This window comes from Anguilla rostrata, chromosome 16, assembly GCF_018555375.3.
Source record: "Anguilla rostrata isolate EN2019 chromosome 16, ASM1855537v3, whole genome shotgun sequence".
Taxonomy (NCBI): Eukaryota; Metazoa; Chordata; class Actinopteri; order Anguilliformes; family Anguillidae; genus Anguilla; species Anguilla rostrata.
The window spans coordinates 26,326,459-26,456,325 of record NC_057948.1 but is presented as its reverse complement, the minus strand read 5'-3'; the positions used below and the strand labels follow the sequence as shown (position 1 = coordinate 26,456,325).

Here is a 129,867-nt window from a genome sequence, read left to right as displayed (position 1 = left end):
TCTCCCCGATTTATGTCACGCACACAGAAAGAAGAGTTATCACAATGTGGTGGAGTCGTGATAAAACAGTCAAACACCATCGCGTGCATGCACCTGTTAGCGTTCGGGTTAAAGATTGGCCAAGTTGCGTGAGAACGCTTTCGCCACGGCAGCACTTCCTCCAGCCCTCCCTCCGGTAAGGGATGCTGGAGGGAATTATCTGTCAGCCTTACAGGGGTGAAAGGATAACTGAGTTCACTGTTTCGTTTCTCTTTGTAGGTTGAAAAATACTGCAATTCAAACATTATGTGATACAAAACTAATGAAGAATGTCACAGTGATTACGAAGCGACATTTAACATGACTTGCTTTTTAAGCTACATTCGCCTACTTCTTTCACTCTGTATCAATGGATAATATGTGAGTGTAACTTATAAAAGACGCAATGGGTGTCTAGTAGGCAAAACGCAGGCGTTATATAATCCTTGTTTTTACATGATTCGGTACACGAAAAGGTTCGTCGACTCACAATAGACGAAGGAACCTGAACATTACAGTCATGCTCGTTCAAAAAATTTCGTGCGCAGCCTCGCACATAGCAAGGTCATTTTTATTCCGCGCCAGCACGAACTCGGATTGCACAGCGACTGTACGGGATACCTTCGGCTATGTCATGTCCCATTAGCGAATATTTTAGCTCTCGCTTTATCGCAAGTCTATCGTGTCCCACAGAGCTGTCTCTGGTCCTAGTGTTCGCGTGAGAAAGCCGAGTTCATGCAACCCAGAGGGGGTGGGATCGGTCTTCGAGACAATCCTAAATCTGCTTGGTCAGTCACGCGAAAAAAGCAGCGGCCCCTGGAACGAGACGAGGTCCTAGGTTCGCCGAGCAAAGCCAACGTGATGTGGGGATGTTTTCTGGACACAGTGGAGTAAATATTTGTGTCCTAAATCTACTGTAAATACACATTTTGGGGCTTTGGAGTCAGGTGACCCGTTATCACAATTCATGGGCAAACTAGTAGTTGTATGCATAATGCCATTTTTTTAAATTAAAATTTGAAAAATATTTTTGCATATGACAATGAAAACCAAAAAAAAAAAAAAAAAAAAAAACCCTTCTCACTGCTTATGGTACTTTATTGGCATGCTATAATGAAGTCCACCTGAATTAATATTTTACTTTAAGAAAAACTTCAGAAAGACTCTTGAATGTGGCACATCCAAATCTTGCAAGTGAAAACTGAAGAAAGCTGAAGCTTTCAATCGAAAACAGCTTATACTCAGCAACAGATTCATGCTCAATCAACTCTGCTGGAGTACCTTTTACTCTGAAAAAGTACATTTGATCATTACTGGAGCCTGTTAGAATTAAATTAACACTGTCCATTTTACTGTGTATGCTCCAGTGTTGCAGGTGCACCCACACCCACCCACCCACACACACACACACACACACACAAACAACACGTACACGTGTGTGCTCGTGTGCACTTACACACACACGCACACACACACATGCACACACACACACACACACACACATGCACACACACACACACACACGCACACACACGGACACACACATGCACACACACGCACACAATACATGCTACTTTTAAAAAAGTTTAGCCCTTAGCGCTGATCTCCAAAGGAATCTCTTGTGTCGAATGTGCAAGATGAATGGGAGTCAAACGACTGTGAAGCAGATGAAGCCTCAGCACGCAATAGGCCAGCACCTGTCACACTCACCTTCTCAACCAGGTGTGTGTTTGTGTGGGTGTGTGTCGGGGGGGTCAGCTTCGCCCACACATGAAGAGTAAGTTGTAGAGACTTCACCATCACTCATGTCTTTTCTTCATAGACATACCTGTGGCTGGGTGAAATGGGTTAAGAAATGTGATGTTTGATCTTTTGGAGAAAAAAAACCCCATCTGCACGCGATCAGAAACAGAATACAAGAGAATGGCTTGAGGGTGCACACCCCCAAATTTATGTCTGTACTGCATGCCATTATATCAGTTAGAACCTCATAAAGACGACACTTCAGGTGCACCTATTTCACAGGACAGTTTGATAGGTGGGAAAGAATATCTGAGAAGCCGGAAATGCCACCAACGTGCACCCAAACCATTATGATTATTATGCTTATTCTTATTACTACTTGGAGCAGCAGAAGTATTTACAGAAGGATTATCATCATGCAGCTTGGTGTCCTTATTTACAAAGTTTTTGCAGTCCTATATCTTACATATTCAATAACCTCCCTCTAAACATTGAACCATCTACATTAGAGCAAATTAAGTGAAGTGCTTTGCTCAAGGGCACGGCGGGAATGTTTCACCTGGAATTCTAACTCCAGGAGTCCAGTCTTCTGTCCTGCAATACTAGAGGACATGAAGAAGGGCCTATGAAACTAAAAAGGAGTGGGAGAGATACTCTCTGCGTACCCTTTGGCAGAATTCTGAGGGAAAGAGGATGCAGTGGAAGCTTTGATTAGAAGTCAGCATTAAGGCTGCCGTCCGCATTCCAGCACACTGCCGTGCGCTCTGATCATGGCTGATCTTAATGGGATTATGTGGAGTTCCACGTCAGGACACATAGCCTGTGACCCCCACTGCTAACCTCACATGCACTGGCATTCCCTGCTGGGGTCCACCTCAGGCTGACTCCACACAGACGCCAGCCCTGTGAAAAGAACCTTTTAGAGCTCCCTCACACATGCAAGCAATGACTTTTTTTCCCCATTTAGTGCTCTTAGATAAATATAAAATCAGATCCTTTTTTTTTTTTTTTACAAAAAATATAAAAGAAGGAAAAAAGAAAAATGCATTTTTATCAATCATGTGAGAATCAAGGGAAGATAAACAGGGAAAGAGAAATGCAATACATCAACTTTTATTTAATTTCACTATAGAGATGAAGAATGAGAGAGAGAGGGTGAGAGCAAGAGCAAGAGAGAGAGGGAGAGAGATTAAACACACAAACTAACCTTTCAAAACAGTAACAACAAATGGCAATAACAAGCAAATGGCATGCCCACTAGTTCTTACAAAGAGTCTTGGAGGTGGAAGAACAGATATTCATGAACTGATAGACAGGTGAACTGTGCAAGTAAATAAACTAACAGTAACATATCTTTGCCACTTTGACTGGTTGCGTGCAGACAGCTATCACAGCGATCCATCTTCATGTCACCTCTTGTTTCTGAATGCTTTCGATTTGTCAACTGAAACAGTGTGGAAAGAAATCACAGGAAAGCACTTATAGTGATATTCTTGGACAAGTAGAACAGGCCTGACAAAACAAACAAATCTGTATATATGTAAATATATAAATAAAAAACGATTGCAGCTAGTCCTGAGGCCGGACCCACGTACTGACAAAAAGCACCATGGGTTAATCATTTGTGCCACAGACCCGGCATTGCGTGCAGACTATGTTTACTCGGGCTGTGCCAAGGGTCGCGAGGCTGTATGCAGGAAGAGCAGTGGGGGGCATCGGCCAGCCTTGCAGGGTCACCCCTTTATCATGACAATCGTTAGCTGTTTCTTTGGAAGCACGCTAGGCTACTGTTGTGTAAATGCGGAAGTTGGCAGCTATGGGCTTTACTGATAGCAGACTGTCCATGGTAAAAATGTGCTCATGGTATGAATTTGTTAATCTATGAAAAACGTCCAAAATACTGAAAAAGATTTGTGGAGAATTCTAAATTTTTTTCACGTGATATCAATGCAGAAAATTAATTTGAGGGTATTTGAACAGCCAATTAATTGTCCAAGTACTTTTTGTGCCATAAAATGGGGAGAACTATGTACAAAAAGTTGCAATTGCTACACAGTTCACCCAGTATGGATGTAAATACCCACAAATTAAAGCTGACAGTCTGCACTTTAACTTCATATTCATTGGCTAATTTCAAATGTGTTGGAGTACAGAGCCAAAACAACACAAATATGGACTGCACTGTATATGTAATATGTCTTTGTTGGTGTTCATTAATTTCTATCACTATTTTTGTTAGTGCATATAAGTGCTTTAAGTAGTAAATGGGTTTGAGTATACAGTGTCAACCCTACCTACAGTATGCTAAATTTCACAATGAATTTGCACACCCATTTGCAATTTAACCCTTTAAGGTGTAAGATCACAAATACACTGTATGACCAAAAAGTATCTGGACCCCCCTTGGTCTGGGATTGTTTTCATGGTTTGGGCTAGGCCTTTTAGTTCCCGAGAAGGCAAATCTTAATGCTACACCATACAATCACATTCTAGACAATTCTGTGCTTCCCCAACAGTTTGGGGGAAGGCCCTTTCCTGTTTCAGCATGACAATGACCCCAGGCACACAACAAAGTCTATAGCCTCAAGAACGGTGTGGAAGACTGGCCTGCACAGAGCCCCAACCAACCCCATCCAACACCTATGGGATCAAGTGGAAAGCCAACTGTGAGCCAGGCCTAAATGCCAAATCAGTGCTCGACCTCAGTAATGCTCTTCTGGCTGAATGGAAAAAAATCTCTGCAGCAAGGCCCCAACATCTAGTATAAGGCCCTCCCAGAAGAGTGGAGGTTGTTATAGCAGCAAAGGATGGACCAACTCCATATTAATGCCCATAATTTTGCGTGAGATGTTGGATGTCAGGCGTCCACATACTTTTGACAATGTAATGTATGTGATTAGAATGTTCTTAACTTAACATTCTAATGTAACAAAAAATACTTGTAATTGAAATCAATGCAGTTCTAGAACACAGACTTCTGAAAAACATTCCAAAAAACCTACTCTTCAGAGTTAAAGCACATGTTATAGGTTTATGCATCAATGAATATTATTGGTTTTGACAGTGGTGACTTCGTATTGTCTCCTTGTTGCCTGAGCCTTTATGTACATGTATTTGTAAGCCTCTTTGGAAAAGAGTGTCTGCTAAATGCCTCAGCACAATCTAAATGCACTTCTAGTTGTGTAGCATTTCTTATTGCTTCAGATTTACTGGAAACCTCTGGATAAATATAGTCTATTCTTTGTTCTCAGTGCAATAAAGTTTTTTTGACCAGATTTGAGCACAACACAACAGAGGTTTTACCTCTGAAGTGTAGTCTATTCTTTGAATTGCTTAGGCCTCAATCTGATTTTATGGAATTGCACATTTTATTTTAATAACTAGCAACATTCTCTAATTAGACAAAATAAAATAAAATATTACATATCGAGACAATTAACAGAAAACTAGGATTATTTGCTAATGACTTATTTTTATAATTTACACATTTATTAATAAAACAATAATTTTTGACTGAATATGGTATATTATTTACATGCCTCCACTGATAGTGCCCTTTCTGTGTATGTGTAACTCAAGTGGCATAAAAGAGAAGTTTCATAATGTAATTGGTGATTATACAGAGAAAAAATATGTTGTCATACTATGTTTCATAATATTGTCATAATATGTTTAAAATATAATATAAAGATGAGTCATAGGTTATATGAGCCCAAAATATTTTAAACCATTTGTTATGACATTTGATTTCACATTAAACTCATTTTGTTATTTGATGTCAGTGCCTTCAAGGTATGATAATTTCTTCATGTCCAAAGAAGGAAAATAATGCCATTATCGTTTATGCCAGGGGTGTCAAACTACAGTCCTGGAGGGTTGCAGTGTCTGCTGGTTTTCGGTGTGTTTCAGCATGAGAGATTAAGTCATTGATTGACTAAGTTCCTACAACACCCCTGGTTTATGCAAAATGAAGCAATCTGTTGTTGACATTGTCTGTCCATTGTGTTTGTTTAAGGTAGTTAATAATGGCAATCATTTTGTCCAAAACCCAAATTGGCCAAGACATACAAGACATTCAAGACAGATTGTTAAGTGCAATTCACAGTATTTTAAAAAGCCAGGTAGTAGTTAACATTTGTGGTCATGTGACACACAGCCCCACTTCTGGCCTGTATGGCTCTATGTCATCTATTACTGAATATTCTGTATCTCTGACTGCATAGATCTCATGTGTGAGGCACAACTGAAGAGCAATCTCATGTTAACATGCACAGCTCCAAAAATCTCTCACATTTCTATGAAAGTGACTAAGCTGACTTTTCTGCAGCATCAGTTCTGAAGTGGTTATTTAAGCAGAGATTAGGTGGCCCTGTAATACCTTTAAATGGTAAAGTGTTGTGGAAGCCCCCCTCCAAATATGGCTTGTTTGCACCGGTTCTCCCCCATTCATCAATCTGACTGTCTCATACAATCTTAAGATCTACATGGGGTCATTGCTGCTCAGTAGTGAAAGCCTAATAGCCCAGTGCTCAGTAGATTATGCAACTTTTTTTGTTAGGTGTATAACACCAGAAACATGTCTGCAATGTTTTTTTTGGTTTTTGAGACTTGTTCTCATTTGGGCCTCAAAATGTATTTGGTGTTAAAGTCTGGAGACCTTTTTCCTCATTACTCATTACCTCTGGTTGCTGTTCTTAGCTGCACTGTTTAGTTGCTTTATGCATCTAAACTACCAGGTTCTCACAACCAACAAAATAATATAATGATCATACTAGGAATACAAAATATAAGGAACTTGTGTTTGTAGGTGTTTGTAGTGAGGGTAAATTTACTTTATGAACAAATTTATTCTGATCGATCAGACTCATAATCTTTTCCCTCTCAACTAAAACAAAAAAACGCATACATTACAGCCAGCTATGAACAAGAGAAGTTCCAAGTTTCAAAGAAGGTGCAAGTGTTGAACTGACAAAAGGGAAACATGAAACCGCCCACCCTCACCCACAGCTTCACCTCAGACTGTTCATTGTGCCGTTGCGTGACAGTGAGATCAAAACATCAGTAGCAAAATAAAGCATCCTTACACGCATAAAGAGAATGAAAATAACTTATGTGAACTTGGGAAATGTGTGAATTTGAGGGAGTGTGTGTGTGTGTGTGTGTGTGCGTGTGAGGAGGAGGAAGAGGAGGAGGAAGACTTGTGGCTCGTTCTAACTCATCTTTAAATGCCTCTGAATAAACCAGAGCATGAGAAAAATCAGATGAATAATATGGATGGCAGCCTTGTGTTAAGGTTAGCTTAATGCCTCTCCTGCCTGGAGTTGCTCTCCTACAACTTCTGTCCAAAGTGCATGAGCACTTGTCTAGTGGTTCAAGGAACATGCCACTGAAGTTATCCATAGCTCATGGCCTTTTCAGATCTGCACATAATTGAGCAATTGAATTCCAGAATAATGGTCAAGACAGAATTCATCCATTATACCATGTCAGGGTCATGGGGATGCCTATCCCAGCATGCATTGGGCTATATATATCCATATAGCAGGAATATATCCATCTGCAGGTTTTTTGACGGTAAAATTGCCCATAGGAAATCCACACAGACACAGAGATAACTCCACACGCAAACACCTTGACTGGGATTCGAACCTGGGACCGTCTTGCTGCGAGGCACCAGTGCTACCCACTGCACCACTGTCCCTGGAAAAATTCTTCTGTAGGATTCCAGACCCTGATCTGGACTTTAAACCATAGCACATACAGGCCAGTGATGGTGGCCTACTACGACAGAAATTGACATGCATTGGTATTTCCCTTTTTTGGGTCACCGTGTCTATGTATGAACTGCTTTAAAGCCATCCACTTGTGACAGAATAATCTGACAGATGAACAGTCACATATCTGATGAAATAAGACTGCACTGTATGGGTGCATACATATGCACATGCACATATGCATATTTGCACACACAAAAAAAATCCAAATTACACACACTAATTTTGCTTCATTCAACATACAAGGATTGAAGTAATGCAAGTAAATTTAAATTAAAAATCAAGGAATCTTACTGGAGCTGCAAAACATTTATATGCTGGAAAGCATTTCATTGTCCCTGGTAATAGAATTACTTGTATTTTTTAACACACTTTTTTTCCAATATTTATACATGGTACATTTGTAAGACCTTGCCATACTGTTCAATGTTACAGGGAAACTGAATTAAAATATTTCGGAAGCATCTGAGGTTTATGCAAGTAGACCAAAATGGTGGTGTCCCAAATGCAATCTCAGTTTAGTACTCAGTTATCAGTCCTATTAACTCCTGGTTAATAATTAGAGGACTGAAGGAGACAAAGGCACACTGTTGTAATTGTAACACTTAGGAAGAAAGAACAGAGACAAATGTGTTTGGTCTGAATTACTCTGATTCATTATTGCCGTTTTATGGTTGTACTAGACAGACTGTTGCGCTGTGATAAGACAGGTAACAATCACCGCTAGCTGTGAAGCCTGTATCGCACTGCCCCAGATTGGAGACTTGTTTGGTATTTGGCAGCAGCTGAGGGCTGCAGGTGCCAAGCCACAGCTAGCAGAGCACTGCACAAACTGATAAACAGCACGCTCACGTACCCTCGTGTCTATATGTGTGTTTGTGTATGTGTGTGCGTGCAAATGTGCATTTTTGTATGCATACATGTGTGCTGTGTTTGTATCTGTAGGCATGCATGTAACCTTGTATACACGTGTGTGAATATGATGACTACATGCATGCCTGCGTGTACAGTGGCACTGATATTGTTTCTAGGTACTCTTAAATGAACTGCCTTCCCCCCCGAGGCAGCTCCCCCCCCCCCCATTCTCTTCAGTCATGGCTCAGGGGCAAGAGAAATATTAAACAGGAAAAATAACTCTCTCCTCCCATATCCACACTCAGCTTTTACAATTATGATAGATTTTCACACCACCATGCACTTGTTTTTCTTTCTAATTAATAAGCCAGATTATGTTTTAACTTTTGAATCTTAATTTGATGAAGGCTGCAATGCACCGATGCATAACATTCTCCTGATTCAGAATAAAAGGGTTGAGCAGAGATGCTTTCGGTTTCAGCAAGAAGCTCCTCAGAGCTTCATGTTTCTGAATGCTAGAGGCAGAGGTGTGTGCATTCTCAATCAACACCATTGAAGCTAGCTGTTCCTTGGTCCCGCACACCACAACACTCGGTAAAACACTTTACTCAGAAACCAACCCAGGAGACAAATCGACCAGCCAGCCTGCCCTTTGGCTCATCTGCCAGGTGCAAAACGAAGGAGTTTCAGCCAGTTGTCAACCGACAATTAACAGCAGCTGTCACTGAAGCTCTTACAGCACTGCTCAGTCACAGGACTCAGTGGGGGCTTTTGCTTTGTGGCCTCTCATTCATAAAAACAGTCTACCGGCACCTTGCCTTGAGGACTCTCGATGGGTATAGAAGCCCCCCACCAAGTGCTTTCAGCCTCCCAGCGAGTGATTCAAGTTATATAAACTTGAGTTTAAATCAAACCATGATGAATGAATAGGCTTCAACAGAAACTACTTGACAGTGCACTGCGACCCTTTGCGATAATCAAATGTGTGGTATAGGTTCCATGTACAAATTGGCTACTCTAAATGGGGTCAGCCTATAGCTACAGATACAGCACCATGCATGTAAATGCCTATAGAGAGATGAAGCACGAAGAAAACCTCCAGACGATACATGAGCTCCTCTGTGTGTCAGTTAGTAAAGATGTTGTGGCTAAAACATACGTAACTATAACTACAGGTCTGCAACAAGAGATGCAATTTTCATTGCAATTCTCTTCAGGGAACCGAATGAGTAAATGGTTAGGTATGCCACACGGTGTGCAGATTCTTTCGGCATGAATAATGTTTAAAGACAGTATAAAATAATGAAGGACACCATGACATGCAATGCTCAAAAAAAAAATGCTTTGCTGAAACCAAACCTAAGAGATTAAGAAAGGGACGCAGGCAGTGAAGAAAAGAATGACAGACATCGAGCATGAAGACTGAAATGTATGCTACCAATTCATAGCCAGGACTCTGCCCAGTTTCTGTCTTTTATGTGGCACTGAATCAACAGGTTTTAAAGAGCCAAAGCACCTGCGTGAACATGTTTCCACATTATATTGTGGTTGTATGGTGCAGCTTGAATACACATGTTCTCCATGTCTACAAATGTTTCATAGTGAAATAATTAGTTCAGGTAATCAAAGAAAGCATATTCCCCAAAAATATCCAGTGGTCTGGAGCAATGCTGCCACACAAACATGCACCTGCTTGCAGTCATCCTTTTTCATTAACAGACTCGCAACTAAATGCAAGTCATGATTTTTTAAAAATGCATGAAATTTATATATATGTGTGTGTGTGTGTGTGTGTGTGTGCGTGTGTTTACGTCTAGTCTTGTATAATGCAATAAATAATAAAAATGCACTTTTGGGGCTAAGAGCCCTTGGTCATGCTGTGAGGCCAAGGAGAGGAAACATGACACATAAATTAATTACTGTAATTATCATTTAGAAAACAGGAAATATATGGACGAATCTCTCTTAACTTATGGTATTCACTACACTTCACATTGCATGCATGTGTAATGCATTACTCAGATTTTGGAAATGATTTATATTGACTTAATGGCATTCAAGAGGCAAAACAACAAATGTAGTGGGAGATTTATTTTTGTGAATGCCACTATTTGTCTATCGCTTTGAAGGTTCAGCCATTGAGTCCTGCAATAGGTCAAGCTGAGGACAGTGTCAGACTTCAAGTGGTCTTTGAATATGAGTGCTACACGTGTGAATGCATCCTACCTACAAAGAGATGCCACTGCCGCATTCTCTCCAAGATACTGTTTTGGTTACCTGAGCCCAACACTTCCCCCCCATCCTGTCTGCCTGCAACACAGGAAGTGGCTGTCGTGACTGCGAGTCTAAGATTCTCACGCACTGTGCTGCCTGTCAGTCATAGCCTGTTGGGGGGGGGGGGGGGGGGGCGGGGAGCGTGCTGAAGATAGGGGTAGTACCATGTGTGGGACATGTTGTTGTGTGCATGTGTAGGTTTCTGTAACTCCAGCATATACTGTATGTGTACCACAGAAGAAAGCGACTTTCGGGAAAATGTGATGGCGTACTCCTCTGTTCTCTTGTGACCCGAGGCTACTTCTCTCAAGAAAGCACTTGTGCTACGATTAATGGTTCATTTTCTGGAAAATTATCAGTCCTTCTGTTGAAGTCTTGGAAAGTGCACGGTCCTTATTGCATATAAATCTGCAATGACAAACAATTTAGCGTACAGTATATGATTGCCTGCCTTTTAAATGACCACTCAGTCTATTAGATTCACTATTATTTTTACTGAGATGCCAGAAACAAGATTAATAATTTGAAAGCATACAAATATCTGAGAGACCCCAAGGCTAGGCCAATTGTCATCTCACTTGAATGCAGCATTGATGGTCCTATTATATAGAATGATGTCTCTGTGTAGCTGGCAGATCACAGTTTTCAAGTCTCCCATTTAACTAAATCCTCGGTGTCCATGTGATGCTGCTAACTAAGCCATGTGTACACAATGAAGAATGTCACTTATATTCACTGTGAAAGCCAGATCAAAAGAATGTGGACTACTGTTGCTGTATTTAATTACATCCTGTGTATTCCGTCACAGGCTTTTATGATCGCACAGGGTATCATTATTGTTACAACTATGTCTTTTCTTGACAGTGTGGTTTCTCATGATGTGTCTCATCTTTATGGCCCAGCACACCTCTCGTGCTACCTCCCAGCCTATACACCCATTCATCAAAATCAATGCCAGTGATTTTCAACATTTGTCATGAGCTGAACGGTAATATCACATCTCTTACGTTATGTAACCACAAAAGGTTTTTGGTTGAGGTGTCCCTGCTTTCCTTCCACAAATACTAGATGCAAAGGAGACATTGGCAAGAGCAATTGCAGAATTTCTCTCTTGAAATAATGAGCAATCAGTCTCAAAGGTGTTTGCATTGATTTCTCATTCAAATTAGTCTCACATTATCTCAAGCCGCAGCTCTCCAGCAATATAACAATTATTGAATCCATTTTATTTTGGGATATAGATTCAAATACTGTGCCAGAATGGATCACTTGCTGAATTTTATCTGCTGACCGGTGAGCAGCAAGGGGGTGCCAAATGACCAGCTCCACTGCAATACACTGGAATTGCTTATCAAAGAGAAACAGATAGACAGAAGTGGACAGAAACGAAGTGAGACTTATTTAATGTACAACCTGGGTCAAAGTACAGGGTGTCATTAATCAGTCACAGAAATCAACCAATGACCACATCTCCAATGACCCTCCTCCTCAGATGAGGTATTCTTGAGGAAAATCTGACGTTCCTACAGAAAATTGCTCTGGGCTGACGGTTTGTTGGCCATAGTTGTGTTCCTAAGGCTCTCGGTGAAAGTTGGCATGTTCACCCTATTGCTAGAATGCACAGCTGACCGAATGTGACGCAGACCACCGTTCCTGGTTGCATTAGAACAGCGTGTGCAGACCTAACCTGTCCCAAACTGCTGCTCTTTATATTTGCCATGTCAAGTTGTAATACTTGTTTGATTTGTGGTTTCAGGTCATGTAACACGCCCATCCTGTGGCTTGGCTCAAGCATACATACTCTGAGGCTGTTTTGCTGTTTTATGTAACAGTTAATGTGACTAGCTGTCGTTCATGATGAGGATATGGCAGAAATGTTTGCATGCTGTTGACAACACCTGTTGCTACTTGTTTGTGCATTGAGAAATGTCATACATGAAAAAAATTGTTATGAATCAGTTCATCAGGCTCATTAAAAAAAGAACTACCTGTATTAATATTTACACTGACTAGATTTTGTTATTTGCAAACTTGAGATATGCATTGAAACCGCCTTATGAAATACATTGATACTCTATAAACCAGAAAATAATGGGCTAGGAACTATTTAATGGGGCTGCACATATGGAAATGGTGTCCACATGTGCCAGTTGCTGAATATGTACATGCAGCACTGCTTAAATTAATTTGATCTGCTCATTGCAGATTGCATTATCAGAAGTGTAGCAATAGGAAAAAATATTATACCCTAAAACACACTAAGCCAATGTGTATAGGTTATTACTAGGTGAACCATTTCTTCACTACCAGCAATGGTAGGCAATTGGAACTGACAGTACTCATTGTACACAATACAAATTTAGTCATAAGTTGATTATGGATTTGCTGAAGGTTTTTGTTGGAATTTGGCATGCACACACTGAAAGTGTACAACACACAAATATTTATCATGACATACAGCAAAGCTGAAAGAAGTAACTTGGCAGGAAGGATTAGCTTTAGTTTGACTGAGTGCTTCACTGCAGAAAAGCACCCACATGACCCTGAAAACATCGTCTTGAGATGAGGCCATATATCCCAATCCTAGATTTCTAGATTTCTAGTTTCTAGATTTATTCTTATCTAACAGCTGTATGCATCACATAATATGTCTCATGATGACTAATATATGACTAATATACTAATATTGATGACTAATATTGCCATACCGCTGTTGACTAAGGCACAAGACATTGATTTAAAAAAATGTTAATAAATGATCTGAAGCAAAGAATAAGTGCAGAAGTAATTTTTTTATCAATGGCAGCAGAAGAGAATGAAACACCGAGTTGTGAGAATGGCACCTCCCACAAAGCGAGATGGAAATGTCATAGAAATGAAAAGCTCAGGGATTGGTCCTCACGCACGCCAGGCAGCCGCGCGCCCGGAGGCCATACTCTTTCCCCTAAGAATGAGCGCGACTACTCCCCGGACCTGTCGGACCGGTTGGCTGTTTGCTCCTCTGCGCTCTGCATGCGAGCAGCTTGTAAATGACAGAGGAAACCAGGGTGTAGAGACAAAATGCCTGGAGCTAAGGGAGTTTACACAGAGCCTGAGCTTTTATCCACCTGTCGGATATTTTTTATCCTTTTTCAAACACAGTGGTAATAACAATAAAGCACAGCTATTCCAGTGAGAAATATCTGAATCATTTTGGCTGATTACCTTCTAATACACATGACAAATAAGATGGAAGACCAAGAAAATCAGCCTGTCTTGCACCATATGGTATACATTATTATATGTTTATTTTAGTGCAAATAAAATAAAAAAAAGACTAAGATATCTATATATTAATGTAACAGCCAGAGTGCAGATTCATTAGTCTATAGCACTCTTTCGATGAATTTCAATCCAGGAAAAATATTCAAATATTAAGTAAAAATATTCACTTTGTTGAGTAAAAATAGACGGAATTTGTGTCCAACTCTCAAATGCCCATGGGTCTGGGTTTCTTTCTTGAATGATGAAGCTCAATGTGCTTCTGCCCCAAGCAGACTGCCAGTCTATTGCAGGGCCTTCACCCCAAACAATCACTCAATGCTGAGGACCAAACAGAGAGGAAAGGTGGAAGACTTGAAATGTTTGGTATATTTGGCAGCTCGGAGTTCTGGCCTGGGGCCAGGTGAGCTAGCGTGTCAAGGTGTCCCAGCTTCAGACCACGCCCGCACCTGTCAAGTGCTCTCTGGCATGCATGTTGGTTCGTGCAGGAACTCAGGTGTGAGAGTGTATCCGTGTGAGCATCTGGGTGTCTGTGCAGTGTTTTGTATGCGTGCGTGTGTACGTGTGTGTGTGTGTGTGTGTGTGTGTGTGAGAGAGAGAGAGAGATAGAAAGAGAAAAAGTGTGAGAGAGAGGGGGAGGGAGGGAGAGAAAGAGAGAAAAATTGTTCATCTCTTTTGTTTCATTTAGCTCCCTCAATTTACTTGCATATCCTGTTGTTGATTGACACCCATGATTGATCTGATTCTGGCAGTGGTTGTGCAGTCCATGTCATATGCACATATTTGCAGTGTTAAGCCATCACAGAAGGTCCCATCGCATAAGTTCTCATCCATACCTGTGCGCACAATGCACATATGTTACATAAACAAAAGCGGAAGGAAGCGTGGGGAATTTATTGTTAATTATTTCTTTTTTTCTCGTGCTCTGCACATAATTGGCTTCAAATTGCTCACAGAGGGAAGGGATAAAGTCAGTAGAAAGAGCACTGCTCATTCATTTTCCTGAGCTGGCGGCAGGAGTATATGAACATGCTTGTACATAGTTTACAAACTGGACATTCTAAATTCAGGTGGGACTGGGGAGATGCCAAATAAAAAAATTAAAATGTTGTCAGGCGCACAGTATGCTTGCCCGAAGGAGACATACTAAATTCCCCCAAATCTTGTGCCTGTAAATATTTAAATGTCCTTTTCTTTCTCTCACTTCCTCTGTCTTTCCTGCAAGTGGTCAAGGTCAAGCTCAAGTGCCCACTAGTAGTTCACCACAAAGGTGGAAGGCACACTCTTTTCACAGCTATAGCCATGTCCTGTTATCACTCACTCACACAATCAGCGGAAAGCGCTCATGCACACTCATGCAGTTACACAGCTTCTCCTGCAGACTGAAAGAAATGCAAGCTGAACTTACAGCTGCATGGAGATTTATTTTAGGGTATTTCAGGAGTTTGATACGGACGTACACAGATATATCTGCAGTTGTGCACCCTTCAATAATTCTCACACCCCAATCAGGTAAGGATTAGAGATGCACTGCACTATACTCAGTTCAGTGCCAGGCAAGCTGAGGGGATTTTCTCTTTTGGGTGTGTACCTGGAGTTCTAATGTAAGGTTGTGAAGGCGACTCTTGTTCAAAACAGAACAATAAACAATAATTTGACAATAAAAAACAGCCAGCTCATAGATTATAGTTAATACTACCCTACTTATCTTCTAGGGACACAGGCTGGCACGACTGATGTTGGCTTAACTTCATAAGGTCTATGGACATATCAAAGCCCATATACCACCCTAGGACCAAGCCCACAGGGAATTGGCTGGGAACAACCAGGTTAATGTGAAGAATTGCAACTGCTCTGTCGCTGGCAACATCAAAAGCCTCCAGAATTGTGTCGTCCAAGGAATGCGATCAGATAACTGCCCTCCAGTTTCTGTCTGGCTTTGAATAAGCAGGAAGGAAAAAGACAAGGTCAGCGTAAGGTCACAGACACGCGTGTTGTCGGAATGTTGGGTGAAATATTGTGGCGCCGTGGCGGAGGAAACCTCGCAGAAGGCCGGCTATTTTCGGCTGGCCCCCATGCATCACAACACGGCCTACTGCAGAGGTGTACGTGCAGGTAGTTTCAGTCCTGAGTAGATCCACTGCTCTGACTGATAACGATGTGCACGCATGCACAACTGCACGCATGCACACACATACACACACGTGTTCTTAAGGAATTCACTCTTCATGACAGGAATGCGCCACAAAATGATTCTCAGTTTCTCCGTAAAAGTGAGGTGGAGTACGCCTTAGTGGGCTACCCATGCAGCGTCAGTGATGATGAACAGCTAACATCTGAGCTGCTTTAAAACGCATTCCTGGCTGTGTTCAAATCAAAGCCTGAGTAGTCAGGGGCAGGAATGACAGTTTTACTAAGCATTTTCCTGCAGTGCTGGCGTTTAAACGATATAATGACATTTTCCACGGAGAAAGATAAAAATACAGTACGAAAGGCAAACTAACATTGCCCACACTGACTCTCAGTATGGGAGCTCCCTAGGGATGGGAGCTTAGCCCATTGCTCTACTGTCTGTTTACCCATGACCGCATTGTCGAGGATAGCAATAACTCCATTATCAAGTTTGACGATACCACAGAAATAGGTCTGATCCACACCATACCATACCATTGTAAGACATCTGTCCATAAGGTGTTATGAGATCAACCTTACCATTAATGTCCAAAAAAAAAAAAAAAAAAAAAAAATATCCAGAGTAAGCCACACCCAAATCAACACCAATAGGGTTGCCATGGGAACAGTCAGCACCATCAAATTCCTAGGCACGCATATCAGTCCCTCAACACAAGTACAGCCATGAACAAAGCATCCTGAAGACTGCACTCTTTCTGCACCCGCTGAAGAAATTTGGTATGAACACACAGGTCCTCACCAACTTGTTTACCTGCACATTGCAGAGCATTTTAGCTAGCAGCATAACAGCCAGGCACTGTATAGCAACAGCACTGCACATGACAGAAAAGTACTACAAAGAGAAGTGAGGACTGCTCAGGCCACCACTGGCAGCTAATCCCCCCCCCCCCCCATCCAGGAGTTTTACAACAAGCACTGCCTAAAGAAAGCCCATGACATCATGAAAGACCCTAGCCACCCTGGCCACTCCATGTTCTCCCTTCTACTATCGGCCACACGCTATGGCAGCATTTCCACATTCACAAATATATTTACCCACAATCCACATGACTCCATCCCCACTTCACCTGCTCCCCTCAACCCTAGCCCCATGGGGTGAAATATCAGTGGACTTGCACTTTTCACTTCATGCTTTGTGTTTTAGATGGATGTGAGTAATCATTTACTTGTCTCAATACTCTCAATATAGGTATAGTTGAATTGAATTAAGTAATTTAAGAATTTAAAATATGGCTTAAAAATAAGACATTTTCCAGTGGAGAAATTCACAAACTGCTAGACATATCCCATGAATTATTTGATATCCTCATGTAATGGGAGCTTTTATTCAATATAATAAGCTGTTCAGCATACAAAGGTTGCTCCCTTGAGCAACAATAACTGGCAATGACAGTAAAGTCATGATGTACATGATTTAAACCTCTGGAAACATGTCATTTTCTTTATCCATCAGTTTTGAACAATGTGCACTAGTATAAATGTACGGAATGTCAGTATATTCACAAAGGTGTACGATATAAGAAATGTGACAGCCATTGTAAAAAAACAAAAAGTTCAGCTGCAAGTAAAATCTAAAGTTAGTATACACCTATTCTTCTCTGTTCTCTGTACCACCTCTTTTCTTCGAAAAATATTTTTAGAGGTCACATTCCCCATTACATAAAGAAAAGAGAAATATCTCATCTGAGAGATAAGCCTTGTTATTCTTGGCTTTAGTCGTAGATCTTCATGATGAACTCTCATGATCCGGTGCACTGCCATCCACTGGACAAATAATGAAGTGGCACTTGACTGCAACCTGAGAGATAAACTAATCCCTTTTTTAAAGCTGGCACCATTCTTGAATTATAGTTTGGGCGTGTCCTGATTACTTGCTATCAAACAACATCTCAACCATGAGCCCTGGCTGCACGTAAGGGGGTGGAGATGTCCAGTGACAGTCCTGTCAAATGCACACCTTCACCTGTAGAAGTGGATACATTTCAGAAGACAGCTGAGCAGTGGGGATGCTTTTCGAATATAAAAAAACAAAAACAGTAACATCTAATACAGATGTAACTATGTATTGATACTCGACTCACATTTCAATATGTAACACAACACCAGGGTTATGATATGACATATGTCGGGATATGCTGCTTATCACGATTCTGCTACCAGCAGTAGAACCCGAACATGATGAATAACTCTATAGAACCCTATGTTTTACTTAAAAATAAATATGATGATATACAGTACAGTAATACCACTTATTCCATATTGATATTGTAAAAAGTACTCAGTTGCTTCACAGCCAATACTATAATGTGAGTTATTAATATCTTGAAAACTTGCAATATTCAGCACCTACGTTAACCCCAATTACACAGATTTTCTCCTGATCACGTAAAATGGTTGCCTCCAGAAATCTCCAAAACATTCACACACCTGCTGTTTATGCCTTAGCTGCAAAGACTGAACTTGAAGGAATGGAGCAAAGCAGTTGTTTTGTGGCGAATACAAGAGAAGAAATAAAAATCAACACTCGTGCAATGAGCAAGAGCTTCTCAGGGCCAAGAAATTGTGCTCTCAACACCTGCCATTTCCAAAACAAGGCTTTACGTGTACAATAGCGCCCACTGCTGGACATAAAGGAAAACCCCATAGGCAAGAACTTTGAATGAGAAAGAGGGCACATGAGATTTGCTCATTTGCCACCTACTTCCATCAATTTCTCACATTGTTCTCTCTCTCTCTCTCTCTCTCTCAAACACACACACGCACAGACACAGACACAGACACACACAGACACACACACACACACACACACACGCACACACACGCACACACAGCGGTACAGTTCACAGTCCAGCACGTTAACATTGTTCAAATTAATGCCCAGAGCATACAGGTAAACAGGTATATTTCCTCCAGTTATCTAGGATCCAGAGAGAACAGCCATGTGAAATAATGAACAGGTTTACTAGCACAATTCACACACCATCCTACCACACAATGGTCAGCTAGTAACCCAATGCTCTCTAATCCCTTGGTAGTTTCATGGTGCAGCTCCGTACAGCACGATCAAATGAGGGTAATACAAGCCCTGTGAAGCTGGAGTGTCAGGACCACAGGTGAATGAGCCACTAAATGAATGACAGGTCAGGGAGACACACAGTGGTAATTTAAAAAAAAATATTTGCCTTTACAATTCATGTTTTCCCAAACAAAGTAATAAAAAAAATAGTCCCTTGGAATAAATACAGAAATATATTGCATATACAGTGTGTATATCTGAGAATTGGAAAGTACCTCTTAAATGGAATTGTCCTTCTTGTCTCAATAATCATTAAATCAGAGTGGTCACATTGGTTCACTGTGAAGGGAGCCACACCAGTATTGACCCAAAAGCCAATGCTGGTGCTGCCCAGAAAGACCAACATCATCTGGCCATTCTTTGTGCACATGCTCAGATATATTCCACAAGACAACATTGTAGCAATCCATTTGTTTTGGAATTGAGTGGAATCCAATTGTTCTCTAAACAGCTTTTGTTATCTGAGGACACAGAGAAATGTCTACATTTTCAATGCCAACCACACATCGTACAGAGGTCAAGCATTTTAAACCTTTTGAGCATCACAGGGTTTGGACGGTTTCTTTTTCTTCTTTGGCAGTTTATTTCCTATAAATGGCGCTATACCTGACACTCCCAAAGTCAGGTTTTGTGTGATACCTCCACTAGTCCCCTGATCCCCATTCACTACGACCTGTCTCTCTGCTAGACAGGAATGGGTCCTCCAGGGACACTTCATGCCTACTCCTGAACACCTGCTCCTGCAGTTCCATGATGTCATTGCGAATGTCAGCCAACATCAGCAGGAGGAAGTCGAATGAGCCGGGAGGTCCCTGGAGGCAAGAGGGACACAGTATTGGATGACTGCAGGAAGAACAACAGCTCTTACTTGGTTTATAGTAATAGCATTAGTGAATCAGGACTCACCGCTGGGCCTCTGGGACCAGGAGGGCCCCTGTCCCCCTGCAGTGTACACACAGGAAACAACACACACAGATTTTTTTTACAAAGTCCTTCCACATGAAAGGCTTCTCATAGATATGGATACAAGGCATACTGGGGAAACCCTCCAAATGTTCACATCAGCTGGAGTCAGTCCACATGGCAGGGGCTTCTGTCTGGCCATCTTGAAGCACTGGCTAAAGCAAGCCTCTCTCTCTCTCTCTCTCTCACACACACACACACACACACTGAAGTAACACACACATAGCATTAACAGATAAAGATAAAACTACCTTCTTCCCATCTCTCCCTGGTGCACCAGCAGGGCCCTGTGGAAACATAAACTAACCAATCAGGGCTGCAGGGAAAGGTGCTGCCGCTGCCATTGAATTTCAGTGAACAGAGTGATCGCTGGTCGCTGATCAATAAAGCACACACAATAACCTCACCACCGGGCCTCTGCGTCCTCTCTTAACATGCTCCAGATCTGACTCTGGCCCCATGGGGCCCATGTCCCCTCGTGGCCCCTGAGGGCCAGGTGGGCCCATGGCTCCAGATTCCCCTTTCTCTCCAGGTAGTCCCTGCAGTCCTATGCCATGGACCCAATTGAAATGGACAACGTGAAGGTTTGGTCAACATGAAGTGCCTGTGTGACCTGACAACTTTGTGTTCATCATCCCAAAACACACCTGGGGGTCCAGGGGGTCCAGGGGAACCAGGGGCGCCAGGCAGGGTGGAGGTGTTTGGCCCTTTATCCCCCCACCTATGTGATGGTTTGTGACTGCGGTTAGGCAGGTCTGGGGTGAGTATCTAAACATCATACAGAAACATGAACACTCAGTTGCGCCCTGTCTATGAAAAAAAAAAAACTATCCAGCAATTCTTCTAATGCAAGGCTAATGGTCTTGCACACTCAACTGTTTTTTGCCATCTCATCTGGTCTGGTTACAGTTTTGCAGTGAATGTGAGGTGTCTATACACAGTATTTTTACTGTGCCTATTTAGAATAGTCAGCTTTCTCAGAGCTGACCCCTATTTGCACAAAAATCAACCATACTTGTGTGGTAAATTCTGCTGTCAGTGTTTATACATGTAAAGGCACCGTAGACACACCTGGGAACTGGGCGGAGCACCAGTCAGCCTCAATTTGAGCTGCAGTAGGCTGTTCCTCATGCTTATGAAGTCCTGACAGGTAAAGGGGCAGGACCCAGCACTAACCAGAGAGTGCAAAGTCCCACTTGTGGCACTCACTGAGGGGGACAGGGAGAAAGAGAAATAGAGAGAGAAAGAAAGCGAGACAGAGAGAAAGCAAATAATTAATTGTATGATGCACAAAGAAAGGATGCTCCTGTCTGCTTGTGCAGGGAGGAATATCAGCGGCGATAGACTCACGATTGTGGCGGGGGACGCAGGAGTGCTTGTCTGCGTCCAGGCTGTAGCCACTGTGGCAGTGACACAGGAAGCTGCCCGGTGTGTTCTCACAGGCCTGCTCACACACGGTGCCATTAGACTCCTCACACTCATCCACGTCTGAGAAAACAGGGCGTAAATCAAAGACCGTTTTCCATAGGCTTTCTGTATAACCCTGTGACCTCTTTGCTTTGGAGTTGTCACGCTAAAATGTAAGAGCTAAGTAATTACTAACTGAGTTTCAAAATGATGTGATCGGCATGAAATGAAAATGGAATTCATAACCCCTGGGCAGTGGTAAAAAAAAAATACAGTAAAAGTACAGCAGCAAAAAGAGCAGGATGTACTACCTAGGGTATTTGGCAGCTTGTTTGAAATCCTGGGACCTGTAGGAAAGAGAGTAGACAGAAAATGCTGTCTGGCAGAGAGACCAAATTGGACAGAGCTGATTAGGGAAATGGCCAGATGGAGAAAGAGAGAGAGGCAGAGACAGACAGTGTTGACTTAGTGAGAGATGAGACAGGCAGCACTGGCCAGATAACAGGGTTCAGATATCTCTCACTGTTGGAGAGGAGGGCGGACTGACCGAGGCAGTATGGGTGCTGGTTTCCGCGGTGGCGCTTCCGATCGAAGCGGAACCCAGGGTAACAGGTGCAAACGACCCGTCCAAAGTGGTCCGTGCACTGCTGTTCACAGGGTGAGCCTGCACACACGTCCACGCCTACACCACAGAGAGACAGAACAGGGTGATGTCACACCAAGACCCACGTATGCTGATACAGCAACATGGTGCAGAGTTGGCCTCCTTACACCTGCGCATTCACTGAGACAAAGCAACCAGCATTTCCATTCAGTTTATGTTTTCAGCATAGATTATTCAAAATGCTTTGGCTGTGTTACAGCATGCAAAAAAATATTATGTGAAACATTTAGTATAAGACATGCTAACAAATGCAAATCTGGAAGTATGTTATTGTCTTCTTGTGATCAGTCAAATTCCTTGGAATCAGTAATACAAACTGTTCTGGAGATTTCTGTTACTGAATAGAAATGACGATTGAACACACACTGATCCTTTATCAACAATCAGAATACCAGAGCTCTCTCCATTATCAATGGTGCTCAAACAGGTACATTTTTCTCTACTGGTATAGATAGGGAGTCTATGTTTTTACCTACTTTCTGGGATGCAGTGGCCCATCACAAACCGGTACCCCTCACAGCATCTCCTCCTGAAATGGGAAAACATTTATCTCACTCACACTAATAAATCCAAATGTACGTTGTGTAAAAATAAATAAATAAATAAATAAATAGGCAATGTTCCTCTCACTTGAAATGCTTTCCCATCTTTCCTACAATGTAACTTCCTCCTAATGTCTGTGATGCATTATAATTCCAAATCTCCTGTCATCTGTTTTCTAGAATCTGTGGTTTCCAAGGGCTAGTGTCATTCCAGAACAGTGCATCAGCTGAGACTCATTGCCACATCAACAGTTTGTAAACTGCCACAAACAGAGAAATCCGCCATTACTTTAGACTTTGTTTTTGTTGTCTCCAACAACAAAGGCTCATACTTTCAAATCATACAAGTTACTGGAATTAAGGATGAAACTGTGGAGGCAAAACATTAGGTACATGGGTACAGTGCAGAAATAACACTTTACAGAAACTAAAACATTGTCAAGGATTCAACCAAGATATCAACACCATTTTATTGTTAAATTCACTCAAACCCATAAGTCACTCTCGAGATAAATAGATTAATAAATGCACCAAATTAAATACAAAAAATTTGGCATCATCTCAGTCACTTAAGATAAAAATGCCTCCTTCCTACATATACAGTGCACTTGATATTGTTTTGATGAGGTCTGGAGTTCAAACAGAAACCGCACCCCTGTCTATCTGCCGAACGGTTGGGATGTCCTCATTAGTGTTCCCAGAACAGAGCCAGGACTGCACGCTGGTGGGAACCCCATTTGGTGAACAGATCCAGGACTCCCCACATTTCTACCTGCAGGTCTGGACCTGACAAATGTGGGGTCTAAACTGAGACTCAGCTCAATGCACAGATACTGTACCAGTTCAAAATTTCCCACGCTGCCAAGAACGTGTGTGTGCATGAGGCCCAGGATACAAGGCAAGTACCTGAGTAGAGCCTGTTAACAACCGTTTGGATCATTAGTGAAGGCGAACTCTGACACACCAAGGCTTGTAAAACCACCCCGGCTCAGGAAAAATAGTCCCTGTGAACAATCCTCTCTACTTTCCCATTTTTTAATTTTTTCTTTCTCCGTCACACCCTCCCTGTGTCATATTCCTCGCTGTTTGTTTTTACTGCTGGCGAAGGGTAGCAGGCATGATTTATTTGTTAGTTTGCCCCAGCTGATTCCACACACTGACCCTGGGAGTCACTCAGATGCTGCCTCCGGAGAGCCACCGCTGGAACAGCCAGGCCGTGCTCTCCGGCTCCACACGTTTTTTTCTGTGGTCCAGCCAGCATCCCACTGTTGCACACTGTGGCAAACTGCTGGGGGAACGCTGGGTCCACATGGAGCCTGACTGATTGCTGATTGCTTCCAAGAACAGCGCAGCACGGTCTCGGGAACAATAGCGGTACGCCAGCCCACACTGCAGAACCTACTCCTCAACTGTAGTTTTTCCATATTTGTTTATAACCATGTAATTTGTTTGCGTGCTAATGAGTTGGAGTGCACTACAAAGAAATAAAGTCCATTATCGCTGAACCACAGGGCTTGGAAAGTGAACAGAGCAGGGAAATGTAGTTTATGGTTTCCATAAAGAGACCTTATGTCGTGACTTGATAAGTGGCCTTTGAGCAACCAAGGGAACGGAGTGTTCCCTCTGTGTCATTGCTTGAGGAACATGAAAAACAAACCAAAATGGTCTTTTATTTATTTATTTATTTATTCAATCTTGCCATCCAATGTGGGGTTGTGCATGTACAATTCCCACCCTAATTTTGAATGTCAAATTATTTGCAACCATAGCTGCATTCATGCTTGAACTCCACTGCTGATTCGGGAGAGCGAAGACATCCGCGGTTCCTCTCCAAAACACGTTGCTCCCAGCCAGCTTCTATTCACATGGCAGCCCGTAGCTAGGCTTGCATAGCATGGAGTTGGAGGAAGACCTTTCATATGTGGCTTTGGTATGCAGTTCCCAGGCACCTGACTGGCCAGCAGGTATCGCTAGAGAACAATGAAACATGGATCCCTATCCAACTGAGGAAAAAATATAAACTCTGGGCGATGTAATCGCCAATTACGTGCCACATTATGGAGCTAATAGCTACAGGTGGCACTAGCATGGTCCAGATTTGATCCGAGATCATGGGACCTGTTCATGCAACACAGCACGGTGCCTTAACCAAATGAGCCTCGCAGAGAGACACAGCCCTCACACCACCCTAAAAAACAAAAGACTAGCTGTACAACGTATGTCAACAGGCTGATTAATAAAGGAATAAAGGCGAAAATGGAATTAAAACGAATTTCAGGGGATGTTCCCCATTGTGTCTCTACCTCATAAAGGTTTTGCTCTTACCAGTGATTCCCCCTGAAATAAGGAAATGGTTGGGATGAAAAGCCTGGAATAATGTGGGGCTGTAATCTTTTCTTGCTGGACGTGGTTGCCTGTGTTAAGGGTGAGCATGTGGCCTGCAGTGTTTATTTACTCTGTCAGCACACTTCCAGATCCACGTTTCCCCGGGGACACATCAAAGTGGCGGACGCCACAATTCCAACAGAGCACACTTTCACTGAGAGCCGAGGAGCTCCGGGACTGCTGGGCAGCTGAAAAACAGTGGTGTGAGTCGTCTTTCTCTCTCTCTCTCCCTTATCTCTCCTCTTTCACTCTTTCATTCTCTGCCACGGCCAGTGCCATCTTAACTCTATCCTTTCCACTGACAGGCAAAAACACCAGCGACTGCAGCTGCTCCCACCTCAGTGCAGCCGGAACACACTCAGACAGGAGGAGAGACTCAGGCATCCCGTGGACACCATGACTCACCCTGGCCACACAGTGATGTTTCACCCGGGAATCCACACTGATGACTTGATATGTTAATAATGAAACTAGGCAAATAACAGTTTTACAGGATTTTAGATTTCAGTACCTCTACATAAGCCCTCTTTTGGCTGAAATAAGAAGGAAGGAACAGCAACATACCAGTAAGCCACCAACACTCCACAAATTGTATTCATGTAATGCACTATATATTTTATATCACCTTGCAGCATCCTGTATCTGTCCAGTGAAGTGTGGTGGAGCTATTTGTACAGTAAGATGGGATGAAGGGATGAAGAACATTTGCAAATGGCGTCCTTTATATGATGGGGTTGTAATGAGATGTGATAGTAAATAAAATACATGTCATAGTAACAATTAATAGTGAGGTCATTGGAGGTATCGAGTTACATCAGCCCTAGATTTTTTTCCCCACATTTTATTTTATTTTTTTTACACAACGCAGACACTTACTGTCCACTTTGAATCTTTAACATTGATAACAAAAGACCCTGTTTAAAAGGGCTACCTCTGCAGAGGAGTTCACGTGTTAAATGCTGTCAATAAATAAAAATAAGAAGCGAATTCAGGACTGATATTGCCCAATACTTCCTGCTTACCCACAGCACTTTTACAGCGCTCTGTCATTTCCCTGCAGGCCTTCAGAGGGGAGTGCACTGCCTGCCAGAGTTGTGCTTTATTCCGTGTGGATGTGCTGTAACATTACCTCTCCCAAAATTCTCCCCCTTCATTCCCCCTTCAGTCTTCTTTTTGTCTAGGACGCAGGTCTCTTGTTTACAGCCATAGTGTTTGTTAGTGATTGTCAACATGGGTATGGTTGGTGGATGGGGTGGGGGAAAGCCAGGCCAAAGTAAGAAAAAAAATTAAAACAAAACAAGAAGCTAAAGAATAGGACCGGATAAGCTGAGAACAGGGATATGGCTCCTTAGCATAGAGCTAAAAGCTGGGAAACTACACTGGCATTTCAATCTTGTGCAGCTGCAGGGCCTCCGGTAGACAGAGAGTTCCTGAGAGTGAAATACTGGCTCCACAGCACCGCATACTGTACTTCGTTCACAGACAATGGGTGAAACGTAATAGGAAATTAGGAATGTCATTCACCTAAAATCCAGATGCCCTGGCTTCCATTGAGGGGGCTCTGAAATAGTGTAGAATGAAAAAAAAAACACTCCACCCCTCCTGATCATAGAGGCAGAAAGGGATATACAATATTTCTAGAGCAGAGATCCCAGACTCAAATCCAAGAGGGTCACTGTCTGCCCGGTTTTTTATATATTTACTAAAGAGCACGATTTAAGTCATCGATTGGGTAATGAGCCTGTATGCCTTGTTTCTGAGGCCTAAGCTGGCAGCTGATAAAAAGGAAATTAAAAAAAGCCCGTAAGAAACTGTACCCACCAGGACAAGACTTAGAGATCCCTGCTCTAAAGTGAAGGTGCCTTCTGGGACATGCTTGAGTCTGAACTTGGAAGCAAATAAAAGAAAACATTTATTTAACTGCTTTTGTACAAAAAGGTATGAAGGTTTCCGGATCTTTTTCAGTCTGACCACATGCTCAGGCCTGTGCGTTCTGACATTCAGGGGTGGAGAGACAACTGTGACCCAAAATATATAAATATCTGCCTCACTCCAGGGACTCTGGCACGGCACCACAACAATGATTTTGATAGTCACTCAAGTGGAAACAGACTAGTCTCATTCTCTTTCATTCTTTGTGTAAAAAAACATGCTTAGGGCCAAGGCTTCCCTGAAAGATAGAAGACTGTGTGAGATTTAAAGGAGACTTGGAAATATAAGTACAGATTGTTTGAGGCCTGTGCTTTTTTTTTTTTTTTTACAGACATTTAAACATGTAAACAGAGTTATGGACTATAAAGAAACACCTAGCAAGCCCCGATCAAGCAAAATGTTTCTTCATTTTTGGTCAGTATTGCCTTACCAGTGATGGCAAAACAAATCGACAGAACAAATCCACACTATATTAACAAAAGAATGGTCTTGGAGAGGTAGAGCTGAAAGACCAGACAATGATTAATCGTTCAACTTTCATTGCTTACAAGTCTTTATACCAAGCATTCTTTCATCACTTGCATTCTACCACATCACTGCAGATCCCACTATTAGCTTGCAATCCAAGAAGCTCTCTGAGTCTCTGCAAAACCCCATAATCTAAACAGAGTAGAGTGCGTTTAATCTCATTTCCTAACCATCTCGTCTGGTTAAATGTGAGATCGTCAAATGATCGTCAGGGTGTTTATCAGTGCTGTATCCGTGTGTTTGAATGCTGATGCCGTGCTCAAACACATAGCTGAGAGTGCGCACCATAGGAGGCCCCAGGGCCAGTAAATAAACCCATCCCCACATCATCCCACTCTCCTCTGCAGGTCAGGAGAGGCTGCCCTGCGGTTAGGAGACAATACACACAGTCAAAGAGCAAAGAAGTGGAGACAAAACAGCCATGTGTTTGGGTTGGCACTGCTCACACTAGTTTCAAATCATTTTCCTTTTTTTTCAAGTGAAAGCCACTACTGAGGAGAGGAAAAAAACTGCACAGTTTAGTATTTATTTGCTGGAAGAAAAATCTGTGTGGATTTCCAGCTCACTAGTAAGTCACTGCATGATCTATGCTGGAATGGAACAGAGAATGGTCTGCTTGCAGTCCAAACTATGTTAACCAAACTGGTAGCCTCATATTTAAGCTAATCATTAGTGACACTAATTTATACCCATCATTATTACTTTAAGTCATGTTAACCAGCCTGGGGCAATATATACCCCTTCCAGAGTGATACATCAGGAGGGGCCAAGCCCCCTGATGCCATGGCTCATCTGAACCCAATAATTACACAGACCACAACACTGATTTCAGTGCAAACTGCAAACCATAACTGCAAACAGATCACATATTACAATTTTACCCTGAGCATGTAGCATGAGCTAGCCAGTGCAAGCACTAATATTATCACATCAGTGGCACATAGTGTGATGAAGAGGGGGATTGTGGGACTGCCAACAAGCACGTTGAAAGCAATTGGAGGTGAGAGCCTCTTACCTGAGACAGGAGGCATTCTGTCCCCCTGGCTTAGTGCAGGGGTATTCAACTGTCACAATCTTGTCCTCTGGACAAACCTCCCTTTACAACAGATCAAGAAAAAAAGATGTAAATAAGAGCAGCACTACAGTATGATATGGCTTGAGTGAATGAAGACAATGTGACACTCACGCACATTTTTTGAACAGATTGTCATCAAATAATACACGTAAACAGTAATATAAGGCCTCTGCATATTGGTGCATTTACCCTCATTTGTACTACAATGCATTCCATCCCTTTCTGCAAAAAGTCTCCCTACATACTGAAATGTGTAAGATGTGTTGTCCAGTAAGCAATTTACAGGACTGTAAGGCCCATAGCATGACTACATCAGACAACCTATAAGGGTTGTAAAAGAAAAACTATGTTACATTGAAGTACACGTAAAGTTGTGTGATAGACATTACCAATTGTCACAAGACTGGTTTGGAACCAGGCTGCCGGTTGGTCTGGCTACATCAGTCTTTTTTGTGGCATTTTACAAGCTGTGCTGCCAAATGGTGCAAGTAGGAAAAGATTACCCTAAATGATTGCAGCCCCAATACTATGAGCTTATGTGGAAGAATGATGACCATCTATGAGAATGATCATTCAACAATCTAACGCAGGGAGAATTTTTCAGATGTTTCCTCGTGGCTATTTCGGGTAAGCTGTCTTCTGCCCATCTGCTATGAAGCACTGAGAGAGCGCTCGATTAAAGACAGTTAAAACCTGATACGCGCACAAAGAAAACAAACCTACAGCAAGCCAACAATATAAGACAAAAGAAAAACAAATTTGACATAATAAGACAAAGATCTTATTGAGCTGTGCCAAAAACATTGTTTACTTTGCGGCACTGTAAGTCTTAAAAATCGTGGCCCCATCATGAGGTAGAAAAACATACCGTGACTCACTGATTTCACAATACACTTGGTGTAACAGGCCAGATTCCATTGAGTAAGCCGAGAGAAACTCAATACAAATTAGACAATATGTGGCAGACAGGCACTCAATTCATGTTTCGAAAAATGATACAGGACTTTCAATGGATAATTGAGGCCGGGATTAGATAATACATACTAGTACATGCTAGCACTGTACCTGGACAGAACGTATACCGAGAAAACCAAGCCATTGCTAAAAGAGGTGATAGTAGTTGTAAAAACTTGAGTCTTGGAGTTTTTTGTAAGAGCTTTGATTTAGATGTAGGTAATTGTTCTTTTCTCCTCATCCTTGGTTTGTCAGTGCAAGCATAGTCTGTCACTTCTCTTGTTTGTCTTCAATATTTCTGACACCCATCACCCCTTCTTTGAATATGGCCATGTACACAGCAAAACCACTTTAACACAAAAGCACTGCAAACTGTAACTCTTATGCTTTCACCATGCAGGATTTCTGACGACAGGACCAGATGGTATTTGGAACTATTCTGGCAGGACAGACTTCCCATGATTATACTCAGTCTGCACATACCAGTCTCTTTGGTTTCAATATTATGTGAGATAATACGTCAGAACCACCGTATAATTGAAAAATGCAAAAATTTCACTAGCTCCCAACTTATCAATATGTATCTTAGGTTATTGTGGTAACGTGTTCCCACATTCTTCGGTCCCAAAGGCGGGGTCTTTTTAACACCACGAACGAACACCGGCTAATTTCCCTTCGAAATATTTACTGACCGGCTTAATAAAATGTATTTTACTCGCAAAAAGCAACGTTAAAAAACATACGCGAATGAATGAATAAATGGATCCATGAACTTACCCAGTAAGGTCCATTTTAGAGCGAAATTTAGAAGTTTCGGCGAAATCCCGCAGAAAAATAAAACAGACAACCGAATATGGGATTACTGTTGTACAAAATAGCCGCTCCATATCCTGCTACTATCCCGAAGGACGCTTAAGTTCAAGGGAGCGAGACGCTGTAATGCTTTCACAGGATAAATTGTAACTATTTTCAACTAATAGTCGTTCCTGTAAGCTATGACTAAACATATACTTTTAAACATATTTTTAATTCATTATAATATCAATTTCAAACACACGAAAGTAAAACATTTTATTGTTATTATAGGCAATTAAATGCAACGTTCTAAAGACCGCAGTCGTATGTACGAGCATGTCTTCCGTCTCAACTGAGTTATAACGCATCGTATCATTTGGGCGACCTAGACTACGAGTCATCTCCGCCTAGATTTGAGTTCCTTTTCCTAAGGACTGATTTTAGGGAGAGGAAAATATCACTGTGTCCGCCAAAAGTATTTCTTCACCGTCCTCTCGTGGAACAAATCTGCAGTTACAACCTCAACCCCTTCTCTATCCTATCCCCATCTTTGGTTTTCCGAATATGACCAAATTTAAAGGCTCATAATTCAAGAATGTGAAATAAATTAATCCCAATATTTTGTCATTAAACAGTGTGATACACCATATTACACTTGTATAAAAGATGCACGCATGGACCATCAAGTTTACATTTTTTTCCATGCAGAAATTCAAATGGCTAATTGTATATCAAGTGAAACTGTTGTTAGAGTTGTAATTCTTGGTCAATTTTAGGAATATAATATGCAATCCAATGCAGTATCATACCCTATATCGTCCTAATAATTAATTTGATACCTCAGTCAGTGGTGTAGAAAATAAATAACATGTGAAATTGCATTTGTTTGGAGGCCCATTCCTTGATAAGTGATTACATAATATTTGTCATTATAGCAGTTTCATAAGTCTAACTGGTCTCAGTAGCAGCTATTCCATAGAGAGACCAAAATGGTCCCATTGCTGAGTGCATGGGCACCAATAGGTGAGGGAAGTTTAGGCCAGGGTGGTCTGTGAAGCATATTCTGATAATTGTTTGTGGAATGCGCTATATAAATACATTTTGATTAGATTTTTTTAAATTTGAAGTTGCGTCCACCAATCACTTAAAATTTAACAACGAGCCACATATGTGTTGATGTGACCGTGCAGAATAGCATAATGTGGACACACTTTTGCTCCACATGCTATGTTTACATGTGGTATATTCAAGCAGGGGAAATGTTCTCGAGTGACAGGGGGACTTTTCAAAGGTTGGCCCGAGCAACTCAATGGCAATCCCTCGTTAACCAGGAAGGTCTTTGCGTGGGCAGGACAATGGAATTTTTTTTTCTATTTTGACAGCACAGTTAGAGGCTTCAGTTGCACTTGGAAACCGGTCAATAATAAGTGCATGTCTTACGGTTTTCATGCAATGCAGAAAACAGGTTGTGAAATCATGCACTAAAATTTTAAGCTGTTTGGAGCTGTCAAAATGACCCGCTGTGCTGCCAGAGTATGCTTGCCTTAAGCTGACTGGGATTTATTTGCAAGGCAGACTGCACAATGATGCACAGAGTTCCTGTTGTGGCTTATTTCACTTACCAGTCAAATGAAAAAGACAAATGTAAAAACACTGAGCCAACTGTGCGCATGAACATGCACATACAGACAGATGGCAAATTGAAGGAAAAACTTGAATAAATGAGTGGAGAAACATAATGAATGCAGACACTTCCATACAGGTGTACTGCATTATACAATTAAGCAATTTACATCTTATTATGCTCTGTGGCATGTTTGAAAATGCTGAGCAGGCCCAGATGACCTGGATCAAGATGGCAAGAGGAAGAGATCTAAGTAACTTTGAAAGAGGGTTCATTATCGGGGCATAGATGGCAGGAGCTTCAGTCACAAAGACTGCTAAACTGGCTAGTGTTTCAATAGAAACAGTGACTAAAATGATATCTGCATTTAGATCTATTGGAAAAACATCAGTAAATGTTTTTCGGAAATTGTGGTTCATTAGATGATCGTGATGCTTGTGCATTAGTGTGATATGTAAGGTGCTCTTTAGGGGATGAAACAGTGCTGTTCCAGAACTTTGCATAATCACAGAGAAGCAACATAGTTCCATAGATCTTTAAAAGTCTTGTTCCTCTGATTTAATTTTTTTGTGTGTCCTGTCTTTATTGCTGTAATCTGACTATTTGTTTACCATTGCTTGGTAACCGTGGCAGAGTCCTACCTTTTCAGGGCTGTAGAACTGAGGCAAATCATGTGGCTGTTCAAACATAAAGCAAGTCAACAAGGAAGAGAAATAATGCCATGCACTACATCTACAATTACAATTTACAGTTTAGTGATTGGTCAGCTGCTTTTAGAGAAAGCTACTTGCAAACAGCACTAGGCCTAGAGATATGCAAAGTTAGCATAATATAAGTGCCACCACAAAACTTCATACCTCAGGATCTGGGAAATTAAGAGAGAGAAGTTAGTTAGAAGTTGGTTTGCCTCAGGCTGTAAACTGGCCAGCAAGGTGTCGCAGTGATTCAGAGGAGGGATTGTGAGGGTTTACACAAGTGCCTGTTGCAGCCTCTGGGGTGTGTGAGGGGTAGATTCTCCTGCTGTTGTAAATGGAAAACCTGCATGATCAGGCGGTTACCGTGACGTGTCCTGAGAAGTCCAGCTGGCCATCCGGGGTCACACCAAGGCTCTTAGCCAAGTGAGAGAGACCGTGGAGTCATCACCAGAGGACGAAGCATCAGTCTGTGGGGAACCCAATCCTGGGAGGAACAACCTGCGAAAGACAGAACTCCTCAGGTGGTGGGCAGACATCCAGGCGGTAATGTCAGCCAGCCAGGCGTGCAGATATGTGCCTGAACTTGGGTGCTGGAAGGAGAAAATTAGATAGTTGAGTATCAACATAATAGCAACAATATGATATGCCAAGAGCAGAGGTAAAATCTCATTATGACTAGACAAAATTTACAGACATGAAATTTAGACAAGGGTGTTCCCATTTTGATAGAAGAGCTAAAATGTATTCATCACCTTGAGTCAGAAAATTATAGAAGAAATGTGCTTTTGCTTTGTTTTTTCCACTACAAGAACACGGTTCAGTATACAATAGAGTTAATGAAGGGTACACCTTTCAAATAGACCCTACTTCAGAAAGCACATGGATCTGATTTCTTTCTCTCTGTCCGGCTAATCATCAACATTGCACACATGCTTTATGTGATGTACAAACAGACATTTGCCGCTTTGGACCAGTTTGAACTTAGGTTTCCAACAGAAATAAAAATCACAGGAGAGCTTATTTCTCGTTTTTGTCTGAGTTGCAGAAATTCAGACGAGAGGAGAGCTGTTATTTAATTGCTGATATTTCGTAGTAATATATTCCAGAAGGTACCGAGGCTTTAAAAAAAAGCCCTCTGGGTGAAACTTATTTTCATGCCTGATTTACAAGACATTTAGCTGGCTGTGCAGTTCAGCCTGTGGCTTCCAGCCGGTCCCTGAGGCCTCTGTGAAACATAACGTGATTTATTGAAAATTCTCATTGGAAAGGATATTGAGTGTTATTGGGGTTTTGGGCACTATGCCATGTAATATACTGTAAATTCATGTGGGGGAGGGGTGGTGAAGCCATGCAAAATTGTAACTGAAATGTACCCCTGAAATTAAAGTGAAAGTTGAGCGGGGTGCATTTTTATAAGCACTTATATACCCTGCCCCTCATCCCATCTGACCCTATCAATGACTGTTCTGTGTTAATTCATGCTAATGAATGTTGAAAAACACCAGTCCACTTGCCTACAGCTTAGCAAGAGCTGTATTTTCACACTGCAGATTAAAATAATATAAACCAAATACAACTATTTCTCATTATGATCATTAATAATTGAGTGTCAATTAATCTTTTTATGCGTGTATGTAGTTTTGACCTCACTTGCTGTTCTTTTTCTTCTTGTTGTCTTGTTGTTCTCTATAGCATCTTTGTGACAGTGTATCTAAAAAACCATTGCACACACACACACACACACACACACACACATATATACTGTATGGAAATAACGATATTTAGACCTGGGGCCTATCTGTGCAGGTTAGGGTGAATATGCCCTCCTGTGGTACTCCATCATGTGACCAAGAGATTATCCACCATGGGCTGGACTTTACACACTCGACGCGTCCTGTGTATGCTGGTTGCCATGGACACCTGCTGCCTGGTTGCTCTCTCAACTGCTGCCGCTTGACAATCAGAGCAGCTGTGTGGAGCCTGGAGGGTGCACTGAGGCCTTGTTCCCTTAGGGGAAGGACGAAGGAAGACAGTGAGGTAGGTGCAGGTTTGCCTGTGTTAACACGCTAGTGTTTTGTTTTGTGCCAATCTGTACCTGCAAATATTTACCATTGGTTAAACAATAGTGGCAGTGTATTTTCAGGGTTGTTTATTAAATTCGCTTTCACCTGCACAGTGATTGTGTATTTCCATGTTTGACAAAGGGCATTTCAAATGCTTTCGGTTTAGGCTGTCTGACATTGTTTCTTGACAGACAAAGGCTTTCCATCCCCAAACTGTGTACCGTAATTAGAAAGCTAAAGGTATTAGAGCCATTTTGGTAATTAAAAGATCACAGGTGATGCAATGGTTCTGTTTGTAATTTTAAGTTTACATCAATGAATAATAGATTGAATGAAAGATTCAGTCCCCACCTGTAAGAAAGTATTGATTTATTTTTTGATTAAAAACATTATGTTTCAACTTTCGCCTACATCAGGTAACACTAATAGTTCTTACGGCAGTGTGAAGAAGAATTTAGACTCGATAGGCGTCTCGATTAGATGGTCTGTCTTTAAATATGTTGCTGTGATGCCTGCCACGCCCCATGCACATTCTTTTCCAGGAAACAGCACCAAGCCATTCCACATACAGGACATGTCCCAGCAGCGGGGAAGCGGAGAGGGCAGTCGGACCCCCAGCAGCGATGGCTGGGGGTCAGAATTGGGCTGGGCGTCCCTGGCCCACAGTCACAGACAGCCATTCAGAGCATCCAGTCCCCTCTCTCTGACTCACCTGGACATGTGGGACAAGAAGGCCCCCCTCAGAGCTCAGGTGATGGCAGAAGAGAGCAAGGAAATCAACACCAATGACAGCATGTACTGCAAAACCCCTGCCTGTTAATTTCAGAGTATAGACTGGCCAAATATATGAGAATGTGATTCTGCTCAAATTAATTTGTCACGTGTTCTACAGAGACTCTGTCACAAAGACACGTCACAGGGAAATAGGAAAACAGGTTAATTGGGAAAGGCTAAGCCTGACCCCAATCACTGCAGTCTGTTGTGTGGTGACGGTAGTTTTTTTTTAGTTTTGAGCTCTACAGTCATGGTTTCTGTTCCCTCAGTCCTCAGTATGGAGCAGCAAGGAAGGCATGCCTGGGGGCGGACTCTACTACACACACAAGGCCAGGTCAGTACTGCATGTGCACATGCACACACACACACATGCACACGCACACGCACACGCCGACGCACACGCACGCACACGCGCACACACACACACACACACACACACACACACACACACAGTCAGTACATGAATTACTGCAATAAAGGATTAAATCACCAATGAACACATGAGTATCAAAATATTCATCATACAAACAGTGCAGATCAGTACTGGTAAGTTACTGCAGAACCAGTGCCAATTTAGATTAAGTCATACACAATGGTACCAGTTGCTACCTGGCACAATATCCACTGAATCAGCTCCCAAGATAGGGCCGCTCCCAGTGAATATCTCATCAAGAGAAGGAATAATTAGATGTTGCATTTCTCTCTGGATTTACTCATTTTCCATGTAATCCTGAGTGCTGTGTAATAAAAGAGGCTGCACCTGCATTGTGATGAGATAATACTGACCTTAATCAGCCAGCCTCCTCTTCCCACTGCATTCTGTGGCCCAGTTCCCCTGGCAGTGACACAGAGGTGAGTCTCCGGACGTCTCAAGGTGCGAGACGATGGCAGTCCCTGTCCCGCCTGGCCCCCGAGGGTGCCCCACGGTCCCTGTCCCCCTCCCCGGGGGCGGAGCTTCGGGCAGCTCTGATGGAAAGTGGGGCGAGGAGGGCGGAGCTGATCCAGAGGCTCCGGGAGGCCCAGGAGAGGCTGGACAGCCAGACGGACCTGCTGAAGGCCAGAGACACGCAGCTGCACCACAGCCAGACCAGCACACAGCTGCTGGAGCTGAGGCAGAAGGTAAAGTCTGGGCCTGCTGTCTCTCTGTGCAGCCTGCTTCCTGACTGCGAGAACTGTTCCCCTGCCGTGGCTGAGAACCAGGGGTGTAGCTAGGAATTCTGGGTCCCCTGGATGAATATTACTCTGGGACCCCATTTTTTAAAATAAAACAAATTGAATTTTTTCATCTGTGGGCCCCTAGAATTGTCACCACCTTCCACCCTACTAGCGACAGCCCTGCTGTGCACTCAGGGTAATGTCCTGTTCCCTCTCTGTGATATTGCTCCTCCTCTGACCCCTACAGCAGCTGGCGGATGCCGTGAGCTCTCTCGAACAGGAGAAGGAGACGGCCGAGCTGTGCCGATTTGAGGAGAGTCGACGCCGGGGTGAACTTCAGGACAAGTGAGTGCCAGATCCATCCATTTGCAGCACGCAAGCGAGAAAGCCCTACTGTAGCCACCATAAGCAGCATCGCTCATACAATCCCTCTCACCTCGAGTGTGGGTGAACACGTGTGGCTAAGTGTGCGTGTGTGTGTTTGAGAGTGTGTACCTGGATAACTACTGTGTGTATTACATAGAGACTGATCTGTGCTTGGGATGTCTGTCTCAATGGAGGGTCCTGCAGTTGGAGCTGGACATGCTGAAGATGCGATCTACCCTGGAGAGGAAGGCCTGTGCCCAGCATACTCCTCCGCTGACCCTCACCCCACTCGGTAGCGCCACCTACAGTTCACCACTCAGTAAAACACTGCCCAGCACTCAGGAAGACTTCTCCAAGCAGGTGACAGAATCCCATAAACTCAAAACCAGATGCCATGTTGTATTTCATACATCATTCCCCCTCTGCCAGGTTAAAGATGTAATTTGGGGAGATAAGTGTGTGTGACTCCCCTCTGCAGAGGAGGCGCCAGATGGAGAGAGAGCTGAGGGAGGCCAGAGAGGCCCTGAGAGATGCACAGGAGAGTCTCCAGTCTCTGGATGAGGAGAAAGACCAGGCTCTCCAGGAACTCCACTCAGCCAAAGAGGTCAGAATCTCCATGGCCACCGTTATTTTTCTCTTTAAGTTTCTACACTGTAAGACCCTGACAGTCTCCACAAAACTGACATCATATACCAAATCCCCTATGCATGTCATTTATCTCATTTTAATCCCCCATTTTTTCTTTACTTTACTTCTCCAAGCTTCAGCCAAATGTATTTTCAGGCCCACTCATCAGTGAAAAGCATCCAGTCAGTCATCTGCTTTGAGCATTTCATGTTCACAGCGTCATTGCCCTGCTTGATCAGTGTGCGGATCCCTGGCTCTCCGTGCTGTGTCTCAGAGCCAGCTGGCGGTGCAGACCCAGGTGGAGGAGGCCAAACAAAGGCTCAACAGCGCCATGCGAACCCAGAGCGAGCTGCAGGACCAGCTGAGTGAAGCCCGCAGCCACCTGGGGCAGACAGGCCTGGTGAGGGGGAGGGAGACACAGCAGCCCTATGTTACAGTGTTAGGGTTACACACAGTGGCACCATATGGGGGTAGTAAGGATGATTCCAAGGACCCTGACTGATAGGGCCCCTCAAAAATTGTGCTGCAGTTGTGCAGGGAATGGGTGGCCTCAGTTGGGGTGGTGTGGAGCTCATTGAGATATCTTTTCATGGGGCCCAAAATACCCCGCCACACCCCTGGTTACACAAGCATAGACCTATCTTTTGCCTTTGCTATGAGTGGCAATGTTGGGGTTCCACTCTTGTCTAAGTGATGATACCCCTCTTCCTCACCCTCTTCTCCCAGGAGAGAGATCTGCTGTCCTCCAAAGTGCTGAGGATCGAAGACTGCCTGGAGGACGTGAAGCTCAAGCTGTCCACAGCAATGGCTGATAAAGACCGCCTCATGCAGGTACATTCAGTGCGTCAAAACCGACCATAAGTGGCTGAACAGGGATTTCCAGACACTTGCATTGTTCTGTGCACAGTAAGGTAATATAATATCGCACAAATTTTTCCACAGTCAGATGATATTCCCTGGAGCTCTTGGCATGGCTTTGCGCTACAACAAACTGACTGGATGTCTGAAAATGGGTGTGAGGGACTTGTAACAAAGTGTAAAGCCTGTTTGTCAGCATCTGATAGTATATGTATCAAAATGTTCCTCCACTGTGGAGTCCGCTAAGTCCGATTCACTATTCCACCATTCTTCTAAATTCAAATCCATAGCAATGATACCACTTCAGGTCAGATAGGCACAATATTGGCATTTGGATTTTTGCTTCGAGAGAAAACACATTTACTGTTCATCTGTCCATACATGTCTGTTTGTCTTAATCTATATCTGCATGTCCGCCTGTCTGTCTGTCGGTCTGTGTCTGTCCGTCTGTCTGCGCTCTACAGGAGAAGGTGGAGCTGCACCAGCGTGTTCAGAGCCTGGAGCTGCAGTTGGAGAGGGCCCAGCGTGGCCGAGAGGGCTACACGGACCAGGTGTGTGAGCTGCACGGGGAGCTGGTGGACACCAAGTCCCATGTCAACCGGCTGGAACAGGAGAAAGTCCAGATGAAGGAAGAGCTGGTCACTCTGAAAGAGGTGGGTGAGGGATGAACGAGAGAGGAGGACATGGTTTCTCCAACACTTCTCCATGAAATGTACAATGGGCTCTCAAGCAACTCCATTAGTAAAGGTGCTCACCAAGAGGGCAGAGTATAACAAATATACCACAAGTTTGAGTCCTGGCTGTGCCTTTTGCAAACAAAAACATAAAACAGTTGGCTTTGTGCTGGTAGGACTTTAATTCAGCCAGGGTTTCTTAGGTTACCACATGAATTAGCTCCTGCTGGTGAACTGTTGGGCACTTAACAGGATTTCAGCTGACAGCATTACCCTAATAGGCAAAATGAGAAATTCAACCATTGAAAAAAATGGAGGATGTTGTAAAAATACAAAAGATTAGATGTGTATCACACCTATGTTTCTCATCTGTTATCTTTCCTCAGTTGCATAAGACAGGGTCAACAGAGTTGGGGGAGGCAAGACAGAGGCTTGAGGCAGTGCTGGGGCAATTACACGAGCTGGAGGCTGAGAAGGTGATTCACACCAATCAGATTGTGGCGCTGGAGACAGAACGCTCGCAGCTGATTGGAGAGAAGGAGGAGCTGGTGAGCAGCCAGGAGGAAGTGACAGAGCTGAGAAAGAGCTGCCATAAGCTCAGGTGAGAGTCTAGAGATGGGACAGCCAATGAGAGGTCAGGGCGGAGTTAAACAGACATCACTGGGTACTGTTATTTGATAACTACACTAACCGTAATTTAATTATGATATAAATTTATAAGTACACTTGAATATCACATTTGCATTCAAATTTCCCTATTTGATGCTCTGTTAAATTAGACTACGGTGAAGTCACTGTCATCACATGAATTCGTTGAAGGACGTCTATGAAGCAACAGTTTGATTGTTCGTTAATATGCATCTGTAACTTTTACTCTCAAGTAAATTTTTCTAATGAAGTTCCGAGACATGTTTTCATCACGTCAAGCTTATTTGTTTACATGGAAAATTCAAGTGGCTGCATTCGAAGAAAACAGAAGGCAGTGCCACTTCAGAGTATCTGTGGCAGACACCGGCAGGCCTTTTGATGCTTATTTGGAAAGCACATTATATCGTTCAGTCAGCCACAAAGTTCATTTGCTTGCTGTGTGTGATTGCTTGCTGTATATTGTAGCAGGCGCAGAAAAATTACTGCTTGTTTTATTTCATGGTTATATTGACTTAAAAATTGAAAAGGTTTCTCAAAGGAAATATCTAAAAAAAAGAAAAAAAGAAAAAGAAATAATCACTAATGTGAAAATGGCAGAATTAAAATAACTTGAAAAATACGCCATTAATTTTAGAAAACTACCAATTAGGTTTTATCAGATGACATAATTTACACTGACCTGAGGCTTCTCTGCCCAATGTCAAATAGAGAATCCCAGAATTCCCTGCTGCTGGAGAACCAGGAGCTGCAGAGTAAGTGCCAGGCGCAGGAGGCAGGGATTTTTGGGAAGGAGGCGGAGCTCCGGCAGAAGGAAGCGCAGCTCCAGCAGAGGGAGGAGGATCATGCGCAGACGGAGGCAGACATGGCGCAGGAGGTGGAGGAGCAGCGGAGGGTGGGGTCACACTGGAAGGAGAGGTGGCAGGAGACAGCGGTGGCACTGCGGACCGCCCAAGACGAACTGGAGGATGCCAGGAGGCAGCACTCTGCAGAAATGGTACGGTCTTCTTCCAGAATAGTCTTGAATAAACTGTCAAGATAATTTCTTAATACACTTTGATATACCTCATGCAGTCCCAATTGAGGCAGGAGGCAGCACAACTGGCCCAGGAGCTGGAGAAAGTTCAGAGGGAAGCCCAGAGCAGCCAGTGAGTACATGCAGACATGACCACACATACTGCAAAACACCTTAAAACAGTATCTCCACTCATGCTGTCATAAGCATCGTAGTTGCATCACGCACATTTGAGTCTACCTAAAACCATTAGCTGTGGTCTACGCTAGATCTATATGTTTTGGGATAAATCCGCATGTGGAAGAGCTCATGTACCTTCCGCTGTCTCCAGAGAGCAGATGCAGGCCATGCTGCAGCAGAAAGCAGACATGGAGGCAGAGCTCAATAGAGTCAAGGTAAGGGCACCACTCTCTCTCCACCTCCCATCTGACCCCAGTGACAGGCACTGTAAGGAAACTGAGTAGTCAGTATTTGTTATGCAGGGGAAATGGGATGGAAGTGATCAGCTGTAGAAATTTAGAGCTAGAATGGCAGCAGTAAACATCAATGAATATGTGCATGTGCGTGTGTGTGTATCCATTTGTGTATGTGTATGTGTGTGTGTGTGTGTGTGTACGTGCATGTGCGTGCATGTGTGTGTGCACGTGCGTATGTGTGTGTATGTATGCGTGTGTGTGTTTGTATGTGTCAATGTGTGTGTGTGTGTGCATGTGTATATGTGTGTGCGTATGCAGAAGGAGGGAGGTGCTCTGGTGAAAGTGGAGCTGGATGCCTGCAGGCAGCAGCTGGACCTGGAGAAGAACAGGAGCCAGGCTTTACTGCGTCAGCTGAGCAGCAGCCCTGTATGTCCCCAATATACACAACTAGCATTGTGTAAACAAACAGTCCTGTGTTTAATGAATCTGGGATCAAGATCTGCATTTTACAGAATTAGAGACTGGGAATTAGCATGGCTGCATATGATAGTTCTGGCAAGTTTTAGCCAGCAGCATTTCGTAGGTCAGTGGTTGAATCACTGCCTCTATTTGGAGCCCAAACTGCACAAGGTCATTATTGTCCAGAAATAACAAAGCTTTGGTTTACTAGACCAGCACGTTTTACATGTCTTTTAGACTATAGAATTAGACATTGTTGTATAATACATTTTACAACAATTATTTAGTGTTGGCCATATATCACACATACGATGGCGATGTAATCCAGAGAAGAGTTACAGAAGTAACATACAAAAATCATACTGTCTCCCTCTCGCTTCCTCTCAGCATTGGAAGAGGCTGCCTGGGGTAATAACCCTGTAATAAATCCCTTTCCTGTCCAACGCATGTGCATGGAGGTCAAGCTATTTCATAGCAAAAATATCCAGAAATCAGTGACATTACAAAAGAGATCTATCTGGTTTGTCAAAATGTCAGTGTACAGCATTTATGTAAATCCCATTGGCTTGTGGTAGTAAACAGGAGATTGTGGAATGCTCAGCGCAGATCTGGCATCCACGGTTATTGGCGCAATCCGAACCTCGAGCCACCAGGCCAAGGAACATGTCCTTCCAGGTCTGAAGTCACCGCTCAAGCACTTTCCTCATCCCAGCCCTTGCTTTCTCCTCACAGACGAGCAACAAACAGTGCAGAGATACAGCCCGTTTGATTAACAGACACCTGTGTGTTCTTTGGCCGTACACAGGTGAGGGAGGGAAGACGAGGTAGCCTGCTTCAGGAGTCTCCCAGGTGAGTCTGGGGCCTGTCCTGCTGTGTGGAGCTCTATTTATCATTAAACTTTGGGATTTAGAATGAAACCTTGAGCTCCCTCCACACTTCTACATTCAGTGACACATTTACAAGTAATTTACAAGTTACAATTGCTGCAAAATACATACAAATGCATCTACTTTGGTTTTTCTTCAAGAAATGACAATAATTAAAGGAATTATCAAATTAAAACATTTAAAAAGTTCTCTTTGATAAGTAGGGTGGGGAATCTGATACCAACCCCCACTGTAGGATTTATTTTTACAAGAAAACACATCAATCTCATCCAAGTACTGTATTAGTCACCTAATAGTTAAGAAGGAACATGATATCAGCAGGAAAATGTTTTACACTAAAAAAGGCAGGAGAGATCAACATGGTAATGGCTGAAGGCATTATTTCAGTTTGTGTGTCTCTGACTATTTTTATAGAGAGAAGGAGGTTTCAGACTGGACAGATGGAGGAGTCAAGAACCCAGGTAAATCCGTTCACCTCTCCGTTCAGTGTACAGGCTCACATCCCTGGTGGTGCCAAAGATGACAGAAAGGTGGAATGGCGGTGGGGGTGGGGGTGAGAGGGGAGTCATCTGACTCAACCCCTCTTGTCCAATTCAGAGAAACCTCAGCTTTGCCCTAAAGGAAGGTGAGGAAAGAAGGTTAGAGAGAGTTCAGGGTGAGAATGATGTTTCAGGCAGTGTGACAGAGGGACAGCACTTTGAAATGCTGAATAGCACCTATAAGAGCTGTGTGCCAGCCCTGTAGCTGTTGTGTGTAGAGAGCATACATCAGCTACAGGAGCGAGACAGGATCATTCTGTTCACACCTACATAGCTAAAGTTCAGCCAAATATGATTTATTACACTCACAAATATAGAGACCAGGCACTGAAATGTTTTGAGGATATAATTTGAGTGCTGCATTATTTAAAGTATATGACATCAATTCATACAGGGCAAACAGTTATACCAGTCTGGACCAGAAGAGGGAGTTGAGTTCATTTTTCCTATCATAGAGTGTACCTTGTGCTGTGAACACAGTATTTAGAACTGTAATATAATCAGTGCTGCCTCATGTCCTGACACTGATGTGGACATCATAAACAGCCAGTATTTCAGATATTGCTTAGCCTACTCACCTGTTATGGTTTCCACTGTATTCCAGCAGCTGAAACTCAGGACAGAGGCACAGAGACAGAGTAAGTGGAGTGTGTGTGCGTGTGTGTGTGTGTGTGTGTGTGTGTGTGTGTGTGTGTGTGTGTCCTCTGTGTTTTTACTATGCAAAATGTCTGAGTGTGGAGCCAAAATGGAGCCCCAGGACATGGCTCTGAGGCTGTGGGTGAGAGAGTAATATGCAGATTGTGGTGTGAATTGTGCCCTCTTTGTGGTTTTGGAGAGAGAGAGCCTGTTTGGCTGCAGGTGTTCAGCAAAGGGTCTGGTGTGAGAATATGGGCGAAGAAGGTCAACGGGACCTACTCTGTGTTGTTCTCCAGAAACTTTATTGCAGGTGTTTTTTATCAGTGAAATGTGCACTATAAGACCGAAAGTTGGATTTTAACTGACAACACTCGTTGTAATACAATGGCAAAATATTTGTATAGCCATTAAATAATGTGGCTATTTCCTTTCTGTAACCAAATCTCTTTCCCTGATCTAGTTTTTTTCCAGCTCTAGAGCATGTTCAGTCTCTTCAGATGAGCTCAAGCCAACAGGACATTGTCCAGGCCCTCAGTGCAGTGAGTGCCAGTTTACAGACCTGAAAGACCAGAATTACTAAAAATATCCTGGATCATTTATTACTGTCAGCTGTAACACAATATGTCCAGTACAACACATTGGTCTGGTTCACAAACCTCTGTTTGAATTTGTGTCATGGAGCTCCAGTGCCAGTTTCTCTGGTGTGTGTGTGTGTGTGTGTGTGTGTGTGTGTGTCCATCCCAGACCTCTCTGCAGGAAGTGGATGGGGAGCTGGGGCAGATGAGGGCGGAGCTACAGAAAGTGTGGGACATGTTGCGAGAGCGGGACACTGAGCTGGAGGAGCATCAGCAGGAGCTGCAGTCTGCACGCGGGCAGGTGAGGTGGAGGTCTAAACACTGCTGAAGCCTCAGGTCTCCGCACTGACACTCACGGTCTCCTCCTTTGTGATTGACAGGTATCACAGCAAAGCAGCGAGGTACAGAGGCTAGAGCAGCAACTGACAGAGAAGGAAGAAGAGCTGGAAAAGAAGTAAGGAAGAGTCACTCATTTACAGCAGAACTGTGCATCGCGATGCCAATACACCACTCCTACAGAGACGTGAAGATATCACTCCAAATTAGCAATCGTTCTGCTGTAATGATTCTGCTGCGGTGTAGCAGGGTCTTAAGCATACCCTCATTAATACGGCATGTACCCCTGTGGCGCAGGGAGCAAGCTCTGAGGCGTATGGAGAGGCTGCGAGAAGCAGAGCGTACCGAAACACAAATTACAGTCTCCTCACTGGAGATGAAGGTAAGCTCCATCACACCACGTCGCCATTACTGAGCATCTGGGGGGAAAGAGCCAGGCTGGAGCATGGGGGAATTACTGTAGATCTTCTGCATCAGCCATCCCCTTTCTGAGGGCTGGCGTTAATGAACTGGAAGCGTTAGCCCTGGGACTGACCTTTGCCCTCTTGCAGCTGGCAGAGCTGACGGATCTGGGAGTCACAGAGAATGAGAGGAAAGGAAGTCCAGAGCGTACCAGATCCTCTGGCCCGGCAAATTCACATCCAGACTCCCTGCAAGCGGAGCTGGAGGGTAAGTCCCTGTATGTAAAGGGTAGTAGGCTATTAGCTAAATGATATACCCTTCATAATGGATGCAGCTACAACCGCTACTGTGCTGTTAATACCTGACTCGTTTGAACTACTTGAAACAACCTGTTACTCAGGGAAAGCCACAATAATTGGTCCAAATCTGAGGGTATTAAATTGTTGATCTGTCTAACAAAATAATGTTCTTTGCATTAACGAATACAAATAATTTTGAGTTCCCTGTTCAAACTGCATTGACATCAAAATGCTTCCTACGTTTTTAATGCTCTTTAAAATAAACATTTTTAAAGAGCATTAAAAATGTAGAAATGGAGGAGGCATCAGCTGTGTGGCCACAGTCCAAAACTGAAAGGGCATGGCTGATGGGACACTGTTTGTACCATACTCACAGACATGAGGATGAGAAATGCTCAGTTGCAGCAGGAGAGAGACAGGGTTGTGCAGACTCTGCAGCAGCTGCAACAGGTAACCATGGGATTTTAGTGTCATCATATCCACACCAGCACACACTAGTACAGCAAGAGTAGAGAAACCTCCATTAGGCCACCCATCACTGCTGCTGCTGTTCAATCCCTCTTCCAGCGTAAAACAGAGAGAGTCCTTCCTGAGAGCAAGAAGGAGATTCGTCCAGAAAACCTGGACCATGACAAACAGAGGAGGCTGGTCACTGAGCAGGTACTGAACAACCTTTACAGAAATGGAATATGCTGAGCAGCTGTTGAAATAAAATACATTATCGAGATATTGAAGTGATACAATGCTTCAAAATACAATGGCGTGCAATATAAATTATCACCACAGTCAACAAGGCACTGCATGAGAGAGCATGCACTTACACAGTGATTGCTATTGAATCAACCAGTCAATAAGACACTGGATCAATGGGCAAATGAGTCACAGTATTTCAAGGATATTCTGACCTACAGCTCAACAGTAGAATGCATACGTGGTCAAGTGAGAGTCCACCTGGCTTTACCCTTTGCTTTATCCTGTGCATGTAGTCATGGCAATCGGCCCCTGTACTGTACTTTCAGCTGAAGAGCCTGTTCAAGGAGAGAGAGCAGCTCGGACGGGCTTATGAAAAATCAGCAGCGGCGCAAAGGGGGTCACATTCATTGCAGGACTGGACTGGAAAATCAAAGATCATAAAGGTGAGACACACTACACTTGTGCAACTACAGCTAACAGTTGTGCTTTTCTGTGCTGCCAATCAAATGAGGTCACAATAGAGCTGAGTCACTGGAACTGACGGAGATCTGAAGAGCTCTTTGATCTGAAACAGACTATTCATCCTCATGCTGTAGAATGCTATGGACACACTAGCCAATCAGAAGAGGAGAGAGCATGAGCTCCAGCAGGGCAGAAACAGTCTGCCTGGGGTAACAGAGAGGGTTGTGTCTGATGGGCAGCAGGGGGTGCCAGATATTCCAGAGCTTCAAGGAATGCAGGAGCAAGTGGCAAGGCTTACAGAGGAACTACACAGCAAGACTGATAAGGTGAGTGCACAAAATTATTAACTATATAAATCAGATCATTTCATTACAACAGATGGCTCAATCTGTAGCTTCAGATGCAAACGTAATAATAACAAAAATAGTAATATTAATCAAGATGTAGTACTGTACAAACAAACACATCTCTCACAAACCCATCTCTCACACACACATATAACCCTGCAACAAGCCAAATGACTCAAGCAGGTGGGTGGGTGAGGGAGGAGTATCTGTTCACAGACCCCTGATTATATCTGAGGCAGTTGGCTTTATGGTGGAATAAAACAATAAACAAAACATAAATTACATCTGAAATGATCTAAACCAAAACATCTGTTACATTAGTTGCTAAATGGTAGAGACTCCCAACACCAGCTAGCTATGGAATAAAAATAATTTTCAGCAAGATTCTCAGGTGAAAGTGCATATGCTCAATAGTTATCTGAGGGCTCCCTGGTCATTATTAAAATGAAATGCTTGCACTGCTTCACACTGCTGCAGGTTGTTTGAGGCACTTGAGTACACATTGATTACATTACATATAATTGTTTGTCTCCAAATTAACGTTCATTGTTACATTGAGTGGAGGAAAATAAAAACATCACAATCATATCATCACTGTTTAAGCAATTTTTATTTTTTCACTCAAATGTCAACATTAGCAACAGTGCTTATATGAGCCAGAGTGAGCATACCCAGGCATATTACCAATATCAGAAATGATATTGCAACTTATAATAATATGTGGATGAATATACAAATTATTGCCACTATCAGATATTGCAATACATTTTAGAATGGATTTCTCTGAAATATATTTTACCAAAAATGTACTCATTCACAATATATTACAACATATGCAATTTCCTGAAGGATCAGTAAACTTCAAATCAGGGCCAAAAACTAAGTGTGTGAAAACCCACAAATACTCTCAGACGCAATGAAACAAAACCCTAAAATGATGTTCTTAAAATTCCCAATTCTTACAAGACCTCAAATGTGAAGCTATTTTCTCTTGTCCCAGATGTCAGCAATGAGTGTGGAAATCTGCAATCTGAGAGAGAGAAATGAGAATCTCCTAACAGGTGAAAGCATGAAAGACAAAATCAGTGAAATCAACAAAATAACTGATGACAAACTGATGCCGTAGATAATTCATTACCTGACACTGCAGTGTGCCTGTACGTGTATGTCAAGTCTTGGATACTGGGGCATGTGTCTTCTTTCTGCTAACAATAAACACTGCACTCTCATTGGTCCCCACCTAAAATGGGCTAATCATTGACAAGTAAACCTTTTGAGCAATAGAAAAAGAAACATTTATTTCTTTTGCATCTTTTGGTGGTTTAGGTTCTCTTCCTGTCAAAGCTGTCAACAATCATTTTCAGATTGAGTTTGAAGAATAAAAATATTGAAAACAGCGGTTAATGGCATCCAAGTGGCATCCATGTATATTGTATGGTGGCATATTCTATGTAACAGGAAGTGACATTATGTAACATTCTGTGTACTGCAAAGCCAAGCTGAGATTCCAGCAACAAATACAGGGGCTGAGAGGGACAGAACCATCAGGAGAGAGGAAGGAGCGGGGAGTTCCCCATCGTGTTGACATGCCCATGGAGGGAAAGAGGGAGCCGGAGCCTTTCTCCAACATTGAAGATGGGACATACGTGGCCAAACAGGTGAATGTCGGGGGCTCTGAGGAAGAAGAGGGTGATGAGGAGGAAAAAGAGGTGAGGGTGGCAGTGGCTGGGGAAGCTGGAGGGAGCAGCCGGCAAGACCCCTGGCCATCCTGGGATAGCCTCCCTTCCCCTGCCTGCACCAACACCACATCCACGCCCCTTTTCCGCGCGATCTCCCCCGACACCCTCAACCTCCCGCCCCCCTCAGCGAACTGGTCCCCTGACCTCTCCCCCCGCTTCCCCCACAGCTGGGCAGGGTCCCAGGAATGCCTGCCCTCCCCACGGCCCTACCGCCCACAGTCTGCCAGAGAGACACAATAGAGCCTACTCTTCTCCCAGTTTAGACACGGAATGGAGACTAGAGCCATTAGAGCCAGTGATGTTTAAATCTGCAGCTCTGTGCCAACTGCTGTCATCTCACAGGTGCCTTCTTGAATTAAGTGGACTGCACTGCACTGCACGAGGAGCCTTAATACTGCAGCACCATGGTGCCAAACAGGGTGATCTGCCCTGGGTCCCAGTGCACTATCTGCAATACCTCAAAGGCTGATAAACTCAGGCCATGCAGTTATGTTTTTTGATCTTTAAAAACCTAAATCTCTGTGAAGCTAGCCTATTTAATTTGTACAGATTTCACAAGGCTTTTTCAATGTTTGTGTGTTTACATATTTATTGTCTGTCCGTATCACTAGCCTCCTATACCAGAATACTGGGAAGACATGGTATTACCACCAACTTGAAGAATCATCTCTCATTGAAGGTTACAGTGTTTTATCACTGTTGGTCTTATTGGACCACGCGGACATGACTATTAAGAACAGGAGCCCCAGGGGAACTAAGTAACAGTGACTTCATTTTCTAATTCCCTTTGTATTTTTATATATCAGACAGAGATGTGAACACTGGAACAATACATGTCAGTGATTCATGAACAACCCACAAATTCACTTAAAACATTTCTGATAAAACCTCACTGCAAAAGACCTGTATAAGATGAATAACACGCATCTGCTGGTGATGCTTTTGTTATACATGCAATACCTCTCATATTTAATGGAACACTGGTTGCACTTCCTATGTTTTTTGTTCCAGTTACACACATTGAACAATACAATTATTTTATTGCCTGCAAAATATGTAAATGTTTGTGTGCGACTTCTGATTGTGTAATTTAACAAATGAAAAATTAGGATTTACTTTTACTGTCCATTTAATTCAATGAAACATTGTAACACAAACTCTGACTTTAAATTAACACTCCCAAATTGAATTGATTAATTATTCTATTGTGCTCCAATCTTTGTAATTTTGAGAATATTTTCACTTGAAAACTGTTTAAAACTGTTTCTGAAAATAAAATCTGGGTGTGCTCCAGTAAGTCAGTATGTAGTTTTTGAGTGCCTTAAATCAATCATCTTGTGTGTATGTATCAAAAATAGGAGATACAGATTATTTTTATCCTGGTAATAAATGTGCCAACTATACAAATAAATAAATAAATAAGAAACAAACAAAAAAAAACCGATACTAAATTCCATTCTACCTGAGATGTTACACAAATCACAAATTATGTACAAGTAAATATACAAGTAAATATATCACTTCAGTGAGGTCAAGCCAATCGCACAATTGGAAGTTAACTCACAGCACAGGGTACAAAATGAAAGACAAAGGGGTGACAGTATAATACAATGGTTAGGGAACTCAACATGTAACTCAGAAGTTGCAGGTTCGAACCCCAGGTGAAGCACTGCCACATGTACCACTGAGCATGGAATTTAACATACGCTGCTTCTGTAAACTGGACTGAATGTCAAATGTAATAGCAATTGAGACAATCAGTCGCAGACAGGCTGTCAGACTTCCTGATGTTCCAAAACCTAGGTATAACAGGAAGTTTCGCTAGCGTCCCTGCTAATTCCCTGTGCATTGTCAGAGGTAGGCAGTTCAACTCTACTCAGAACTCATCTATACAAACCCTGCTGGCCAAAGCTTTATGAGGTCAACTTTATATGCAGCAAAGCCAGATCCTCTGGTATTCTCCCCACCCCCTTGGTCTAGGGTTCCAATGTTGGAATAAGGGAAATTATGTGAAAATGGGAGTGGAGAGCCTGGTGGATAAAGCCGTCAGTCTCTGATGCCGCATTTCTTCTATGGTGATTTAGGCAGGATAGCATGCCAGCGTGCCGTCTCCACCTGCTCCCTGCTACACATGTCCCACCAGTGAGCCTGCCCTGCCTCGGGCGCCACACTGCCAATCAGAACACGGCCCAGCTCGCTGCTCTTTACAAATACCCGCCCCTATGAGAGAGAGAGAGAGAAGAGAGAGAGATTGCTCTCCTGCTTTATCATTTCTAATTGAACACCAATCAGGGGTCTGAAAAGAAAAAACCAGCCTGCAGAAACATGGTTTGATCTTACATTGTCTTATATTGAAAGCAACAAATAATTGAACATTCAGATGAGTCCAATTTAGCAGCTTACCTGCATAACTATAAATTCCAGGACAAGGGGCAGCTGAGTGACATCGCCAGGTGGCAGGTCAAATAGGAAGGGGGTGTTCCACACCGCGTCGTACCTGCCTGTCCCTTTGGTCTCTTTCGAGCCAATCACCCTGCCCTCGTGAAGAAGGTTGATTACCACATAGTGATCTGTGGGGGACAAGCCATCAGTGAGTGCAGCTCTGAGCATCACCACACCTCTTTCTCTGGTGTTAATTAACCCCAAGGGAACAGCTGCTGAGCCTGTTACCAAAGTGTACACCACGTGCATGAACCACACCAGTCATAAACCCTCCTCATTGAGTGGCCTCACTCTATAGCGGAACGAAGCCTCGGAATTCAAGTCTGTGTCGCACGTGCGTGTCGTGTGTTCACAGCGGCCTGAGAGCCAGCTCATGAGATGACATCATGCAGGAGTCAGAAGATCATCTTGGGGATTTTGAATAGTGAGAGAAGGATTAAAAATACAAGGTTATTATAATCAGCATGATCCTCTGCAGCTCTCTGGTCCTGTCAGACAATAGATTAATCCCCACTCTGACATCATGGTGCACTTTACCCATCGAGCTGAGCACTGATAACCTTCTAGGATTTACAAAACATCCTGAGCATGTGGCATTCCATTTATAAACCATCACTCAGTATGTAGAATACTCTCACTTTTCTACCTTTTAGTCCAGAAATTTTAGGAAAATATGATTTGTCAGCATTCTCAACATTAAAATCTTAACTTCCATGTGCACATTTTGCCTATATTACCCATGAAGGCTTTGAGTAAAGAACGTATTTATATGAATAACTCCTCTTAGGTCTTTTTGAGATTTTGCTTGGGAAATGCTAAAGACTGCTCCTGAAAAGAAAAAAATATTTGCGTAATGGTTTCATGGTTTTTAAGATATTAAAATAAGGAGGATATGGTGCCGTACCTTGCGCCCCCGTCATTTGGGTCAGCATGGCCAAATTTTCTGCCTTCTGAACCATGACCTTAATGCGATGGGCAATGGCCTGGTACTGCAGCAGGATATAGAGCTGACCAATAGGCTCCTGAGAGCCGGCCAATAGCCTTGGACCTGGTGGGTCTGGGGAACTCAAACTCTGAGACACAACAAGAAATAAACACTCGATTGCACAGTAAACAGGGCAACTCTGTTTTCCTACTGCACCACATAGTATTTACTTTATTTCTATTCATTTAACCCCTTACATGACCAACCAAGCAAATCTTTATTCCGAAGACCTAGTTAAAAATAGTAATCTCTGGGAAAGGCACCATCTATCAATCATACGCAAGAAACTTAATGATATAGCCCAATGAAGTACAGCACTGCAGAAGGAGCCACATCCATGTAGGTAGGCTCTAGCTTGGTGGGTGAATGCATGCCATGCATGCCTATCTACATAAGCCTGCTGAACATGGAGACTGAAAACAAGGACTAGCAGGTGCACCCTTCATATGAAAGTCCACAATAGCGAGGACATCTCAAGTCACCATTGTGTATCCCTCACCATGTGTAAGGAGCACTGCTGCTGAAGTGTGTGCAGTCCTCTGATGCAGTCACTTGTGAGCCAGTGACTGTTTTACATTCAACAGATCACACAGTACTCTGAGGGACCTGCCAAAATTTGCTCTGATTGGGGGCAATCTCTCTGTGAAAACAACAGGTAGCCTGGGAAGCCTCACCTACTTAGTTTTACAGCATTGTTTCTTACCTTTTTAACCCTGGATGTTGATGGGCTTAGCTCCTTACTGCAGGGGATGGTGTGGTTGGGCTCCCAGTCCAGTTCTGAACACAGAAGCTCTAGCTCCCCCAGTGGCTCCTCCTTTAGGCCAGACAAATCTTGGGCAAAGATGGACATTTTCAGCGTGCATCTCTGGAGCTCCTCGATCGATCCCACTTGCAAAGTGAAGCTCTGGCTCTGAAACTCATGGCTTAGGCTACATCGCTGGATCAATAACTTCTTAGGAGTGGGGCAGAGTGGGGGCAGGCTGGCATGCACAGAAACCCCTCCCAGGCTGACCGGAGGAACTCTCGATATGCCAAGGATGTTGACCATCAGAGAGCCCCGAGCCAGAGAGAAGAGCAGAGAGAAGTGCAGCTGAGAGGCTGGTTCGCGACTGCTGCAACCAGAGCCGTAATGGCGGAAGTAGAGCTCCTCTGACAGAGCCTGGGGCTGGAACACAGAATCTGAGGAGAGAGTGCTGAGGGTGGGGCTGGTCAGCCCGCTGTGCTCACTGTGCAGAAGGCTGTCGCCCGTCACAGTGCAGCGGCGCTCCAGCACCCGCCGGGTAATGGAGAGCAGGCCCAGCCTGGGCAGGGAGGACAGGGAGGACCGGCCACAGGCCGTGCGTGACGAGAGCGAGGCCACAGACGAGCCAAGTCGGCGCAGGGGGAAGAAGGACTTGGGGTGCTCGTTCCGCTCCGAGGTGGCACGCCGGCGCGGGATGAACGGCAGGTCGACAGAGTCGCCGTCAGACGGGGTGGAGCAGCTCAGCGAGGAGGGCTGCTCCAGGGTGTCCCCGTCCAGTTCCTCATACCGCTGCTCGACCGGTGTGGTGTCACCAGAGGGGGAGGAGCTTAGGGGTTGATCACAAGGCGTGGGAAGAGGAGCAATCGCAGCCTCCTTGTCTTGGGACAGAGGGGACCTCCTCCAGCACCCGCATAGAACGCAGCCCAGAATCAGGCTCAAACAGAAGAGAGCCAGACCCACTCCAAGCAGGAGCTGTAAGTGAACTGTGCAGGGAGACAAGCAGGGGGCACATTCAGAAAGCACTGACAAGCAGGAAATACACCACCGTGAAATAATTCAGAATGTCAGCATTCAGAGAGATGCTGCCCTCTATCCACTAACAAATACTAATAATCCGTTTTTGGTGGTATTTTAGTGCAACAAAATTATAAATGGAAACAGTTTTCTTCACCTTATCTTCTTGAAATCTTGTGATGCTCAGTCAATAAACTGAGATTAGTTATTGTTAGAGTGATGAGCTATATATTTAAAAGTTGTAATACAATTGATGTTTAATTGATGTTAACAGAAATACATGGTTAAAATACCTTTAAATGTGCAGGTAGCATAAACTCACAACCAACAATAGGACAAAGAACAAAGGTCAGCAAATATCTCATCTATATCAGTTTTGAATCAACAGCTCAGTCACATAAGAATAGTTGAGGTTATTAAAGGATGTTAGTTATGAATATGGGAGGATAGTTTTTAATAATATTTGAGGGCATTCAAATGGAAAGAGAATGGACACATGGAATGCTGTAAGAGGAAGTAAAATAGGCGTAGAGCACCACACTGTACCTTCCTGGTGTTTGGTGAACAGGACCTGCACCAGCAGCCAGATGAAAAGCAGGACGATGATGCCCTCGATCATCCCCTTGCAGCAGAACTGGAGTACCGACCGCCAGAGCGGCTGCTCGGGGCACTCCTCCTCCTGATAGGGCATGGGGTCAACTGGGAGAAAAAAAAACTCTACAGAGCTTCTGCCACAGGGGCAGGGATGTGACCCTACTGTTGCACGATCACCTCTGTTCACCCCAGCTCATTCACACACCGCTGCCCTGCCCCTTCCTCTGATGCAGATTAGCATCCTGTGCCAGCCGCCGCATTCCTCCTCTTCCTCAGTTCGCTGGCTCTCCAGCCCAGGCTGCAGTCTTCAGCCAGTCTCTGCTCTAAGAACCACTCGTCCACTGCTTTCCCTTTTATGTTTTTCTCCTCTTTTTTTGATCGTTCACACACGCTCTTTCCTCAGCACACTTCTTCTGTTTTTCTTTCTAAAGATCCTTTTTGGAAGCAATAATAATTTTCATTTGTAGCGTCCTCAGTGACAGATATGCTGTTGTTAGGCAGATATGTTCAATGATAGTCTGAGGCTATAGGTAGGACATCGTTGCTTGAAAAAAAAATCCTATCTACAGCATTAATATATTCATTTCCCCTACTGCATACACATCATAATCAAACTGAAAAAAAAGAAAAGCTGGCTTTAGACTGTCTCCAATGACCCTGCACTGCGCCAGAGATAGTCGCTAAAAACGCTGTTCTTATGGTGTAGATACAGTTGTGTGGGAATCTAGAAATCCAATCTCTCTCTCTCTCTCTCTCTCTCTCTCTCACACACACACACACACACACACAAGCCTACCCCTTCCTTCAATCCTCCATCCCCTCCTTTCAGTAACCTGCAATCTGTCACTTCCATTAGTATGTCTATGGCCCGGACTCTGACAGATCACCAAGCTCAGTACTTCTAGCTTGCATGCAGCGGACGTGATTTCACAGTGAGTTTACAGGCTGTCAGCTGATCCAAAAGCTGCTGCTCTGTGTGCTTCATTACCCTGCTGGCTTTTAGGGACATAGGAACTGTATGGGCCCTAAGATCAACTTTATTAAAATTAGTGTCACAATGAGTGCTGTTGCATTTTCATAGTATGGCCTTGCCATCCAGCAGAAATTTAAATGAATTGAAATTATACTGAGATGCATTAAAAGCTCAGCACTCAACAGAATGATTACCTGGAAACATGTCCTGCTTATGGTGTTATCCAGGAAGGTACAGCCTGCATTAAATGTCATCAAAAACATTAAGATTGATGTATGAAACCCAGGTTTCTGAGATTCATAGCAGGTCACTTAAAAATGTTTAAAAAAACATTTGTCGAAACCCCACCTACCAGTTAAGGCAAGAGGGCAAGAATGATTTCCTGTTCTTAAGACCAGATGGTAGCCCTCCATTACACAGCCAAAAGTAAACATTAATCAAAAAAGCAAACCGTGATCCAATAATATCCAGGTTATAACATCTTCCATAGTAATACAAGGGTAATGCGACCAATGAATTGCCTCTAAGCCACAAACAGCCACATTGTCACCTAACATGAAAAAAAACACGATTGAATCATTTGATTTGATGAGGTCACACGCACTACTAAGGCTCAGAACCATCTCTGAGCCTGACAGACGCAGCAAATGACGTCGCTGGAGATAATCATTCTGATATAGTTCTGCGAACCGTGAGTTGCTCCTGGAGAGAATGTTGCTATCTATCTGGATCTTATACGCGGTCTTTTCCACTTTGAACATCGCAAATGCTTCGGAGTATCACCACAACCCACGAATAATTCTGACGCCGAAAGGTAAAGTAACAATGAGCTTACAAGAAAGTTCACACTGCCGCTACATCCACGACAAATTAATTGCCTGAAGCATTTCTAGTAATTTAGCCTACTATTATTGCTTTTAATAGCATGCAATTTCATAAACGTTTAAATTCATTTTAATGTAAATTAATGTTTCTTCAACTAATAATTGCCATGACTGTATAGAAATATCGGCAGTGATCTGCTGAAAAATATATTACATACGTGGTCGCGCACACTTTCTATCGCAGCGTACTTTTTGGCATAGATTAGGCTACTCTAATTGACCGTATCTACACATATAGGCTGTATATTTAGTATTTTCCTCCCGAAACCCGAATAAAATATCTCTCAAAAACATGTCTGAATTAAGGTATTAATTTATTGTATTAATGACGTTGGATCTTTTTCATTTCATTTCACTTTTTAATTCATAAAAAAACTTTATACTGTCCCAACTGGCATTTATCACGAAATAAATAATGTTTCAAGATTCAAGTAACTTCTGTGCGATTCGATAAAATGGACGAATGTGGGAGATCAGCAGATGTGGGACACTTAAGCTTTGCATTACTCTGCCATGTAAGAATCAACAGGCGATCAAAAAAAAAAAAAAACATTCTTGAATTCAACAATTGTTTTTATCGGACTGCCGTCTTTACAGTGGGCGTGGTCAGCCGTCAAACGAAGCCTGATCATTGCAAGTGAACTGAAAGTGGACCGGCATGTGAAATGACACTAAGGAATGATAAGGTTACTAGGTTAATAAAAACGAGTGAAAAACGTCCTCTTTTGATCTGCAATATAGCGGTTAAAACACTAGTCAAAATAGTTTTTTTTAGTCATATTGTCTTTAGTTTTTATGATGGGGGGGGGGGGGGGGCAGGTTTTTCAGGTGAAGTGGGACAACGCTTTAATCAGTCCTGGTGTAATAAACCTACAATTTACCACAGGTTTATACACTTACGTGCTAGTTTAAACCATACTGATAATTATTTGGTGTCTGTCAGTACTGTCCATCTTACTGTTTTTTAGTAACAAGTACATTTTTTTACACAAAAAGTATGATAAAATCATAAATCTTATTGATATTTCTTTTGCTAATTTCAGGAAAACTGTGCCACCCAGTGATAGAACACAGTTGCGTTCAGTTGCTTTATGTGATTTTAGTTCAGGATAAATTGTCTGCAATTCAAGTACATCTTTTCAAACTCTTTTATTCAAATGCAATCTAAATGCAGTGTAGTTTAGAAACTTAACATTACATACACTACTTTTGTGCTTGAAGCTTTATTTTTAGTTTACACAGAAAATAATTTTAAATGTATCATATGGTGATGAGAACATCATAATAAATACATTGAGGTTACATAAAATTACATGCAACAGAGTTTGTGTGTGTGTGTGAGAGATAGAGAGAGAGCAACACATTTTCAGTGAAAAAGAACTTATATAAAATGGAAAGACATCACTAATGTTATAAATCCCATAGGAATTCTATATACATGGTTTTGAAGTATGTGCATGCCTGTATATTTTCCTGGCTATACAATGAATGAGTAATATATTTCATATTTCTTTTTGCACTTTAACAGTAAGAGTCTGGACTCTGTGTACCAAAAATGATAAAGATCTGACACTCCTAACTTATGTTTCTAGGGATTATTTCATGAATAATCAAAAAAACTTGAAATCATTTTGACTAAATACTAAAAATAGTATGTTAAGAAAAGCAAGAAATACTGTCTTATACATTGGCCGATTTGAATATAACAGATTTGAGATCAGCTCACCTAGCTTGAAAAGTATACCAAAGGAATTTCAAAACTTCCACTATAGGACATTAATGGGTTAAGCTTTGAAATGACTGTCCCACTTCACTGGAATACTCCGACTGAGTGAAAGAGGGTGCTATGCTATGTTTAAGGGTGTTCATCTTCTATACAAAAACGCATTAAAAAAAAAATTTCACACATAGATGTTAATAAGACTTAAAACAATTCCTAGAAACATCACTGGTGCAAGTAAAAAAAGTTTTTGATAGTCTCCCACTGAATATACCAAAAAGTGTCCCACATTTGCTGAATTCACCCTACTTATTCGAAATAGCCGACTGGCTGTCACTCATTTGCAATCTGTTATATTACCTGAAAATGTCAGTACCTTCTGTATCTCAGCATACATTTGAGGTGTTAATAAATATAAAATTTGGAGATTAAATGATGACCTGTATTTATTTAGGTTGTTTTATTGCGCTATACATTCTCGTTCTCTAAATTCTAACAAGGTCTATTTTTCCCCCAGTTAAATATATTTTACCCTATTACCTTTTTTTTTTTAACCTTTATCTACTGCTAACACATTCGTCAAAAGCTTTACAAGCCAAAGAACCACTTCTAAAACTTTATCAATTGTGTACTGTACTATTACTTCATTATAATGCTGTTGGCAACATGACTTGAATTATATGTTAAAATCAGATCGTTAATATCCAAGACAATGAAACGACTGAAAATTCCCCACATTTGTAACTTGGAATCTCAACAAAACTTACACTGAGTAACTTCAAAGCATTTGCACTAGCAACTGATTGAGCAATTTAAAACGCCTCTTCAGTATTTCAAACACAGTGCCCATTGTTCATGAAAAATGGCTCATTTTGTTCACATATTTTCTCATGAACAGCCACCTAACCCCAATGAAATTCTTCACGAGAAAAACTTCCACTGTAGTGTAATTACGGAAATCCTTTTTTACGTAAGTTTTATGATGCAAGCCTGCAGTGTTCCAGTGTTCTGTTTTAGGGAGCAGGTGCAAATACGTTTTGCTCCACGTGCTTTCAGATATGACATTCAGGAGGCACAGCCGCAATGGGACACATGACCGCACCGAGATCGTTCAGGGACCACACAATGACAGCATTTATGTTGGAGGCCACGGAACGCTGTCCTACATTGATTTCCAGAACCCCAGCCAGTCAAAAGAGGTAGGCTTAATGTATAGGGTTTGTTCCCACTTTGTTCCTCCTGGACAAATTTTAGCTAGCGGGGAGAGCTCTTCAGAACGTGTCTGCTTCTTGGTGTTGGTCTGCTTGGTGTTGGAAGACACATAAAATACTTCAAATTACACTCATGTTTAGACTCAGGTTGCATGGGTTAATTGGAATACCATATTGTACATGCACAGTTGGATCTGTTGATTATACCATTGTGTATAACAAAAGAGGTAAAAAGATAATCTCTCATTTCCTTTTTTGTTGCTTGGCTAGGTCACCTTGTTTGAAAATGAATGTAAGGACCAAAATTCAACTGTGAGTATTTAAAACAAAATAATTATTGAGCTACATTTGCACCTAAACTGGTAGGGGATTCAAAATTTTTTTGAATAAATGGTGGATTATATTGAAACAATTTGCTACTATGGTAACTAAATCGTAATTACATTTTTAGGACAGCTGTGAACATGACATCACCATCCTGCATACATTCAAAGGAAGAACAGACATTTTTGTTTGTGGAACAAATGGCATCCTCCCAGTGTGCTGTTATATGGTATGGCAGATCATATTCCTACCATGTTCCTTTTTATTTATTCATTAGGAATACCAGGGTTCTGCTGCCTTGTAATATAATGTCCAGGACTAGCCATCCTAAAGCACAGAAAGTTTTGTTTTTCCAGAAACAATCTGAATTTGGCACCTGCTCATCATTTCCAGCTGAAGGAATAGCTCCATTCTCTGTGAAAGAGAAAGCACCATCCCTCTACATTGGTAAATACCTTACTAAAAATTGCGTCAACATACACTGTGGTTAATTGAAATGAACTGTCAACATCCTACTGGGGGAGTTTGGGACAAAGTGGTAAATTCTGTATGAGGGGAGGTAGGGCAACGTTATTTTGCGCTGTGGTAATTTCTACATCTTCCTCAGAGGAGGAGCTTTTCACCACTGCCAACCTTGACGCCCGAGGCGATGGGGTGGGCATCCGTAGGCACTTTGGGACAAACGGCAAACTCTCAGCACCTGCCAGTAAAACAGGTCAGCAGATTTTTTTTTTTCTTTTCTTATAGTCATTTAAAGATTGGATCTGTTGTTAAAGTAATAACCCTAAACACAGAGATAACTGCTCAAGTATTTGTCTTGCATTAGCAACTGTTCTGACCAGGCTGCTTTTGTTTGAAAGCTCACCCCTGTACTAATTTATCCTATAAATAATATTCAAAAACACGAGATGAACAGCTGTAAATGTCTTTTGCCGATTTGGGCCCTGCAGAGCAGAGATTTGTGGCCATGGCAATAAGTGGGCCCAGGGCTGATCCACTACAGGACAGAATCTACGCCTTTTTGGCACAGAGGAATCGGGATAAGCACCCAGACGCTGACCGTTGGGTTTCCCAGGTTGTCCAGGTGTGCAAGGTAATAACTGCACCCCTTCTTTTGAAGAAAACAGCAAAAATATTTAACTAACTCCAGTACACATCCCAAATATCAGATTTATGAGTTAACCAGAAAATCTCTACAGGGAGGTCAGCATATGTCTGTGCAACGTGTAATGGAATTGATGTTCTGATCAAGGGTTTGGGAGTGTTTCTTGAGGGGAGGGGTGTGAACATCATTTAATAGAAGGTCCTTTCATGTGGTAGAACCCCTCCGTAGGTTACTTTAAGCGTAGAAGTGAGAAGGAACGAGACCATAACCATGACATTAAACTGATGTACCTCTCTGCTCCAGGTAGATCGCGGTGGAACCAAAAATATTCTGGAGGGGCTCTGGACCTCGCTCCTGAGTGCCCGGCTTTACTGTGGAATTCACTTCAGCAAGATTCTGGATGTGGATGTCCTGCATGCAGCCAACTGGAGAGACAGCAAGGTGTATGCACTCTTCACCAATGTATGGTACGACATCACTGCAAGTCTCGTTCCTCGTGCTGTTGCGGTTGCATCCGTAGACCACTTGGGAAAATAAAATTACACATTGAATATAATTCAGAATATAATTTCAATTTCTAGCACATTATATCAGTTCAGTGTGATATATGTAGATGTGATAAAATTGTTTTAAAGCAACTTAACATATACCAGCGATATGGTGTTAAATAAGCATTGAACGTAAAATGCATGAATGCAAATTATCTGTTCAGGATCATTGCAGAAAATAGATCACTTGAAATTACTTTAAGGTAAATTCAAATGCAAAAGAAACTAAGAACAAGGTTTGCTAAGGGGTAAAAATTCAATTTACATTTTTACTGGTGACCTTATGGAGACAAATACATTTTGCTCTAAGCCTGAATGTGTAATAAATCTTTCAAAACATCTAATCTCATGCAAAAATGCATATTGGACTTTAATAGCTTTTTGTCAAAGGCCTTACATTGTTTTTTTTTTTACCACTGAAACAAAACAGAACAAAACTCTGAGCTGTTGTTTTCTACAGGGGCATGAGGGCAGTGTGTGTGTACACCTTGGGTACTATTGATGACGTCTTCATGAACTCAAAATTCAAAAACAGTGGAGGGCCTTCACCAAACAGTCGGAATAGAACGGTACGCAAACCTAAGGCTTTAAAACTGAACACCTTTCTCTCACCATTTAGCTATATGCAAGCTTCAGCAGGACAGTCATTGCATAGCCGTTCAGCGTGTTCTGTTCATGTAGGCATGTTAGACTTCATCGCGTTTACGCTTCTCACAGTGCGTTGAAAACAGCCAGAATCTCCCCCGGGAAGTGCTAAGGCAAAGGAAAGACTACCAAGAGCTGAAAGATTGGATCAGACCTGTGAATGACAAGTCCCCCTTCATGGTCAGTCACCGCCACTACAGACACATCAGGGCTGACACTGTGATTGGCAGGGGCGGTGTACAGCACACCGTCTTATTCTTATCTCTGGGTGAGTCCTCACACATTACACATTTTACTAAGCAGTTCAGTTATATCTGTTAGTTAAGTTAATTGACAAGTGCCCCATTATTGTCCTTGCATGACTTATAGAAACTCATTGACATTGAAAATATTTTTTGCAAGTTTATCAAAACTCAAGGGGGTACATACAGTCTATAACCCGTTTTCATTATATTGAATTATTAAAAAGATCCGTAACTAAACTAGTCTTGACTAAATGTTTAATTAATCACTGGAAATTTACTATTCCAACACTTCTTAGTTTGTTTAAAACATAAATGCATAACCTAATACTAGCAGTACTGCAGCCATAAAGTATTAAGATCTTAAGCCAGGTGTGTCCAATCCTACTCAAAAATGTCCGGTCTGAGTGCAGGTTTTTGTTTTAGCCCATTACTATGACCCTGATTTTAACTAATTAAGTAATCATGGACTTCAATCAGGAACTTGACAAGTAGAATCAGGTGTCTTGATTTAGAATCTGGTCTAAAACAAAAATCTGCACCCACACTAGCTAATTTCAGGTAAGATTGGACACTCTTGTCTTGATCCTTGTCATATATTGAGTACAGCATGGAGCAGTGGTCAGGATATAAAAGGCTTGTTACATGGGTTCAGTTTCAATTGTATAATGTGACATTGTAGGTGTATAGGTGGGTCCTAGAACAAATTAGCCTACCAAAATGAAGCAAATGAAGTTTCTGAATGACATTAGCAATATGAAAAGCACTGAGAAAACAGGGTGTTGCCTGTGTAAATGCTATTACTCACGCAGACAGCGGGAAGGTGCACAAGGTGCTGGAGCAGGCAGGTCCAACTTTTGTCATCGCTGAGCTGCAGCCTTTCGGCAACAGAACCCACATCCAAAACATGCTACTGCAGTCATCCACGGTGTGTCCCACAATGCCCTTGGGTAGTGCTGTCATGTCACAGTCTGTGTTATGTCTGCTCTCTGTGTGCCCAGTCCAACCTGTGGAAACTTACCAGAAGCTATGAAGCTATTGTAACAAATTCAACCTAGTTGTCAGGATTACAATTCCATGGTTTTAAATTAGATTTGTGGCTTTCATTATGCTATATGCTTTCTTACATATGAGTTACACAGGCAATGTAGAACAGTTAGACAGGATTGATTTAGGAAAGGGAGAAAAGGTTCTAGTACCACAAATGATATCCGATTGTACTGTAATAAACACACTATTGCAATGGCTGGACTGGCAGTTTTGTCAGCAGGAGAAGAGACAGCCTTAGCAGCATTCGTAGCAGTAGCAGGAGTTGTGATTTCTCATCACTAATGAGTCCGCATCCTCGTGACCATGCAGAAGAAGATGTACGTGAGCTCCAGCACTGAGGTCGTGGAACTGGACCTGCACAGCTGCATGGAATATGGCCAACGGTGCGAGGAGTGTGTCCAGGCCAGAGACCCCTACTGTGGCTGGGATGGGACCAAATGCACTGCAGCCTCCAGGTAAGACTTAGAACACCATATATGGCAGGGGTTCAGGCAATTGGACCTGGACCCCTGGACCTGGAGGGCCAGTGTATATGCAGGTTTTTGTTTCATCCAATTACCATGGCTAAGGTTCACTTGTAGATTAGATCACAGTAAAACACTTCATATTGGGACACAAGAACAGTCTTCAGCTGTCATTCATGCACTTACACAGAAATGTCATCAAGAAATGAAAAAGTAACTAATGCCAGAAGTTGGCATGAAAACCAGAAACGGATATGGCCCTGTTGTCCACCTCTGCCATATAGCGTATATCCTTATGTCTATCCACAGCAGCGTGATTGCGTTTAATTGTAAACACACCTTGCAATTTCAGAAAAGGTCAAAGGTCAAGCACAAGGTGCTTTTTTCCACAACACTGACTGTCAAGAAAACAAAGTGCCTGCTTTGATCCCAGCTTAATAATTTAATTTGTGCTACAGAAACAATGAAATCATTTTTCTTAAAACTGGTGCCACCTTGGTAGTATGCAAAAAAGCAGGAACAAACATGGGAGCAACAGAATGCCGACAGTCTGCTCGGTCAACTCTGGCTTTTAAAACACAAATAAGGCTTATCCTCAGCAAATATTATTGAAACAAAACATGTGACTGCCTCTGTAAACATTAAAACAGGACCGGTCACTTTCATGACTGCAGGCCCCGCTAACTTGCAAACAGAACAGGAATATGGCTAGTCAAACAGTATGCACAGAGCCATGGACAAGAGCCAGTCTCTCGCATATACCCTGCCCACGTTATCCAAGTAGTACAGCTCACACGTCCTACCGCAGCAGTTACGACTATTCTGGAACATCCTGAGCAAAGCCAGAGTGGGTTGTTCATGACCTATTTCTAACACTTATAATTTGTGCCCTTCTTGAAACAGTGACACGGTTCAGGATGTGGAGCATGGAAACTATACGGTGTGCGAAGAAGCAGGTAAGACATTTAAAATGTGAATTTATCTTTTTCTGGAAGGTAGAATATTAGTTTCATTGGTAATGCAGCATGCGGTCCCTTGCTCCTTCTCATTGCACATTACCTCTCCTTCAGATGAAAGTCAGTCTTTCAGGTGCTGGTTATGTTTGTTAAACAACCTGATGCTTTATCTAGCAGGCTCCGGCCCATCTCACAATGCTAATATTAGTATAGTGTACAGCACAGAGAATGCTTATACAAGATAAAACTGTAATTACTATGATATGTTCGCTGCAATTGTATACAAGTGGAACAAAGTGCAAACTCAGTAGGGCAAAAACCACTGCGCTCATGTTAGCAAGACATGTTTTTGCCTCATTTTTACATCTCATTTGCAATCACAATTTTTTAAGGCGGCGTTCTGCATGATTCATGGGAATCATATCCTCTTTCTGTCCTGACAGTAATTCAGTGCCAAGGACTGGAGTTCTATGTAACCAGTTTTACTGCATAAAGATAAGCGAACAGAAGCAAAAACAAAAAACTAAAAAAACAAAACAATGATCATATTTGCAGGTGACAGAGGCTGCTGACCACACCCATAAAGCAAAAGGCACAGGAAATCCACAGTATTACTGCATTTTTATCAAACACTACAGTGTAAAACAATAACAAATTGTCTTAAAACAAAACCAACTAATATCTTGTTGTTCATCTTGTCAATAAGCTTGCAGTTTTTTTTGGTCAGTTCTTTTTTTTCCCCCACAGAATATATCAAAACCAAGGTGCAGGTTTATTTATTTATTTATTCCTAGTGATTTTTTCCTTGTCTTCCTCAGGTAAGACCGACAAATATGTGGCACCTCGCAAAGTTGACTACCTCCCCCCATCGGCCAGGTACGTCCTGCAGTGCCCCACTCTGTCTGGCCATGCCCAATACAGCTGGCACCACCATGGAAAGACGACAGAATGCACCCGGGCAGAGGGGCAATGCCTGCTGCTCATAGAGAACATGTCCCCTGCAATGGAGGGCACCTACAGCTGCGTGTCCTCAGAGAGGGGCTACGAGAGAACGCTGGTAGAGTACGAGCTGCGGATCGAGAGCATAGCCACAACCAGCAATCAGGACCCGGTGCTGCAGCCAGCCACGGTGTGTCCCACAATGCCCTTGGGCAGTGCTGTCCTGTCGCTATTTGTGTTACGTCTGCTCTCTGTGCCCAGCCCAACCTGTGGAAGCTCACCAGAAAGGTATAAAGCTATTGCAACTAATTCAACCTCATAGTCAGGATTACATTTTCATGGTTTTAAACTAGGTTTGGGGCTGTTATGCTGTGTGCTTTTTTTTTTTTTTACACACCTGAGTTACACAAGCAATTCAGAACAGTTAGACGGTATTACTTTAGGGAAGGGAGAAGAGGTGCAATTAATACTATATAACTATCACAGTGAACACTCTAGCACAATGGCTGGACTGGCAATTTTGTTGACTGGACAAGTAGCGGCATTAGTAGCACCTGAGTCCTCATCCTTCCTTTCTTCTGTGCAGTATAATGTGAATTTGATGTCCAGCCGTAAGGAACTGGACCTGCACAGCTGCATGAAATATGGCCAACGGTGTGAGGACTGTGTCCAGGCCAGAGACCTCAACTGCACCTGGGATGGGACCATATGCACTGCAGCCTCCAGGTAAGACTCAGCACACCATATATGGCAGGGGTCTGGGCAAACCCAGGCCTGGAATGCCAGTGTATGCAGGTTTTTGTTTACCAACTACTCTGGCTAAATGAGGTGAATCTGGAACATGGAACGAAGTAAAAAGAGCCATTCCTGGCTTTAATCAGTGCAGGTATCCAGCGAATTCAGTAATCCTGCTTTGTGATGCAGGTCCCTGCTTTGACCCCAGCTTAATACTTAATTTGTGCTTCAGAAACAATTAAATCATTTTTCTTAAACGAAAATACACATGCTGGTTCCACCTTGGTTATAGGGTTTATCCTCAGCAGTACCGCTGAAACAAAACATGTGACTGCCTCTGGAAACATTAAAACAGGTCCTCTCACTTTTATGACTGCAGGCCCGTTAATTTAGTGAACAAAATAGGAATACAGCTAGTCAAACAGTACGCACAGGGCCATAGACAAAAGCCAATCACATATACCCTGCTCACATATTACAAATACTACAGCTCACATTTCCTGCAGCAGCAGGTACAACTATGTTGGAACATGCAGAGTAAAGCCAGTGAATCTTTGATCACCTATTTCTAACTTAGAATTTGTGCACCTCTTGAAACAGTGACACGGTTCAGGATGTGGAGCATGGAAACTATATGGTGTGCGAAGAGGCAGGTAAGACGTTTAAAATGTGAAGTTACCAGACATCTTTTTCTGGAAAGTAGAATATTAGTTTCATTGGTAATGCAGCATGCGGTCCCCTGCTCCTTCTCATTGCACATTACCTCTCCTTCAGATGAAAGTCAGTCTTTCAGGTGCTGGTTATGTTTGTTAACCTGATGCTTTATCTAGCAGGCTCCAGGCCATCTCACAATGCTAATATTAGTATAGTGTACAGCACAGAGAATGCTTATACAAGATAAAACTGTAATCACTATGATATGTTTGCTTCAAATGTATACAAGTGGAATAAAGTATAACCTCATTAGATCAAAAAAGCATTTGCCATCACAATTTCTGAAGGCAGTGTGCTGCATGATTTATGGCAATAATATGCTCTTTCTGTCCTGACAGTAATTCAGTTCCAAGGAATGGAGTTCCATGTAGCCAGTTATACTGCATACAATGAAATACAAACACCAGCAAAAATACATAAATAAAACAGTGATCATATGTGCAGGTGACAGAGGCTGCTGACTGCACCCAAGCAAACGACACAAGAAATTTATAGTATTGTTTCATTTTTACCAAACGCTACAATGCAAAACAATAACACATTATCTTAAACAAAATCAACTGCTATTTTGGTGTTAATTGCACCAACTAAACTTACCTGGTTCTCTGTGGCCAATCTTGGTTCATTTTATATACAGTATCAAAACCAAGATACAGATTTTTTTTTTCCTTGTGTTCCACAGGTAAGACCGAAAGATCTATCAGTTCACGAAAATTTTACAACGTCCCCCCATTGGCCAAGCACGTCCTGCTGTGCCCCACTGTGTCTGGCCATGCCAACTACAGCTGGCACCACCATGGAAGGACGACAGCGTGCCTCCAGGCAGAAGGGCAATGCCTGCTGCTCATAGAGAACATGTCCCCTGCAATGGTAGGCAACTACAGCTGCGTGTCCTCAGAGGGGGGCTATGTGAGAACGCTGGTAGAGTACGAGCTGCTGATGGAGAGCAGGGCCCCAGGACTGGACTCTTCTCTACTGGCCTCAGTCGTCGTCCTGATTTGCCTGATCCTGCTCCACTAGTCAAACCAGCAGCCATTCGAACCGCTGCAGCGCTTGCTCGGGCTGGTAGGCCTAAAAAAACTGCGCTTCTTTTTGGTCCAAGTTGAGCACCGAGCCCCAGTGCAATGATAGGGACACAGTGAAGTAGGAGACATTCAAGGTCCTGATTTACAGTAATCGTTACATATGCCATTGATGTTTTTCATAAAGCAAAATCCTGCCTTACATTAAAAAGTCTTCTAAGTCTTAATGTTTAAACTTGAATACATGAAAAATATATTTTAGTTTTTTTTTTATACTGTATTTTGGGAAATCTAATCTTAGAAATAGGTATATGCATTATATACATGGAGGGTTAGGGTTATATACATTGTAAAACTATATATATATATGTGTGTGTCAACTACATTATTTTTACCCACATCCAATATATTGTGTTTCATTTCTTCCTGAGTTAGCATTGGCCTACTGTGGGCAAGTGGTTCAGGATTCTGAAGTAGACATTTGGAATGGAAAATTCAGACTCCTGAACCTGAACTACTGACTACTGAAAGTAATACAGATAAACGTATTACTGTTCCCACTGTTCTCTATATACTCCGTACGATGCAGCAAAGCCACAATTGTTTAACAGAAGTTCCACAGCCCCAGATCTGACTGTACTGCTGCAGCCCTCCTCTGTAGCATGTTAGAGCTGACAGAATGTGGTGGGATGAATTGTGAGCATGAAGTATGTCAACCTGTATGCTCCCACAAATTACCCCCTGTAGCTCTCCAGAGCTGGGTGAGCCATACGATTTCTCTCTTTTGCTCCTGTGTGAAAATTGTCCGCACTGCAGATTCCACCAATTTTGCATGGTTCAGAACGCAGGGTACAGTAGCTGAATAAGCTCTGCATTATCACAAACACAATCATGCCAGCTCCTACCATTCAAAGAGGCCAGAGGGAGTCTGGTGGGGCTCATTGGATCCTCTCCAAATAACGAATAACCAAAAGACAAAATTTCTCATTCAAATACAGACAAGAGGGTTCTGAAGGCTGGAGGCGACAGATGTCACTGGCAGCTGCCCTCCATGCAATTTACAGCCGAGGCCAAAACACCACACCACAGAAAAGCAAGATATAAAGTAAAACTTTATCATGACATACATGTTTAAAGCCCTGAGAACCACATCCTTATATTAATTATGTGAACAAAACTGAATGTGTCAAAATCACCTTTGGGAAAGTGCTCCACTTTTAAATACACTTTACAATCAGCACAAACCAATTTTACAAGCATTCATATGTTTTGTTTTCATTAAAGATGTAATAATAATAATAATAATACAAAATATGCACATACCCCACAGACTGATTTTATAATGGAGCATTGTACAAATTTCAATCACAAAAAGGCTGATAAATGAGGTATTCAATATCCACTTGCATACACACCTGGAATACACAGATCAGGTTATATTTCAAATAAATGTAAAATCCAAGCCATCCCGAGACAAGGTTCTGCAGAACAAAAATAAAATAAAAAATTTCCTGAGCACTCATCTCACTGGAAATACAGAAGACAAAAAGCAAAGCCACAACGTCAAAACAAAACGCCAAACTGTCTAAAACTAAAGCCTAACATCTAGCATCCACTTTCCCCTTAGAGAGTAAGGGCATGCTACATATGAACTTAGCCACTGTCTTTAAAAAAAAGAACAATTCCCAGTCCATCAGCATTAAGATGATCAGCTGTTCAATATAGCCGCACACCAGAGTTCACAGGCAAACACTAACCAAGGCTCATCTGTGGAAATGTTACACTGTCCCCACTGCAGTCATGACTTGAGACTCTAAATCTTAAGATCATATTATCCAGATACCGCCCATCCCCGTTCTCACACACACTCACAGGCACATACGCACAAATACATAGCATATTAACCTATAATATCCATTTACGGAGTCTCAGCATTGGACTTCTGGCTTTTGCATCTTTGACTCTCTCGCCCTTTCCCATGCACCCACACACACACACACACACACACACACACAGACACACCCACACACACAACCCACCACTGAGAGCAATTTCACACAGAATGATTCAGTCTCTGTTCCAGCTGCAAGTTGGCATCACAGTGATGTTTGATTTTCCCATCACCAAGACCGAACCAAAGAGAAATAATCTCTCACCATGGCTGAAGGTGCTTCAGGGCATAGTGGAACTGTCCAGATCTCCTGTTTCGTGAACAAATTCTACCAATACAGAACACAGCATGCACCCAATCTTTGTTTATGGTCTCAAAGCTTACATCCAGGCCATGCTAGAGGCATCTGTGCCAGCGGGCCTGTATCACAGGCACACAGTCACTCTGAGGAGACACAGAAGGCTAGAAAAGGCCCAAAGACTAGTCAAACCTGGAACCAAGGACATGGTAAAACAACAGTCATTTCTTCAACATCTCCTTTAAAATTAATCTCCAACAGCTGTTGTGTTTACCGCAAAGCATATTTCGCATTGATTCAACTTAAAAACATCCTTAAACAAGACTGGGGATGCTCCAACTAAAAAACAATAAATATTAAAATTTGTCATTTTTAAAATTTGTAGCTCAAATGAGGGACAGTGATGTTGGTTTTCAATTTAAACTTTAAGCAGATCAATGAATGTTCAAAGACTGAGCTTGAAGTATTAAAAAAGACCTTAAATCAGACCTTCAAAAGACTACAGGTAATTACAAGTGAATATATTAAGGCAGCCAGCAACTACCACATTATTTATATATTCCCTATTTCTGTGAAACATATGGTCTTATATTTTCATGCAAGAGCAGTTGTCACTGGCAATGAACACCCGGTGAAAACAGGAAACTGGAAATGCCATAATGGCTGGTGATCCACAAGGTATGTGGTTCACACATTCTTGTTTGAGGTACTATAGTACTGAAAACAGAAAGGTGGTGGCAGGCAAGTGCCACCAAGTAAATCCGAAGATGATGATCTCACATGACAATTTGCATGTGCATATACATGTATCCCCATCATGAACATCGATTCATTTAAATGCACGATGTATTCAAACCTAATCATCCCTGCAGGCAAAGAAACAAACGGAACTGGAGAAACAGCTGTTTTAAAGGGTAGAGCATGAACAGAATTCAGCCAATGAGCTGCTCAGTTTTGGAGCACCACTGGCAGCCTGTCAGCCATAAGGCCCTGAGTGGGTGCCCACTTGAAGGAATTAAGGGGGGGGGGGGGGGTGATGATCTGGCAGTTCAAAAAGACCAGGTCTAAATGTAGACGTAGTTGTCAAAACTTACAAGACAAAGCAGCCGAATCCGCTTTTGCCACACTGACATCAGACAAGACAGAACAATGAATCAACATTCGGGGCAACCAACTTTGTCTTCTGCATCAAACGATTCTTTAATTAAAAAGCACCAGCTTGACCTGAACAGTGACACGCTGTGCCCACACAAGGGTTAAAGTGGATTTAAGGACTGGGACACAGACTAGGCTGATCTTTGGCATTCATAGCTGTGCAGTAATCTGAGGCAAACGTGGCCAAGCGGAGAATAAAGGTTAAATACTGGCCACCTGATTGTACCCGAGCAGGACGCTTAACTTTTAAAAATGTCTCAAGATATGAAACGCACTACGGGAAGGGACGCGCCCTCCCCGTTTACACATGATGTTCATCAGAAACCCGGAAGTGAGTTCTCTTTAAAGTCAAATCCAGTCTGCAGTCCAGAGTTCTGATTCAGCACTCCTCCGCAGACAGTGGGTGGTGACAGAGTTTCAAATGAAGTCAAGTCTCGCCAGATTGATTGCATGAGGTATGTAATGTTGTTCTCCATAAGAGTCTCTGAGGTATTTCTCTGAACAGTCTTGAGTGGTTGTGGATTGTTCCTTTTCTTTTTTTTTTTTTTGGTACAAAGCTTTTTGTGATGAAGTGAGTCCTGTGGAAACACCTCTGTTCTTCCTGAGAAATTTTCCAATATGGAAAGCCAAAAAGTGAGGTCTGAAATTGAAATGGCAGTTTACAACAAAAAAAAAATCTGGTCCGGTGATAATGCCGAGAGAAAGAAAAAGTAAAAACACGCTTTTTTTTCTTATGTATACATAAATATATATAAAAATCAAACTGCAAACATACAGCACAATGCTCTGTGCCGAGGTCTTCAGGAGAGCCCACTGTTATTGTGATTGACAGGTGCTGCAGAAAGGAGCAGAGAGGGGGCTCGAACACCGTCAGACTCGTGGTAGGAAATGAGTGCCCTCTCTCTTTCTGTGCTGCTGGGTTTGCACAGAACTGTGAACTCCTCCTGTAATTCATATTAATGAACACACGTTGATCAAAAAGAAAATATTCCTGGAAGAAAAAGTGAAAGTGGTGCGATACTAAATTAACAGTGAAAGAGAATAAAAAAGCTCTTTCAAAGCATGTCATGGAACTGACCGGTATTATCTGCAGTCCACTGTTATGGTTCTTGAGAAGTTTAGGGAACCATCTTGAATAAGCTGACGGGGCTTTCAATGCATAGAGATCAACCAAAGATTTCCTGTCTTGTGACCAAAGAACAAAATTGTAGCTACAAAAAAAACAGTTAATTCATCTTAAGTATACAACAGCTCATGAGGTATAGATACTTGTTTTACCAAAGCACTGCAGATTACTTTATGTGAGGTAAGTATTACGTACATGGAGAAAATTACACTAAAATTGAAAACCAAAAGACAATAAATGGCGAACAAAACGAAAAATCTTCAAGTTCATTTGACCACCTGTCAGTGTTTTTGGCTGTGTGTGCGCGTGTGCGTGTTTGTGTATGTATGTATGCATGTGTGCGCTTGTCTTTAGTGTTTGAGTGTGGTCTGCTGACTGCATGATAATTTGAATGTTATTTACGCGACACGTGTTCGCATGAATGTTTGCATGTCTGAGTGTGCACCGTGTATGAACAGCCAAGGTCGACAGGAGTGACGAGGTATTTGTTGTGCAACAGTTTGTTTTTTTCCATCAGTCAGGTTGATCTATAGATGTATTCACGGAATCCCTGCTGGGCCTAGGTGTTTGTAGAGAGACCTGGGGAGCGGGTGGTGGGGAGCTCCAGCTAGGGTGAGCCACTGGTGGAGGGCTCAGCAGAGCTGGGGCCCTTAGAAGAGGAGGAGGAGACGCCGGGGCTGTGAGCAGAGGACAAAATCCCAAAGCCTCCACTAGGGCCAGCAGAGGGCGCTGTAGCAGACGCCGCGGCACCAGCAGCTGCAGACTTCTGGGCAAACAACATCCCTGGAGAGACAGTGAACACAGCAGGCATACTGAGAGTCGCTACATATACATGTAAGGGACTTTTACTGTACAAGAATGAGAACATGCAAGAGAAACCCAACATCCAACAGTGCCTTAAGGGGCACTAAATATATAAGAATATACTATGAAATACACAAATGTAAATAAATATTGTGTCAGAGGATAAGTATGCTGTAAAATAAACTATAAAAAGAAGAAGAAAAACATATGGTTTCTTATAAGAATTTTAAATGTGGGGTGGGGTAGGGGGAGTCATTTTTAAAGGTATTCTTTCAGAATGCAAGAGTCATTTCCCAGCATGCACAGCCAGTGTGCCCTGTGTACCTGAGTAAAGCGTGCCGTTGACCTCCACAGACACGCTGATGCTGGTGGATCCGTTGGAGGAGATGCTAAGCGCCAGGTCCTGCTTGTCTTCTGAAATGGAGGGAACACAAAACACAATGAGCACAATAACCAACATGGGGGGGGGGGGGAGCCAAATAATCAAAACTTGCATGAACGGGTCACAATAAAACACAAGAAAAGGTGTGTTAATCTCTGTGCACTGAAAGGCCCCTCATTTTATCCACTCTGACAGACAACTACGGTATAGACATTATGGCTGGTCATTCTGACACACTGGAGGGACAAAAGGTGACAGGTGTTAATTCCCTTTTTGAAAAATGGTTTGTTAAAATATGCTCATTATGCACACACACTGTGATGGAGGACACACATGCACGCAGATTCACTCTCAAACACACGCATTCTGCTCAAAGGGTTTCCTGGGGAAACATACCGCATGACTGCAGGAGATTGAGTAGAGAATGTGACTGGCTCGTGTGCGTGTGCATGTGTGTGTGTGTGTGTGTGGTGAGTGTGTGCGTGTGCGAGAAAGGGACTGACCGCGAGCACTGTTGAGGCGCAGGTTCATGGGGACCTGGGACGCCATGGCCAGCAGGTTGTGCTGGAAGGCCTGCTGCATCAGGCGCTGCTGCTCCTCGGCCAGCCGCGCCATCTTCCTCTCGGGCCCGTCGCCCGTCTCCAGCTTCACCCGCAGCTGCTCCAGGGTGGCGGCCCGCGCCAGCTGCTGCTGCCCCAGAGCCATGGCCATGGGCAGCCGGCTGGACATGAGCGCCGGGGAGCCCTCTTCTGTGGGCAGAGAGGGCAGTGAGGCATATGTGCGTGCGTGCGTGTGTGTGTGCGTGTGCGCACATTCGGATCACATGTCACTCTGAGCAAAAAGCAACACTGTCCTAAAGCCCCCCCACAAAAAATTTCTGACAAGAAGCCAACACCCTTTGAATAAAAGATCCAGGACAAAGAGTAAATGGGTGTTATGCCAAAAGACAAACAGAGCTGCCAAATAAGAGTAATCCTCTTGAACTAAGTGATGGTGCCCCCTAGTGAAATTTACAGGTACAACACAAGTGGAGAGTGGGACAAAAAAGGCAAACATTCAATAACTTTGCCGTACAAACCTACCCATCACGAATGACACATTTTTTTAATTATTAAAAATCAAAATGTGTGTTTCCCCAGGAAAACGTGCTCTCACTTCTCTGTGAAAGCTACAGGACTGCCCTGCTGGCCCTGATCGCTCAATGCGAAACACACCTGGATTAACAGAGGGCGCGTGGCTCTCCAGCGGCCCTCCCCTCAGCGCAAGCCGCTGCAGGGCTAAACGGGAAGATTGCACTTTAATGCCTTTAACAGCCCGACTCGCCATTAATGACCCATAGTTGATGACAACAACACAGGATTTCCTGAACAGATTTCCTGTAGGCTACAGCACAGGAATTTTGTTGTTTTGTAATGCTCTATTGGAACAGAGCGGGAAACAGCTCTCGAACCAGTTTACAACATGTAGAGTCTATTATTTTACAGCATCTATATATTCTTTAAGCTAAATAAGTGCCAGTTTTGAATCTGTGAAATAAAGCATGCGCCTTCGGAAATGGTATCTGCTGTAGTTTCAGAGCTGCACAAGAGAGGGTGCTCTTTCACGGCTAACACATTTGTGCAGACTACATAGTCACATGATACGCTGCAGAAAGCCTGCCATTTGCATGCAAATTTGCCATTAGCCAACACAGCGTTCAGCTCGGGATCAACTGACAATGGGCAAATCACTCCTCCAATTTTACAGAGTGAAATTCAGTTTGGAGGGCTGAGTTGAGTCATGAAATTGAGTAAATAAAAAACAAGGTGCACTGGTCAACTGTCACATGGGCAACCCTAATAAGCTCAAGTGAGCTGAACTTGATCATCTGATCCGATCTTTAAATATAAAGTGTACACTCACCTATAGCTTTTTTGAGGGAGGGGCCTGGTGATGCCTGTATGCCATTGTGAACCGCGGAGACCCCGCCCCCCAGCGAGGACAGGTGCATCTTGGGAGGAGTGAGGATGTGGGGTGCAGTGCTAGGGGAAGGCGAGAAGCGAAACAGGCTGGTGCTGTAGCTGGGGCGACGCCCCTCGCGGCGGTTGCTGTCGATGGCGGCCTGCAGCTCCCCAGGAGAGCTCAGACCTTTCTTTTCACACTCATACGGGTACAAGTACTTCATATACCTGCACAGATCAAACAATATACCACAGGGCCATTACAACACGACTTTACTCAACTGTACCCTGAACTATTAGCTCACACTGAATGACGCATCTCACAGGAAATGTATGGTGGAATGAGTGGCCTCCATACTACAAATCTGAAATAAACAACAACTACAACACACCTGAAATCAATATACCTGATTACAAGCCCATTATAAAATATTTGGTGAACTCTTCCGTTACAAACATCTAGTTACCATTACAGGAGCACAAAAGATGGAAGATGAATGGGTTCACTGCAAAAAGTAAATAACGTTAATTCACTCACACACTACCCCTCAGATTACAGCTCTGAACTCTGACCCCAAAATGACATCAATAAATTAAAATCAATCATTTCCTCAGACGTGTGGCAGAAGCGCGCTGAAAATAGGAAGGAAAAGGAGCACAAAGACAGTAGAAAGTGAAGATGAAGGGGGCGGATGAAGTAGCAGGGACACCGGGCGGATGGGCACTCACTGAGTGCGGAGGGTGAAGGCCGCGCTGGTGATGGAGGTGGGCAGGTTCAGCCCCTTGGTGATCTCCCTCCAGATCTTCTTGTTGATGACCTCCACCAGCCCACCCTTCTCCGTCACCAGCTTGTACAGCATGTACAGGTCCAGCACCTGCTTGGCCATGATGGGGATCCTGTTGACTGGGGTTCCTGGAGAGGACACAGCCAATAATGAGATAGTATGAAAGATTATTCCCCCTACATTTCCAAGAGGGAAGGATCAGTGGTGCTCATCACGCTGGAGGAAGCAGGAACCACAAAAATACAGATGCACTGCAACCTCTGTCAAACTAAAACCAGAATAAAGTCAATCAAAGCCAAACTGAGATGTTAGAATAGCAGAAATCACTTTCATGTGGTAGGACAAACAGATATAGAGCCCTTGCAGTCACTACAGAACAGATGAAATATTGTACATCATTTTTAAACATGTTAAAACTCATGTAGATGGAATATGGAACAATGTTATGATATAGGCCTGGAACTCTTTCTAATATATCATGAACACAATCTGCCATTTTTAAACTCTAGACTTACACAAAACGTTGATTGCACACTGGTTGGATTTTTGTGGAGTAGCTTGATGTTGATTAAAAAAATATATAAAAAATATAAAAACTGCAGTTCCAAAGAGAGGAGAGGACTCCAAACGAGCACAGAAGCCAACCCCAGACCACCACCATCTTGGTTTTGATGCAGTTGCATTAATCTTGTCAACGGATTATCGGAAGCTAAGTGTGTAGGTGGTTGTGGGGAGGGGGGAGGAGGTGAGGGAGGGTCGTCAGCATGAAATTTCTGTGCACAGATCCTCAATTCCACATGGCATTGGGATTGTGCAGGGATGCTAATCCATTGAGGGGGGGGTGTAGATAGGCCTATATAATGAAGCTCATTTGAGGGATTGGCCACAGTAAATCCGCACCATTCTGCTGCTGTATGGGTTGGGGGGGGGGGGGGGGTAAGTCCAGCCAATCCCCTCAGCCTCCAAAGGGGCTGCTCCAGACCTGGAATAAAACCAATTAATGCCTTTTCCAAATGGCCCCTGGCTCGGGTGGAGATTATCCTGAATTTATGTCTCAATATAGTAAGGCCACACGCCCTGCTGTCTGCAGTTATTCCATTTGTCTTAGATCCTGTGACGTAAGCAGCACACACACGTCAGGCAGGAGAGAAGACCTGGGTCCTTAAGTTCACGCTTTACACAGCTGTATATTTATTCTCACTCTTCAGGGGTAATAGACTGTCCCAGCACAAAACGGCCCCGTCTCTCCCAAGCCCACTCGGACAGGCAGCTGCCGGGTTATGAACCCAGTGTCCGACATCAGCAGAAACTGTGCGATGACAGGAAGGTGTCCCTCTACCCTGCATAATTCCACTGGGGGGGTCCAGTAGTTCCTCCTACAGCCATGTGCTATGTGGGTCATGTTTCCGCAGCTATTTTAGTATACTCTGCATTTCAATTCTGAGGTCTGGGCCCCAATTCAATCAGATGTACTCATGGGACACCTCACAGTGGGACAGGTCAATAACCAGGAACTCCCAAATCACAGAACGGACTAATATGCTTCAGAACAATTGTTGTTCATCATCAACATTTATTAGAGGTGAATTGGTACAGCAGAGTAGCTTGAAGCAGGGTAACCTTTAACATTCTGCTATACCATGTCATCCAAAAATACATCCCACAACCAGTGGAAAAGGCACAGCATCAGAGTGACAGTCTATTTCACTAGCATTGATGCTGACCAGCTGCTACATGCTTACTGCATCAAGAAAGCAAGACGTTTTAAAACAAAATCCACCCAGAAAAAGGTAGTGAGGACTACATGCCTATTGAGGGGCTATCCCAGGAAACAAGTTATTTAATGCAGCACTGGACATCAATCGTACATCAAACAATTAGTACAACTGCAGAGGTGAGAGGTCAGCCAGAGGTTACCAACATGTGAATTAAAGTGCAGGTCAGCAGGAAGCCATGCGGAGTGATGTTTTCATAAAGAAGTATTCGTCAATCTGGACAAAGGGCAAAACAGATGATGTACAAAAGAACCGATTGGCGATAGCAGGCCAGTGTTTTGGTTTTGATTCAGAAACCCAAACTCACACTAATGCACGTGTGACCACAGGCTGCTGCTGAACGGTACAGAGCTCACAATGAAAATTTACGAAGAATTTTGTTAAAATTTGACTTTAATAGTAAAGCAACGAGATGCACTTAATTTAATATAAATTAAATATGAAAGATATTCTTATTTACACACCCAGTTATAAATTAGGATTTACCTCTTAATTGATTTGTATGCTTTTGTCACAACTCTATAAGCTGAAACAATACCACTGCTTGTTAAACCAGATTAATGTGCCATGCCTTGTGCGTCACTATTGCCCTGTTGAGAACCTCCCAAGCCATTCAACTGTAGATAGTGGACCCTTTCTGGAGGTGAGGTAATCTAACCACCAATGAAAAACTAAAAAGTTTTTCTAATGATAATTTATGAGCATAGTATGCTTTGAAATATTTTTACAATTCAGTTAATTAATATTCTCCTTTAACAATCCTTAAATCATTACACAGTTACACAGCAGTGAATGAAATGCAGTAAATGAGCAGGGTAAATTAATAAAAATGAGTGTTTCAAGAAAATCTGATTTACAAAATTAAAGAATTTTACCGATATAGAATTCTGCGCTATGTTGTATGTTGTCCTTACTGTAGTACAACCACAGTGGTAAATGCCTATTGTCAGAGAAGTAACCTAGCTAAAATGAATCATGAAAATAATGGATCACTGTCCTCTCGTGTAAAATTTAATGAAATATTGATGTCATCATTCCAACGTAAACTACCCAATACATCCAGGACAACTGTGCAAATGTCATGAGGCCACGCCTTACCATCAGGCTCTCCAAACTTGCTTTAAAATGTCCATGCTGTATTTAACATATTTTTCTTCCAAATATTCAAATTGCATGTTGATAAAAATATACAAATTGACCCTCCTGGGCATGCTCATACATGTCACACCTTTTCATACACTGAACAATAGCCTTTTTGGCTGAAAACTGAGTCCCACATTCTTTTGACATTCAGACTAATTCAGATTCTGACACTGAGGACCTAAGACAAATAATTTGCAAATTTTATTGATTCTGAAGAGCTATATTAACATTATTAGAAATTATGCAAGGCCCAGAGTGGACTCAGTCAAAAAAGCAACTCCAGTAGCGCTCATAGCACTGGCAACAAGAATGTACTCCATTTGCTCTGAAAGGCTGACTCAGGATTGGTACACAGGATGTTAATGCCTTCTTTCATTGGTCAGTGCTTACAATGATCTGAGGGGATTGGCCCAGTGCGCCGATGAAATACAGTAGTTTCCGATTGGCTACGAGCTCTCCCATCATCTCCAGGCCCCATGGGACTGGCCCATCAAAAATCAAGTGATTAATGGCGCAAAGGGCGAGAGGTCACCTTTGTGGAAAGTAGTCTTGGAGAGGGCCTCTAAGCCTTTCCCTTCACCATATCTTTAGTCTGCACATGGAGAGCTTGTCTATCCAGAGCTTCAAGAGGCAGAGAGGAGCAGAAGTCATTCACCTCTCACCCCTCTGTGGAGAACCATACAGTGAAGTATTGCAGGCACTTGGGCACAGACATCGCGGGCATGTGAACAGATAGCGGCCCGCGGCGCTGGCACGTTCGCGTTTTAAAGGGCCGAGCAAACTAAGGGCAGATAAAAGATGCGTACGTAGCACTAATTATGGCGTGGTGTTTTAACCCCCCGCCCCCTGCTCTTCCCCGCGTGATCCAGCAACACTCCACTCATCCCCTCTGTAAAAACAAGGTCATTACATCTGACCCCTGACCTATTTTTAGAGTAAAACAGCTGCCCACATTAAGGGGTTCTATAATAAATCAATGGGCTGGGCCCCTGACGCCAGTGTGGCAAATTAAATATCACTGATTTCGCATTGCTGACATTCTTCAAATAATAAAGGACCAGAGAGTGACAGCCTTCCTGTGCAATGAGATTGAGGAGGAGGAATCAGGAAATGAGGAATTTTGCACTGCTTTGACTGCGCACAGTTTTCACCACGACACCATACTTTCTGCCTGGGGAGGGGAGGAGGGGTGGAGGGGTGGAGGTCTGCGAGGCAGAGAGGTAGAAGCCACTGCTGAGGGCGGGGCCTCAAAGATGAAAGATGAGAACCAGGTGAAAACTAAAGCCTCCAGAATGTGTCTCTCTCAGCTTCATAGTCTGGTCAAACTATGGAAATTACAAGCAGGACTGCAGTGGAAAAAGTTATTTATTGGTGGTATCTGTTCATTTACTTAAACTACAGCCCTTCCACCATAAAACATAATCAAATTCAAGCTTAATGCATATTACATACACACGCAAACATGCACACACTTACAGTAGTTAGCCAACATCCTGGATTTTAAAGAAATTTTCTAAAATCTTGGAACCACCTAATCATTTTGGAAAATAAATTTCAGTAAGTAATATTACACTTGATACTTTAGGACTGTTTTTCCCATCTGGAAAAAGTAAATTAGTTCCACTAACAACAGACCAAACCGAAAACACAATGCTATGGCAACTGAATACAAGTATATTCCCACGGTTTCCTTCTCATTGAAATTTATGAAGTACAATACGCATCTGCTATCGGGTCATCCATATTCTGTTAGGTAACAGCATAAAAAATAGAGAGACAGAGAATGCGTCTAAGGCAGGGTATAATTCAGGAATTACCTAGAAAAAAATGCTTCCTGTATTTCAATCCACAGACATGAGAACACAAAAATTAAGTGCCTCATTCACTCAACTATAATCAGTTCAACAAAAGCCACCGTATTGAATAACACAAGGTTCACAATGGTTGAAACCCCTCCAGAACACCTGCTTCCAACAACATAACATGACTTCAGATGAGAAACCATTCGGGCTTAAAGTATAAATACAGTGATGGCTGCTCTAACAAAAGACTAAAGCACATAGTCGACAGACTCTTCTCTACGAGTCGCCACACTGGCTGCCGTGCAAGGCCCAGGATTGAGCATGCCGTAACACTGCTTCAACCCGTGAGCCGAGAAACAGAAGCTTTGTGGGTCTTCGCAGTGAGAACCGCCAATGCTAAAGCTCATTTCCATATTAACTTCCCTTATGTTAATCAAAGAAACAATCCCATTAACTCTCTGCCCCACCCAAAAAATATTATCATGACTTAATATGCCCTGTACACTGGGACTGGGCCAAACATTTGAGCAGGAGTGCTTAATCTCATTCAGCTCATTTAGATAAGTATGAAGATAAAGAGCTATCGTTCATTACCCCCTCCTGTGCAGCGTACATGGCCTGATAGGCCAGCATAGCAGAGAGCTGTTGTTTCGGAAGCCTAATGACTTTCTTATAGCCCCTAGGCGATCAATTGTGGTAGCAAAAGTAACCCGACTCCCTTCTCTCAGGATGTAAAGATGGGTCACCTGGAGAGATATGGGGGGAGGGGTGAGGGGAGGGTTGACCGCGAAAAGTGAGATGGCCACTTTGACTGTAACCCAAGTCACCTCAGTCCCTGGAGGTCAAACAGGCCAAAACTAATCTGACTCAAATCAACACTCAGTCAGATTGAGGAAAAGATGGCAAGTAACCAAACAGTGTCATCATGAAACAAACTGCAGCTACGCAAAATAGAGTCTCCAGATCAACCACTCTGTGGCGGAAACAACTCCCCCAAGCGGTATGCATGCGCGCAAATACGCGCACACACACACACACACACTAACCCTTTTACCCCAAAGCATGCCACACCTGGCTAAGGTGTCAGCCAAACTCCCAGGGACAGCTTTGATCTTAATGACACCCATTTCAACACCACAAAAGTCTTTTCTCTCTGGATTTACACACAAATCTAACAAAACTGCACTGCTGTTAAAATACTTTCTTCAAGGGGCTATGGCACTACGCAGTTTTAGAAAAATAAGTAATATCCAGTAAATGCACTGCTAGATTTTGAGGCATTTTATTTTATTTACCAATTTTTTTACTGTCTGACATGGACAGAAATACTTTTCCAGGTTTTCATTAATGAACATACTTCATTAATGCAAAGCTTGGTATCAATGTTCACTGACACTGCTAAATCTCTCTATACAAAATATGCCTCCAAAAATACAGAGGAGAAAGGCAACATTATTTTTCTTTTGTTTAAGCATGCACCGTTAGTCATGCTCACATCAAATTCAGGCATACATATGTTAATTTTGTTTATTACAAATTTTGCAGACAACTCAGAAAACAAATGTCATTTTTTGTAACTGATCCCGACAGCACTGAAAGGAACATCTCACCATTCCTGTCCCCACTCTCGATATCACAGAGAACATTAAGACCTACTCACTGACCACAGTGTAGGTGAAAGTGGTCATTTTTCAAAGGGCAAAGAGGAGATCGAGGCTTCCCCAATGGCTAAAGTAGGTGGTTTATTGACAGCGTCTCAGGGGCCCTTCAATGGCTCTCCTGCCCTTCCCCCTGCTTTTTCGCTCGCTGTTCAGATCAATGGAAAGAGATTGACAAATAAAGCCATCAGCTCATGAGGACCATTTCTGGCTCCGCTGTGGTGATCAATACGCCTACGTCAGCAGCTGTGTAGGACCACGGCTCGGCCGAGGACTGCCACAGGGCTGGGGACCACAGGAAGGAAAGGAACCGTTTGTTTCCTCCCGACCATCAGAAATCTTCCAAAATACACTGCACATGGATATCTTCCTCTAACAAATTATTACTACGGTTGTCAACCATGTGTTATTCCATAGTGCATACCATAAGAAAAACAATGTCCCCTTTGGGGGCAATACAGTATTCTATTGATCAGTCTTTTGGCAATGGCAAGATCTCCAATTCACACAACAGGACACAGATGGTCTCTCTCACAAATACATGTACACACACACACACACACACACACACACTGACACACTCACAAATAGAGATATACACACAAACGCAGACACGCACGCACGCACACACACACAAGTACACACACACACCAACACACACCTCTTGATCATACCCTGACCCTCAATGAATGTGTTTATAGGGACAGTGATTAAGCTCCTCTCAATTTCACAGCTTAGGAAAAGTAAATGACCATGCAGTATGCCTGCAGTTAAGGAGGACAGGAAAATGGAGAGATAACATCCAGCAGACCAAATCAGGGAACATGGAGTCAGTGAGTGAGTGGAAAAAAAAGTCTGACCACAAAATATAATGATAATGTCCGTAAAGACTTAAAGGAATCACCAATTGTTCAATAGTGTTTTACAAACAAAATCAAGGGGTTGTAGATCAGAGAAAGTGGTTAAAAAAAACCAAATTGGCTGAAAATGCAGTGGAAAAAGAATGAACTTGCTCAAAAAAATAAAGAATAAATAAAAAAAATTTTAAACTAAGCGGAGGCTCTGAAAGACCAGAAACAATGAGAAAACAAAAAGGCGGCGGACAGATTATGGGCGAAACTGAGCTAAAAGGGGACAGAAAGCCAAAACCACATCAAACTTCCACCCATCCCGCAAATCATACTCCACTGCTTAATGGCTTTATAGTTGTTTTGATGAGCAGGACTGAGATGACTCTTGGGAGACCGTCTCCATCACCACAGAATACAGGTTTGTAATTTTCCAGTAGTGTACACCCTTCATGACTTCTATTTCAGTCTTCAGCCTGATCCCTATCAAAACTGTAAGTCCATACATTAATCAAAAATAACAAGATTCCAAACAAAATAGTAGTGTCTTTTTTAGGCATACTTCACCATCCATTAAAAAGCACTGAAAATGTTGCATTAAATACATTTTAATGCAAGGTTAGCATGGAATCCCAGCCCTAAAATTCTAACTTCAGTCTGAACTTACAGAGTCTCTGTGCCTGCCCAAACCTCCCCAGTGATATAGAAGTGGGCTCCAGAGGGAGTGGAGATCGAAGCCTTGTTTCTGTACAAACAAGGCCGCTGCTTCACTCCACTCCCTCTCCCTCTTTCTCAGCTTTCCTCTCGTCTCGTCCTTTCATCCCCACAATCGCTCGCCCGCTCTCACACCAGACACACGGCCGCTTTCCCTCCATGCCTGCTGTCCATCACTCTTCCCATATCAAAGGCTGGGCTCTCAGTTTTAGGGGCTCATTAATCATCCTCTGCAGGACAGGAGGCCCCTTAATCCAACCCCACCCCCACTGCCCCCCATCCCTAAACACTTAATGGTGCTGCCCCCCTCCCCGCGGCCCCTATCCCCTGTAGGGTTATCAAGTTTCAATGGCTGTAACTGTAGCACAATAAACACAAGGGAGGAAGGAAGACAGGGACATAGAAGGGATATTGTTCCTCTCCTGCCCATCTCAGTACTGTAAGTGTAATGTTGCTTGTGAGGGAGTTATTGAATCAATTTATAAAGCCCTCTTCTTTCCTGATGCACCATATGATCACATGATCGCTTTGTGACCATATGTGACGGCTAAAATAAAAATATTTTTACAGCAAAGGAAGGCCCTGAGGATAAACAGAAAGGGCTCATTAAAGCAATTTAACATGCGGTTTGAAAAAGATAAATGCAATATTTTGTGGTTTAAGCTGAACAACGATGCTGCCATGACCTGTACATCCATTTTCACACCAACACAGGTTAACCTAACTGGCAACGGCTGGCTGTTCTGGAAGAGCTCTAAATAATTTCTTGATGTTGTGACAGAATCTTCGTACTAGACACTCAAAGGGACCCTCCAGTACAGGAGTGGCTAGACTGCTGGCTTCACTGAATGGACATGCTACAGATGGTAAAGTGGGGGTATATTTACAGACTGTATAAGAGCCGTGTAAATGAATCCTAGAACAAGCCCAGCCGTCTTACCTTTTTATTTTCGTTGCCCCAACAAAACTGAACTAAACAAAGTCTAACATGTAAAACAATGAGCCTTGAAAGAGGTATTGGGGACCAAGACGGCATCTCCAAAGCAAATACAGAATGCGGCAGACGCCCGCCCCCCCAAAGCAGCTCATTTGAATTGGCTAGTAGGTGAGAGAGTTCATCTCAGTGTTGCTCAAATGTTCTCGTGTCTCCTGCTGTGATGCTCACGCAACCACAGAGAGGCATAGAGTCTTACCATCCTGTTCATTTCTGTACACTTATCTTATCCCCCCACTTCCCCATCCTGATCGCACTAACACAAGTCTCTCACTCTCATTGCGTCCATCACTGGCAACACCATTAATCATGTTGAGTGGACAGCACTGACAGGCTTTTTTTATCCTCTGTAATAAAGCGCCAGTAGTCTCGCTTGCAGAACCCCGCCCACCCCCCCACCCCCCACCCCCCATTTCTGCCAGGAGGACATGGGGGGGAAGCAACATAAACAGTCACCCATCTGCTTAATTTAAACCTTTTGGAGAGGGTTAATACCTCCATTATGCAGTGTCAATTTCATTTTTATTCAACAGTTTCGAGCCACCATTTCTCTCACTTTGTCAAGATAAGACAGTGAGGAGGGTACACCGTAGGAAAGTCAGCGAAAATAACCGATTGTCCTGACATTATTTATGTCAGCACATCATTCTTTACACAAAACAACAAATATTTGAAATGTACATCTTTAAAGTCATTTCCTATGTTCACAACAGGAACTGATTAATGTCCTGCTTCCACTAAGAGAGCACAATAGTACATGGTGCGGTTTATTTAGAACAGTTCTAGACCCTTCACTTAGTTTGATGAGTCCATTGGCTTCTTGTCTAAGCAACATGGAGAGAGGCTCACCTCCCCCCTCTAGTACATTTGTGGAAAGAGGGAGTCACATGATAGTGGCATGTGGCAACTGTCTCATTTGTATTGCAATCAATCTCACTGGGGTGGGGGGGGGGGGGGGGGGCACTGCAGGGGAGCCAAACAACGGCACTACCACAAAAGACACAACAGTACAACATCTCCATAGACGGTTAAAATGGTTATAGGCCACTTGGGTTACCAGACCAGTTCCTCAAGCAGCGCATATTAATGCTCTGTGCGCAGCAATTAGGGTGATGCTGAGATAAGCAGGTTCTAGGTTTATAAATCTCTGATGAGCACCAGACCAATAGAGCATCAGTCTCACATCTGACAGAGCTACTGTATCTCACAGCTTGGTAGAGACACCAGGAAATGAAGACAAGTAGGCAAGACATGGCAGGACATGTACTAATCTGTATGGCAACAAACTGCATTACAATATAGTAGAGAATATGCATCACATGGCTTACACGTTCCTGATATTGTTAGGTGGAACTAAGGAGCACATCCAGAAGAACAGATTTTTAATTGGTTCAAAAAGCGCCAATGATTTAAAAGGTTTCACACATTGGGTTTCCATGACGACCCTCCCCCTCTTTATCCTCAACACCACTTCTTTTGTCAATTTATGACAGAAGTGGCTGAGGGGGTGCTGAGCTTCAGGAAATAACTTTTACACTTTAGCAAACAAAAAAAATCTTCACAAATGAAAAAGAAAAGAAAAAAATAACACCAAACTATCGTAAAGGAGTGAAAAGCAGAGTCACCGTTTGTCTGCCAGCAACATAAAACACCATTGTTTGATGAGAAGCACTGAGAAAATATCTCTCTGGCTTACATATGTCAGACAGATGTCAGAGAGCACGAGGAGGGCCAGTGATGGTAAGACAAACTGACACCACATTGGGTTCACAAAACTACTACCTCCAACATCTGAGACATCAATTCTGCTATTCATGCAAAGGTAAAGCATTATTCATTTAGTCAATTTAAAGCAAACAAAACACTGACAGGGGACTTTTAAATATTCTCGCTGGGAAACATTTTCTGCCAATTTATACTTCATATCAGCTCGGAAGAGGAGACTGACAAGGAAGATGCATTTGCATTCTAATAAAGCATAATGATATTGTGCATTATGTAGATGAGCATGATTCAAACAAGGGGGTGAATGTATTCAATTTTAAAAAGTAGTTCTCCAAGGTACCAACTGGCTTGACAGGAAGTTTCAAAATGTAATTTAAATTCCTGAGCCAGTCTTAAGCCGAGAATACACAGAGGCTACAGGCCAACAACAGTGAGGTACACGCATCGGAGAACAGTCTGCCAGGCGTGTGCGTGTTGTTTTGAATTGGGCTGCTATTGGTTGGCTCTTCAAACCAAATAGCATGCAGTAGAGTTTTGACGTGGGACACAGGGCGTGGGGCAGAAGTGGAAAATGACAACAAAAGGTTGGTGTCTCTGCAGCAGCACTTTCAAAATGCATTATTTCTTTACGGCTTTATCCGCGCATTCCAGTAGCTACTTCCTCAGTTTGACAAACCAGTGTCCAAGAATGACCAACTCTTCTGACATGCAAAACTGGGAAGTAAAACAACCAGGAGAAATTCTCAAAATCTGTGATCTCTTCCCCTTCCAATTTGCGACAAAAAACTCCTGAAGGCACCCTGTGCTAGTCTCCGTAGCCACTGTGGCTTAACCCACATGGAACGCCTCCTACGCTTTCACCGCTACGTTTTACTCTACATCACAAGCAAGGCTACACTTGATAAAGCCAGTGCTACTGCAGATTACGTTCGGAGTCAGAGATCACCTTCACTGATCTCTCGCTGCTCATCTCTTGCGGTGTTGACTGGATGCAAGCGAAGTGAAGAAGGCAAATAGGTGCAAATGAGGAGGCAACCGTCGGTGCTATGTGACCACTTCATCAGAGAACTGGGACAGATCCGTCCTGACCAGTACCAACGACACGTATCAGTCAGCTTGGTGTATACCAGGCTTTAGGGAGGACTCAAAAAGGGTAGATGTTAGTGTAGCCGTGAGGGGACAGAGGAGGTGCCTTACCTCTTTTCTGCATGTAGGCAAACAGGTCATCTAGGAACTCTTTTCGATTGGGGTCACTGTCTAGTTCATATAGCTGTGAGGACAGAATTATGGTTAAAACTGCACTTTTTCATAGAATAAGAATACAATCTGCTTATAGTTAAACAGTGTGAGACATGACATAAAACTCAAGTAAATATCCAAGCAGACAAGCAAAAATGAACAATCAATGACTACAGCAACTGCTTCTTAATTAAGGTACAAAACACTTTATCCAACAGTGGTTTGCATATTTGTCAATCAGCAGACACTTAAGAACAGTCACTGCTTACGACATGTATTAGCAAGACACGTCACATTTCGTACACAGAAATATCCAGTAGGTCTAGCGCCAAGCGCATGCATGAGTGTAAGAGAAAGCATGCCAAATCTAAGCTTTTATCAAAGCCAAACCTACTTTCTGCACCTTTGTATTTGTCCCTATTACTAGAATAATGTCATAAATAACTAACATTGGCAAAGCATGTCACAACATGAGTTTCAATTTTAAACCAGAAGAGAAATCTCTCAGTATGGCAGCTATGCTCTGAGGACGCTCACCTTGCAGAAATCTCTGGAGGCTTCTCCTCTCGCTCTTCCACCATCAGCTTCCTCACCCCAGGTGCTGCTTCCATTCAGCTGGTAAACAGAACGGACAATCTCAAAGGTGGGAAGTGCAAACGCGGAAAAGGCGCTCAGCCGACCGAGCAAATAAAATTCCTGGAGTTCCTGGCCACCCTTCCCCCACATCTACCCAATGCCCAGCCCCCAGACGGGTAAGCCAGGAAAGATCAGGGTGAATGCCCATCAAATCAGGCCAGGTCAAAAAGCCTAAAGAGCACCAATTAAGAATTAAAATGAAAATCTAATCATCTCAAAACGATTTTAAATAATTTTGCTCAACGTCAACGTGTTTTACCTTTAAAGTGGATTACCTTTATAAGATAATGTTGAAAACCCAAATCATGAACATGTTGCACTAGCTAATTATTAATCAGACTATAATGAAGATGTTGTCAAGCCTCTTGACTTTGATGGCTGACTATATTTATTTAGACTGGAATACACAGATGAAGAGCTAAATTTAATTTGTAGCTTATGGTCAATTATGCAAGTTCAGATGGAATTTCGACAAATAAATTTCAACATTCACATTCATTTTTACTTCCTAGTAACAGATTAAGATGAACTGGACTTTCTTGAAGGTTGATTGAACTGTAGCCTTGACATACCCCATAGACACTCTGGTGAAGCTACTGGCATAGAGGGAAAAAAACGTCTAAAAAACCAACACTTCACAATGAATCAGTTAGGTAAAATACTATCAGAATCCATAGGATTGAAAAAAAATATTAGGAAAATAAGCCGTTAACTTCAGCTTCACAGACTTTGTATGGTTTCCAGACGAGTGGCTTTTTGGGAAAGATACAGCAGCAGCATTCCAATACAGCTTGCACAAACTCGGCTCACATTTCTTACACCATAAAACAGATCGGCCAAAATAAAAATAAGCCTGCCGGTCACCGATTGTGTGTTATGGAGCTAAAACCAGCTGTTTAAGATGCATGGCTGATTGATCGATGCACTCCTAGTAGGGAGCATAAGAGTTGGAGGTTCAAGCTATGTGAAGAACAGACATTTCAGCTAAGATACATGCCTATTAGAACATTCAGAATGAAAACTATATTCCCTGACCAACTTGAAACACATGCTATATCACATCAAAGACCATGCAGCTCATTTAATCAGGGACATGATTGGTCAGGTCAAAGAAGCCCTGTAAAAGAGATAAGGAGCAAGGGGCCCAGTCTGTTTGGGGCAAGGGTGCAACACTCCGTATAGGATAAGGCACTGTCACAATATAGCGATAAAATAAATCAAATACAAATTAATAAACATTTAACAAAATTATCTTAATAGCAATACAGCCGTGATGGCTTACAAATCAAATGGCACTTGTTTAGAATTTGACAAAATGCCCGATGGACTGATTTAGATGTCTTTTCACAATACTTTGAAAAATGTAATGTTTAAAAACGAATACATGTGTCCAAATATTTTGTACACCCCTACTTGCTGTTAGGCATCTGAATTCATACCCAGTCCAAAATCATTGCATGTAAAGGTTTCTGCCATTAAACATGCATAAAACATAAGCCATTGTTCAATAAATAAACAGACCTACATTTTGACATTAAACTGTCTCTACACTAGCTCCAATGACAAAAGAGAAAGGGAATAATGCAAGTGTAATTAATCAAATGCTGTGAAAAGTGATATACATAGCATGCTAAAATTACAACCAGACAATTCATGGCACTTTAGGAACAGAGCATCACTACATCTCATGGCTGAAAGCAGGTCAGTGTAGTATGGCTTACACCTAAATCAATACGCTTTTGCTTTGACACTACCTTTGCCTTCGCACCTTCTTTCCTGTATCAATTTACAAGTGTCAAAGGCCCTTAAGATATAACACCTAGCAGATATGGAGTTTGTAGTCACTGGTCAGTTTCCATCTTTTGAAAACAAAAAAAGTGGGATGTATTTGCACAATCAATGAAAAACTGATTACAAAAATGTCTACAAAGTCAGATTTATTTTGATTAACAGTCCATTTCAATTCCCCAAATATCAACTAAATATATAAGCTACACTGACCTCATTTTCTAGTTACCATATAATATATATATTTTTTAAATGAACAGAAATAAGGAGAGTACAAAACTAAAATTCAGGAACATTATCTTAAGCCTGTGAAGTATCATTACATTACATTTTCTGAAAAGCCTCTACAGTTTATAGAGGTAAACTCAGAACCCTAGTTTTGCACAAAGACACTCACCCATGAAAATAATGGAGGCCTGAAATAGAAATAATGGCTTAAAATCACCCCGTAATTGCTGCTGCCGGCAAATAATAATACAGTATTGTGCAGGTCTCTGCTGAACCTCCCACTCCTCCGAAAAATCCACTTCCCCTCCAATTCATCTATATAAACCATCTATAAATACAAGTCAGCACAAACATGCATTATGATTTGTCTATCTTCATCATGCTGTGACAGGGGTTTTCCCCACTTTCCTCAAGACTGTCACTCTCGAGACAGCAGCTCTGACATCAGTGGCAGCGCCTTTCGCCCTGTGCCTGGGCTGGCCATCTTCATGAACTACGACAGACACACGTCACACAGACACAGCTCCATCTCTTCACTCTTCATCAAAAGTGAGATCAACCAGTTTCACAAAAAACACCCTGCTCCCCCAGGGCAGGTAAAGACAGATTTTGCCCTTCTGTTCTGAGGGGCAGAGGAATGACAGTAGGGAGCAATGCCCAGTGAGACTACTGACCTCTGTATATCCTCTACACCCGCTGTGCATCCAGAAGTTCGGTCAGAAAATAAAATGCAATGTTTTTATGACAGGATCATACAGATCTACTAACTAATGGCAAGCTACATTTTAATTAGAATGAAATAAAAACATTATAAATTATTTTCACATTCTCTCTTCATCGAGGGTAACAAAGGGAATGAGCAATATTTCCTTCTTATCAACATCCACGCAAGAAAATCATAAGCAAGCCACACATTAATAAACTCACAATAAGCATTTATGAATTATTTATTAAGTTAATGCGATCAGAGCACTATGCACGGAAGCCTTCTGAAGAGATCTATACTTCTTCATACACAACAAAATACAGAATGCTATTTGCAACTCGAGTTCAACTTCAATTTTAATTCCAGCACATGGAAGAGATATGATTTAATGTAATGCAGTAATGGGTGCATGTAGCAGTTCATTTACCACAGCTACTCACACACAACATACACTCTCACTCACTGACGCACAGAAACTCCACGTTCGCCCACACAGTAGAGGCTTGTAAAAGAGACGTGGTCATTTGAGAAATGTTGAAAATATTTTGTTTTCCCCCCTAGGCTGCCTCACACCCTTTTTTAACCACCACTGCATTTCATCGCATTTCTCCCACATCCCCAGCAATCACACACGCCAGGCCTGCTCCACAGACGCAAAGCGCACGCATAGCATCACGCTAAACCGCGGGCTCCAGCCTACAGTGCATGTAGTGGTGCTTTCCAAAAGACAGAATCTGTGATGGCCTGGCCAGCTTGCATTAAGCTGGAGTTAACCAAAAGCCATGAATTTGCAATAATGCACATCTCTGGGGTACTAACAGACATGGCATTGCCCCAAAACATTAACAAAAACTTCTGCGTCCCTGATTAAAAACCTTCCCATGGTTTATTGGCTTGTGTTCAGCCAACCAGCAGGCAGTTTCACACAACCTGACTTTTGTTCATCATCATTCTTGTAAAACGAGACACAAGGTAAAGATAGCCACATAGCTAGATATGTTAGCTAGACATGTCTTCTTGTTCAGCTCACTACACACCATAATGTAACAGTGCAACAGACACTCATTTGTTGTGCCAAATGTGGCAAGGCATCTTCCATGATGAAATCATCTTGTGGTTTATCAGGCTCCTCTAGTTCATATATATATATATTCTCACAATAGAAATATTACCACTTTCCGCCATGATAACCAGCCGCATCGGCTGCAGAGAAGTACAGTGTGCAGCCTTGCAACCACAGACATGCTCGTTTGTTTATGTTTGATGTCTAACTAATGCATTGGACATCAATGGCACGCCTACACCATCCTGTAAACCAGACCCAAATCAGACAGGGCTGCCAAAAATGTAGCACTTTTCAAGGTTGATCCATTTTTTCTCATGTTAACAAGATCAGGTTTCCTTGAGCTTTAAGGAATAATCAGGTTATATCCACATATGACAACCAGATGAATTAGGGGTGAAAACGAAAGCAGGTGATCGTCTGCGTTACTTGGCCATTCAAACTAAAACAAACACGCTTCGCCATTAAATACAAGCACTGACACAAGACACCAGCTCTTTGGCCTGAAGCACAGTCAATGATTATTTATATCAGAGGACTCACAGAGCTTATTGCCAGGAACCAGAGCATCAACATGGCTGATGCTTGGAACCGGATCATGACACACTGTCACAATGGCAAAATGGCCCTGCACAATCTACACCCAGGCCATACAGGTGTTTCCTAATAAGATTAGGATGACAATATTTAGATCCCCAATATAAAAAAAATATGAGTGGACAATCAATAATCAATATTTTCCTGGCCATATTGGCCAATATATATTGCATTGTCACATTAGCCATAATCTTATCACTGGACCACAAATGAAAAGTGTTTTAAACCAGTATTAACTGATAACACTGTGGCCCCAATATTACAGTGTGTCCTATTTTCATACAAATCTAGGCTCATGAAACTAGAAAACTGTAAAACAGTAAACTCCCAAGAATAAGATGGTGATCCATTGCAGATACAATGCTTTTTAAAAAGGCTTTAATCTGCAGCCAGGAGAAGGACATAACGTTGTCATATATATTTGTCACTATATATACGTATGTCACTATAACACATGTAGATAATGAGGGTTAGAATGGAGAATGCGAACCTAATTGATTGTGCAACATTCGTGTCCCTCATATCTACGGGCACTTCATGAGATCTAGGCAAATTCCTGCAACATTATATGTAAAATCTAAACAGCCGACAATCAGTTGCTTGCATCATGCTTCCATCAGGACTGACAAAGCAATGAAAACCATTCCTACAGCTTCATATTATGAGTCTAATTCCCAGAGGATGGATGGTAATCGAACTGTATTCTAATCAATAGCTCTGGATTTGCAAACATGGGAACCTTCATCCGATCTCATTGCACTCATCAATACCAGGCTTCATATTCAGGCATTTATGGCCTTTATCATGCCTATGTTGCATGTTGTGTTGGGGGTGGCTTTTATAGAAAATCCTCTTTGATATGGCTGTACCATTTCATATCTTTAAACTGTTCAGCTTGCATAATTTTCATACAGTGCATCACCTATCAGCCATGAATCTTTTGCAAACTGAAAAGTAATTAAAAACTAGTTTAGTTAAAGTAGTAGTTTAAAACTCTTGCTCGCTACACCAGGCTAACCAGTCCATCCAATGCATCTACTGCATTTCATGAAACTACACCAGGACTGCCATATATTCCACTGAAGAGAGGATCTAGGGGCCAGGCTCGATGATTGTGCAATTCAGGACTCTTGTGTATAGGTTACATTCCAATACCATTAACAAACTCAGCATTCCATCTAAACAAGACTGCAGTTGCATTTTAAGCACTTTGCCCATGAATTCTTACACCCCAAATCCGAAGTAGAACGGCCATATACAAACCACATCAGTGAACTGGTCAACGATGCCCCTTATGCATACTCTGTCTTTTACGTGTAGCCTGCCAGCAGTGTCCCTGGGGACATTTTGTCACAAAGCTTGCATATCAGTAGGAGCTTCTACAGTTTTGGAATCAATTTATGAATCAATTTATGCAGATGAATCCTGGTAACAGTAGTACAGAGCCACACAAACATGAGAGGAAGTGAAGCGCATTGACACTAGTTATGTTAAGGTGGACTGGGCTCACAGTGTTATTGTGACCATAAACAAAAAAATTCCATGGAAGCAAAAGAAGCTAACAGACCATTGGCCTAGTTTGAGCACAAGCTTGAAAAACTGGAAGACAACAGCAGTGTAATCTGCCCCTCAGATGTAGATCTTAAATTTCCCACTGGCCACCTTTAAAGTAATGCAAAGAAGGAAGCTTTGCTGTGACTGTGATTCATGATCAGGAAGTGCGCCCAAAACCCAACACATACTAGCGAAGGTCTACAGACAGGGCAACTGACGTGAGCCACAAATTCATGTCTCCAGTTCAAGGCAAAGGCCAAGCCAAACAAAGAAACACTCCCAAATTGTCTAAAACCAAAAAACAGTAATTTCCCTATAAGGGCAGCAAAACTGTAAATCTACATGAAACCATCGCACATTCCAATGTATATTTACACTTGGAGCTCTAGGGTAATGGCACAGTAGTACCCCATCTGCCATCCCTCCCTCATCGCAAACCCTCTTACTAATCTTCTGTAAAATTGCTGGTTACTACATGGTAGACAGAGGAGGAAATGTCTAAAGCAGACATGGGGAGTGGTAATTTAATTACATTCAAGGTTGTTTCTGGGCTAAGCGTGCCACAACAGAGACGGCTCCATCCATCAACTCAAAGAATGGATCACAGCCGGCACTTACGATGTGCAGTGACCCTGGTGACTGACCAACATGCCACAAAGGTACAGATGGTATACTCTTCCATGAAAAACGACCAGCAAGTAACCCAACAGTTGCACGAAATAAAGTACATTTCCAGTTCAATTTTGCATCTTGTACTCCCACAATAAAAAATGTTAAACCAGCTCCATCTCCCTGTCCTGCGCTCTCTCCCCCCTACTTCCCCTCCCACTCTTCCTTCTCCTCGTCTCTCTCACATACATGCACGCCGCACCCTATGTAGGCTTACATGCTTTAAAATATCACCAGTATACCAATTTAAATGCACATAGTGGCTTCAGGATGTCACCAGAAAAATCAGATTTAAAAACACACACTGCAGGAGAGGGTGTGCTGTGGGCAAGGGGGTGTGTGCAAGCGCTAATACAAATAATTGAGCATCAATAAGGGGGGAGGGGGAGGTTATGGGCTGACAGCGCTGTTTATCAGATAACTTTCCTAACAGAATGTATGGGGAGCTGTCAGTAGAGGCAGTTTCCAATCGGCCTAATCACTCCCATGACTGGCCAAGCAACCTGCCTTCATGTACACACGCACACACGCATGCGCTCAAATGCGCATGGCAATTAAAAATGAAGGATCCACATCCACCTGAATTGCAATCAAAGAACTATAACTTTTGTTCTGCTCATTCACGTCTGGGACCTCCTGTGATCTTACACTGTAAAGACGGTGGACAGCCAAATGTCCAAAGAGAAAGCGTGCCGTGACACGTCTCCCCCGCAGGCTGCAGCCCTACAGAGCCCCAGCCAGGCCCCAGGCAACACCAGGGCTCCTTCCATTAATCACCCCAATCACACCTTCACCCTTCTGAGAGAGTTCTCACCTTCAGCCACCTGAGATCCACAGAGGAGTCCCAAGTGAACAGAGGGAAACAGGAGCGAGAGGGAGAGATGGACAGAAATAGGGGGGAAATAAAAAATTTTTTGGTCACGCTGACCAAATGGTTCTCACTCCCTGCTCATCCTCTTTTAACTCTCATTTGAGTAAAGAGTCCTGGACAAACGGCTGGACTACACAGGCATACTTTTAAAAATGTATTTACTTATTAGCCTAGAGTACAACTAAAACATTAATATAATGGTATTCACATAATGCAAAGTAACCAAGCTAGCCAAAAGACTAAGTATTTTATTGTTAACATGGGGGGGGGGGGAGGAGAACAGAAAATGCAAATGCATAAAACATACCAAAATCTATCAAATAATCAACTCTTTCCACTGGGTAGTACATTCCCCAATACATGACGAAAGCAGCACTCAGAAATGCCCCAAAGAAACAAAGGTTAGCATTCCAAAAACGAATTCTGCTCAGCGTGGTAGATGGTAATACAAAACAAGTTGAGGTGAGGCCAAGAAGAAAGGGCGAGGATTGTAGAGAATGAGCTTATCAACATGTCAGTGCAAGAAGCCAAAGTAAACAGGTTTGGTGGCCACTGGCAGCTCCGGCCGGCCAAACATTCTAGCTGCGTTTGTTCTGCTAAAGCCCTTTCACCAAGACATCACATTCCTCAGGCAGGTTCCCCTCCCCCTACACATGCGCCACCCTACCTTCCTCCACACACGTCCATGCAACGCTTACAGGCGAGCATGCTGGGGAGTCCCCATGAAAGACCGGCAGTCAAAATAAGAAATCTGAAAACTCCATTAGCGACGCAGTGCACCTGGCTGAAGCATAATGCGAAGGGACACTGACCGATGAAAAACAGCATACCTTTGCAAGCAGCTACACCGGTTTCAACTGGGCAGGTTTTTTGCACGTCAAATTAAAAGTGTGTGTAGTAAGCAGCATCATGCCACGAAAAAACTACATCTGAGCAGATGAGGATGCCTTGATCACATTAAACACTTTTTAAGGATGACCAATGCATGTTGCCAAAATGAACAACTACTATTTAACTTTGAAATTAGCATTTTTTTGCATTTTGCATTTACTATCTTTATTTCAGCTGACTCTGATGCTCCAAACAGCTATGAGATACAATTCTATGTTTTTTGAGGTCAGTAAAACTAAAGCTAATAAATATACCTTGTCGAAGAGACATCACTCACTCACTGTGCTGTCATTGGTTCTACACACATTTAGTTTAGACTATTTAGTTTATTCTTAATGTAATTAGACTCAGTGGAATTCAACTGTATTCAGGGGTCTACAAAAAATTCCCCACTACCAAGCTAAGAATGGGCACTGCTCATCCTACTGTAAAACTAGAAGAGACAGCTTTTCAAAAGTGAAGCACACTGCTGGTTTTAGCACTCTCAAACCAAACTAGTGAGAGGAGCGAATGAGTATTCGAGGGCATGTGTACTTGAAACAGAATGAGTGCTAAGTATTAACACACTGCTGTATTTCTGGAAATATGTTAAATATACATAAACTGGTAAATTCTTGTCTGCACTATTCATTAAAGACACAAAGACACTTAACTTTTTTAATATTAGTGGCGCAAGAAGATAAAATACTGCAAGTTTATAAGGAATTGCAGCTGAATCACGCATTTTTACAAGCTGAAATGAATGTGGGCAGTAACATAGTTTTCAAAAGTCTGGGACATGAAACCATAGCAACGCATTCATTCACTGCACGGTTTCCCTTGCATCAAACAACAATATGGAAATATTAGGATAAAACAGACACGAGTACAAGTGAACAAGTTTTGCAATGCAAAGTTGGCATACATAATGCCACCATCTCACAATGTGTCACTATATGCAGTAACAGCACACGCAGACTACTGGAGCCAGCTGTGGAAACGGGAAACAAGCAGCAGTCTCACCTTTCAATCGCTTAGCCCTTCCCACATTTTACACAGCTCACATGAACAAAACTACTGATCTTATCCTTAAAGTGTCTGTCTAAGACATGCTACCACTGAGATTAGCTGAATTTGAAGATGGTAAAAATTTTGCAATATGCCTCCGTAGGGCACCATTTGCATGAGCTGTTTAATAGCCACCAGGGTATTCACAAAATCACAGAATGTCTCAGCTCTTCGACATGCTACAATAGCTACAATTCGGTCATGAAAAACAAAACACCAGTCATCTGAGTTTGAATGAATTTAAAAGATTATTAGGATTATTAGCAAAGGTGGCAACTGTTAATGTGGAATTAGAATAGTAGGATCCCCTCCTGAAGAGTATGCTGAAGATCGACACTTCTACACGCTGAGCATATAGACGTGTGGATTTAATTGCAGAAACACATGATAATAGGAAGAATTCATGAAATGGGGAAAAACCATTCATTCATGTCCTATACCACAGCCGCTCCACGTTGCGAAACGTGACACTTTTGTAAAAACAAACTTGTCCAGTAATGCTAAGCAATACTATAAGCCATTTCCCCATTTATTACAAAATAAGTAAGCTAAATTCTACACCCAGTTTTAGTATTCATCAGGTTTTGCTACAGAAAATCACTGAGTGACCATCCTGGTTTGTCTGTCTATAAAATGGTTAACCCCTACAAAGCCATCCATTGACACAAGATACAAAGGATGCAGCTTTGAATTGTCTTTATTTCACAAAGCTTTCTGATTTTGACAGTAGCAGTTGGTCTGTGGCATACTAAATTGTCTGCTGTTCAAGATAAACATAAATCTGTAAACCATCTGCATTTGTTTTCTAATTATTTACAGCGCAGTCCATTTTGTTGTTTTGGCTCTCTACTCCAGCACGTTTGATTTGAAATGAAATGGTGAATATGAGGTTGCGATGCAGAATGTCATCTTTAATTTGAGGGTATTTAATCTACATTGGATGAACCATTTGGAAATGTGGAACCTTTCATATTGTTTGGTTTACTTTTTAGAAAAATAATTTTTAATCGAGTTTCATGATCTTGTCATGATTTCTAAATTTTTAAAAGGCATTTCTATTGATTTGTTAAATTGAAAATGGAATAAACTGCATTCACAGTGTCCCAATTTATTACCAATACAGTGAAGGGCTTTGAGAGCAATAGGGTATGGGCGTAATAGTAAGTGGAAGGGTAACATGGCAAATGACGTTTTCAAGGGAACATCAATAGCATTGCTCTTCGCAACTCCAAACCACTGCCTGCTGTTCATTTTCTGCATCTTCTGGAGAGCTATTTCCCAATGGAGATGCCAAACAAACATTCAGGCCATTTCAAACAGAAAGCTAATTCCTTACACCAGTAATATTGTGTGAAAACAAACTGAATTTTATCACTTCGGCAAAAGTAGTCACACGAGGTGATGCGCCTTCAGGGTGCATGAAGCTTTAAAGCAAGCAAATGAATGAACACACAAACAGGTAACTAAATAAATAAATGGCAGGTAATGAAAAACCTATCTAGTCTATTCAGAGAATCAGATCTCCTACCTCCCCCATCCAGCAGCAGCTGAACAAAGCCCCCCTGTAGAGAATAAATGTCACCTAGAGCACTGACAGCTGGATGAAACTCATGCTTAAACAAGTCATTTTTCTCAATTTGTTTATAGAAATACTCCAATTACCAGGAGTCACCATGGCGATATCTGCGTCACCAAAACATTACTTATTAATCACTTAATTAATTACTTCAAAATGCACAGTCAACGGATATCTGAAGCAGTCCTTTGGTCACACTCAGTAACACATGAACTGCATAAAGATAAGCGGCTTAGAGCCAAGGAAAAATCAAGAGTGCCATCAATATTTACTGCACATTTGTACAACCCTGGCCATATAAGACTGCCAGAACCAGTCATTGGAGTCACGACACGGTGGTGGAAGGCCGTGGTGAAATCACCCACTCACTGGACTTCCCCACAGAGTGGAACTGGGGGCAGCAATAGACAGCATGTGAGGTGGAGTGTGGCGGGATTGGAAGGCTTATGACAGAGCATGTCGTTTAGCACCCCGGGGCTTGCCACCACCCAGGAACTGAGCCAAGCCAACGCTCAGGAGACAAAAAAGACAGATGCTAACGACAGCGCTAACACCTCTCATCACAGCACAGCCCTTTTTCATTAGAGCCTGAAAACAGCACCGGTATCACCACACCGGAGCCTAAAAACTGGGACACAGGCACTGCCTCTGGCAAGCATTAAAAAAAAAAAAAAAAAACCGCTCAACATGATTCAGCAATTTCTTAGTAAATTGAGATGCCCGTGACATGTTAAGGAGGAAGCAGCATACATAATTTAGCAAAGGAGCTACTTTGTACTGCGCTCAGATGTGAGTCTATTGTGTCATAAAAATGCATCTATGCAGTGCAAATAATTAACCAATTAGTACACGGGGGCAGTTTTCTTCAGTTACATACAAAAAAAAATTATTCTCACACACAATTGTTCATAAAAAAACAAGTAGTTGAAGGTGTGCTGGATGGGTGTGATTTTTAGATGTGTGGAGGGGGTTGGGGGACATAGTAATGTTGACTGGTCAAATTACAGGAGAGGTCAATGATACAGCTCAGAAGAGCTGAGGAAGCGTGCCCTTCACTTCCCAAAACACACACACGGACATGTACCACACACACATGTACCACACACACACACACGGACATGCACCATACAGACACGCAAAGCAGGCACACACACAAACGCACGTTTACACACGCACACCACATGGCATATAACAATATATACATATAACAGACCCATGGCTTTGCTGAACTAGTCTCATTTCCTGCTTCTGCTATTGTGCCCAAATGAGCGAACACCGAGAAAGCCATACAGTCAGTATATGTTAAACTTACACAGGCAGCACCATGTCGCAACAATTAAAAAACAACAAGACTAGAGCAGCCTCTTTAGCTAAGCAGCCAACAGCAACGACTAAGAGCACTTCCTCAGTCTCAGACACCTCAGGAGGCCAAAAGTGCAGCCCTAAAAAAAACACAACAGATGTGAGTCAGAAGCCAGGCTGCTGTGGGGCACTATAGGCTGCTTTGGGAGGAAACGGACAGATAAATAAAAGTGCCTCCTCTTCACCCTCCCCCAACCTCTTCTCCACTCTCCTCCCATTTCTCTCATGTGCTTCTTTCCCCCTCTTTCTTTAACAGCCAATGACATTCAGTGAAATTAATATGCTGGTAAAGGGTGACGTCAGGTTCCCTAGCAACGCTGCCCTTGGACACAAACCAAATACTAAATGAGATTGATGAGGCTAATTTGTTTAACCTGATATGATGTGAAAAATGGTTTGTTGACTTTCCATGATACAAAATACAGATATTAAAATATATTCAAGTGGCAAGTGTGTATACTGCAACGTAACAAACAAATGGTGAGTATGGTTATTAGTAAAAAAATGTGTTACATTTGATATAGTTACACACGGATCATAATTTTGAACTCATAAGATTATCAACCAGTTTCAAGCGCTGAAATAATTAGGTGCATTTCCCCTTTGAGTCGAATTGAGTTACACAGCTGATCTCTCCATTCACTTTGCTTTTCTTCCAAAAAAAGCCAGTCTGCTAACTACCCAATCAAACGGTTACACAGCAGTCAAGGGGCACTGTCTTTCACCGTGGAACATTCACAACAACCGTACATTTTATCTCATTTTAGATTATACATTAACAATAGAGTTAGTCCTATATCAAATGGATCAGAAGTACCTTCTGAACACATTTGTTCTGGACACGAGGCAGTCATCACTGTGCCTGTTGCTAGGGGAAGTGACATAACTTTACCAGCGAATGAAAAGATCACAAATTACAGGAGGACTAGTGTATGGACACTCCCTCCAGTGTCTTTTTGGAGCCCCCAATGGGAATGTTCACTATTTGAAGAGTTAACTCTTTAATTCTGTCTGGAATGTTTCCTTTGGGTGGGGCAGGGCAATCAGTAGGCAGACTCCCCCTTCTTCGCACCCCCGCCCCCAATCCTACACACCACCCATCCGTCTCTACACTAAATTAAATGGCTCCTGCTCTAAGTTTAGAGAGTGCAGACTATTGTATGGTCCACTTTGCTCCACTGTAAATGCCAAGATGGCACAAGACTATCAACAAACATGCTGAAATGCACATGACCATGTCAGCTCTGTAGACATTTCCAACTGACTTACAGAAAACATTTCAATGGTTATGTTGCAATATCCAAATACGCATTCTGTTTCTGTTACTGAACAAAGTTAACACATCTCATGCATGGAATCCATGTTCAAAAAGACTTTTCCCTTGTTGTGGGAATGTCAAAGCTTCCAGTACTGAGTGAAGCGGCACCCCCACCACCCCCCACCCCAGAACACTAGCTGGGGCCTGCTGTAAATGAGGCAAAACGGAGGCGTACAAAGCAGTTAGCCACACACATAGAAAATTCCACTGTAGACGCAATGCAGCTCATGAGCCCAAAGCATACACTCTGGGGCTCAAGTCAGTTTAAAGAACGGGAAATGCTACATTAACTGCCTAATCCCATGTTACCAAAATAATTTCCCAGTAAAACTCCAGAGTAAAATGAATACACGTGCACATTCATCTGGAAAAATCCCTTGTGTGCTGAGACTTTAGAAAGATTAAGCTGACAAAATTCCTTTATGAAGACAGCATTTCTACAGTGCAACAAATCTTAATGATCTCATACCACAACACAAAGTGGTTTGCCTGCTCCTTTCCCTGTCAAAACATTTGGTTAAACAACATTAAAAATCATACTAGGGAGTTTGTAGAAACCCTGTACCACAACCCCACTGTACACAAAATCTATTTTACAATAGTTTCCATTCTTATAAATTGGATATAATATGTATTCTAAGGTGAGAAGGAGGGACAGAGTTTAAGTGTCACTCAGAGCTGAGGCAATCTACTCTGCTGACGCCGACAGTTTACACAGATGCCAGAGATCACAAATAACAGGACCTCTGGCAGCTGTCCTGCAATAATGCCTGAATGAAATTGTTAAATGACCCTTGCAGCATGAGTCTATGTGACAGAATGCATGCAGGTTCCTAGCAGGCATGGATTAAGAAGCTGAGAGGGAGGGGGAAATCCACTCAAAACACTACTTCTTTAAACTCAGCAAAAGGCAAGAAATCTCACCTGTGCCACATAAAGGAAAGGTGCCCCCCCCCAGTTTCCAACAACGCGTCAGAGAACTGACTGTACACATTTCCGTTACACAGCCCCTCGGAATCACAAGTCCAGCATACACTCTAGCGCTACATTTGCTTCTCGATCTTCTGTTAAAGAGAAACCCATAAGCCAAAATTACAGCATCTAATTCATAATGCATGAGACATAAACAAAACCGGTCTTCCCCCTACTAAAAAGCTTACATAATCCCCATCGATCACTCGCAGCTGTGTGGCTCCTCGCTTCCTCCTCAGGCTCGGCGCTGATGTGTTGCTGGGCGACAGCTAAATTATGCAGGAGTATTCAACAAATGGCCCGAAAGCATCACGGCCTGAGCGTTGACTTTGAGGACACAGAGCAGCTGACTGCTGCCCAAAATTCTATGATGATTAAAAGAAAAAAATGTGTTGCAATTACCAAAATAATCAATGAGGGAATGTGCGGCTGCATTCAGCACAGAGCGAAGGTGCGGTCTGTTCAGGTGATTCGCTGTCTCCAGAGTGGCGTGTGACTGTTGTGACCTCCCGGGACAGTGGGGGGGCGGGGGGGGGTGCAGAGCCCGTCGCCGCCATTATTGAGACAAACACGTGGCTCACTGTCCACCAAGCGTGATTAAAAAGCCATTAATCACGCTAGGATTAGTTAACTGAGGGCTGTGGAAGGGGGTGCGAGGGGGGATGGGGGTGGCACAGGGAGGACGGTCTGGACGTCCCTGGGGAGAGGCAAGAGATTATTGGGGTCGGCCGGCCCCTGTGTCCCACTGCGGACTGGGACGGAGAAGGCCCTGCCTTGATCCTCCGTGCCTCGAGAGTCATCTGACCCTCCCTGACAATCCCTCCACCGGGCCCTTTTGTCCGTCGCCTTGTTTGACAATCATTTACTCCGCCGTTTAGGGCAGGGGCAAGGTCAGGAAACATACATCAATGACAAAAAACGCACCACTCCTTCCTCTATCCCCCCGTTGCCATTTCACCACTCCGCTCTTCCTCTACGCGTGCTGGCCTCCGGGTTGGCACAGCACATTACCACATCAGAACATTAGCAGACGGGAACAGACGACACTGCCCATCTTCGCTGGTCTCTTGCCTATATCTAAACAACAGAAGCACATTTTATTTAGCAACTGCTCATCTATACTACAGAACCTCGCCCTTTTGACCCCATTAATCCAATAAATATTTCTAAATTTGACCCATTTCAAAAATACACCCATATAATTTAGAAAATTAAACCACTGTTACATCACGCACAGGAGAGGAAGTAAGTTAGCTTTCATTTGCAATGAAAGGTCAGCAATTAGCTAGTAAGCAAAGCAACTGGACGGCAAAGCGAATTGGACATTGTTGCTGGTGATAAACATTTAAAGTGTTCATTTTACTCATATCCTTGACTTTTGCTGAAACACTCCGTTTTAAATATCTCAGTTAAATGCTGTTAAAGCACGTCTAACAGTTCTGTCTTTGACTGCCGTACCTTAACGTGCATGTACGCACATGCTCACAAAAAGGCAACCCCCCACCTTCACTCAAGAAAGACATTTGTGGCATCTGTTACCCTTCGCCCAAACCCCTTTGAGCAGACAATACCATCAACAGCCCCTCATCCCGCTCTGTCCCCTCCTCCTTTACCAGTGCAACCTGAAACTACGGCAGATGAGCGCCATTAATACCAAGGGCCTGAAAAGAGAAAGAAAAGGAAACGGACAGAGGCAGAGGAATCCCAACTCCACAAAACACTCTCCACGGCCAGACGCAGCCCCATCCGCAATAAAACAGCAGACCACAGGGAAATTACCCCTAGACCACACCTTCCTGCCGTCTCTGCTGTCCGCTTCTGAGCGTCAGTTGGGGCCTTCGGCACAGACAATGACTCCACCCACACCTCGGACTTTATTATTGCGTCATCTTCAGCATTTTCCTACTTACGTGTTGTTTGTGAATTTTTAAAGCTGTCAAACCAACAAAGGAAAAAACGAGCGAGCAAGCAAGCAAGCCCTCTTTTCGGCTGTTATTCTGATGAAACCCATGATTACACTCTACCCTCACTGCCGGCTCTACTTCCTCACTCCCGTCTGCCCTGCTGTCATAGTTAAACTGCCGCTCCTTGTATCAGCCATATAGGGTATATGGCCTTTATTTCAAAATCCATGAGGCAACTGCCCACACCACTTCCCTCTAGCTACTTAGAAAGTGTTGAAACACAGTTGACAAAAAGTCCCTTTTTAAATGCAATGTAGCTAACAGAACAGTCTAGATGTGATATCTAAGGGTGACCAGCCAAGCCGTGAAAACCTTGCATTAGTCGTTAGCACAGTAAGTCACACAGACTCATGGTTTCTCCCTCGCACTCTGACGAACCCAACAGCAGGCTGGGAAATCTTGGCGGGCTGTGTGAAAAACACCCGGGCCGCGTGGACGACGTCACCGCGCCCAGGCCCGCGGGGTTCTACAGCGAGGGAAACCCGCCCCCTCGCTACGCCGGCCTCGCTCAGGTCTGCTTGGCGACACACCCCCCACCCCCCCCACCGCCGGCTCCCTGACAGCTCAGATCCAATCGTCTCCGCTTCCTGGACCTGGGCCAAGCCAGCGCCTGCTCTGCCAAGAGCACTTTCCCGGAAGCACCAGGAGCAAGACGAGGGGAGAAAGTGAGAGGGCTGAGCGCTGCCTGAACCGCGCGCCGCTCCCGCTTGGCTGTCCGCCAGGACACACTTCCAGGATTTTTTTTTTTTTTTGCTGCAAAAGCCAGCTGACAGCTCTCCCCCGGAGATTTGAGAGGACAACAAAAAAAGTTGTAGTCTGCCAGGGTTGCGCTGCGCTGAAGATTAGCCCCTCGCTCTCAGCAGGGTCAGGTTAACAATCGAGACAAAAAACACACCGTGCAGCAGCGGAGGGCAGAAAGTGCGAAGCCTCTTTCCTTTGTTCGCCTTTCTGTGGAACACATGTGCTGTGATTACACAGCTCCACTTTGTGTGGAAGTGTTAAAATAAGTCCCCGCAACATTGTTGCCAGTCTTGAGGGCCGGAGGCAAACCCTCTTCGAAATACGACTGTCCTGTAAATTCTATTTTTAAACATAGTTAGGATACCCATCGCAGTGGTTAACACAATATAATTTCAGAGTGAAATTTAAATGGGACACCACAACACAGCCGACTGTGTCTTCCTGATTCGCTGTTTTTTCTTTTTGTTTTTAAAGACAGACATGAACATTGCAGACCTCAAAAACTGTCTTCAGGAATGTCACTAGAGTTTCTGTATTCTGTAACTGCTAATCGCAGTGAACTCTGCAAAGCATACACACACCCGTGCGAATCAGGTAAGGCAGTCTTACCTGTTTGAACTGCTCATCATAGGCCCAGTCAGCCTGTCCACTCGGTGATGTGAACAAATGGGGGCCCGCTGGGGACTGGTCCTCGTCCTCTGGCTCTTGTTTCACCCTGACTGGGGGCGAGGGGCTGCGCTGGACGCCAGGCGCCGGGGGAGAGGAGGAGGGGTAAGGTGGATACGGGCCAGGGGGGATATGGGGGACTCCCTGTTGGAGGGCGAGGGTCTGCTTTCGAAGGTACTCCAACCCCATGCCTGCTCGCTCCTCATCCTCTTCACTACCATCTTCGTCCTCCATCATCTCCTCCTCTTCGTCGTCATCTTCCTCTTCTGAGCCCCGCCCTCGGTCATCTTCGTCCTCCCGCTCTGACTCCACGCTGCTCTGATTTGAGACCCTCGACTGATGTCCACCTCCAGGGGGCCCTCGCCCAAGGCCCTTGCCCAGCACTGCGGACCCCAGCGGGGACCCTGATGCCCTGGCAGCTGCCAGGATAGCCTGCTGGGCAGCCACTTGCTGGGCATACATAATGTGGGCCTCGCGCATGTGTCTCTCCTTACGCTCCATCTCCAGTCTTGCCTGCTGCTGCCGCTGCAACTGCTCCATCACTGCCTCCAGCTTCACCCCCACTGGCCCACCCTGGGAGTAAGTACCTCCTAGACCACCCTCCTGGGACAAGCTGGGCTGAGAGAGAAAAAGTCATTCATTTAATATACTCTCTTATGTGCACGTTTATATAGGGTCCTCCGCTAGGACTAATTCATTCAACTGGGTTACATGCACAATTGCTTAAACTATTTTTTTTAATACATTCTGATGTGTAGAGTGCATAATCCTCATTGTATTGTGTTAAATAAAGTTTTATAGTTTACTTGAATTTAGAAGAATAGGAAAACTTTGCTATAAGCAAACAACTCAGATTACGGTCAAATTAGCAACTTCACAGTTTAAAATATAGGCTGCTATGTGTGTCACTTGTGCGGTAAACAAACAAAATACTTCACACATTGACTAAATTATGAAGTTGTTTTAATTGTAGGTGTAGCTATGGCACTGGTAACATGAGGACCCTAAAAGAACACAGTCAGTGTAAATATATGCTGAGATTTTGCATTCTTTATGTTTCTGTAGACCTCAAAATAGAATTCTAAATGGAATATTGACTGGCACACCCCAGCTGTAATACTTCTAGCCAAAGCGTCTTTGAAAAATGTTCATATCCCAGCTACTTTATCCTACTACAGAGTTTAGCGTGTATAAAGAAATAATGTTATTCTGTACCCCAAGAACATTGACATTTCACAGAAAGCTGTCCTTAATTGAAAGGCCAAGAACAAAAAGTGAATGGGGAAAGGGTAGCTTGATATGGAAGGCCACTTTCAGAGACAAAAAACACTACAGATTAAATAAATAAATAAAAAATAAACAAAAACTCAAGAACGAGTCATTTATAAAATGCTTGTTGAAACAAACAATGTACAAATAACAGCTGGAGAGTTGGAAAGATTATGGGAATGCAAAATAAACACTTTTCTGAAAAACCTTTATTTTCTATAAACAAAGTAGAAACTCATTTTATAAACCATTCGTTTCAATAATAAAACATATCCGTATCTACGGGCTTTGTGGTTAAACGTTACACCAAGAAAGCCCATGTAAAACCACGGCACGTTAACAAAGGTTAGCAAACAACCGTACAATCAATCTCAGACAAAAAGTCGACGGGGCCTGTGCGACAGCTTTTATTAGTTGTGATTGTGAAATGTATTGAATTATTTTAAATGGTAGCCGAAAAAAGCAATTAATGATCATTAGCAGGTTAGGCACACACAATGTATAATAAATGCGAATTACATAAGACTGCACAACATAAATAAACATTTTGTCTACCTTTGATCTCAAACCCATAACCTGCCACAGTGGCGACTAGCGTCGCTTGATCAGCAATAAAAAATCTTTCGGCACGCGGTCACTGCACATTGAGAGGCATTTTTAGTTAAATGTAGTCTTTCGACAACCTTATTCGTTAACCAAAGAGAAGTAGGCTACTGTAACCAAAATCACTCATTATATTAGGGGCACTGCAAGTTAATGACCATAGGCCTAAACAAATTATACTTTGCAATCACAATGTTTAATTTCAAAATAGGTTTTTCAATCAATTAATTGCCAACTAATTATCTGTACCAACGTTAACAACGTTATTTTATCGCTACAGTGGTTTAAGGTCGAGCACGTAAATATTATACGTGCGTAAAAAGTTAAATTACGAATACAATACGCTGTAGACCACTGATCACTAAAAACATATGGCGCGGTTCCAGAAGACACGAATGAAACCATCTACTGTAGCCATTCATATCGACGCCGACATTACTTCTCAAGCTACTGGAATTAGGCCAAATGACGAATCACTGAGCGTAGTGTACACGGATAGTGCTGCACGTGTTACCTTGTTGCATTGACAAAATGACTTCTAATCAACACGTTTTCAGAGGCCAAGTATTGGTAACAATATTTACACAAACGATTACTGCTGTTAGTAAAAAAGAAACCTTGGGAATGACTACGTCACACGAAGTTGCTCGAATTATTTCGACAACACTTGGGGTAACGCTTGAAATACAGAAATATCACCGTGCATTTACTGGCTTTCGCTTTACGTTTGTGTAGTGTAATAGTTGTCTAATTGTTTGTAATTCCTCCTGCAATAAAAACTGTGTCACGGTAGTATCGGTCTCACACACACGCACATATACAACTGGGCACAGCGCCAAACAGGGCGACGAAACTCACCATTTGCGCCTTGCTGCTACCGGAATTGTCCACCATCCCTCCTTCCTGGGGTTAACCCTCGTTTCTGGCGCACTCGGACACAAACCGACCTACCGGAAAACCGTGCATTCACTCTCGGTGCTTTAAAATAAACTCTTCCTCGCGCTGGAGGCGATAATGCGCCAGGCTCTGGTGCAGAAAACGAACTTCAGACTGCTGTTTTGCAATTAAAAAGAGGACGACCAAGAAAGACGCCTGGCTTCATCTCTCAGAGCGCTTAACGTTGGAGCTCCCACTCCCTTACTCGACTTTCCTCCCCTTGAATTACACCCCCGCCTCAACAAACAACATCTAAGGCCCGCCCCGTGACAGCAACAAGTTCCTGAGTTACTGCGCTGCAATGAGTGGTTGAATAATTACCGCACTATGCAAATCAACCATGAATCACACTGACACCTTTCTGCTAACAATCTATGAATGTAATGGTAATTCTCTATATTCTGAATTCACTGTCAAAATTCTGAATGGCTAATTTTATTACTATGTTGCAGTGACAATTTTATATAACAGTTGGTGACAATTATTTATACTAAAGTACTCTTAATAATAAAAAAATAATAATAAAAAAACGAAAAAACGAAAAAAATGAGTAGGCGAACGATATAAATAACAGAGGATGATTTTTTTTCGTTCACAATTATATATATATATATATATATATATATATATATATAATTTAAATAAAAATAAAGCAAAGCAATTGTTTTAAGGACTGAAACTATGTTACTCAGCATGTTCTGTTACATGTTCTGTAAATTTGAAATTGCATATGTTTATTTAGAATATTATGATTTTAATGATAACGATTATTATTATTATTATTATTATTATTATTATTATGTCGTTCGTAATTAAATGTTTCATTTAAATAAATGTAAAACAAATGCAATTGTGTTAAGGGTTGAAAAACTGGAGTTGCTCAGTGTATTTCAGTTACTGAAAATTTTAAATTGCATGTGACTATACTGATGATTTTAATGATGCTTGTGTTCTTGTTATTATTATTATTATTACTACTACTACTACTACTACTACTACTACGATCACGTATTGTTTTGATTTAAGCGCTTTAACTTCTTTATTTAAATCGAGTTTTAAAAAAAACCAATATAAACAATTTTAGCAAAAAAACATAATAGATGTTAAATGTACCATAAACGCCATAAAAATCTGTTATGGTTTGCTTTGAGCTTGAATATTTCATTAGCATTGTGCATAACAGCTTTTTTTGCATACGGGCCTTTCAAATAAATATAAATATTCAAATACCTTACGTGTGGTACTGGTTGGTGGTGGTATGTGACTGAAAGTTTTTACTCCGTGTATCACGTCAACAACAGATTTATTCGTAATTTCAATATAAATCTAAACGTGAACTATTACTGTTTGTGAGTCGATGAGATAAGTACAAGTATTACAGCGGATGTGGCTGATCTCATCAAATAATTTCTTGGTTTTCTGCAAAAGTCAGGAAATGCATAAAGGAATCGTTATTTGTTGAAGTTAATTTAAATGTACTTGAGTATTTATTATTTTTTATTGAGTATTTATTTTTAATTACTCAATCACGGTGCAGTAAGTATATGTCCTTCTGTGTTTTGGCAAAATATGCAATGGCTCCACTGCTCCCTAGTGGTCAAACAGTGCCCTAATACAGTTTATGAACTGTGGTCATTCACGTGAGGACACGTCACGTGTGTATCGTAAACTCACGAAACACAGTAGAAAAGCCTACTATCGAGTTTAAAGCAGATAAAACATTTTAAATGCAAAACTGGTCATTTCATATCGCAAGTATTACTAGACCACCTTCACCATAATTAAACCTTGAGAATAGTATAACACATTGCTGAAACTTTTTGGTTCAGTTTACATTTTAGGCAGTAAAATTTAAAACTGAACTCAAAAACTGCAGGGATATAGAATCTTCAGTTAAAGAAGACTAAATGTAGACCCACAACATTAATAAGCGATTTAAATGTTTGTTGTCTGCAACAGAGATTCTTTATGATTCCACACAACACAATAACATTGTCATGTTTTTTTTTTCCCATAGCATAGGCAAGGGTAAGCAAATGTGGGTTAGCTGCTTGAGTGCATTGTACAAGGTGTGCACATTCATATACAAAAAACATCTCCTGACATGTTTTACAATGTGCAATGTACATTAACTTAGTTAACTAAAATGATTCCCAAGACAACTCCTCTCTATTCAAGTAGCTTTGGGGTGTTTCTGTCAGTCAGGAAGATGATGTTTTCAGTTGAGTCAAATCAGGTAAGGAATAACTGAGGTGATAAGCTATGGAATCCAGAACACATGAATGAACATGTTAAACAGGTATTGGCTAAACTCAATAACCTCAAGCGCAACTTGCTGAAGGCACTGAACCAAACACGCAGTCATCAACAATAACACAGCTAATCGTCTATGCAGTGTAAGCAGTGGTAATCACTTATGTCAGTATTTAATATCAGCATCAAAAAGCATAAATGTTTCTACACAACACTCTCTAAAGCATACTTTCAGAAAAAAATTTCAACGTATCCCACCCATAAAACGTTTAAAAACACAATTGCATTCCAGTTGTACATGCAGCTTTTTTTTTTTTTAGTTACAGCCATAAATGTTATTTCAGGTTTCCTGTTCCTAAGCTCAGAAATATTCTGAAGAACACCATCCACCAATACATCAGTGTGGGATAAACAATACCTAGAACAACATTTATATTTTACAAATTACCCATTTATACAACTGGGTATTAACAGGAAATTCATGTAACGAACTGCAGTACCGTGGAGATGTGCAAGCAGGTAATTTAACACTCAGCCTTGGATCACCATCAATATTGAATGTTGTTAAATACTTTCCTATACAATTATGTTTCATTACAGCTCATACATCTATATACATTTGAAGGCAAAATATATAAAATTAGATATTTCCGTAAAAAGGTATAATCCCAAATATATATGTATTCAGCCCCTTTTCCCATTACATAATGCTAATTTTGAGTAACTCAGTTACTGCTCTAGATAACATACCTCGCTAACATATATGCAGGACAATCTACTATACATTACACATAGAACTCCTCAAGAAAAACAGAACATTCTTACCCTTCATAATAAAACTGAACTGGTTTTATTATCTCTATGGTCCAAAGGTATCTACACTGATAGTGACATTTTTGCACAGCTTTAATCAATTTGATTTGTCACAGAATGTACCCAATACACACAAAGGCATAGGCACACATACAGCTTGAAACTGAAGTAGAAGGTAAATCCCATTCACCAAAGTGGTCATGCAACACTGCAATACATTACAAATTTGACAGCGTCATCTAGAGCATTTGCAGCAATGAAGCACGTGACAAGTGTTTGAGCCCAGTACGATTAGTTGAATAAAATACATTGATCTAAGCGTCATGCCCAGGTCCTGGCAGGATCACACTAATATGGTCTTTCTGACTTCTGGTCAAATCAGAGAAACAAAACAAGTACCTACCTTTTCATGGACTTCCTCACAACATAGTGATGTTGGTACTCCCAACATCACACCATTTATTTGTCATATCACAAACACAAGAGCCAAATTAATATATAATGTACAATAGCAGTCAATACAATTGTTTTTGCTCAGAAACTAGACATTGGAAGGTACACATTATTTCTTTTGTAAAATGCAAAATGAAGATTTGAAATAACTGATAACTATAAGCATTCCTTAAAGATATTTTCCCCTTTATTAGGTCCATCAATATTTATACACAACAGGACAAAACAAAGGCCAAATTAAATATCACAGAAATATATGTATACAAGGCTGAGACTTCAAGTGCATTGGGCAACTACAATGTCACATCGACGTCACAGCAACAGAAGTCCTCTGGAAGACCTGAGGGGAAACAAGAGGAATAAAATCAGATTTGAGTTCTGCCGCAGATTCAAACTTGTGCCCGTGTACAGTTAACAGTACCACTGTGCAAACAGTGCAACTTGGACTTTACACATTGTAAATTAGAAAGCATTTTTTTCCTACAGCTGAAGAATAAAAAGCGGTGCAAAGTTAAAAGCTATGATATAGCAGCAAGCAGCAATTCTCAGGGTCCAAGCACCTGCAGCAGTGGCTGCCCCAGCTGATCGGATGTACCACTACATCAACTTTCAGATAAATGTGGTGCACTGTGATTTTTAAATGTATTATTTTTAATACGGAGTTCGATAGTGCCAGTACTTTAGGATTAGTCTACCACATTGCACCCCTTTAGGTAAAACCATTAGAGATTTATAGGCATTTCTGTGCTAAGCCATGCCTGTTCTTTAGCTCCTCCTTTCCCCATTCTTTGGCGAAGCCACAAGAAAAGTAAGACCTGAGTAACCCATAAGGTTTTGTGTGAATCAGTAACAGTTGTAGGAGTAGTAATTGAAATGTTTTTCATATAATTCAATATGGTGGAAAATGCAATATGGTGGACTTTTTGGGTTGTTGAGGCAAATTTGGTGTGTATGGGATGGGTTAGTTGCACATACAAGTAATGCCCTTATTGAGTGCTTTTCTTTAAAAACAAAGCAAAAAAAACATTTACATTGCACTGGAGCACTGCTGTCAAACTGTACTACATAGTGGAGCAGCATCAAAAACATAGAAGAACAACTGTCACAGTGAGGAATAGGACTGTCATGTAATACAATGAATAACACAATAAAGGCCTGGCTGTACCCACCCAATGTGTTGGTGTCTATACTTTGTCAATGCCAAGCTCTTCCGGTGTGGGGACGCCCAGTTCATCCAGAGTGGGCCGCAGTTCTTGAATCAAGTACGGGTATATATCTTTGTGAGGGCCAGCCTTATTCTGCAACAAGACACAAATTGAAAAGTGAAAAACATCTGACTTAACCACCACAATTTGTATAGTCAGCAAAATGTGTGTTTGTGCATTGTGATCGTTTCAGGATTTTATTAACAGCAATGTAATTTCACATGAAAATGTAAAGGTTAAAATGAGCCAGTTCTCCAGAAAGGAAATAATCCCAAATACAAACAATTGTGTTAAAAAACAGATGGAACCACTGTTTCTTTGACTTAATGTAGGCAGACGACAGCTTTCTGTTATTCCCTATAATATGAAGTACACCCCAGATCAAAACCTGGGTTAAGTGTTTGAGATACAATCATTAAAACACTCATGTTGCGCAGATTAAACATTCACAAAACAGCAAAAGTGCTTTATAGAAGACACAATATAAGTAATCTGAATAAAATTTGATAAAAATGATGCCAACAAAAGCCAGCTGTATACTCTTGGGGCCACCTCACTCACCTTGACTGCCTCGAGGATACGGACAGCACTGGCCAGGTCATTTAACCTCCGACAAGCTCGCAAAGCTGCGTCAATGATCTTTGGTTCTGGTACCAGGTCATAACCAATCAGAGTATTCATGCCTGAAAGTGTTGCAAGATGGAAACAGACAACGTACAGCTGTTGGTATATTTAGGGGCATCAGCATCACCACATTCTTATAGCAAAAAAACGACAAAAACTAAAAATGGGTCAAATATATTCCTTATTTTGTGGTGTCATTACTATTTACACAAAGGCACCAAATCATGCCCTAATTCGGTACAGTTGTGTACCATATTCCTGCACTGGGCATGAGTACCAATCTGGCTTTTCCTCTGCCTCAACAAAATCTTGTCAGAGGAAGAGGAAATATTAAAGGAAGTATCATGGCATAGCATCAGACTGTACCCTTGTCTCTAGACCCTTGTACCCTCCACACACCTTTCCTTAGCTCCCAGGCATCAATGTCCGGCTTGTTGAAATAGGTGACCCAGCGGGCATCAAACTCTTCGTCCGTCTCTTGCTTGCCATGAGAATAACAGCGGGATGCCAATGGAGCTGAAAAAATAAAGGGGAAAGAAATCTACAATAAGATTCAGTCTTGCCAATTTTCACTCAGCAACATTCAGACTACCTTTCATTCTCATTCACGTCTTAAGCAGCTGTAGCAATTCTCTTTGCAAGCCTTCTTTAATGGTTCAGCAGCAACTACATACTCCTCAGTTGATATAGAATACTGTTGATCAACTTCACTTCAAGCCTGTTAAATTTCCCCAAATCTGCTCAATTCACTCCAAAACCGAGAGTCCAACGATAATTGACAACAGGCACAGACTCTAGCTAGTTTTACTGTGGTAAATTTAGCCTATTTCCCTAAAACAGAAAACACAGCCAGGTATGATTAAGCAAACTAAACAAACACATGACGTCATTATGAACAAAATGATAACAGATTTGATTAAAACCGTTGTCTTCAATACAGCTAAAATAAGCAGTTCCGTATTTTAGCTGGCTGGCAGCCATGAATTCCCACGTGACAAGCTAGCTACTCAGAAAGCTACCAGTCACGGTAGCACAGAAAAACAAACAGGTAACTTCTCATCAGACCGTACTCCAATGTGCTAAAAAAAACCGTATGACTGACGTTCGAATTCAAGCCTCCAATGGAATCTGACGTCGTTCGTTCAATGTAGTTAACCCTCTGAAGTCTTGCAAGCTAGCGTTGCCTCACAGGGTCATTTCAGGTAACAGTAATAGAGAATCAGCGAATGCAACTGCGAGATCCCCTAATTAACAATCTTTATTATTTTCCTACATAAAGTCAATGACACTAGTAGTGTACACACGATTAGCTTGCTAGACGCACATATTTTTCAACCGAATCTTGACGCAAAACAGAAGCCAGTTACCTTCATATACTAGACTAACCCGGTTAGCATATGTAACCATCACCACGGAGGGTTCAGCTCAGCGCTGCCAAGCTGTTTGCGATTTAACGATTGACAATTAACACATTTTGACCTGACCACAGAATCAAACCAATTGTTAGCACACTACGATACCGTGTTACGATTTAGCATCATTCGTCAAGTAGCTTAACTAGGCCACAAAGCCTCAGTGTTTGTGGGTCATTACAAGGACACATGAACTGGTGTGCTCCGTTGAAATGCACGAAAAGATTTTAAGTCTGGCTCTATGAAACACATACAATCGAAAGTCGTCACCAGTCATACCAGCTATACGCCCGTATTTAAAAAAACCGGTAGCTACATGTAGGTGATACGTGACAGCCAGCTAGTCAGCTATGTCACTTCCAAAAAACACACTAGCTAGCTGCTAGCGCCAGTGCTAACGAACTCAAAAGCAGAGCATGCTCCAATAAGCCGGCTTTGGCGCGGCTAAAAAGGTGAACTACTGTAATCAAGACAGTGTTTGAATTGTGCCAGGTATGCAAGGTACAGTAAGAGAAGCACACATGTAAAAAAGTAACCTTTAAAAAAGACCTAACAAAAAGGAAAGATTCATCTGATTAGCTAACGTTAGCTAGCTGCAGCCCACTTGCGCAATGTTAAGTCGCTAGCTAACTTAGCAATCGCTGAAACATTGAACATGTAGGTAAGCTGTTACCGAAGGACTCAGGCAGCTAACGCTATATGAGGGTAGAAGCTAGACCGCCGGTTAATGAATACACAATGCTGTATAGTCTAGAGCAGGGGTGTCTATTATATTAGGGGCCAGTGTGGATTCAGGTTTTTGTTTTATCCCTGCACTGTGACACTTGATTCAGCTAGCTAATTAACTAACAATTTGCGATCTTCAATAAAAGATTGACTAGTCTACTAGATCCAGGGGCCTTAGTGCTGGGCTAAAACAAATCTGCACCCACACCGGCCCTTTTCGGATAAGATAGGACACCCCTGCTAGGCTAGCTAGCTAGAATGTTAACTAGCTAACTCTTTCACGTAGCTACCGCTAGCTAGGTCACAAATAGTTACATACTCGGGTTCAATGTCTATAACCAACGTAACAAACGGTTTCTTGTCACCTGTCAAGCTATCTGTACATTCACAACGCAAAGTCTGATAGCTTGCTAGCTAAATGTCTCGTTCTCATATGGTCCGCATTCTCCATGTGAGAGTGACCCTTAGCTGGATAGCATACACAGGCTACAGTTCCTGTTACAATAAAGCCAGCCGGGACTTTTCATTTTAACTATGAACAACAAAAATCCACAACCATATCTTTACAGATCAACTATACCTGTATATGAAGGTCGAGATCGTGCCAAACTCCGAACCCCGGAGACTGAAAGTTGGACTGCGGCTCTGAACATTGTGTGGGCCGGCGGGAGAGACACTGAGGAGGAAACGCTAGCCGAAATGGTAGAGAAGGGCACTGCAACGGAAAGGCAAAACTGCGTCTGCGCAAAGCATTTCCGCCCATACGTCAAGCAAAAATCAAGTCACATTTGGGATTTTTGATTTTTCGCAGTAAACACTATTGAGCCTAATTCTAAATATTTTTCATTAGTAAATTCAAAGGGAAGTGCATCTGCAATCTGAATAAAAATGTTTTAATGTAAAAAGTCAAGTTGCTCACGTGCTCTCTCTCTCTCTCTCTCTCTCTCTCTCTCTCTCTCTCTCTATATATATATATATATAAATAAACAAATTAAACAATTCACATGGGGCTAAAGTACATTTTCGCAGATTTTATTTAAGGGTATTTTTTATTTGCACTGGTTTCACCATGAAGAAATTACAGAACATTCAGAACATTTATACATAGCCCACTCATTTCAAGGCACCATAATATTTGGGTCATATTCATGTTATGTAAATGAAAGTACATTACATTTATTTGGCAGACGCTTTTATCCAAAGCGACATACAATAAGTTCATACCGACGGTCATTGGAACAATAAGGTACAATCTCTTAATGCATCAGTTATCCATACCCATGAACATCAAGTCCAGTTCACACAGTAAGCATAGGCTAGGTCAGAAAGTTATGTTAAGTTAGCATACAAGGAGGCATGATGACGAGCTACAACATCAAGATAATGATACAAGAGATATAACATGAAAGTGCTGGAAGAACAAGATTGAAGGATACAAATAGTAAGAGCGATCCTAGATTGTCAGTGCCCTGCAGAGCAGTGATAGTCTAGATGCAGTCTGAAGAGCTGCATCTTCAGACCAGGGTGGAATGACTTAGCAAGTAAAGAATTTTCCAGTTTCTAGCTTTGAAAAACTCTTTTGTTGCTTTAAAAGTATGTTTGGGATCATTGTCTTGCTTTAGGATGAAGTGCTGTTCAATGGGTTTGGAGGCATTTGCTTAAACGTCCACAGATAAGATGCTTTTGTACATTTCAGAATTAATTCTGCTGTTGCTATGAGCAGTTACAACATCAGTCAAGACAAGCGAGCCTGTACCTGTGGCAGCCTTTGAGACTTTATGTAGGGAACAGTTCAGTTAATATATTCACATTTATTGAATAACAAACCAAAGTACAAACATTTTTTTCCATTTTTACGTACAATAACACAAAAAGATGAGTTTTATGTAAAAGTAATCTTAGAAATGCCTTTCCTCAAAATAGCCTCCTTTGGCTTTAATTACAATTAAATTAATTATTGGAAGTCTATCCAATCATTTTGCAAAGTGGGCAATTAAAGGGAGGGAGGGACGTGGAGTGGTAATTAAACTGTGTGAGTGAAATCTTATGTAACTGACACAAAAATCTGTCAATTCTTTGCTGATGTGTTGTTCTAATACGTATTTGCATTCACAAATGGCCAAGAAACATTTAAAAATGATTCTTGCAAAAAAAAAAAAAAAGGATAAACGTCTGTGCCAAAATTGGCTTTCTTCCTTGGTTAAATGTCAGGTTTTCAGTGGTCGGGGCTAACTGGGTGTTGGTTAGGTAATAAAAACTTTAAGTCCAGTGAAATTCTTTCTACATTTAATATATAAATGATGGTCTTGCCACTTTTATGCGGGTAAGGCAAGCTAAGTTGAAAATGCCTAAGCACTGCCCCTTTTCTGGGAAAAGAAAAAAGCTTGGATGTGCAGGGCCAAGCAAACGGTGTGGCAAGAATGTTATTTCCTGTGAGAAATTGCAAGTACAGGAAGAACTCAATGCAACTAGAGAGAAACCAGTTCCCCTGATTACAGTGAAGCGGCAGGTATGAAATAATATATATGATATATCCGAGCCTAACACCTTCTTCTTTGCTATATTTCTTACAACTTTAATACCTATTTACTTACAACTTTCTATGTACACATTTCTTTTGGCAAGTCAAATAGGGCATCTACTTTGTTCACATCAGAGGTAATTTTAGAACAATCAATTAGAGATATATTTATTTCAGGTTTAATTTACTATATCATAATTCCAGTGGGTCAAAAATTTACATACACTTTGTTAGTATTTGGTGGCATTGCCTTTTAATTGCTTAACTTGAATCAAATGCTTGGGGTAACCTTCCACAAGTTTCTCACAATACTTTGCCAGAATTTTTGCCCATTCCTCCTGACAGAGCTGGTGTAACTCAGGTTTGTGGTCCTCCTTGCTCGGACACGCTTTTTCAGTTCAGTCCACAAATTTTCTGTGGGATTCAGGTCAGGGCTTTGTGATGGCCACTCCAATACTTTCACTTTGTTGTCTTTAAGCCATTTTATTACAACTTGGAGGTATGCTTAGGATCATTGTCCTACTGGAAGACAGAGTTGCGACCAAGTTTTAACTTTATAGCTGATGTCTTGAGGTGTTGCTTCAGTATTTCTAGATAATCTTTCTTCCTCATGATGCCATCTATTTTCTGAAGTGCACCAGTTGCTTTTCCATCAAAACACCCCCACAACATGATGCTGCCACCCCCATGCTTCAGAGTTGGGATGGTGTTCTTCAGATTAAAAGCCTCACCCTTTTTCCTCCATACATAGCGCTGATCATTAACAGTTCAAATTTTAAAATTAAATTAAATTAAAATAAATTAAATTTTTGTTTCATCTGACCAGAGAACACTCCTCCAAAAGGCTAGGTCTTCATCCTGGTGATCAGCTACAAACTTCATTCTGGTTTAAAAAAAAAAAAGATTTTATGAACTGTTTGTTTGTTCCACAAGGCGGCAGTATAAGCTTAAGCTCATAAGCTAACTTCAAGTACTATTTTCAGGAAGTGATGTCGACACTGTCCACATAATCAATTGCTCTTTATTCCCCATAAACCCAGTGACGTATTAAAAAAATCAAACCAAATCTTCCAGTTGGACATCAGATCATGTAAAATGTAATTTTAAAGCTTTTAAAAAATAAAATAAAATTTAGACTGTGACCATCTCATTGTTTTTAATCTTGCCCCTTTTAGTTCCCTGAGAGATTTGATGGAACACATACCCATCATGAAAATAACTTTTAATGGTACCTCAATCATTATGATATTGTCTGTCAATTTTATGGTTTTGTGTTCCTAGTAGGAAGCTTTTATAAATTGAAATTGATATTTGGAGGTTCAGGCCTGGTTTTGTGATATACATATAGAATTTAATTTAACTGAATATTTAATGCCTGAAAACCCCTGGTTTGCAGATGTAAAGAAATAGCCATTTACTGCAATTACACATTCAAATGCAAAGTTAAAATTCCATCTATTGAAACAATAATGTGACATTCTTTTTTTGTGGTCATGGCATAATTCATGTTATCACCAACCATTTATTTTACAATAATCCATTGTAACCAAATTGATGGTATGTGTGTTTGAAGCATGTTTCCTGAATGCAAATGGGTCTCGTTTAATGTATGTAGATCTTTAAAGATGTTTTGAAAAATGTGGTTTCAGTGCTCTATAAAATGTGTTGCTTCTGAAAATATAAACAAAGAGATGCCACCAGATTCATTTTGAACTTGAAATTGTTCACCTCTAATATTCCATTCAGTTTCACAATCATCGATTTGTCCTTAAAATGTTCCCAACTTAATGCCTCTCGGTCCAGCCAATTATCAGATAATAATAGTCTCCCTCCCTCCTAGAAACAAGACCATGAGCATGCTTTAAGGACCGTCAAAAAATCTGACTTAGAGTGAGGACAAAATTAAAGGGAAAGTGCATAATTCAAATAGCCCTGGCAGAAAACATTGAATGAATAAATATTAGATTTGAAGGATTTCTAGATAAGGGCAGTTTTAAAAATGGAGGCAGTGCCCACTCATCAAGATAAGAAAAGACAGAGCCATCTGGCGGGTGAGATAGCAAGTCTCAAACCAAATGAGAGACCTTGTCTTCATCTGCAACGGTGCAGAAAACAGGAAAATTGTGTTCTAAAAATAATAATAATAGTACACAAAGTGAACACTTTCCCCACTCTTTGCGATGTTGGTGGTTTATTGGTCAAAAGACAATAAGACTTAAAATAAATGTATCTAATATAAAAAGGTGTGTCCCTGAAGTGTGATTATTTGTCCCTCCTATTGAAAATGGTTATGTGGTAAGAGAATCACAAGCTTGGAAATGAGAATAATATTCAGCATAATTTTAAAATAAACACTGATCAAAGACAAGATAATGGGAAATGTTATATTTTATGATAACAGTATGTTATAAGAGTGAAGTAAAAAGCATAGAGTGATGTCATAGAGGAATGCTTCATATTGTCACTGGACTTAATCAGGTTGTACACCTTTATTGGAAGAGGACCAGGTCCATATTTGTGTAAACCTGGTTTTTCAGACAAAGCCTACATCCCGATATCCCCATCTGGAGCGACATTGCATGACTGACGGCATGCTTGTCGAGCAGAAGCATTCCGTAGTCATTCACCAGGAGCGGAGCTTTTTTACCGCATATTTGTTTTCGTACTGTGCATTTGAACCCAGGATACATACACACGTACACAAATTAATATATACACCCAAGCACAGAAACACACATGTGATCCCTCTTTAAACTAATCCGTGTTCCATCAACACATTGCAAAATATTTTTTTTAAAAACCCAAAAATTTTACAGACTAATGGCAAACTTGTATTGTTGTTGCCTCATGCTTAAACCTGTGCTCCTCCATGGCTTTTCCGCTCTGCTTTTGATTGCTCCTATTTCCAATCAGAGAAAGGCAGGCCTTTGGCTAATGCCTTTGCCGCTGTTTTTTATCTTTTCATTCACTCGGATAGGTTATTGAGTCATCCTTAATTACCCACGCTGCAGTTTACAGTTGGCCCAGAATATGCAATGCTTGATAAAGGATGCAGGTCGATACTGGATTTAGCTAGCCATGCATATGTGACCTGCATCGATGACAGCACCTCAGGCTACACATCACAAGCTGTTAACTCCATTCGCAAGCTGATAACCTCAATGACCCTTCCCAATGTCTGCGGCTTATTGTGTCTGCAGAATTTTTATTTTCTTTCTGTACTACTTTGTTTGATTTGTTTGAAACCTTGAGGGAAGAAAGTTAATTATTAGGTCTGCAGTGGGTGGTAATGGACTAAGGAGAACCATAGTCTTGTAAAAGGCATTAATGAAAATTATGATTTCGACTTGTTAATTACACAGGAAATGTAGGTTCACCCTAAGATTATGTAAGCTTATGGCTGGATTCTCAAAAGATAACAGAAAATTGAAGGTGCTGCCCAAACAGAATGTTTTATATTTTTACATATTGTATATATTATATATAAAATTCATAATAATATATATATAATCAGTTTCAGAAAGAGTTTAATTCAGCACATGAGAAAACATACTCTATATCCTCTGTTTTTGTGTGTGTGTCATAGAAGAAATATTACTGTTACTTTATACTTCAAAATCAAATCCAGTCTGGAAGATATTGTCAGGTATGCATGTTTCAGATTGTAGAGCTGGAGAGATCAACGCTCCATTCATAATCAATAAAATGCAATCATTCAGGGAGCAACTTACCATATCAAGACTCCCCGGGAGTAATTTTACGGGACTTGTACCCTTAACACAGATATTAACTCTGACCCACCTTGTGATCAATAGTTCACTGCACTATTAACCCCACTAGTCCTTTAGCTTGCCTGACATGGGCAATTTATTGTGAGCTCCACATCAGTGGGCAGCCCGAGTGGAGGTCAGGCAGTTCCGCAGCTCAGTTTGGGCACTTCCACAGTTTCCCTCAGAAGGCAGGCATTTGGCGACACACCGTACTGTTATTCCTGTTCTTCATTCAAAGTGCACCTCGCCATGCGCCCGTGCAATCTTAATGATAATCAGCGCCCACGCTCAGCTGCCTGCTGGTGTTTCTGTCTAAATTCGCTCTGGGAAGTGTAGTTTTATCAGATGGGATGCCATTACAGCAGCCTTCTTTTTCTGGAGGACAAATCTCTTTCTCCTCAATTTCATCAAAAGATAAGAATTGCATGATTCCTTTTCAATCAGGATTTATACCCTGTCTTTAATGCTGCCCCTAAGAGAAGAAAATCATAAGAAACAAATGTGTTCAATATATCCAATGAATATATTACTTTAATGGAACATATGGACCACTTATTAGGATGTGTTTGTCTCAGTATATCAGAGCAATATGTACATAAGCTTTTGTCTTAAATTATAGCATCAATCATAGTATTCACAACTTACCGTGTATTTGAATAAAACCGATTTAATAAAAAGTTTAAACAAATGGTTTAATGCAGAAGATCTGTAGAAATATGGTCACTTACCATCCGCTAAAGTTCTATACCTCTAAAACAATGGAAATGCTTTGTGTCCTGTAACATTCAAATGGCATTCAAGCAATAAACTGAACTTCAGTCTCTCTTGTGTGTGCTTGTATCCTTAAAATCCTCACAAACTGGTGAAAGTATTATCCCTTATTTCCTTATGTAATATATGCAATAAATTTACAGATAAGCATTCAGTTCTCACTTAGATCAACCTCTGGAGATTAACTCTGGCTGTTATCAGAATGAGTATCACTCTGTCTCAAAGTCCCAAAGTAAGTTTTTCCTGTGCGTGGCACATAGTGGACAGCACTCATCCCTGTCCTGTATTGCCCCTAAGAAAACAGGTTTGTCAGCACTGATGAGACCTGTCCATTAAACAGACTCTCTTAGTGTCAGTCTGGCTGGGATGGGTTGAAGGATGATAGGGCCTCTTGTTTGCGGTCAGGGGGAGCTCTCTTCCTTCCTTCTCCTCCTGGGGCGGTGCCTCCCAGAGAGCGCTGACGGCCGCGGGGGGCTGGTAGCCGGGCTCCTGGGGGTCCAGTGGATCTTTGGAGAGGAGTATGCTGATGGACGGGACGGTCCTGTGCACGGTCATTTCGGAGGCTCCGCCCACCTGGCTCTCCCACACCTCCTGCACGCCCTTGTAGTGCAGCTTGGTGACCTGGTGCAGCCCCTGCACCTTACGCTTCATGATCTCCGCGCAGGTAATGGTCTTTGTGACCGCGCGGCCGGAGCCGGCGAAAACGATCTGCCTTGCCGCCCCTCCGGCACCCCGCCCACCCTCCCCGCCCTCCACCTGCATGCGGGCCATGGCAAAGCCCATCAGGTTACGGATCTTGCTGCCCTCCTTCACCCGCATCTGCAGCACGCCCGCCGCCAGCCCCGGGAAGGGGCATGGGCTGGCCTCCTCGGTGCGGCACACCTTCCTGAAGCCACCCTGCTGCCCCGGTCTGTGAGGGGCAGGGGGGACTGTGGGGGTGGGGAAGGGTGGTGTGGCTAAATCCACGCCACCGGCAGTGCCGCCGCACGCAGCAGAGGGCTGTCCGCTATGTATCTGGTCCCGGAAAGGAAGAAACGCATCCTGGGTCACCCTGACCTCCATAGATGCTCCTTTGCAGTCCTCAGGTCAGTCGCTGTGATCTTATAGGTGCTCTAACCTGCACCTTCGAGTTTGGTGTCCAACAGCTCCCATCCAGGAATCAAAGACCCTCAAAAGTCATATACTGACCTCTGAATAGCTCACATAGTGGATGCTGATTTTCAGTCCATTTGCTGTTGTTGAAATCCAATGCGGATGCGTTTCCAATTAAAGTCTGGTGCCTGCAGAATCCCACCAGTGTTCTGCGTTCCTCAGTGATCGCCCATAAATAACGTCCAGCTACATTAAACGAAAGATAGAGGCGCTGAAATGAAGAAGATTATGCTGAGCAGCGCGAGGTGCACGGGACGTCTGAATCCTGTCAGCTGGCACAACCTTCTCAGTCCTGCTGCGTTTAAAGGACATGCCTTTCTCAAGGGAAAAATGGCAACAACAAAAAAAGAGCAAAAAAAATCAAAAGGGTACAAACACTACCAGAAAATAAGCAATTGCGCATGACCGTCCTGCCAGTCCCAAAACTTTTCTTTTGGAAGAGCACGATTCTCTGCCAATTGCTGCGTGCTCTTTTGTCCAGTTGCCAGCTAACTTAGAGCAATAGGGGATGATCATGGTCTGCGTATCCATGAAAGGTCTTCTATCATGTCGGGATGGTCCAGTTACTGCAGTTCACAGTGCCCGTTCCCGTCGGCACCCCGCTGGGTCCTCAGAGACCTGAGGGAAGGCCAGCCTCCTCTTCCTCACTCTGCGCTGGAGTGAAGGCTGCAGGGAATTGGTCGCCTGGGACCGGGAGGCTCACGAGTGCTGCTTTTCCCCCTGTGTCCTGTCTCCATTGATGCTGGAAAAAGTATGCAGCACACACACACACACACACACACAAAGTGGGAGAGGGGACAGTCACTGCCTCACAAATGCTTGTAGGAGGAGTGACTGTGTGGTTGAGGGAGACAGAAGGGGGGTGCGGGGAACGAAAGACAGCCCTCTTAAAGGCACAAAGACACAGTCGTTTTTTTGCTTTGATGAATGCTGTCCCTTTCATAAATCACGGCCATTGGCAAACAATGGGCGGCTGTTGCTTTAAGAGAGAGTGTGCAAGTCACGCCCAACTTTGTCAATCTCTTTAGAGGACGTTTTACAGCGTGTGTTCAATGTACATGACTGATTAAGCCTGATTTCTCGAACAGGGAAGCAGTGAGGCTTAAAATGTGTTTTCAGCTTGCAAAAAATGAATCAAATTAGTGTCATTTTAACTGAAAGCATCCTTTGATTGAGGCAACATAGTATGAAAACTCAAAGGCACTAAATGGCACTGGATTTAGTTAGGAATTAGGAATTTATGGGCATTTTTTTCAATTTAAACTAAAAGCACAATGGGAATACATGGCTTTTGGACAAAAAAAAATGTTTACTGCTGTGGGTAAAATGGGAATTACTAGCAAATTGCTAGAACCGAAATAGGAAAGTGAATATTAAAACACATAATGACACCTTGCCGCATTGTTCCACAAAAAAAAAAAAAATGCTCCAGCATCTGTCAACATCCATGTTTTTTCACCCAAACAGAATTGTCAGTGAGAAGCGTACTACGAGTTCTCTGTTTCTTCCGGGGAACGGGGCTGGTTGGACACCTGGGCAGTAGCATTATGGGCACGCCGTCACCCATGCCCATCATTATCTGTGACAGCTGCGGGTTCTGGAACCTGGCTTTCAGATGACAGGTGAATTTGTTTTCATCTTGTGACTGACAGCTGGAGGAATGGGTGAAGGTGCTGTGGATGGGGCTGAGAAACAGAGCTGACGATGCATCCACATTCTATTCTAATCTGGACCAATCAGAGGGTGCATTACTCTTCCATCTTTCAATCCATTCCCATGCATATGTTTATTAGACAGGTAGATCTGACAATCGTATGCATATGAAATTTAATAGACTGGCAGTAAAAATGAATCTATTCCAGGAATGAAAGAAGAACCGAGAAGAGTAAAGATACAAAAGTATGGCGCACACAGGGTCAATGCAGGCTGTTATAAATGAAAGCCATTTTCCCAGATAGCGGTTGGGCTTGACTGGGCTTAGTGATACTGTGTGTGAGGCCAGCGCACTGCCTAGCCTAGCAGAAGCATCAGTGCTTTTGTTCTCTGTTTCTTCTAACCGAGGGTCATTCTTCCCAGGAATAAGCTGAAACCTGCAAGCCAACATCAGAGAGCCAGATAGATAGAGAGTGAGCGGGGAGACAGGGAAAGAGAAAGGGTGCAAAAGAAAGAGAGAAAGGGGGGAGAGATGAGGATGATGGCGTTGATGATGATGATGATGAGTCAACTCATGCTGTAAAACTTTAGCCCTCTGGATGTGGGTGCACATAATACATAATCACATGAACAGAACAGAGCATCATTCAACTTTTCCATGGCCCAAAATGTCCTCCACACAGAACCTTAACAGTCCTAAGACTCAAGTGGTAACAATGGTTTTATCTCTGCACTAACAGCAGATGAACTGTATATTCGGGTTTTTACTAAACGATAACTCCTAAATATTCGATTTTGAACGCTTCAAGATGAGATTTTTCAAAAGTCAAAGTGGATTTAAATTGTCTTTAGAGCAGCTGCTCTTATCTTAAATCACACCTGTAATTCCAAAGCCTTTTACACCTCCTCCATGTCGGACCGCTTTGCTCAACTGTGCCTACATCACTTATTTTAATAGCTGTGCTCTTGACTTTCACAGAGCCCTCGTTCTTTATGTGTGCGTGTGCTTTTTACAGTGCTCTAGAAACTGGCACCTCTGCGCATAGCTTATTTTGGTCACATTATTATGTAAAATGCGTTATCATTTAAAGGGGCAGACCTAGTGTTTATTTTTGGTTTGGGGGAATTGTTACTCCAACCGCAACTGGAGGTTGAGGTTGGAGTAACAGTTGCACCAGAATGAGAGTTGCGAGAAGAGATCAGTTTTACAAAAATGCAGAACCTTGCTCTTTTGCTTTATGTAGTAACACTATTTCGCTCTAAAGCAACCATTACATAAGCTGCTCTAACATTTTTATAATTAAAAATCGTTATAGTTCCTGAAGTAACTGTGATATTATCATACGCATATGAGGTCAGCTAATATGAAGTTGCCCTTATTTAAATTTTGTTAAACTCAGTATTGAGAGGGTATTTCCAGTATTTCACTTTTTCTCGTTTCATCACCGATAGCATATGCTCTCACCTGCTGTACCATTATATTTTTCATATTCCATATTCTGAAAATAATTATTGGTAAAGTGTGATGTCATTATGTAAATGGTGTAGCACATATGCTGTTCTTTTGTGTGTGGCAGTGCTGTTATAAATGGAACATTCATGAAGCTGCTGCTGATGCCGCTGTTGCTGCCCACGCCATTCCGACATCACTGCATATAGAAAGTGCTCGGATGCTGTACTAATGCTGATAGAAGTTTTCATAGCCCTTCGCTGTGCCAGACAGCTGTTCACTTTGCATTCACTATGAGAACTTTATAGTCCTCAACCAACACAGCGGCCTCAAGGCCATCATTTCGCTCTAAGTGTTGTGAGCCCACAGCTCTGTGGTTCCACTCTACAAACTCCCAACCTGCTTCAATCACATTTGGCCTCCCACATGACGTACAAATATGTATAGCAAGAGACTAGATATAAGACAGCCATGTGGTCAGAACAAGATGTAAATGCATCCACAAACCCTGGGGGAAAGAGAAATATTAAAAAACCATCAATATAGACGCTATGATGTAATGATCTCTATTAATTTCTGACAGTTCTTTATAGTATTCTGCAGATGGCAGTATGAATGACTCATGTGGGTACGCAGTGAGACAAATATTATTATACTAGTTTGCCTTTTTATCTTTATGTGTTGTCACATGTCCTCTCAGGGTGACCAGATGACACATTTTTTCCATAAAAGGGAAACAGGACACGGAGGCATCTCTGGGGATGAAAGGCGGAATTAACATTCTGTCACCAGGGGACAACGAGTGAGAATAACCCCCACGACATCTGACTCAAAGGAACGGTCTTCCCCTCAACACTGCAATGCAGATGTGAGCCACGCTCAGCAGCAGAAAACTTTCATCCAATGAGAGCTAAGAAAGGGAGCTTAGAGAGAGAGAAAGAGAGAGAGAGAGAGAGAGAGAAGGGGGTGGGGGGATGGCTGGAATCAGGTGCTTTACCCAAAGCGATGCACTGGCTCGTGTTGGGTCACTGCTCTCACCGACACACATTATGGGGGAGGAGAACTAATCAAACGCCACAGTTGAAACGTTGAATGCAAATAGGTGCGTTCCATTGTGAGTGAGCGCGTGCAGGGGGGCCGGGTCCACTGTGAGCGTGCACATGCACGAGGTCCAGTTCCCCGGGAGTGAGCGCGTCCAGGTGGGCTGTTCCACAATGAACGTGCACACGGAGGGCATACTTCAGAGCGTGCGTCTCTGTTTCTCAGCCAATATCCTGCGTCCTTTTTGTGTCCT

The 129,867-nt window shown here is 42.4% G+C and overlaps 7 protein-coding genes and 1 long non-coding RNA gene across 15 annotated transcripts; 2 read left to right on the top strand and 6 right to left on the bottom strand.

The window, feature by feature from the left end:
• Positions 1-19,060: 19,060 nt before the first annotated feature.
• LOC135242256 (collagen and calcium-binding EGF domain-containing protein 1-like) lies at positions 19,061-30,822 on the bottom strand. The gene is made up of 11 exons (XM_064313256.1): positions 30,422-30,822; positions 28,631-28,711; positions 22,705-22,757; positions 22,112-22,246; positions 21,508-21,645; positions 21,229-21,365; positions 20,805-20,925; positions 20,565-20,704; positions 20,409-20,444; positions 20,101-20,136; positions 19,061-20,006 (listed from the first exon to the last, which is right to left on the bottom strand). Exons 1-11 carry the CDS (start codon positions 30,529-30,531, stop codon positions 19,839-19,841), a joined length of 1,155 nt encoding a protein of 384 aa, XP_064169326.1. The 5' UTR covers positions 30,532-30,822; the 3' UTR covers positions 19,061-19,838.
• A 3,870-nt stretch (positions 30,823-34,692) lies between these two features.
• On the top strand, positions 34,693-50,096 carry LOC135241506 (trichohyalin-like). Of its 4 annotated transcripts, XM_064311983.1 has the most exons (30): positions 34,693-34,795; positions 35,364-35,572; positions 35,865-35,929; positions 36,426-36,714; positions 36,998-37,095; positions 37,311-37,476; positions 37,595-37,720; positions 38,018-38,143; positions 38,470-38,574; positions 39,066-39,254; positions 39,662-39,876; positions 40,632-40,917; positions 40,995-41,068; positions 41,267-41,330; positions 41,670-41,777; positions 42,616-42,659; positions 43,112-43,158; positions 43,841-43,874; positions 44,333-44,411; positions 44,617-44,748; positions 44,828-44,901; positions 45,081-45,165; positions 45,335-45,452; positions 45,861-45,934; positions 46,052-46,144; positions 46,504-46,620; positions 46,774-46,965; positions 47,987-48,047; positions 48,481-48,644; positions 49,337-50,096. In XM_064311983.1, exons 2-30 carry the CDS (start codon positions 35,396-35,398, stop codon positions 49,382-49,384), a joined length of 3,450 nt encoding a protein of 1,149 aa, XP_064168053.1. In that variant the 5' UTR covers positions 34,693-34,795; positions 35,364-35,395; the 3' UTR covers positions 49,385-50,096. The 4 variants fall into 4 exon arrangements, with proteins under 4 accessions (XP_064168053.1, XP_064168051.1, XP_064168052.1 ...); XM_064311981.1 differs by having other exon boundaries at positions 48,481-50,095; XM_064311982.1 differs by lacking the exon at positions 47,987-48,047 and having other exon boundaries at positions 48,510-50,095.
• Positions 50,097-50,693: 597 nt separating this feature from the next.
• LOC135241509 (synaptotagmin-4-like) lies at positions 50,694-55,186 on the bottom strand. Its single transcript, XM_064311991.1, has 5 exons — positions 54,455-55,186; positions 52,856-53,877; positions 52,072-52,240; positions 51,129-51,295; positions 50,694-50,945 (listed from the first exon to the last, which is right to left on the bottom strand). Exons 1-5 carry the CDS (start codon positions 54,597-54,599, stop codon positions 50,796-50,798), a joined length of 1,653 nt encoding a protein of 550 aa, XP_064168061.1. The 5' UTR covers positions 54,600-55,186; the 3' UTR covers positions 50,694-50,795.
• Positions 55,187-56,097: 911 nt separating this feature from the next.
• Positions 56,098-68,305, top strand: LOC135241507 (semaphorin-7A-like). 2 transcript variants are annotated; one of them, XM_064311985.1, is made up of 17 exons: positions 56,098-56,289; positions 59,136-59,278; positions 59,561-59,602; positions 59,742-59,843; positions 59,971-60,061; positions 60,222-60,329; positions 60,565-60,707; positions 61,023-61,186; positions 61,728-61,836; positions 61,985-62,180; positions 62,967-63,082; positions 63,514-63,659; positions 64,572-64,624; positions 65,443-65,753; positions 66,150-66,289; positions 66,899-66,951; positions 67,695-68,305. In XM_064311985.1, exons 1-17 carry the CDS (start codon positions 56,187-56,189, stop codon positions 68,030-68,032), a joined length of 2,358 nt encoding a protein of 785 aa, XP_064168055.1. In that variant the 5' UTR covers positions 56,098-56,186; the 3' UTR covers positions 68,033-68,305. The 2 variants fall into 2 exon arrangements, with proteins under 2 accessions (XP_064168055.1, XP_064168056.1); XM_064311986.1 differs by lacking the exons at positions 66,899-66,951; positions 67,695-68,305 and having other exon boundaries at positions 65,443-65,851; positions 66,150-66,283.
• LOC135241510 (uncharacterized) lies at positions 61,131-63,099 on the bottom strand. Its single transcript, XR_010326011.1, has 3 exons — positions 62,963-63,099; positions 61,880-62,066; positions 61,131-61,243 (listed from the first exon to the last, which is right to left on the bottom strand). It is a non-coding gene; the product is annotated as an uncharacterized LOC135241510 (long non-coding RNA).
• Positions 68,306-69,128: 823 nt separating the features above from the next.
• Positions 69,129-110,054, bottom strand: LOC135241508 (AT-rich interactive domain-containing protein 3B-like). 3 transcript variants are annotated; one of them, XM_064311987.1, is made up of 10 exons: positions 109,693-110,054; positions 106,906-107,580; positions 88,851-88,928; positions 88,272-88,344; positions 76,360-76,543; positions 75,593-75,858; positions 74,905-74,967; positions 74,194-74,439; positions 73,633-73,722; positions 69,129-73,287 (listed from the first exon to the last, which is right to left on the bottom strand). In XM_064311987.1, the coding sequence occupies exons 1-10, from the start codon at positions 109,726-109,728 to the stop codon at positions 73,112-73,114; spliced, it is 1,887 nt and encodes a 628-aa protein (XP_064168057.1). In that variant the 5' UTR covers positions 109,729-110,054; the 3' UTR covers positions 69,129-73,111. The 3 variants fall into 3 exon arrangements, with proteins under 3 accessions (XP_064168057.1, XP_064168059.1, XP_064168058.1); XM_064311989.1 differs by lacking the exon at positions 74,905-74,967 and having other exon boundaries at positions 74,194-74,436; XM_064311988.1 differs by lacking the exon at positions 74,905-74,967 and having other exon boundaries at positions 109,693-110,053.
• Positions 110,055-113,458: 3,404 nt separating this feature from the next.
• On the bottom strand, positions 113,459-117,997 carry LOC135241980 (cytochrome c oxidase subunit 5A, mitochondrial). 2 transcript variants are annotated; one of them, XM_064312814.1, is made up of 5 exons: positions 117,837-117,997; positions 115,518-115,634; positions 115,056-115,177; positions 114,459-114,587; positions 113,459-113,629 (listed from the first exon to the last, which is right to left on the bottom strand). In XM_064312814.1, exons 1-4 carry the CDS (start codon positions 117,907-117,909, stop codon positions 114,474-114,476), a joined length of 426 nt encoding a protein of 141 aa, XP_064168884.1. In that variant the 5' UTR covers positions 117,910-117,997; the 3' UTR covers positions 113,459-113,629; positions 114,459-114,473. The 2 variants fall into 2 exon arrangements, with proteins under 2 accessions (XP_064168884.1, XP_064168885.1); XM_064312815.1 differs by lacking the exon at positions 117,837-117,997 and adding an exon at positions 116,486-116,540.
• Positions 117,998-123,619: 5,622 nt separating this feature from the next.
• Positions 123,620-126,297, bottom strand: LOC135242548 (ribonuclease P protein subunit p25-like protein). Its single transcript, XM_064313668.1, has one exon. It carries the CDS (start codon positions 125,378-125,380, stop codon positions 124,628-124,630), a length of 753 nt encoding a protein of 250 aa, XP_064169738.1. The 5' UTR covers positions 125,381-126,297; the 3' UTR covers positions 123,620-124,627.
• Positions 126,298-129,867: the final 3,570 nt, after the last annotated feature.

What these genes read in the sequence shown, in the direction of transcription:
- LOC135242256 (XM_064313256.1), bottom strand. Translation starts at nt 30,531, where the DNA reads ATGGAGCGGCTATTTTGTACAACAGTAATCCCATATTCGGTTGTCTGT. An exon ending in CTGCGTCCCCCGCCACAATC is followed by an intron (nt 21,366 to 21,507) that starts GTGAGTCTATCG and finishes TGTCCCCCTCAG; the next exon opens with TGAGTGCCACAAGTGGGACT. An exon ending in CTGGTCCCAGAGGCCCAGCG is followed by an intron (nt 20,007 to 20,100) that starts GTGAGTCCTGAT and finishes TCTTGCCTCCAG; the next exon opens with GGACCTCCCGGCTCATTCGA.
- LOC135241506 (XM_064311981.1), top strand. Translation starts at nt 35,396, where the DNA reads ATGTCCCAGCAGCGGGGAAGCGGAGAGGGCAGTCGGACCCCCAGCAGC. An exon ending in AGCTGGTCACTCTGAAAGAG is followed by an intron (nt 39,255 to 39,661) that starts GTGGGTGAGGGA and finishes ATCTTTCCTCAG; the next exon opens with TTGCATAAGACAGGGTCAAC. An exon ending in AAATGAGAATCTCCTAACAG is followed by an intron (nt 48,048 to 48,480) that starts GTGAAAGCATGA and finishes TGTACTGCAAAG; the next exon opens with CCAAGCTGAGATTCCAGCAA.
- LOC135241509 (XM_064311991.1), bottom strand. Translation starts at nt 54,599, where the DNA reads ATGCCCTATCAGGAGGAGGAGTGCCCCGAGCAGCCGCTCTGGCGGTCG. An exon ending in GTTCACCAAACACCAGGAAG is followed by an intron (nt 53,878 to 54,454) that starts GTACAGTGTGGT and finishes CTCCCTGCACAG; the next exon opens with TTCACTTACAGCTCCTGCTT. An exon ending in CCAAATGACGGGGGCGCAAG is followed by an intron (nt 51,296 to 52,071) that starts GTACGGCACCAT and finishes TGTCCCCCACAG; the next exon opens with ATCACTATGTGGTAATCAAC.
- LOC135241507 (XM_064311985.1), top strand. Translation starts at nt 56,187, where the DNA reads ATGTTGCTATCTATCTGGATCTTATACGCGGTCTTTTCCACTTTGAAC. An exon ending in ACCCCAGCCAGTCAAAAGAG is followed by an intron (nt 59,279 to 59,560) that starts GTAGGCTTAATG and finishes TTGCTTGGCTAG; the next exon opens with GTCACCTTGTTTGAAAATGA. An exon ending in CGTCTTATTCTTATCTCTGG is followed by an intron (nt 62,181 to 62,966) that starts GTGAGTCCTCAC and finishes TTACTCACGCAG; the next exon opens with ACAGCGGGAAGGTGCACAAG.
- LOC135241508 (XM_064311987.1), bottom strand. Translation starts at nt 109,728, where the DNA reads ATGGTGGACAATTCCGGTAGCAGCAAGGCGCAAATG. An exon ending in CCTCCAGAGATTTCTGCAAG is followed by an intron (nt 88,345 to 88,850) that starts GTGAGCGTCCTC and finishes CTGTCCTCACAG; the next exon opens with CTATATGAACTAGACAGTGA. An exon ending in GCCTTCACCCTCCGCACTCA is followed by an intron (nt 75,859 to 76,359) that starts GTGAGTGCCCAT and finishes TGATCTGTGCAG; the next exon opens with GTATATGAAGTACTTGTACC.
- LOC135241980 (XM_064312814.1), bottom strand. Translation starts at nt 117,909, where the DNA reads ATGTTCAGAGCCGCAGTCCAACTTTCAGTCTCCGGGGTTCGGAGTTTG. An exon ending in TGCCTGGGAGCTAAGGAAAG is followed by an intron (nt 115,178 to 115,517) that starts GTGTGTGGAGGG and finishes CAACACTTTCAG; the next exon opens with GCATGAATACTCTGATTGGT. An exon ending in GTATCCTCGAGGCAGTCAAG is followed by an intron (nt 114,588 to 115,055) that starts GTGAGTGAGGTG and finishes GTCTTGTTGCAG; the next exon opens with AATAAGGCTGGCCCTCACAA.
- LOC135242548 (XM_064313668.1), bottom strand. Translation starts at nt 125,380, where the DNA reads ATGGAGGTCAGGGTGACCCAGGATGCGTTTCTTCCTTTCCGGGACCAG.